Source organism: Salvia hispanica, chromosome 4, assembly GCF_029641045.1.
Source record: "Salvia hispanica isolate PSC_SH4W2 chromosome 4, Shi_PSC_v1, whole genome shotgun sequence".
Taxonomy (NCBI): Eukaryota; Viridiplantae; Streptophyta; class Magnoliopsida; order Lamiales; family Lamiaceae; genus Salvia; species Salvia hispanica.
Window position 1 is genome coordinate 45705647 of NC_142695.1, and position 106833 is coordinate 45812479.

Consider the following 106833-nt stretch of genomic DNA (forward strand, 5'->3'; position numbering starts at 1 on the left):
AAGTACAAAATTACAATTTACAAAAAACATATTAAAAGTAAAGTTGAAACAATTAAGAAAAAAAAAGAAATAAAAGGAAAAGGACTTGAGCTCAACTTAAATTTAAAATTTAAGTTGAGGTGCCTACGTATCCTTAATGCTCAATTGCATTATGGAATCAAAGTCCACGTAGTTCTCTTACCTTGCTTACCTTGTTGGTTGACGGTTGACGACGGTTGGCCTTCACAGTGACGAAGCCACTATGGGGCCTGGTGGGCCACTGGGCCCCCCAGCTTATACAATTATTATTATATATATACTAGTATTACAAAGATAAAGATTAGCTCAGTTGGTTTTAGCCCAAGTCATTGTTCTTGCACTACCCGAGTTCGAATCCCTAAGCCAGCAAATTGTTCATTTTTGTATCCTTTGCACAATTTACTTGCATGTTTATGCTCCCAAGTTGACCCCCCCCTTGAGCCTAAAATTCATTTTTTTTTCTTTGCTTTATTTTTTACACTCTTATATCTAGGAGTTTGTTTAATGTTCCCAAAATTCAATTCATTAAGTAACAAATCATTATTTTTACACTTTTACTTCCAAGAATTTGTTTTAGTTTCTTAATTACAGTATATTTTTTTGTTTCCAAGTTCAAATCCTTCTACCTATAAAAAAAAAATATATCCTTATTTTATTTTCTTACACTTTTATATCTAATAGTTTTACTCTAACTGCTATTTTATTTGCATATATCCAACTTTTAGTTTTATATTACTCTAATTTACTTGCACCTTGTTTTATAAGGATAATAAGCACATATAGTACTAGCATAATTCTAATTTCTATTATGCATTCTTTTTTTTTTCCTCCCATTATTCATCTACTATATCTTTTGCAATTCTCCATTGCTGATGCTAAAAAAAATTTCGACGATGCCAACACTAAAAAATACCTAAGCCTCGGCCCCCCCGACGTAAAGTTTCTGGCTTCGTCTCTGGGCCTTCATTCTTCACCTTCATCCTCGGTGTCGGTGAAGGTTTCTTCACTCTCTTCACGAGCATCCCAATCTGGTTCTTGCGCTCTCTTTGCAGCTTTTCCCCAATCATCAAGTAACATCACAGCTTCCATATTTCTCGCGGAGAGTTTGCTTCTTCTCACGTCCAAGACACATGCTCCAACACTGAAAGCGGACTCGACGGCAACGGTGGAAGCCGGGACTGCAAAGATCTCCTTAGCCATTGACGCAAGTATGGGATAATCTTTCTCGTGTGTTCCCCACCACTCTAGGACGTCGATTTGGGCGGGTGTAGGACCTGCATCACTAAAAGTATGGTGGCGTGCTTCCAAATAAAAATCTAACTCGCTTACCGATCCCATTGAGGTGTGCCTTGAGCTTGAGCCTGTGCCGTAGCCGTATAAGTCGGCTAATTGTGATTGAGCATCGGGGTCATCATAAGCAAAATTAAAACTGGTTTTCTGACACGAACCGGCGGTTAACCGTCCTTTTTCAGACCTACGCCTGCAACCCTACGAACCTACCGGCGAACGACTACATATTCCCGGTTAACCGGCGGTTAACCGCCGGTTCTGGTTGCTTATTTTTTGAACCGTAACCGGCCCGTAATCGTAACCGTAACCGGATTTCGAACCGGAATCGTCCGGTTCCGGTTCCGGTTCCGAACCGCCGGTTGGAAACCGGCGGTCCGGTTTGGTTTGGCCACCTCTAATTGAAACGGTTCATAATTTTAATTACTACCTCCGTCCACGAAAATTTGTCCCATTTTTCCATTTCCGTTCGTCCCCCAAAATTTGTCCTATTTTACTTTTACCATTTTTGGTAGTGGACCCCATATTCCACTAACTCATTCCTACTCACATTTTATTATAAAGAGTGAACTACGTAAATGGTACCTGATCTTTATTTTATATCGTTTTTGGTACCTATAAATCACATTTTTGGTACCTAATGCAATTTTGACCCCAAAATGCCCTCTAAACAAATACATATTTCCATTTGTATCATTAAGGTTATTTTGGGCATACAAAACTAAGTACCAAAAGTGATATTATAATTTCTTCTCTCATTCTTTCACTTTTTATACTATTTTTATTAATCAATATTATTTTTGATGTTATAAATTAATAATTAATTTATTTTTTAATATCATTCAAATATACTTAATTATACTTATAGTTATAATTATATTTAATTATTGTAATAATATTATTGTTATAATACTAAAAACTAGTTATAATTAATAAATAATAACATAATTATTTAAATTATGAATCACACAATATTATATAATAATAATAATTATTATTATTATTTATATTAAATTAATAACTAATCAATATAGTCTTGATAAAAATTTAAATTTTAAATTTTAAAATTGTGAATTGTAATATAATGATATTAAGAGTTGAATATTTTCAGTTAGGTGTTTCAACCATAAAATGAGTATAAAATAATTTAATAAAATATTTAATTGATTTAAATATTTTAAATAATTAATTTAAATAGGTGTTTTGTTCTTGATTTATATTATGAATGCAATTAGATGTATGTATAAAACACTAAAAAGTAAGAAGAAAAAGAAGAGAAGAAAAAAGAGAAAACATAAACTAAAGAGAAAAAGAAAGAAAAAAGGAAGATAAAATACTAAAAAGAAAGAAGAAAATGAAGAAAAACGAAAAAATGAGAAATTAAAGAAGAAAAAAAGAAATAAGAAATGAAAATAATCACATGTTTGGTATACTATTTAATGGAAATTTATAAAAATATCCTCCATAATAAAATAATCACAAGTTTGGTACCTAGGGTTATTTTTGTCACTGAGTACCAAAAACGATATAAAATAAAGATCAGGTATCATTTGCGTGCGAAAGTGAAATATCAGGTACCATTTATGTAGTTCACTCTATTATAAAACTAATATATAAAAGTAGGACCCACAATCCACTAACTTTTTCAACTCACTTTCCATTACATTTCTTAAAACTTGTGCCCGGTCAAACCGGGACGAATTTTTGTGGACGGAGGTAGTATTATTTAAACAAATTAGTATATTACTGATATATCCTTTAAAATCTGTTGCTGAAAAAATGGCATTTCTCTCTCTATCTCTCTTCCACGTTTTGCTCCAAAATAGTGTATGCAGTTTTCACCTCTCCTCTCTCTCCCATATTTTTTTGATTTATTAATCAACTTCCTAGTATCTTTTATGGATTGAAATCCCGTGTTTTAAAATGCAAGAATAGAGTATGAAATCGCATGGTGCAAATGTTCTTTTCTTTTTTATTATATGATGTTACAAATTTACAATATTATAAAATATATTCGAACTTCTAATTTAAAATACTTACAAATTATAATTGTGATATTGATTAAATTAATTTTATACCGAGTAGATTAAAATACACCATAAATTTTAATTCAACTTATAAAATACTAAAAAATTCTAAATTATAATTATGTTATAAATATTGTTTGTATGTTTTCTATACTTATAATATCTAATTACGATATGTGATATTTTTAAATTATTTTATTTTGTTTAATTTATAGGTTCAATTAAATGTATATAGGGAATAGAAGTAACTGTATCCTATATGTGTTTCCTTAATTGTTATAAACATAGTGCGAGGGAAAGCGGAATGGATCACCTCCAACACTATATACTACATTTGCTAATACACCACTATAAAGTGGACATGTGGATTTATATTGAGGGAAAGAAAATCTATTTCTAACATAATCTTTTTAGCCTTTCCGTCACTTTCTCTTCTTTGTTTTCTATTTCTACTATTTTAATCAAAGTAATTGTGTTATCTCATTTTTTAAAAATACTAATAATATCACATTGCTACTTATTCTGAACTAAGCGGAATGGATCACCTCCAACACTATATACTACATTTGCTAATACACCACTATAAAGTGGACATGTGGATTTATATTGAGGGAAAGAAAATCTATTTCTAACATAATCTTTTTAGCCTTTCCGTCACTTTCTCTTCTTTGTTTTCTATTTCTACTATTTTAATCAAAGTAATTGTGTTATCTCATTTTTTAAAAATACTAATAATATCACATTGCTACTTATTCTGAACTAATTTATTATTAAGATTTCTACTTAAGCCAAATGATTTATTCTCCATAATTTTATAGTTATGATATACCACATGCTAAATACCGATGACGTATAATATAAGTATTTTGATTATTTTAAAATATAAAATGGCAATATAAGTTTTTAGTGATTGTTTCAAAATAATTTCTTTTATTATTTTCTTAATTTTTCATATTTTATTGAAACAAATTCCACGATATAAATGATTCATATAAAAATAACAAATATTGCATGGCTTATTCAAAATTTAAAATTTTGTTGTGATTATTTTTCACTCTAAAATTCATGTGCTTTAAGTTGTTTAGACTGTATATATATCATAACTTTTCACATTATTTTCTTTGCAAAGAAGAACGCATTCGTGTATAAATAAGTGTATTTTCACATTATCATAAGTGTATGTGGCTAATTAATTAGGTTTAAATAGATTCATAATTCATAAATTGATCTCGTAATAAGCATAATTCTCTTCGTAATAAAAAATATAGAAACGCTAATTAACTAATACAATTATTTATAAAAAGAGTTAACGCATTTAAATTAAAAATGGTAAAGGGAGGAAATATGGGAGAGGTTGTATTGAAAATAGATTCTACTATAATTATGGGTTCTACATGTCCACTTTATAATGGTGTATTAGCAAATGTAGAATATAATGTAGGAGGTGATCCCTTCCGGAGTGCGAGTTCTAATTAAATTCAAAGAACTAGTGGACTTTTATTGTAGTTCATTTTTGAACTTTTTTTATTATCATGATAATACATATATGCATAATTAATAGAATAAATATTTGTTGACTTTAATAAAGTTAAATTTATTAAAAGTAATAAAGTATTAATATTAAAATTTAATAATAAAATTATACTTTTTATTTTTTAAATTCGATCCTTTGATTCATTTTTTTATCAAATATATTGAATTTTATTATGGTGTATCAACGCCAGCACTAATAATAACAATCATGGTATGTACATCTCTAGTTTCTATCATGTATCCTTAGGGGAGGGGGGCGACATAAATATCTATAAATTTAATATATTTAATAAAAATAGTATTAATAATAATATTCATGTAGCACTAATGTCTATTGATCACGACAACTAGAATTAGACTACAATATAGATAACATTGAAAGTCAAATATATTAAAATTTCCATCAAAGATATACTTAGAATAAAACAATGGAGTAACGTATATGTTTAAGTATAAAGTGAACCACAAATCTAGTCTTATATGGGACACATATTTAACCATGAAGTATATAATTAGGTAACGTCTACCTTAAAACATTCAGTATTAAATTGCATATACTGATATACATATTATTCATATAAAAAATATATAAAAAATTAAATAATATTAATTGAATCTATTTTCTTGTTATAATTAATTTTTTTTAAATAAATAAAATATTTTTAGATTTCAAGATTTGATTTTAATTAAATTGACACTAATTAAAATTAATAATTGAGTATAAGTTATCAATAAAATTGGTTTTAATTTAAATAATAAGTATAAAAGTATTATTTGTACCGTCAAATTTAAAGATTTGATGTCATCAGATGATAATATAATGTCAACAGAAAGTAGCAATGCAACGTCAAGATTGTCAACCGATTGACGTTGTGTTGACTTTTTCTGTTGACATTATTTGTCATCGGTTGACATCATATCTTGAAATATAACGGTTCAGATCATAGTTTGGAGTTTGTTCGAAAGATGAAGTTTGCATTTTATACTACCACATATATAATTAAAGAATAAATATAGATCTCATAATATTTTAAATGTTTATTTTGGTACATAGAATTAAATGCAAAATAAATGATAAAAATAGAATTATTTAAACATACTACAAAATAAATAATATATCTACGAAATAAATATAATAAAATAATATACATAACAAAATAATATTCCATATAATTTTAATTAATTAAAATACTTTAAACTAATTAATATTTATGCCAATTGTTATGCAAAAGTCTATATCATCAAACGAAATATATTAAATTCTTATTTCTTAATCACAATTATATTAACATACTAGTATTTCTTATGTTTTAAATATTACTATTAAAATTATTTATTAATAAATAAATAAATTAAATATGATTCAAAGCTAATTTAATAAATTTTAGTGAGTTCCAGCTTGTAATGTGATATTGTTCATCAATTTTAATCAATTATTTATTGCGAGCCAAATAGTATAGAGTGCCCCTGAAAATATCGTCATAATATATGTAGATCAACCTCCAACCAATTCATATGATTAGTCTTCTCTACGTATTAAAGAGGAGAGGCGTGGGTTCAAACCGGCCAATGGGATATTTACTTTTTTTTTCAACTTTATTGTGTGTTTATGCAAAGTGTATCCTTATTTTTTGTTGGAAAAAAAATTAATTTCGAAATTTGATAATAATTTACGGGACTATGTAAATCTTCTGCCTACATGAAAGTATTTGATGAATCGCCTCAAACATTTTGATTTGAAGAGTTAGAACAAATAAGACTTTCTGGATTAAAAAAAAAAAACTTAATATTTTTTGTAATTAAATAAAATTTTCTTAAAATAAAATATGATAATAAGACTAATTTGTAAATGAGACTTTGATTAGATGTAAATATTCTTTTTTCTAAAATTAAATAAGATTCTGTAAAATCTTTTAATAGCGCATGCAATTATAATTTTTGCTAATTAAAAAAGTCTTATTTTATTTAAATAAAAGCATATTTGATATTATGCAATTAAAATCATAGTATTTATTACTCTCTCCATTTTTTAAAAATAGAGAGGTTTGAAACGGCTTGATAAAGTAAGAGAGAGAAGGAGAAAAATTGGTAAAGTAAGAGATAAGGAGAGAAAAAAGTAATGAAATTAATGTTAGTGGATGACGGAGTCTACTTTAAATTGTTAATTGTAGTGGTATAAGTGATAAATAAATTGATGCATAGGGGTGTAAAGATTTCCTAAAATAGAAAATTTGAAAGTTGTTATTTTTAAAGAACGGACTAAAATAGAAAGAGTTGCTATTTTAAAAAAAAATGGAGGGAGTATTAAACAGTCATATTTATTAAAAATATATTTGTATTATATTTAAAGAAACCCCATTTATAAATAAGAGGAAATAAAATATCTTCTTTGTTTTTAGGAAAAGTTTAATTAATTGTAAATAGAAGTATTATTTGAGTTTATGAACATATCTTTTAGATTACTTATTTGTAGCTGTTTTCGGTTTATAAATGATAAATCCCTTCTCATATCAGCATATTATTTTTCTATTTTTTCTTTCCTTTTTTCGTTGTTTCTTCTCTTCATTTTTGTTTTGAAGTATATATATATATATATATATATATATGGGCGCATTATGGTCAATAAGTGAAATTCTGTTAAAAATCAAAACAAATCTCAGCCCTTGGATCCTGAGATTGGATGGATGTGATAAGTTACATTATTAGTCCAAAATGCTACATTATCATTATTAGACTAAAATGCTACATTATTGTACTAAAATAGTACATTATTAGCTAAGTTACATTATTTGACTAGCAATCTACATTACTAGATGACACGTGGCATTAATCTAACGGTTACATTACAAGATCCAATGACTGAGATTTGTTTTAATTTTTTACAGAATTACACTTATTGATCTGAACACGTCCCTATATATATATATATATATATATATATATATATATATATATATATATTTTAACTACGTCTCTGAAGCTTTTTCTTTATAAAAACTGATATCTCAATTGACTCAAAAATTGTACTCCCCCCGTTCCATAGTAATGGAGGCAAAACTTTTCGACACGGAGATTAAGAAAAATTGTATTAGGTAAGTTAAGTAAAGAGAGAATAAAGTGGAAAATGAAAAAAAGTAGAGAGATGAACAGAGAAAAAAGTAAGAGAGAGCAAAGTAGGTGTGGAAAAATGTGTTGATTTTTACTAAAAAGAAAAAATGACTCTATTACTATGGAACGGACGGAAATGAAAAAATGCGCCTATTACTATGGAACGGAGGGAGTATAAAGCATTATTAATTGGTGTTGAGTTTTCGTAACTAATTGATAAATATGCATCAATAAATGACTAGAATTATTGGTGCCAATGAAAATTAATTCACAAAAATATGCAAGCAAGAAGAAATAATTAGAGCATTAAATTGGGAGAAATGACTGAAAAAAAAAAAGTTTGAAGACTATGAAAAAAATGACACTATCATAAAACTGCGAAGAAAGAAAAAATGATTTTTTTAAAAAAGTTTGACATGGAGGGGAGTATTATGAGCAAATGTATATATGATGGATTTGGAAAATAAGATATGATCGATTTACTTGGATGTGATATTTAAATATCAAAACTAATTTAATTAAGATAAAATATAATAAGGGGTAATTTAGTAAGTAATAAATATAAATAATAATAAACCAGTTTAAATAAAACTGGTTTGGTCCAATTAAAAAATTAAGGGTATTATCTACATAGAATTTATGTACGTTTATCTTTTCCCTTAAATTTATTATTATTTTTCTCTCTTTCCCATCTGTTTCCATGCAATTTAGTTATTTCTCTCCGCTTGTTTAGCCTTTCTACAAGATTTATATTTTTTGGAATATTTCATACTTTATCTAATATGACTCCCTGTAATATACAACATGCGATTTTAATATCGGTCCGATTGCCAATTACTACTATTTAATAAACAAAAGTTAACAAAATAAATAAAATTGAAAAAAAGAGAAGGAAAAAATAATAGTATAATAAATTGCATACTTTGACTTTAAAGGCAAACTTGCATAAAATGCTAGCTTTTAAGATATAAAATTTTTTAAAAAATAAAAGTTCAAAAGTAGTGAAAAATATAAAATTTCAAATATCACTGCTTATAGCAGATGATGGAGTATTTAATATGCGGAAAATCATGATGGGCATACATACAATGGTTTGACCACCAAGTTGGGCTTTCAAGTAGGCTTGTATTGGGCTTTTCGAAAACCCATAATATACAATCATACACCCAAAGAAATACTGCTTGTCGTGGGCACGAATTTTAAAAAAGTAAAAAATAGTGAGTTAGAAAAGTAAGCGGAATATGATCACTTTTTTATACTATTAATTTTATAATAAAATGTGAATGAAGTTAGTGGAATGTGAGACATATTTATTATTTATGGTAAAAAGTGAAACGTGACTCTTATTGTGAGACGGACTGAAACGTCAAAATGTGATTCTTATTATCTGACCATTGACTAATCACAAACATACAAGTAGCATAAATGAAAACATACAAATCGTACAAATCGAATTCAGCATAAAAGTAGCATTAACTCCACAATTCGTATTGAACCCTAAATTTGTCATTTGCGAAGTCATTCCTCCGGCTCGCCACGTATGATAAGTTTGTATCGAAAATCTATCAGGTCGGATCGGATGGAAAATTTACATAATCCGGTAAAGTTAATGACTTTTCATACAACATTTAAGATCACAGGGAAAACAAACTATTTTGAAAGTTCGTAACTTTACAGACAATTTACCTTATATTATACTCCCTTCATCCCGCTTTAGCAGTCCCATTGACTTTTCTGCACTCATTTTATAAAAATAATAATAAATAATTAAAGTGGAGAAATAATAAAGTAAAAAAGAGAATAATATAGAGAAGAGTCTTATCTACATTATTCTCTTTTTTACTTTATTATTTCTCCACTTTAACTATTTATTATCATTTTTACAAAACGAGTGCAGAAAAGTCAATGGGACTGTTAAAGCGGGACGGAGGGAGTATTATAGTATATATAAATTTTAAAATTTCAATATTATAGTAGTAGTAGTTAAAGTAAAAATTGAAATTTTTTTTAAAAAAAATTAAGTATATTACAAATACTCCATTTTTGTACACACACTTCAAACACATACCACACAGAACAATATATACACGAACGATGTGCACATACCCTTTAATCTTACTAATCTAAAGTGACAGTTTGGTGAAAAGACAATTTTATCCTTTTTGGATGGAAAATGTAAAGTTATTTTGCATATCCTTTTGATCATTTTGAAAATTGACAACCATTGGATAGAAAAAAGGCAACTTCTATTGAGCAATAATGGCTTCTCAAATAAGAATAAACAATAATATATGCCCACACCTTAATTGAATCTCCATTTTAGAAGACTAATTGTCTGGTTTTTTTATTGCAGTCGGCGACAGCTCCAAGTCACAACTATCATCGTCTGCGTCGAAGCAGACCGCAGCAGTGGCTGTGGCGTAAAAAAGAGAGAGAGAGATGAGAGAGAAAGGTGAGAAGAGAGGAAAGAGATAGAGGAAGCGCCGGCGTCGCTCGCCGGCAACGCGACTGTGCAGGCTAGGGAGGAAGGCAGCAAGGCGGCTAGGGAGAGAGGCAGCGAGCGAGAGACTGGTGTTTAGTGGGTATGCGGAACTGAGGTGGTGTCCGGCGGCGGCGTTCAGCTGTTCCACCGATTAGAGGGAAGAGAAAAGGAAATGAGGGAAGGAGGGAAGGGAGGGAAGCGCCGAGATCGCTCGCAGGAGACGCGGCTGTGCAGGCGGGTGAGGGGAGGCGGCGAGAGAGAAGGAAATGAAATATGGAACCCAGTTAAAACCATAGTCATTTATTAGAGTTTGATGAGTATTGGTTTTTGTTGTTATTTGGGCTATTGGGCTTATGTTAGATTCTATGATTTAGATTTTAGTAGTATATAATTTTGGAAATTTGATAATCTTTTCAATCGAATAGAGTTTAATTTCAGTGCTATATTTTATATATCATAAAATTATAATTTAGTAGAGTTACGAGAGAGAGAGGGGCTGATGACCAGCGACGTCGGTTGGGTAGCGTGGAGGAGTCCTCACGCCGGTGGCCGAGAGGTGGAACCGCGAGAAGAAGAGAAAGAGATACGATGGGCGGCCGACAACGCCACTGCCAGCGGAGAACAGTGAGACCAATAGTGACAGAGGCGCCGCTGCCCTATCTACTCTTAAACGTGATTTTGAAATAATAGAGTTTCACGCCTATTTAGTTGTTGGGCACATTGTTTGGGCTATAAATTATTTAATTTACTTTTATTTAGACGTATAGGAAGCATACTCATACGAATTCGTTCTGCATGTCCAAGTACAAATACTAACTAATTTATAACCCATATTTTATTTAATTAAACATAAATAACTAAGAAAAATATATTGCAAAAGGTTAGATAAAAAAAATTATAACGTGCCTCACTCCATTTAATTGTTCTATACTTAGATTGCATAGGAATCTAAATCATAGTGTAATTATATTAAGTGTTGTATAGATTGAATTGTTTCTTATTTACTCATATTTCTATTCTTTTTACTTCTCATAATTTTGAAATATGTTTATATTGAATTCAAATGGCTAAACTAAGTAATTATGAAACACCAATAAATAATGATATTAAATGAAACTAAATTAATATCTGTATCAAACAAAGAACAATATTACATTACATTAATTGTTGTTGTGTATAGGAATATACAATTTTATATATAATATATTAGTTTAATTAAATATGTTGAAATTACTTATAAATGTATATTTATATTCAATATATATAATTTATAAATATATTTATATTTGAATTACTAGAAGTACACATATTTATAATTGAGTTGATTTTGTTAATCGAAACTGGTGAACTATTTATTCGTTCAAATAGTTTGCTTTTTTTTTAATTCTTTTGTAAATAGTGGTATTCCATTTTTCTTTATTTGTATGACTTATTCTATTTTATCCACACATCTCCTCTTTTGTTATTTCTTTTATTTTATACTACACTCATATCAAATATTAAAATAAAATATAATTAATGGTGTGATAATATGAAATGTTTCATTGAGAGTGACTTGAGAGAAGTACAATTGTACAAATATTTTTTTGTTGTTGTTTATAATATTACAAATACATATTTTGATTAGTTCTAAATATATTTTTATACTTATTTACTCCATATTCTTTATTTAAGTTAATATATCTTCATAATTTAAAAATCTTTCGTCTTATTCTTTATCCTGTACATAGCACAGGTGTTAACACTAGTATTAATAAAATAAAACATAGCAAAAAAACTCACTTTTCCCTTTTTAGGTGTAAACATTTAATGCCGGATAGTCCATGTAGTAATACTAAAAAAATAAATAGTGCACACCGACTATAGAAGAGTGTTTAAAAAGAATTGCACAAAATCAAAATATTTTTACCGGCCTAAACAAAAGTAAATTAATGGCCTAGATTTTACAACTTAGCATTTCCCCGGGACTAAATACACCTGGGTTTGCACTACCGTGTGCCCAAACCGAAACCCGGGCACCACCGTAAACGCCACCCTCAAATCACCAACTGCCGCCGCGAACACATTTTCCATATACACCTCCGAAAATCTCGAATTTCTCTCCGCTTCAAAAACCCCAACTTCACACCCAAACGAAAATGCCAAACAATGAAGTAGCCAAACTCTTCTCGACATTTCACCAAACATCTTGAACAACTCCGTTTCCGGCAAATCCCCGCCGTTCACCATCTTCCTCTGGTTTAAATTGCCGAAAAACGAGAATTCCATCTTCGGATGTACCAAGTTAAGATACTTAGATTTCAAAAAATTTCCGAACATCGAGCTCGGGTTGTGTTTGACGAAATGACTCACAGAGACCGACCTCAATTTCGTGAACTCCTCGAAGAAGAAAATCCGGCGCCGCTGCTTCTCTGAATTATCGATTTTCTCGATTCCGAAGAGAGGATCGTTGAAGCCGCTGAAAATCTCTCTGCAAACAAACGATTCGAACACTAAGCCTCTGTGATCCTTTCTGTTGAATTTAACGCCGCTGTGAATCGCGTTGACAGCGGCGTCGATATTCCAGCTGGCGGATTCCATTTCGCGGATCAACTGTTTGGCAAAATGCCTCACAGATCTCAACGCGTATTTATGCACAACGACGAAATCACTAATGCTTAAGCTATGGAACGACACTGTTTCGAGAACTGAGAAACTTCCGGTTGCGCTAATCGTCTTCTCCAATAACCTATTATTCCGGTTAATCTCTTTCAAACTTTCGCTCAGCGAAGAAATCCGCGACGATTTGAGATCAATTTCCCGCTGCATTTTCCTCATCGTGATTTCGTACGTCTTCATCAGCGACTGCTGCTCCTGAATCTCCGCCAGCATCGCCACCACGTGCGGCGGCGACGAATCAATCTGATTCTTCAAAAACTGGCGCTTCAGCTCCGACATAGCGCGCAGCTCGTCGACGACGGCTTGATCCGCTGACTGCACCGCCGCGTCGTCGTACGGAAGCTGCGCCATCTGCTGCGCGGCGTAGGCCGCCTTCACCGAGGAAACCGCCGCGAAGAGCCTCGCGATGAAAGCTTCCATGGCAGCTCTGTCTCGCAGCTCCGCCATCGCTTCTTCGCCGAACTTCTTTGACTCGCAGCATTGCAGCTTCTGCGGCGCGATCGGAATGCAAATTCCGGCGCGACTTTTTGTGGATTTTTTTGAATGAGTTAATTTGGAAAATGTTTTCGCGAATTTGCTTCTCGTTGGGGATGATCGGATTGCTGAATCCATGAATTCTTCAAAATTAGAATTTTAACTTGATCAGAGCATGCGAATTTAATTTTTTTTTGAAATAATTTGAAAAGGAAGGGCAAGTGTTTTGACTCTTTTTGAGACAAGAAGAAGATATGAAAGAAGATTTTAAATTAAATAAATGAGGCAATTTGCATGCGCGCAGATGATATAGCGACGAATTATGAACTTGAGCATATTTTTTAAAGGGGTGGGCCCACCATTCAGTAGTCTTTAATTTAAACTTTTAAATGTTTTGGACTTTTGGTTACTTTTCAATTTTGTTAACTACAACTCCCATAATTTCTCACTTTTATTATATTCATATATAAGGAATTACAAATATTAACTGAATGCAGTATGATTATTTTGCTTAAAGATTATAGTTGCATAGGTGGTGAAAATACGTCATACAATATTAAATTTTAGTTACTTATTATAATGATACAATAAATTCTAATTAATTAAACAAGTGAAATACATGGCGATAACCATATACTAGCATCTCTGTTCCATAACAGTAGAATCATTTTGTCATTAGTAAGTTCTGTAGTAGTGGAGTCATTTCTTTTTTTCTTAGTAAAAATCAAAACATTTCTTTTAACTTACTTTACTCTCTATTACTTTATTCTCTCTTAATTTCTCTACCTGTTTCATTTCCTACTTTATTCTTTCTTTACTCAATTTATTTACGCAACTTTTCTTAATTTCCGTGCCAAAAAAAAATGTCTCCACTACTATGAAACGGAGGAAGTATAATTTAGTGAAATGAAGAAACATAATAGTACTACCTAAATTATTGAAGGGAAATATTCACAATTTTGGTTCTAACTTCCTCCTCCTTTCTCCCCTTTCCCACTTTTCTAAAAAACCAGAGATTTGGATTTAAATACAATAAATCAAAGTTCAAAAAATTATTTCCGTTTTTATATAGTATAATGTAAATCCAAATATAGATATTGATTGTTCAAAAACACAAAATAACATGCGTTTTCTTTGTATTGAGTTTTAGTGTACCACTAGATATAGTCTAACATAATAATTTTTTGCTCTTTCTTGTATTTTATTTTTTGGAGTCATGATCAGACACTTTATTGAACTTCTAATTTGTTTGAGTTTAACTTGAATGTTAAGCAAACACACATCACGTGGAACCATAATTAATTTACATAACTAATATGGGTAAAGCTTAAACAAATTGGTGTTTTATTTGATGTGTATTTCATTATTCCATCCACCTCCACCTCTAAATTTTAAGATTTAAGATTATATAGGTCATTATAATATGTTCCAAATATCACTGTTTTTTAAATTACTATTGTTTTTTACTATACCAATTACATTGCAGACAGTAGAAAAGTTTTCAAATATGTCAATTTGACAAATTATAGTTTAATATGGGATAACATCTAAAATGACTGTTTTTAAACCTCAGTCACCTTTAATTTCTGATGATCCTATGAATCATTCTAACTATTGTAAAGTTTGTCCACTGGTTTTTTTGGGTTCGACATATGAGTAAAATTAATAAAATGATATTGTACTAACAATTTGGATAGCAAGTGATGTTAAACAACCAAATTTTGTACAATAAAAAATAAGGTTATATTAATAATTTGATGTATTAATTGTATATTAAAATAATAAATATAATAAGTGAACAAGTTTGTAACACCCCGACTTTTTACCCTAAGGCTTAGAACATCGATATATATATAAATATAAGTTTCGCGTCTAATTCTTCTTATTATTACTTCTTGTTATAATTAACCGTTGTGAAGTATATGTTGAGGTAGTGAACAAAAAAATAGTAATAGTCAATATAGATGGTTGCTATAATAAAAGTCCGTTTGTGAAGACCGAGTTTCAAATAAAAATCCGTACACGAATTTAACGTTTAAGTAAATATCTAAAAATAAAATAAAATACTCTCCGTGCCTTCCGGACCTTGCGCAATAGCCACACCTTGAATCCCGATACCTACACGAATGGATAAGAAGCACGTTAAAACAAGACGAGACAATCGACGAAATCAAATCACATCAATCACGCAATCCAAACGACGGCTCACGTTTTCCAAACGACGGCTCACGCCTTTTTAGGTGACGAGACATAATATTCTTGCCATTTTTGGCATGACAATTGATTGATAGGACAACTTGCCTCTTTTGGCAAAAAGTCCATGACTCTTGGACAATGCATTGCCTTCCTAAACCAAGCTATTAACCATGTAAAGCCATGCATTCTTTTCCTCTATAAATACTACACCACTCCTTCACCTACACTTTTGCTTCAACACTAGATTTCTCTAAACAAAATCTCTTTTCAACTAATGATGCTAGCAAGTGTTTGAAGAAGAGGAGCCAAAATTTCTACACTACCATCCTTCTCATCTTCCTTTTCTTAAGGTAATTCTCCTAACAACAATCTTCACTACATAGCCATTTCTATACTTTTCAAGCATGAACTTTTGGGTTCCACAAATCATAGTAGTGTTTGAATACTTTTCCCTAATGATTTCATATCAACTATGCATGACTATCTAGAATAGAATTTTTGCCTTAATCCATATAAGCTTAGACTAAGTAAACAATTAAACAAAGCCTAATCCACTAAGAAATCTTCAACACACAATAATAACAATTTTGGGAGAGCTCACCTATGAGCACAAGAAACTGACCGGCGGCGGCAGTCCGGCGGCGGCGGCAGGGCGACGGCGGTGGCAGTCCGGCGGCGGCGGCGGTGGTTTTTCCGGCGTTTGGCGCCGAAAGTAACCTCTTCCGACCCCATTTTTCACGATCTATCCAAATCTTCACATTTCAAGACCCAATTGTTAGTCCTAGGCCTCCAATTTAAGAAAAATAAAGAAGAAGAGAAAGAAAGGGAAGTGGGGGGGGGGGAGAACCCTACCTTTTCGGTCGACGGCGGCGAGACCGCCGGCGAGAAGCAGCACCGGCAGAGGGGAGAGCCGAGAGGGAGAGCCGGCGAGAGAGAGAGATAGAGGCCGAGAGAGAGAGGAGAGGTCGGCGCCGGCGCCGGCGCCGCTCGCCGGCGACGCCAGGGCGCCGGCAGAGGGGAGAACCGAGAGGGAGAGAGAGAGTGGGAGAGAGGGGAAGGCATGTTTGTTTGAAATGGAGGAAAGAATGGGAGGAGTAATTCTTTTAGTAATTAGGGCAACACTTTTGCCTATTGGGCCTCCTCTTTGGGCCAAAGAATTTATTTAACAAGATGGTCTCCTAGTATTAATTCTTTGGGCCGAGAATTTAGAGGAAATGGGAATTTTGGGCTTTGAAGTATAAGAAATAAAATGAACCTTATCTCTTAGTTGTGAATTAATATTTCTTAAAATATGTGAAGCCTTTAAATAATTAATCTTACGATAAAGTAATGTCTTGCCCTCCTAAATTAATTAATTAAATTTCTTGAAAATAAGAATGTATGGATTTAATGAACCCTCTTCCCAAATAATTATTTAATTATCTTAAGGTGTCTCATAAAATAGAGGTCCACTTTCCTTGAGTGGAAAGAAGTAATCTTGATCGAACCCCGAACGTAGGACACATACTCCATGTAGGATCATGTCATGTCATGCACCTTATGTATGTTCATAAAGCTAATTTTTAAATCATTATACTCTTTCAAGAAGGGCGTGTTCGCGGGGTTTGATTTCCAAGGCAAAGCGTTGTAGCATTTCTTTCGGAAGCTTTGAGGTGGGCTTTATATCCAACACATTAAGTGTGGATAAAATTATCAAATATATGAAATGATTTTTGTTTGATAAAATTGCACTTACTTTTTTTAAATGTTATCGTGCCATAAATTATTTGTTTTATGATGCCTATCTGCTTGGCGATGCCAAAGGAATGAATGAATGAAACGAATTCGGCTCCAATAGGACCAAGATCCTATTCGAGTTAATGTGCACGAAGGAATGGACCGTGAGTCATCGAGAGGGTTGGCCGGTCAATGTGATCGTGGAAGGTGGCCACCTTCCCGACACGGAATGAGCCATCAGATATGGCGGATGGATGGAATGAACCATCAGATATGGCGGATGAATGGAATGAACTTAGCTTGATCAAGCGAACTTTATGAAAATGAATTTAGTAAGCTCGGGCCTTTAAGAAAACCCCCGTGCGTTACTGTGATGGCATGATAATAACTTTTTCTTATATGTGTATCTTTCGGCAATGTGTTCACTGAGTACCCCGTACTCAGCCCTGCATGTATTTCTAAATGTGCAGGTTGAGCAAGTGATGAAATGGTGGCTGAGTGGAGTTGGTGGTCGTATTATCTCTTTTGTAGGATTTTCGTGGCATGTGTCTTCATACACATGGCCACATGGTTACAACTCCTTCCGCTGTGCTTTTGTCGTAGTATTTTGTAATAGATGGGTCATAGGAAAAACGACCAGTAACGAGTGATCTGTGATAAACATTCTTTCAAATTTCTCATGATCTTTGTTGTCTCGTGAACATCTCTCATCTTATGAAGAAATATTTATGTCTTATCATGAATTCTTTCATTCCCTTTCTACCCCCTCTTCTTAATTCCCTCCCCTGGTCACGATTTACCGAGTAATGCTATCCTTAGCAAAGCGCGGTCGTGACAGAGTGGTATCAGAGCCTAGGTTTTTTCTCTGTAACCGTGAGTCCTTCTTTGGAAAGGAAAGTCTAGACTTGATTCGCTAGACTAAGTTAACGAGATCGACCACGACTCAGCACCAATTTCATCGCCCTCAACCTGAATGAAGGTAATTTTTTCTTGAAAGATGTCTTTTAAGAATTTTATCGAACTAATAGAATGAGCGTTTTTGAAATGAGAACTTAGAAGAAATAAGTATATGTGTAATTCTCGCTTTCCCGAGCGATGTAATCTTTGTGCCAATGTTATGGGATTCATGTTGGAAGTACAAAGGGATACGTAAAATTTCCTATGCCCTGGCGAACGAATTCGAAGTACCTCCGTTCTAACAAAGCATTTCCCGATGCTTACCTTATGACAAATTGATCTTACGCTTACAAACCCGACACACAAACTCCCTTAATAATGAACGCCTATCCCGATGCGTGCGACTTTGGCCAAGTACACCCTTTGCTTTTCGCCAAAGGAAGTAGTGTTGTGTATCCTTAAGCAACTTTCTCCCTTACTTATTGTTTCGGTAAAACATCATGTGTAGATGAACCAACGCCGGACGGCTCGCAAGCAAGTCACACCCCAGGCTGTCGCTGACAATGCGATACTCGCCTATCGATCCTACAGTCCTCGTCCTGGAGCGCACATATTGAGGGTCTTATGCAGGTTTTATGAGTTGTGGGAGACAGCCCACGAGCATGGCGTCACTGGGATTGACGGCATACGCCATCTGATTCCCCTACTACCTGACGATTGGGAGATATGGACAGCCAGCTTAGCAGATGATTTCATCCATCGTCGGCCCGACACCCTAGAGGATGAGGGAGACTTCCCAGGCTTCCTATGTGCCATTATTGATCAGTATTTGCAATACCAGAACGTTCCGCCAGCCTCCCCAGACATCTTAGCACCGCCCCCACCTCAGTGGGAAACTCCGACCCTCCCTATTACTGAGCCCCAGGGCCAGTATGATCACGAGGCAGGACCTTCGCGCAGACAGGAGATGGTTTTGCCCCTGGGCTACGACCGACCCCAGGGAGTGCGCCAGTTTCCTGGCCAGGAGCATGACCCCACGTGGCGGGGCAAGGCACCTATGATCGCTGCCCCAGAAGAAGATGAGTACCCGATAGAGTATCCGGCAGATGATGAGGCAGCTCCGCAGATGAGGAGTCCTTCTGAGCGCAGACAGTCCTTGGGGGTGCCTGGCGAGCTACCCCACCCCGAGGAGTTAGACACAGACTGGTACCAGTACTATCAGAACCGCTACGAGGAGATCAGGGCTGAGATACGCCGCGAAGTTTGGGCGGTCCCAGACGCTGCGATACCTCCTCCCATGCCAGGGATGTTACCAGGAGGAGCTGAGGATGACCCGATTGCGATCAGCAGCGACGATGACTTTGAGGGAAGCTCTGGGCTAAGCTCTCTAGACTCGGATGGCGACTGGTAGGGTAGTGTTAGTTATGTATCATCAGCAACGGACCCTTTATGAGGCCGTCCTGATGCTAGTAGTTTTATCTCTAGTCCCCTTGTGACGTGAAAACTGTTCTTTCCTACGGTTTCACGCTTTTCTTTTGTTGATCGCGTAGAGTTGGGACTTTCGTTTGTTATGTAGGAGGATCTGTTATGTACAAAAAGTCCTCTCTAGAGGCAATTTTGGCTTGATATATATATATATGCAGATGTTCTATGCTTACGATCGCATTTTGTTATAGGTGATGTTATTATGCCTCTTGTTGGTAGCCTTCAATTAAAGTTATGTACAAAAGACCCATGCGTGTTTGCAAATTTTTATTATCTCAATAGTAATCTTCTTTTCTTATAGAATGCCACCTAGGAGGGTAGGACGCCCTAGAGGACGGGGAAGGGGACGCGGTGGAAGAGTGCCCCAAATTGTCGAAGGAAATCATGAAGATTGGCGCGAAGTTACGCCACCACCTCCATCTCCATCTCCGCCTCCACCTTCACCTCCCCCGCCACCACTTATGCAAATTCCGAGGATTGAACGCAGGATTGAAGAAGTCTTTCTCCGACAGAATCCACCAACCTTTAACGGACTGGGCGACCCGGCCGAGGCTGAGACTTGGGTCCGTGCGATGGAGCGGATATTCAACTTCTTGCAATGCACAGATGGAGAGCGTATGACGTGTGTGACCTTCCAATTGGCCGGATCGGCCGATTTCTGGTGGGAGGCACGTAAGAAGACCATGACCCCAGGCCAGATTGCAAGCTTAACTTGGGAGCAGTTCAAGGCAGAAATGTATGATAAGTACATCCCTAAGAGTTACCGAAAGAAGAAGGAAGTGGAATTCTATCACCTTAAGCAGGGAAGGATGTCAGTAACAGAGTATGATAGGGTTTTCTGTGAGATGTCCCGATATGCTCCAGAACAAGTCGACACCGATGAAAGGATGGCAGAGAAATTTTGTGCCGGTCTGAGGCACGAGATTAGGATGGCGCTAGCTAGCCACGGGGGATTGACCTACGTGGAGTCCCTGAGCCGAGCCTTGGATATAGAGGCAGCAATGCCCACTGAACGGAGCACTCAGACTGTAGCTCCGGTTCCTCCTCAGAACTACCCCCAAGGGTCCAAAGAAAAACGCAAATGGGAAATTACTCGAGGTCCCCAACAGCCGAAACGACCGTGGCAACCACAATCTCACCACCATGATGTTGGAAGACAAAATGCCTCAAATCCAACTGGGGGCTATCAATCAAATCTGAGACCGTGCCCCAAGTGCCACAAGGTGCACCCGGGAATCTGCAGAGCAGTGACAGACAGTTGCTTCGTGTGTGGAAGGAATGGCCACTTTGCTAGAAACTGTCCAAGCAAGATTTCTGGAGGAGGGACAAGGTCGAACCAACCAGTACATCGCACACAGTTGCAAGCAGTCCAGATGCAATCTTGGCAACCACCACATTTACCTCCTCCACCAAAGCAGCAACATCCTCGGAGGCCGAGTCTCCCATCACAGGCCCGTGCCTATGCTCTCAGGCAGAAGAAGCCAGACGGGGACCAAGGAAATCTGGCAGGTATGGCTATGCTCCTCGGTGTACCTATCATTCTCTTATTTGATACTGGTGCGTCGCACTCCTTCATATCAGCACCTTGCGTAGATACCTTAGACATCCCCACGAAACAAGTCGAACATAGAGTTAGGGTATCTTCGCCTATCGGAGGAATAATTGAAATTAAGTGCTTCTGCTCAAACCTAGAGGTTTCTTTTGGAGGACATCAGTTATTAGTCAACAACTTGAGTGTTATGCCTATGTCCGACGTCGACATAATCCTTGGGATGGATTGGCTAGCTGAAAACTATGCCACTATCCTGTGCAACCAACGACAAATCTCTTTTCACCCTCCCGGAAAGGACGTCACTAACTTTCATGGGGTTACCTTGGGTAAGCGGAAATCCATAATCTCCGCGCTACAAGCTGCAACGCTTGTACGAAAAGGCCACCCGGCCTATCTTGTCTACCTGAACGAAGAGGGAAAGGAAGGGAGGAAGATTGAAGATGTGGAAATAGTGCGAGAGTTCCCAGATGTGTTTCCCGACAATCTACCTGGCTTACCCCCGGATAGGCAATTGGAATTCACCATCGATCTCGAACCCGGGTCTGCGCCAGTGTCGAAAGCTCCATATCGAATGGCTCCGAAGGAATTGGAGGAATTGAAGATGCAACTTCAAGAACTGATGGACCTGGGTTTCATCAGACCAAGTGTCTCACCATGGGGAGCACCAGTACTTTTTGTAAAGAAGAAAGATGGGACGCTAAGAATGTGCATTGACTACCGGGAATTGAACAAGCTAACTTTGAAGAACAAATATCCGTTGCCAAGAATTGATGATTTGTTCGATCAGCTCCGAGGAGCTAGTGTCTTCTCAAAGATGGATTTAAAGTCAGGCTATCACCAACTGAAGATTCGACAAGATGACATTCCAAAAACGGCTTTTCGAACGCGGTATGGCCACTACGAGTTTGTGGTGATGCCCTTCGGCTTGACAAATGCACCTGCGGTTTTCATGGATCTCATGAATCGAGTCTTCCACCCCTATCTTGACAAGTTCGTGTTGGTGTTTATAGACGACGTGCTCATTTACTCAAAGGACAAGAAGGAACATGAGGAACACTTGCGGATCACTCTGGAAACGCTTAGGGCCGAGAAGCTATATGCCAAATTCAGTAAGTGTGAATTTTGGCTCAACGAGGTGAATTTCCTCGGTCATGTGGTGACTGCCGAAGGAATTCAAGTAGATCCAGCAAAGGTGGAGGCCGTGCAGAATTGGAAACCTCCTGGAACACCCAACGAGATACGAAGCTTCCTGGGATTGGCAGGTTATTATAGGAGATTCATCGAGGGCTTCTCAAAGATTGCAAGACCGATGACGCAACAACTCAAGAAGGGCACCAAAGTTTCGTGGACCCCAGAATGTACAGAAAGTTTTGAGTTACTAAAGAAGAAACTGACCACCGCACCAGTTCTGGCCGTCCCAGATCCAACGGCAGACTATGTGGTTTACACTGACGCATCAAAAAGTGGATTGGGCTGCGTCCTCATGCAAAATGGCAGGGTAATAGCTTATGCATCACGACAGCTCAGACCACACGAGCTTAATTATCCTACCCATGATTTGGAGTTAGCCGCGGTAGTGCACGCACTGAAGATTTGGAGGCACCATCTCTACGGAGTTCGGTGTGAGATTTTCACTGACCATAAAAGCCTCAAGTACTTCTTCGAACAGAAGGACTTAAACATGAGACAGAGGAGGTGGTTGGAGCTGGTGAAAGATTATGATTGTGGCATCAACTACCATCCCGGCAAGGCCAATGTGGTGGCCGATGCTTTAAGCCGAAAGGCTCAACACTTGACAGCCATGTTCACCCACGAGGAGGAACTACTACGAGATTTTGGCAAGCTCAACATGGAAATGATAAGTGCCCCAGAAACGGTAGAAGCAAGGATAGCTACTCTAGTGGTGGAGCCAGATTTGAGGGAGCGTATCATCGCTGCACAGAGACAGGACGAAGGTCTGGAAAGGATACGAGCAAAGGTGAGGACTGGCGGACATGAGACCTATCACGAGGAGGCGGACAACGCCCTCACTTTCGGAGGGAGGCTGTGTGTGCCCCAGGATGAGAAGCTGAGAGATGAGATCTTAAGCGAAGCTCATGACACACCTTACACCGCACACCCTGGAAGTACCAAGATGTATCAAGACTTAAAGCGGAAATTTTGGTGGGATGGCATGAAGAGAAGTGTAGTATCATTCGTGGAAAGATGTTTGGCTTGTCAACAAGTCAAGGCTCTTCATCAGCGACCGTACGGGAAATTGCAACCCTTAGAAATTCCCGAATGGAAATGGGAACACATAACCATGGATTTTGTGACGAGCTTGCCACGGACCAAGCGAGGAAACACTGCCATCTGGGTGATCGTGGATCGCCTCACCAAGAGTGCCCACTTCCTGCCAATTCCAATCACTTATGGATCTGAAAAACTATCTCAACTTTATGTGCGGGAAATCGTGCGCTTACATGGTATCCCAGCCTCAATCACGTCAGATCGAGATGCAAAATTTACTTCAAATTTCTGGCAGAGTCTGCAAGAAGAACTGGGTACGAAGTTAAATTTCAGTACCGCGTTCCACCCACAGTCTGATGGGCAATCGGAAAGAACGATCCAAACGCTGGAAGATATGCTCCGAGCCGTCATACTTGACAGGGGAGGAAGTTGGGAGACAATTCTGCCCCTGATAGAATTTGCCTACAACAACAGCTACCAGGCAACCATTAATATGGCACCTTACGAGGCGCTATATGGGAGGAAGTGCAGATCACCACTATACTGGGATGAGGTCGGCGAAAGGAAGATGCTGGGTCCCGAAGTAGTCAACGAAATGGTTGAAATCGTGCGGCAGATCAAAGGGAGAATCAAGGAAGCACAAGACAGACAAAAGTCCTATGCAGATGCTCGACGGACCGACCTGCAGTTCAAGGTAGGAGACAAGGTCTTCTTGAAGGTGTCTCCTTCTAAAGGGATAATACGTTTTGGAGTGAAAGGGAAGCTTAGGCCTCGTTTTATTGGTCCCTACGAAATCTTGGAGGAAATCGGACCCGTTGCATATCGTTTGGCGCTGCCACCAAGTTTCGGAAGCGTGCACAACGTCTTCCATGTTTCACAGCTGCGGAAGTATGTGTATGACCCGAAACATGTGATCCACCATGAAGAGATGATGTTAAACCCAGACTTGAGTTACGAGGAGAAGCCAGAAGCAATCTTAGACCGGAAGGTGCAACAACTAAGGACGAAATCTATCACTTCGGTGAAGGTCTTGTGGAAGCATCATGGATACGAAGAAGCTACATGGGAGCTGGAAGACGAGATGAAAGAAAAATACCCGGAACTGTTTGAATAGACCCTTACAAATTTCGGGACGAAATTTTTGTAAGGGGGAAGGAATGTAACACCCCGACTTTTTACCCTAAGGCTTAGAACATCGATATATATATAAATATAAGTTTCGCGTCTAATTCTTCTTATTATTACTTCTTGTTATAATTAACCGTTGTGAAGTATATGTTGAGGTAGTGAACAAAAAAATAGTAATAGTCAATATAGATGGTTGCTATAATAAAAGTCCGTTTGTGAAGACCGAGTTTCAAATAAAAATCCGTACACGAATTTAACGTTTAAGTAAATATCTAAAAATAAAATAAAATACTCTCCGTGCCTTCCGGACCTTGCGCAATAGCCACACCTTGAATCCCGATACCTACACGAATGGATAAGAAGCACGTTAAAACAAGACGAGACAATCGACGAAATCAAATCACATCAATCACGCAATCCAAACGACGGCTCACGTTTTCCAAACGACGGCTCACGCCTTTTTAGGTGACGAGACATAATATTCTTGCCATTTTTGGCATGACAATTGATTGATAGGACAACTTGCCTCTTTTGGCAAAAAGTCCATGACTCTTGGACAATGCATTGCCTTCCTAAACCAAGCTATTAACCATGTAAAGCCATGCATTCTTTTCCTCTATAAATACTACACCACTCCTTCACCTACACTTTTGCTTCAACACTAGATTTCTCTAAACAAAATCTCTTTTCAACTAATGATGCTAGCAAGTGTTTGAAGAAGAGGAGCCAAAATTTCTACACTACCATCCTTCTCATCTTCCTTTTCTTAAGGTAATTCTCCTAACAACAATCTTCACTACATAGCCATTTCTATACTTTTCAAGCATGAACTTTTGGGTTCCACAAATCATAGTAGTGTTTGAATACTTTTCCCTAATGATTTCATATCAACTATGCATGACTATCTAGAATAGAATTTTTGCCTTAATCCATATAAGCTTAGACTAAGTAAACAATTAAACAAAGCCTAATCCACTAAGAAATCTTCAACACACAATAATAACAATTTTGGGAGAGCTCACCTATGAGCACAAGAAACTGACCGGCGGCGGCAGTCCGGCGGCGGCGGCAGGGCGACGGCGGTGGCAGTCCGGCGGCGGCGGCGGTGGTTTTTCCGGCGTTTGGCGCCGAAAGTAACCTCTTCCGACCCCATTTTTCACGATCTATCCAAATCTTCACATTTCAAGACCCAATTGTTAGTCCTAGGCCTCCAATTTAAGAAAAATAAAGAAGAAGAGAAAGAAAGGGAAGTGGGGGGGGGGAGAACCCTACCTTTTCGGTCGACGGCGGCGAGACCGCCGGCGAGAAGCAGCACCGGCAGAGGGGAGAGCCGAGAGGGAGAGCCGGCGAGAGAGAGAGATAGAGGCCGAGAGAGAGAGGAGAGGTCGGCGCCGGCGCCGGCGCCGCTCGCCGGCGACGCCAGGGCGCCGGCAGAGGGGAGAACCGAGAGGGAGAGAGAGAGTGGGAGAGAGGGGAAGGCATGTTTGTTTGAAATGGAGGAAAGAATGGGAGGAGTAATTCTTTTAGTAATTAGGGCAACACTTTTGCCTATTGGGCCTCCTCTTTGGGCCAAAGAATTTATTTAACAAGATGGTCTCCTAGTATTAATTCTTTGGGCCGAGAATTTAGAGGAAATGGGAATTTTGGGCTTTGAAGTATAAGAAATAAAATGAACCTTATCTCTTAGTTGTGAATTAATATTTCTTAAAATATGTGAAGCCTTTAAATAATTAATCTTACGATAAAGTAATGTCTTGCCCTCCTAAATTAATTAATTAAATTTCTTGAAAATAAGAATGTATGGATTTAATGAACCCTCTTCCCAAATAATTATTTAATTATCTTAAGGTGTCTCATAAAATAGAGGTCCACTTTCCTTGAGTGGAAAGAAGTAATCTTGATCGAACCCCGAACGTAGGACACATACTCCATGTAGGATCATGTCATGTCATGCACCTTATGTATGTTCATAAAGCTAATTTTTAAATCATTATACTCTTTCAAGAAGGGCGTGTTCGCGGGGTTTGATTTCCAAGGCAAAGCGTTGTAGCATTTCTTTCGGAAGCTTTGAGGTGGGCTTTATATCCAACACATTAAGTGTGGATAAAATTATCAAATATATGAAATGATTTTTGTTTGATAAAATTGCACTTACTTTTTTTAAATGTTATCGTGCCATAAATTATTTGTTTTATGATGCCTATCTGCTTGGCGATGCCAAAGGAATGAATGAATGAAACGAATTCGGCTCCAATAGGACCAAGATCCTATTCGAGTTAATGTGCACGAAGGAATGGACCGTGAGTCATCGAGAGGGTTGGCCGGTCAATGTGATCGTGGAAGGTGGCCACCTTCCCGACACGGAATGAGCCATCAGATATGGCGGATGGATGGAATGAACCATCAGATATGGCGGATGAATGGAATGAACTTAGCTTGATCAAGCGAACTTTATGAAAATGAATTTAGTAAGCTCGGGCCTTTAAGAAAACCCCCGTGCGTTACTGTGATGGCATGATAATAACTTTTTCTTATATGTGTATCTTTCGGCAATGTGTTCACTGAGTACCCCGTACTCAGCCCTGCATGTATTTCTAAATGTGCAGGTTGAGCAAGTGATGAAATGGTGGCTGAGTGGAGTTGGTGGTCGTATTATCTCTTTTGTAGGATTTTCGTGGCATGTGTCTTCATACACATGGCCACATGGTTACAACTCCTTCCGCTGTGCTTTTGTCGTAGTATTTTGTAATAGATGGGTCATAGGAAAAACGACCAGTAACGAGTGATCTGTGATAAACATTCTTTCAAATTTCTCATGATCTTTGTTGTCTCGTGAACATCTCTCATCTTATGAAGAAATATTTATGTCTTATCATGAATTCTTTCATTCCCTTTCTACCCCCTCTTCTTAATTCCCTCCCCTGGTCACGATTTACCGAGTAATGCTATCCTTAGCAAAGCGCGGTCGTGACAAAGTTAATACGACTTATTAGCCTTTAACCTCATTTTTTATTTTTATATTTGAATTTCCTTTCTATTGTTTTTAAAATTTGAATTAAAGTATGCACTAATTACATTTATGGTTCCAAAAAAGAAAAAAAATTATACACAAATCATAAATATATGACCATAATATTATGCACTTTCCATGTACTATATATGCATCCATATATTTTAATTAAATGCATAAATAAACCTATTTTTTTCAAATAAACTAGTTTTTTGTTGTACAAAATTTGGTCACCTAGATTTATTGATTTGGATATGCTAAGCTATTTAGTAAAAATAAAATAATAAATAAATAAGTCGAGACAGAGGTATGCAAAATTCACCATAGAAATGATAGTTCACACGACATCACATAAAATTGCTAACTTTAACTCCGAATAAACAGGGCTACAGAATATGAGGCGTATTTTGTGGACTTTAAGGTGTGAATTCTGCAGGCATATTATTGCCCAAACACAACGATAAATATAATTTTGACTGTGGTATGAAATATGAATGATTTATTTGCATGTGTGAGTGTGTTGGTGTCATGCTTTCAATATTTTTTTCTTTTAATTCTCATCATCTTAAACTTGATTGGTACTATTGTAGTGTAACAAATATAAAACACAATTGAATTAGCATTGTTCCATGAATCTCCGTCACTAGCCATTCTACAGCTAGGAATCCAAGAGAACAAAAGGATAAGTTTGTGGGATGTCAGAAGACAGACAGTTGCCTGAAATATAGGGTTCAAAAAATGGAATGAGATTAGAACAAGTCAAGGATTACAGTGAGTGCCACTCTGCAAACATTATTTGTTACTAGCATTGAAATCAAATGTGCAATGATTGATGACCCCAAAATATGTTACTTCTACCTAGTAGTAGTACTGTATTTTTTCCTACATTAATATGTGACATGTGAGTAGGGGCTGAGCAGTGAGATGGGTAAGAAGAGTATGTAATAAAAATTCTAGGTGGTGGTGGCCTGAAACAGATTCAACAGCATTTTCACATTCAAATATAAGTACTACCACAACCATCAATTTTGTGAAAAATGAGAAATGCAGGGGCCCCTTCCCTATTGCACTATATATTAATTAAACAAAGTGGATGAAACGGTTTTTTTGTAATCATTTTATATTGCTCTTAGTTTGAATTGATATAGTACTACTACTATAAGTAGAGTAGTCGAAGCTAAATAGGAAGAGTATTAATTTCACGAACTTCACACTATTTTTTCCGGAACTGCCAATTATATTCAATTATTCATGAGTTTGACGTTATTTTTAATTATTGTCACTGTATATCTCTAATTTCTATCTTTCATCGTCTAATTAGTTCTCACTCAGAGCATCCGCAGCGGTCAAGAGGACGGTGCTCGTCCGTCCGTACCGCTGAGCACGGTGTCGTCCGTCCGTTGATGGAGCTTGTCCGTCTGTGCCAGCGGCACGGGCTGCTCTTAGCTAAGAGCACGTCCGTGCCGCTGAGCAGCACACGTGGCGACGCCTAATTCGCCAACGACATAGCCGTTGGTTTTTTAATTTTTTTTAAAATGCGAAATTAATTAAAAAAATTGATTTTAAATAAAAAAAATATTTTCCCACTTCCCGAAAAAAAAATATCCATTTTCTTCCCACTTTTAATTATTTTTCAATTTTTTTCCCCCAAAATTCACATTTTCATCTATAAATACCCACACTTCAACACACAAAAAAATCACATTCTCATCTATTCTATCATCATCTACATTCTCTCATCTCTTTTAATTATGTATTTTTATTTTTTAGTATTTTAATTATTTAATTTTTATTTTTTAGGATTTTAATTATGTAATTTTTATTTTTTAGGATTTTAATTATGTAATTTTTATTTTTTTAATGTATTTTTATAATGTAGAAATGTTTTTAATAATTGGAGTATTTAAATTGAATAATAGAATGGTGGGACCCTTGAACTTGTCCTTAGCTAAGAGCACGGATGTGGGTGTTGTGCTCTTAGCTAAAGACAAGAAGTAAAAATAGGTCCAGGCCCACTTCCGTACTTTTAGCTAAGAGCACGGATAGAGATGCTCTCATTACTCATCTATCTCACGTCTTCTTCTGCCAATATCACAGACTCACAATTACTTCTTGCTAATACATCAAAATACTTTAATTTTGTTTGGGGCTCTAACTAGAAGAGTCTTGTACATCTCCTACATATTTCTACCCTGAACAATTCCAAGACGGAGTATATTTTATTTCTGATCTTCTACTTCAATTGTCCCATGTTACTTGAGACATTTCTTTTTCACAGTCATTTTTAAAAAACTGGTAATATAAATAACTAAAGTAGAGAAAAAAGTTTCCTCTCTACCCGCTTTCACTATTTATTACTCCTAGTATTATGTATTTATCCATGCAGTGCACTAAATATTTTTGGCCTAGAATCTATTCTTTATTTAAAATATGATTTAATATTTCAAAATACAACGAAAACGAATTTTCCGTACCAAAATATTGTGCATTTTTTAGTCAACTGTCTCCTCTTCAGTGTTGGATGCTGATTGTACCCATTAATATAGTTACTGTGGTCTTGAGGCACAACACTTATGATATACTATGATTCTATAAATTTTCATTTTTCTTTAAATATAATTTGTAAGTTAGCTTTTATCAAAATCGATAGATAATTATGGGATGTAATGCAATAACCCAAAGAAAATCATGATATTATCTAATTTGGAAATCGGGCTAATACATGTGGGCCGGCCCAATTCGCTCCATAAGAAACGGGTTAATATACTTTAATTTTTTGTGCTGTGTTGTTCTACTTTCGAGTGTTAATATACAGTACATTTTTTTGTGTTAATGTTTCACATATAAAGAACGCATATTTAAACATTTCATATCATTGAAATGTGTTGGCGGGAGTAGTGTTTATGATTACTTATTAATAACCATACTTTATAGCTAAATCTAAAACGTATTGGTGGATTGTAAATGTAGCAAACTAATAACTACCGATGTGATTAAAGTTGTGTCTTGTGTTTGATATTTAATTAAATTTATAATTACCAATTCTAAGTGACTTAATATTTCAATTCTATCATGCTAAGTTCATTGAAAAAAATTACTTATTCGTTAATATACATTTTAGATGACATTATTATGTATAGATTATATTGAAAATGGTGAATTGGTTGGAGATAATGGAGAAGCCTCCATTAGAGGAAGAAGAAGAAACTGAAAATATGAATAATCGTGGTAGAGAGATATGAGAAAAGGGGAAAATTTATTTATGGACTACATTATGTAAAGTGTTGACTATAAAATACAATGCATGGCCTTATATATAGGCTGAGAATAAATACTAAACTAACTAATTAAAACTAATTATAAGCTACTAATTACATTTTAATTTTTCTATTTCAACCGATTATATTACAGACGCGACTTCGTTATCACTCTTTTATTGTTTAAACGCAACACATGTAAAATCATATGGGACATCTGTTACACAGTACGCGCGGTTAGACAATCGATCGACACCTTAGTATATCAACAGTAGTTAAATGAACACGCATCGTATTAATTTACCGTAATTTTTAAAGATAACTCAATATTTTGAATCTCTTCACAAATATTAGTAATTTAACTATTGGAAATATTTTCAAAATTTTCTATATTTCATTCACGAAACTAAAATCGAATTAATTGTTTGGAAGACATTTATTAATATCTGAACTTGTTTCTGCCGCTTTCCCTAACTATTTCATTCTATAATGATTTTGACCCCAAAATCAGTGAAATATTTTCAATCAAGCCCATTTACCAGAAATTTTTACAGAGTCGTTGAAAAGTGACGTACTCTCAACTTCTCCGCACAAATACATGTACATCATTCACTCTTTCTCTCTCTCATAGTAGCACACAGTTTCGACTCAGAGAGAGGGGAATCTTTCTCGCTCTCTCTACGTATTAGCATCGTTATTGAATTCAATCTTCGAGCTCGAGCTGCTGGCACCTGAATCAGTTGAGCTGTAAGGAGATCGCCGATTGCGTGTAATTGCACGCAATGGGTTGCGCTGGATCGCGGGAGAAAGGAACTGGTACTTTTTTTACTCAATTTCGACTTCCAATTGTTTGAATTTCGATTACCATCGATTGATTATTTTTACAGAGAAATATTAAATTTTGCGTGATTGGTGTGTTTTATTAGGGATCCATGAATGTGGCTACCTCTCTATCAATATCTATTGTTTATCAATTTAGGTTTTCCGTTTAATGAATCGATCTGTATTAAACCTACGTTTATAGTTCAATATATGGAGCTGTTTGAAAATTCTATCATTACTGGTTACATATTTCTAGCCACTGCGTAAAAATAAGGGGAGATTACATGAATAAGGAATTTGACATTGAGATTTTTTGGATGTTTTTGTTCCATTTAATGTGAAGAAATCTGGCTCAGAAATATTAAAGTGTGAGAGGCTTCACTCTGAGGTTTTTATGCTCGGAAAAAGGGAATGTATGATTAAGTAGCTTGACTTATTTTCTGGAACAAAGTTGATTCATCTAGTATCGAGTTTTCTGTGGCAAGGTGAATCTAAGTAGGATAGAGTTTGAGTAATTTTTTTTTGGTTGCCTTGAGCAGGTGCTTGTAACTTTGTAAGTATCATAACTTTGTTGCAGCTATAGTCAACTTTTATATCCCCTGTCGCTATGCAACAATGTAAGTCGTTCAGCTGATGAATGTGGGATCGGCATGCTGTCACCAGTGTGCTGGCTTACACTTGATTGTATAAGTAATAGAGGAAATGTTAGCTGGAGATTGGAGTTGGGATATTTTCTGTTACATTGTTCTTATTATGAATACTGGGGAACTTTCGAATGAACTCAATTGTGTCAGGATGCAAATGTACCTTGTTGTCCAATCCAGATGATGAGCCCCATTCTATCTCTTCTTGGAGAAGATGAGCCCTGAATTTATAGCTCTTCTCTTTCTGTTCCGCCTTCTATTAATTGGATGCTGAATCCTTAATATTGGGCAAACCAGAAGCCACAGAGAAGTGAAAATAGAAATAATTGTATTTTCCATATCTTCTCTATGGATATCATCTTCTATGACTCACTTATACTATAGTTTATGTCTACACAGATTTATACAGTGTTTGACCACTCTTGTAAACTATAAGTATGTAAACGTGCATTGAATCGTTAAACTGTCTGAACTTAGAGGCACTGTTAGATACTTGTCTTGTGATAGTTATCGCTAAAGCTGTAATTGTCTGTCTTCTAGAGTCAAAAAAGATACGAAAACCCAAAGCATGGAAGCACTCAGAGCCAATAACTCGAGAGCAACTGACACAGATGCGTGAGGAGTTCTGGGACACTTCTCCACATTATGGTGGCCGTAAAGGTTTGATTTTTAGAAGTACGATTTTTTTTATATGAAAGCAAAAGGATATGTAAGTAATAACATATGATCGATGTTTGCTGGCATTTGAAAGAAAAGAATCTACTGTTCTGAAATCATAAATGAAGATTTGTCCAAGTATATAAGGATTGCTGTCTTTTCTCATTCTTGACAGAAATCTGGGATGCGCTCCGAGCAGCAGCAGAAGCCGACTCCACCCTTGCACAAGCAATCGTGGACAGTGCGGGGGTCATCGTTCAAAACCCCGACTTGACAATATGCTATGATGAGAGAGGTTTGGTCTTGATTTTGGTTCTCAAATAGTACATCAGAATCTTGATTTTGAATGTTGGTGCAGGTGCGAAGTATGAGCTGCCCAAGTATGTTTTGAGTGAGCCTACAAATATGGTCCATGAGAACTGAAACAGAACCTGTGCTAAGACTGTATATTTTGTAAATTGGTTTCTTTGTCCTTTTATTTCAACTTCTCTTTTTCTTTTTTATTTTTGTTGAATCCTACAGTATGAAGCTGGTTAGAGTTATACTTTAATTTTTGATTAACCAACGACAGCATCTACTGTTAAAAAGAGGCTACAAACGGCTAGTACATATTACCAATAACTTGGTAAGTGCTATTACAATAAATAAGTGTTTTTTCCTAGAGACAATTAATATGTGATAGTTCCTAGAGTGATTGAGGTGTTCTCTAGAGTTGTAATTCCCCTATATAAAGGGAGTATCTGTAACTCATTTATACAACAAGAAATACAATAACATTCCTTTCTATTCTACAACATTTGCCACCATGTTTTATCTTCCATACACCGCCTCTCTCGATTACCATCTTTAAGATGGTATCAAAGCAGGATATAACGGTGTGGGACTCAGAAAAAACTCATCACCGTCCCAAATATACCTTTCCCGGCCATTTGTAAACCTGCAAAACAGAAAATCAGCCATGTCAGAATCTGACTCAGAAACAACAAATCAACCATTGATGAACTTCCCAGGAGAATTTGCTGCACAATTGGCCGAGTTTCTCAGGCAGATAAATGCCCAACCAAAAACCCAAAATCAGCCACCTCCACCCTCAAATCAACTAGAATCATTGGGGGAGGTCCATGTTCAGAGCAAGCTCAACGGGGACAATTACTTCGTCTGGACAACATTGATGAAACGGGCAATCGGAGGGAAGGGTCTGTTATCTCACATAAATGGAGTTACTGACCCTCCTCCTAGCGACGACCCAAATTATCCGAAATGGCAGCAAAGAGACCATTGTTGTTTCAACTGGATTATAAACAACATTGAAGCCAACTTAGTGAATGAAGTTTCACAATATGAGACGGCGCGAGACCTATGGGAGGGTCTGGCCGTCACATACGGGAGCGGAGCAGACCCATTCCAAGTATCCGATCTCCACAGACAAGCCTACAACATGAAGCAAGGAAGCATGAGCCTCGAAAGTCTATGGAATAAATTCCAAGACCTCTGGATTTCCATAGATGCAAGGGATCCAAATCCAATGGATACTCCATCAACAATTGAGAAATACAATCAAATCACTCAGAGACATAGGTTATATCAATTTCTATGGGCTTTGGACGACAGATACGACACAATCAAGGGAGAGATCTTGAATAAAGATCCATTACCAACGGTGAGAAGCGCTTATGGTCTAGTAAGGCGCGAATCTGCAAATGAAAGGGTACTCAAACCTCCAGGCGACTCACAATCAACCGGAATCGGTGTCGGCCTGGCAGCAATCAATCGGAATAAGCCGCCACCACCCAAATTCTCCCCAAATCCAGACAAGAGCCGACTAACATGTAGCCACTGTGGTGGGAAGAAGCATACAGCTGACACATGCTTCCACCTCCACGGATTTCCCGATTGGTGGGAAGATATGAAGAAAAACAAGCCAAATCGGAATCGGAATGGAGGAGGTAGAGCGACGGCGGCAGTAACCGTTGGGGACCGAGCTACCAACACTGAAAACTCAGTGGGCAACATCGGTCAGTCCAACACGGCGGGAAACAGCGGCGGACAACCCAACGGAAAGAATGGAGGCGAGGAGAAGAAGGCCGTCGCCTCGGTCTCGGTTGCTAGGGTCTGGTCGGAAGGTAACCCGGCACCGACAATCGTTACCGGCTTCGATAGAACGGCGACGGAGAAGGAGGCAGAGTCTAGGGTTGGAGAAGAGAAAGGGGTGAAGGCGGCGGCGGAATTTAGGGTTAAGGGGGGTATTTATACCCCCAATTTTCCTAAATTCGAAATCCTACCCCAAAACTCCTCTAAATTCCACACCAGACCCCATCCCAGAAAATCTACTCAAAACAAACCCCACACTTCTGAAATTTCTAAAATTACCCCAGAGAATTCAAAAAAAATTCCTGTCAGCCCCAACAACTCCGACATTCTGTTTTTTCAACCCAATATTCCGTGTCGCAACTCATTTAAAGCCTTATCCTTCGCTTCATCCTACACAGTTGAACCCAAAGAGAACCAATGGATTTTTGACTGTGGTGCTACCGACACAATCTCTTTTGACCCCAAAGATTTCCTCCAAATATCTGCACCCACTAAAACCTATGTCCAAACCGCTGGTGGGGATTTAGCTCGAGTTGAGGGGGCAGGCACCATTAACATTTCTCCAACCCTCCGGCTCTCTAACTGCCTTTTTGTCCCAACCTTCTCCCATAAATTATTATCCGTCAGTCATGTAACACAAGAATTAAATTGTAAATTGCTAATGCAACCTCATTTTTGCATGTTACAGGATACCAAGACGGGGACGATAGTTGGGCGTGGCACTGAACGAAGCGGACTGTACTATGTGGATGAGATAGCTCAACAAAGCACGGCGTTATTGACTCATGAACCAACTACAAGAAAGGCATGGCTTTTACATCGTCGGTTGGGGCACCCCTCTATAGGGTATCTGAAATTAATGTTCCCTAAGATAGCTTCTAGTGTGCACCTTTTTAATTGTGAAACTTGTCACCTGGCCAAGAGCCATCGTCATTCCTTTAAACTAAATAATACTCGAGTATCCGCCCCGTTTTCAATGATTCACTCTGATGTCTGGGGTCCCGCCCCAATTAATGGGGGCCAGGGTCTCCGTTATTTCCTCCTGTTTATCGATGATTTTTCTCGTATGACTTGGGTATATTTCCTAAAAAATAAGTCTGAGGTTTATGAAAATTTACCCAATTCTACAGTATGGTCCAGACCCAGTACAAACAAAATATCCAAGTCCTACGGTCTGACAATGGGGGAGAATATATAAATGCCAACATGAAAAGCTTTTTTATTGAGAAAGGGCTTATCCACCAAACTTCTTGTGCCTATACACCGGAACAAAATGGGGTAGCGGAGCGTAAGAATAGGTACATCCTAGAAATCACCAGGGCTCTCCTCATTGAATAAAAAATTCCCACATCTTTCTGGCCAGAAGCTATAGCCACCTCTGTCTACCTTATGAACCGTCTCCCAACAGGTATCCTCAACTTCAAAACCTCTGTTGATACTTTCATCAACCATGAAGCCATCCAAAAACCAACATACCTCACTCTTGATCCCAAAGTCTTTGGTTGTACTGTCTTCGTCCACATCCCGAAACATGAACGTACCAAATTCTCTCCTTGCGCCGTAAAATGTGTTTTCCTTGGGTATGGTGTCAATTAGAAAGGGTATAGGTGCTATGATCCCTCAACTAAACACATGTACACTACCATGAACTGTGATTTTGTTGAAACTGAATATTACTACAGCCAATCTAGCGGTCAGGGGGAGAATCAAACCAGTCCAATTAGCGACCCACTACATTGGCTTTACATCCCAAAAGACACAACCCATCATTCGAAACAAGGGGAAACCAAGCAAGGAGGAGATGAGTCACGAGAAGGAGACATCCCTGTCACAGAAGTTGATCCAACTGAGGAAGCAAGTAACGAGCTATCACAATCCACTAGTCAGCCTGCAGAGTTCGGAAACACCACCCAATCATCAGCTCCGTCTTCAAATCCTGAGGTAAACAATTCTACTGGAGTTCCATTAGCAATCACTAACAATGACAGGACAAGCCAAGAAGGAGACACCAGCAGCATAAACGAAGGAGGAAAGCAATATGAACTGCCATACAGAAGTACAAGGGGGATCCCTCCCAAAAGATACTCTCCAGACTGGAAAGGAAGGAAAACAAAGTACTCAATAGCAAACATAGCTCGAGGACACCTCACAGAAATGGCCCGAGCATTTGAAGCTGCCCTCTATGAAGAAGAAGAAATTCCCCAGTCCTTTCAAGAAGCAGTTAAGCACAAACATTGGAGGGAAGCCATGAAGAAGGAAATTGATGCTTTGATCAAGAATGGCACATGGGAAAAATGTACGCTACCAAAAGGGAAGAAACCAGTCGGATGTAGGTGGATTTTCACCATCAAACGACGTGCGGATGGATCAATCGAGAGATATAAAGCGCGATTGGTGGCCAAAGGATACACTCAAGTGTATGGAATTGATTACGATGAAACTTTCTCCCCAGTTGCCAAACTTGACACAATCCGAGCATTATTGTCAGTTGCGGCTTGTAAGGATTGGTCGCTACATCAATTAGATGTGACTAATGCCTTCCTCCATGGAGAATTGGGAGAAGACAAAGAAGTCTATATGGCAGTTCCACCTGGATTTGATGGCGAATTTGGATCTGGTCAAGTGTGCAGATTGAAGAAAACTCTATACGGCTTGAAGCAATCCCCAAGAATATGGTTTGGAAGATTTTGCCAAGCAATGATCAAGCATGGATTCCGACAGAGTCTTTCTGATCATACACTCTTTACAAAAAGGAGAGGAGATAAGGTAACATGTCTCATCATCTACGTTGATGACGTGATTATCACAGGGGATGACACAGAAGAAATCAACAACCTCAAGAGGAATCTGTTCAAAGAATTTGACATGAAAGATCTCGGCCCACTCAAATACTTCTTAGGAATAGAAGTGTTAAGATCAAATCATGGAATATTCTTGAGACAGAGAAAATATGTCCTCGACCTATTGGCAGAAACTGGCCTCTTAGATTGCAAGCCTGCTGACACACCAATGGTACCAAATCACGGGCTGAAAATTATTGTGGGAGCTGAATCTGCAGACCGAGAGAAATATCAAAGGTTAGTTGGTAAACTTCTCTATCTCTCACATACCAGGCCAGACATTGCATATGCAGTTGGAATTGTTAGCCAATTCATGCATCAACAGCAAGAAGAACATATGAATGCGGCCCTACGAATAGTAAGGTACCTTAGAGAAGTGTTGGCCAAGTTAAACATCGGAGATCCCGTTGCTCAACTTGAGGGGGAGTGTTAAAAAGAGGCTACAAACGGCTAGTACATATTACCAATAACTTGGTAAGTGCTATTACAATAAATAAGTGTTTTTTCCTAGAGACAATTAATATGTGATAGTTCCTAGAGTGATTGAGGTGTTCTCTAGAGTTGCAATTCCCCTATATAAAGGGAGTATCTGTAACTCATTTATACAACAAGAAATACAATAACATTCCTTTCTATTCTACAACATTTGCCACCATGTTTTATCTTCCATACACCGCCTCTCTCGATTAATCTTTAAGATCTACTACTTTGTGAACATGGATAGATATATGAAACCTGTATCATACTAATCAAAATGATTATATGTGACTATGAAGGTGGTTTCTGACCTTCGAATTTTTTTGTCAAAAGAAAAAGGACTCCGCTGGGATTTAGATGATTTGGATAAGATTAAAGGCTTCAGTTCTTAATTAGATTAACGACTTAAGTTTAATTTTTTAAGTCAATTGAAATACAAATTTTGACTATCTTCTAAAAGTTTATAGAAGTAAAGAAAATTAAAAACGAATGAAAATTAACTTTTTTTCAGACCATACCTTTGAGGCTCAGGTTAATTTCAGATCAACTAAAGTTAATCGGGTTGTATTTGACTTGTAGTACTATTTTTTTTGGGCGGTGAATTTCTAGAGTTCAACTCATTCAATTTATTAAGATCTTCTGGTTCAATTGACATCTCCAAATTAAGATATGTGATATTGCTTCTCAAATAAAACTAACTTTCCTTTTGTAGATTGCAATAATTTGGTCACAAACTTTCAAGAAAATTAATACTCCTACGTGAAAAAGTAACAAAATACTTTTTCTTCTTAGGTACATCAATTAGGAAAATTGAATCAAAATTAACTGATTTGATTGTACATTTTAAGGGAAAAATCATACTCCTACTATGAAATTAGTAGTTTGACACCGTGAATCACTCGGCGTAGCATAATGAAGTTTATGGTTAGTTTTTTTTCAGCATGGAATAAGATTAATCAATCATCATAAGTTCCGTTGACAACTTTTAAATAGTTTTGGTATATAAAGTTAATTTTTATTCAAAAAATTTATTCATGGTAGATTTACTGTTTTTAATAATCTTACATATATATATATAAAAAAACCTTGGTTTTGGACTTTTGGGGCTACTGCAGTATGAAATGCGGTTGCAAACAGTATATCCTTATTTTCTTCTGCAATAAATACACATTTAAACATAATCATCTCATAATTACTACACCAACAAAGATAGATATTTATGATTTAGCAAATTATGGAGTAATATTGTAGTAAACTTCGATTCACTACCAAAACAGTGTCAGTGTCATCCAATCTTTACTACCAAAATCCAATCTTTCTATCCTCAGCAAATTATATTGGGAGTAGCAAAGTTCGATTCACAAATCACAACCAATACAGTAAAAAACGGTAACCTCTATCATCAGCAAACGATTCACTATCAAAGCTCGAAGACAGTAAAAAAAAACAGAGTAATCGCATTTCTAGCAAAGCCCACTCACTCATCTCATCGGACACTCCAATTGTCACCCCATAACTGTCACGGTGTCACCCCTCTGAGTCTGTTTTTGTGATTAAAATAACAACACATATTCGAGCTGTGTTCCGTCGTTTTCTAGAGAGCCCTCGTGATGAAAGAGAATAGAGAGGAACAAATAATGAGGGTAACGGGTCGCTTGCTTAGAAAAAAGCGGTTGTCTCTAACTCCAAGATTCAGGTGAATCTACTCATCTCAACTCCCCTTTTTTTCCTATCTCATAAACATTTCCATGCCGCCAAACTCTTCTTTAATTTCTTCCTTCAATAATACTACATTTTGCAGTTGATAAAAAATGCTGCTTTATTGTTCACATTCCACACCCTTTTACGTGGCGCCGAATTCTTGAATTCGGAGTGGGGAAGTTTTGGATTTTGAGGTGTATTTGACGTTTTGTAGTCCAAGAATTAAAAAATGGAGCTTTCTTGTTCGAATTGCACCCCGTGCAGTACCGTTTAGGTGAGTGGTGGTGGATTCTTGAATTCTAAGCTGGAAAAGATTGAATTTTGAGGTGTAATTGGTGTGGTTTTTTGAGTTTTTGGAATTTTCTAGTCTAAGTTTAAAAAAAAATGAAGCTTTCTTATTCAAATTCGACACAGTGGGAAGGAATGTTTGTTTCTTGAGGTGTAATTGATGTGGATTTTGGATTTTTTTGAACAATTTAGCTCATGTAGTTGTGAAAGTGATAGTGTTTCTTAGATGGTAGTGTTGATAGAGTAGGCAACTGGTGTATTTGAGGGGGGCAGATATTTCTGCCTAAAAATAGATTATGCTATAATCTGTGATGCAATACCCTTTAAAGTTTTTTTTTGTTGTTATAAATTAAGATTTGTGAGGGTGGAATCATGACTATGGCAGTCCGAGATCGGATTCTTAAAGATGTGAATGGTAACATTAGTGATCATGTACGCAACCACATTCATTTGACAAACTGCATTCATTTGAAGAACCACATGCATAAGAACAGCCCCATCTTGGTGGATAGGCTGCTCATGAGGGACCTCGTCGTCCTTCAGAGGTCAAGGTCGTTGAAGGACCCGTCTGCTAGCCCTCCCTCATCCGCTGTTGATGTTCTCTTGAGGAGAGGGGAGGGGGAGGATGTAGTTGGTGGAAGGCGTAGCGTTGGGATAGAGCATGGTACGGTGTCAGGGAACTCGCCTGCAATGGCTGCTGTGAGCAGCTGTGGTGGCAAGGAATGGAGGGTCATTGGAAATGATGAATGTGAAGGAGATGGGGAGGATTTGGTGGGTGATCGTGTTTTGGGGGGCTCGTCTCAGTTGAGGGAGAATAGCATGGACACGAGGGGAGGGTATAGACAAGATAGGCAGCTTAGGGCGCTCTCGGACCAGTTGAGGAACGTCCAGATTGGGAGTGATGATGTGGTCTTGTCTTGTAATCGTGGAGATGTGAGACGCGTCTTCCATTCGGAAAAGTATCCTGAGGAAGCAGGAGTTAGCATTCGGCATAGGAGTAGTCTGAATAGGAGGAGAAGGCGTATGTTTCGTGGTGGGAAGAGAAGTCGGCCTTCTGTAGCTGTTAGAGATGGTGGAGATGCACGAAATGAGAGGTCGGTGGCGTCTCATTCGTTTGGTGAGGGTCGAGCTTCTCAGAAAAATCACGGGGAGGAAGAAGTCCAGCAACTCCACGTTCAGAATGTCAACAGTGATCAGAGAAACGAATTTGGTATACCGTGGAACTGGTCGAGAATTCATCACCGAGGGAAGTCATTTCTCGACATGGCAGGCCGGAGCCTCTCTTGTGGTTTGTCTGAATCAAGATTGAACAAAGGTGGTTCCAATACTCGAGGGATGGATATCCCTAACATGCCAGTGATGTCATCGAGTTCGTCCACTAGATCGGATGCAGAGGCGTTGCCTCTATTCCTCGATCCTTCTGTTACTCGTGTATGCATGGATCGGGCTGGTTGGTTCCAAGATTACTCGGAGGAGTTAGGTACTTACACCGATAATATGGTTAAGCAAGAAACTAATTGCGACCTTGCATCGGAAGAGAGATCAGGTGAGCAGCATAGACCTCGAAATCGAAACAATGAGAGGCATCAAAATCTCACGCAAAAATACATGCCGAGGACGTTTGGGGATTTGGTCGGACAGAACTTGGTCGTGCAGGCTCTCTCGAACGCTATCTTGAAAAGGAAAGTCGGGTTACTCTATCTGTTCTGTGGACCTCACGGAACGGGGAAAACTTCGTGTGCTCATATATTCGCTCGAGCATTGAACTGCCAGTCGATGGAACACCCGAAGCCTTGTGGATTTTGCAACTCCTGCATTGCACAAAGCAATGGGAAGTGTCGGAACGTGTGGGAAGTAGCCCCCGTTAGTAGCATGGACCTCGAGAGTATAATTGGCCTGCTCAGGAATGTGACGTCTACGTCATCTTCCCAGCTTCGATCTCAGTACAGAGTCTTCATATTCGATGAGTGTGATACGGTTTCTTCTGAATGTTGGAGCACGATATTGAAGGTCATTGATCGAGCCCCTAGGCATGTCGTTTTTGTCCTTGTTTGCTCAAGTCTTGATGCCTTACCTCATATAATCATATCCAGGTGCCAGAAATTCTTTTTTCCGAAGTTAAAGGACGCAGACATTATACATACGTTGCAGTGGATAGCAACGAAAGAGGACCTGGATATCGATAAGGATGCCCTCAAGCTCATTGCAACAAGGTCGGATGGATCTCTCAGAGATGCTGAGATGACTTTGGAGCAATTGAGTTTAATCGGGAAGAGAATATCCGTCTCCCTCGTTCAGGAACTGGTATGTTTGTTTCTTCGTTGTCATTTGACACAGACTTAACTTATCACATATGGATACTTTTTCGTTGGATGAGAAATTATGTATCCCGCATACAATGAATGGATTTTTTTCGTTGTTTTGCAGGTTGGGCTTGTTTCTGATGAGAAACTGGTAGATCTTCTCGATTTAGCATTATCTGCTGACACTGTCAACACAGTCAAGAATCTGAGGGATATCATGGAATCAGGAGTCGAGCCATTGGCATTGATGTCACAGCTTGCTACGGCCATAACTGATATTCTTGCTGGAAGCTACGACGTCACCAAAGAAAGGCCTCAAAGGAGGTTTTTTCGGAGGCGTGAATGTAATTTTTCCCAACTTCATGCTTATCGTTATCAGTGATCGTATGTTACATCTTAGATTTTGCCTTTTTTGTGCTTCTCTGTTTACAGTATCGAAAGAAGATATGGAAAAACTGCGTCAAGCGCTGAAGACATTGTCCGAAGCAGAGAAGCAGCTGAGGGTGTCGAACGAGAGGATAACATGGCTAACTGCTGCACTGCTGCAACTGGCTCCGGATCAACAGTATGTTCTGCCAGCCGAAAGGAGCTTGAATCACAGTCCTTTGGTCTCATATGGCGCTTCTCTAAGAAACGGGACTAGGAAAAGCGATGCAGAAATGCTCGGTTTTCAAGCTGAAAGTTCTGGTATGGCTGGAAACGAACACAACGGAGGCGAGATGATCTCTCAACAGGTACAAGCAGTTTATAACGAGAAACTGGAGGCGATTTGGTTGGACGTGCTGCAGAAGATCCCGGTGAATAGCATTCGAGAGTTCATGTATCAGGAAGGGAAGCTCGTCTCTGTCAGTTATGGTGCAGGTACCATTATTTTGCTCTATGTTGCACCAATTTGGCTGCATCTTGTCGTTAGTTTTAGTAGTTTCGTGCGAATTCTTATATTTATAGCTTTTGAAATGCGGAAGAAATGTGCGTTAGGCCTAAAACTCGCGCAACTTGCTTCTCGTGCAATTTTAGATGCTCGTGCCCGAGATCTATTGGATACGTTATGCTTTTATTTTTTAGGGTTGCCAAAGAGATCTTTACGAATTCGCCTATTCTGCAGCTCCGACCGTGCAATTGCTATTCAACTCACAGCTGACGAAATCCAAGGCGGAGAAATTCATATTACATGTCTTGCAAGCATTCGAGTCTGTTCTTAGATGCCCGGTGACAATTGAGATCAGATCCGAGTCGAAGAAAGGCACTAACCGGGTACCAGTTCTGCTACCGGCAGCTCAGAATCTGCCTCGTTTGGATGTGAATCCGACCACAAACACAGGTAGTTGGATGCCTAGGGTGAGTCACGATGATATGCCATCTTCTGAAGCCAATAGGAGAGAGATTGTCGAAATTGAACCCTCCCTGGGAGAGTATAATGGTAATGTTAAGCGTAGAGACACCAACGTAGACTCTGATAGGCGGAATATAGAAAATGCGGGAGTGACATCTTCACATAAGATATCGACCGTGTTAGGTGAGAAAAACCAGTGCCGTACGCTTGTTAAAAGGAAGGTAACCCTTGCTCATGTGATTCAGCATGCAGAACATAGTGGATGGTCGAATCGCAAAGCGGTTTCAGTTGCAGAAAAACTCGAAAAAGAAAATTTGTAAGTATCGTGTTCGTATGTTTATCTTTTTGCATATGGTTTTAACTACAATAGGCTTCTTATAAGTGTATTTCTCTTTCTGCAGGAGACTAGAAGCAAGTTCGAGGAGATTGCTATGTTGGAACGCTCCGAAAATGAAACACCACAAGGTAAAAACTGAAGTAGGATCTATGTTTATACATATAGGAGAAGTTTAAGAGCTTATAGTTGTCGCTATACTCGTCGTAGAGTTGTATTTGCAACTCGTTTTCATTCTATCTAGACGATAAACATTTTGTTGTTTGCAGCTTTCGCGTTTGAGGATTAGATCAAGGAAGCCACGGGCTTTGCTGAAACTCGTCTCTTGCGGAAGGTGCCTCTCCGCTAGGTCCCCGAGGCAGTCGTAGCCATTTTCATCGCCATAAAGAACATCAAGGCGTGTTAGGTTTACTCTGTTTCATCAGACTTCTTCACAATAATTTAGAGTAGAGAGGGTGAAAGGTTAGAGCTTTTGTCAATGAATCTTTGTATTTTTTGTAATTTATTTCAATATAAGTCTCACTATAAAATAATTGCATCCATTTTATTTTAGATGGTAAAAATTTGATTTTGTATAGCTTTGTTACTAAAATGTCTCAACCTGATGATGGTAATTGCAAAAAAGTGTCAAATGTTTCAATTTTTCCTTAAAATTGTCCTAATAAAAAATAAATTGACATAATATCAAAATTAATTAATTAGATATATGAAAAATGTGACAAATCTCAGAAAATTTTTAAAATAGTGAAGGCTTATGGCCCCACGCTGTCAGACCAAGTTACAACGAAGTCTCCTCTCCTCATATCAGTCTGCAATGGAAATTCCAAGTCAATATCAAATTACGAATAAGAAAATCCATTGCCGTATTGACAATGGAAAGTTCAGTCAATCCATCATTCACAATCAAAGACACACAGCACCAACATCCTCTCTCCTTCATCTTCTCCCCACGCGGATTCCGATTTAACTTGTCTTCTTATTTACCCATATAACGCGTAGACGGAAATCAAGCAACCATCATTTGTAAAATCCATATTCAATTTGCTCAATTTCGGATCCCCACCAACTGTTTGTACAAATTCCTCAGCTACTGTTTTTTTCCCTTTCTGGCTAAATAATTTGTGACATGGCTTCTGCGGATATATTCTCGTCGTTGAGGAGGAGGCGATCGCCGTCTCTGGACGCGTTTCTGGCTCCGGTGGAGGTCAGCAACGGCGCAAATTTGGGGATTTTGCGCGCGATTGCCGCGGAGCTGCTGGTTTCGTTTGATAAAAAGGCGATCTTTTTTCAGGTAAAAAATAGCAGGAATTTAGTTCGGAAAATTCAGGTGATTTCAGTGTTGTTGGATGCTTTCCACGAGGTGGGAGTCTCAGCATCTGCTTCTACATTGTTTATGTGCTTGAAAGAGTTGTACCTCCTACTTTACAGGTGTAAAATCTTGATTGATTATGTAAAAGAGTCGAGCAAACTGTGGCTGTTGCTTCAAAATCATTTCATTTCTGGCAATTTCCATGATTTGAATCAGGAAATCTCCACCCTTTTGGATGTGTTCCCTTTGTGTGAGATCAATTTATCTGAAGATGTTAAGGAGCATTTTGAATTGCTGTGTAGGCAGTCGAAAAAGTCGATATTCTTCATCGATAAAAACGATGATTTGTTGAGGTTAAAGCTATTTTATTTCTTGAATGAATTTGAGAATGGAAGGGTTCCTGAGAGAGCTGCACTGTATTCATTCTTTGTAGAGAAATTGAGAATTTGCGATGTGGAAAGTTGTAGAAATGAGATTGAGTTCTTGGAGGAGCAGATGGCGAATCATGATGTTGATATTGAGCCTACAGCCTCTGTTTTGAATGGATTTGTTGCTCTAATTAGGTATTGTAGGTTCTTGCTGTTTAGATTTGAGGAGGAGGGCGAGTTAGGAGATAACAGTAAGAAGATTGCAGATAAGTTTATCGCGATCCCTAAGGATTTCTGCTGCCCGGTGTCCTTGGATTTGATGAGGGATCCGGTGATCGTGTCCACAGGACAAACATATGAGCGTTCCTCCATTGCAAGATGGATGCAGGAAGGGCACTTCACGTGCCCAAAGACGGGACAGATGCTTGTTCACACGAAGCTTGTGGCTAACCGGGCTCTGAGGAACTTGATCATGCAATGGTGTATGGCGAATGACATACCATGTGATTTACCAGAGAACTCAGATTACCCCTCTGAGTGTGCCCTAGCTGCATCCATGAGTAGGGCTGCAGTTGAGGCGACTAAAGTGACTGCTCATCTGCTTGTCGAGGAACTGGCTAATGGGACGCCAAGAGCCAAGGCTATTGCCTCTATGGAGATTAGGTTTCTGGCGAAGGCTGGGAAGGAGAATCGAGCTTGCATTGCTGAGCTTGGTGCCATTCCTCTTTTAAAGAGGCTGCTTTCGTCTGAGGACAAGTTGGCGCAGGAGAACTCGGTCACGGCTTTGTTGAATTTGTCAATTTTTGATAGAAATAAATGCTTGATCATGGAGGTGGAAGGGTGTTTGGCAGCCATTGTTGAGGTTTTGAGATATGGGCACACGGTGGAGGCGAGGGAGAATGCTGCGGCCACTCTGTTCAGCCTCTCGGCTGTCCACGACTACAAGAAGGCAATAGCTCAGCAAGAATGGGCAATCGAAGCCCTAGCCGGGCTCTTGAGAGAGGGAACAGAAAGAGGGAAAAAGGATGCCGTAACAGCTCTGTTCAATCTATCAACACACAACGAGAACTGCTCGAGGATGATAGATTCTGGTGCAGTGGCAGCCCTAGTTGAGGCACTGGTATCCGAGGTTGTATCTGAGGAAGCAGCGGGTGCACTGGCTCTCATAGTTCGCCAGCCGTTAGGGGCTGCGGCAGTGGCATCCGAGGAAAGAGCAGTGGCGGGACTGATAGGAATGATGAGATGGGGCACGCCGAGGGGGAAGGAGAATGTCGTGGCTGCGTTGCTCGAGCTCTGTAGGAGTGGTGGAGCGGCTACCATGGAGAGGGTTCTAAAGGCTCCGGCTCTGGCCGGATTGCTGCAGACGCTGCTGTCTACAGGGACCAAACGTGCTCGGAGAAAAGCTGCGTCGCTAGCTAGGGTGTTCCAGAGGTCGGAAAACGCGCGCCTGCATCTCGGGGGGTTAGGAGTCGGATACGCCCTTGATGGGAACTCGGCTGTGGCAAGAGATGCAACAAGCTTTGCTGGTGATGTTTCGATGCCTATGCCCATTTCTGTTCCCGTGTTATAGCATTCTCATCGCCTGTGAATTTGTAATACTCATCATTTTTTTGATTCAGATATGAATTATGAATAAACTGAGAAGTTGAATAGTTATTGGTTCCACTGTTTTCTGTCACAAATATTAGGGCTGGTAATTTTAGATCCTGACACGAAATTGTCACTTCGTGTCTGGAAAAATCATGTTGAGTATGTGTTTGTACCGAGCATATTCATAATGGATCGTGTTTGTGCGTAATCTTTAGAATTTTCTTGCTGACATGACTACGACCCAACACGCACGAATTGTGTGTCCTACAGTTTGCTCATCCAGTTCAAGAAAACTGAATCTGAAAGAATGAGCTCTCACTTACTATATTTCGGGTACAAGAATGTCAAAATCAGTGACAGTCCATTCTGCTACTTGATTGGGAGCTTTAAAAATCTCAGTTCCCAAATCTATGGACATCCATTGCCTTCTTGCAGGTGCAGTGCCCGGATCCTGGTAAAAGTAAAGGGATCCCGAGAGCCTCCCAACGTCGAGCTCCCAACTTCTGGAGTCTCCGATCCACCCCTCCCCTCTCCTCGTCGGATAGCCATAGTCACCCCAAACGGGATGAGGCAGAATCTGAAGAATCTCCTGTGCCTGAGGGTTACTATAAGGATCACACATAGTGTTGGGTGTTTCTGCGTGCTCTGCGTTCCCGGGCGCACAGTACAGGTGATACGCCTCGTGGGGGAAACGAGCAGCATCGGAGCGGTGCACAGTGCTGCCATTTGAGAAAGTGTGGTATGGTGGGCAGAGCTTGAAGTCATCCGGACGGCACCATGAAGGTGTGTCCGGATTCAAGATCATCTCGTTGTAGCGCGTCACATCCGTGGTCGTGTCCCCGTTGCATGGCTGGCCGTTGTTCTTCCAGCAACTGCCGATGTCCAGCAAGTAGAACTGGCTGCTCGGCCCTCCGCCGCTGATCACATTCAGAGTGAACCTCACTACAAAATCAGGTGATTCTGGTATCTGCATACGAGGTTTTTTAAGTTTGAGAAAGCTGATGAAATCAGATGATGACTATATTACTGAACTTACTATCTTCATCATTCCCCTTGTAGGGTAGTGGTAGCCACCGGAGAATCCGGTGGTTGCGTCGGCTCTCAGATAAAGCATCAGCCAGGGGTACTTGGCCGACGTTCGTACAACGTGATGAAAGATCCAGCTTCCTTCCCCAAGCTCCTTCTCCCATGTAACTGAATGGTAAGAAAAGTTGCCTCCTTCCATCCCTTTGCTCGGATCAGAATCCAAGTCCCATGAGCCGTAGAAACGGCCCTTCAGTTGAGTCCAGTTAGGCCCTTGCAACGAGGTGTAGTCGTGATAGATGGATGGTTGGTTCATGCAGCCTTTTCCGAAGCAAGGAAACTGGCTATCGGGTCCGTAAGGGCCTACTTTTTGCCCGTTTTTGGGGCATTTAGCAGCGTACGTATCCATGTTGCCGTTTTTCAGCATGATCATCCAAAACTGCCATGGATTAGGTATGTCTTCCACTTGACATTTACTCCCTAAATAAAGCTCTTTCTCAGCTGCATACAGGTCCACATTTATGAGTGAATCTTGATCGACTCCGAGAAACGGCTGCCCTATTCCCAGCCGGTTTTCCTCCTCCGTTACACGGTGCACGAGCACGTAGGGCACTCTGCTGCAGAGTGAGCACTGATCTTCTCCTGCAGAATGTAAACTTGATTATGTTTGAATCTGTTTAGTTTTTCCTAAATGGGACCTCGTTTTTAATTCGAATTTAGGGAAATCGAAATTTTGAAGAAGATGGAGAAGGAAACCGACCTTGTCGGGGAGAAGCTTTGTATATGTCAAAGCAATCAGCTGCTCTTGGGCTTCCCATGTTAGGTGCTTCCTCTCCGACCTCGTTGCATTGATTCCACGACTCTATCGCCACTCTTAGGCCGTCTCTTCTCATGCCCGAGTCCCCGACTGCAGATACCTCCCCACCTTGAAGACTCAAAGAAACGACCCTTGAAAGAGAGACGAGGATCAAGACCGCAGCAAGAGCCATGTTGCAAAGCGAAGAAGTCTCTTGGAGTTTATGTGTACGCTTCCATCTTCACACTCTTCTTTATCAAGAAATGCAGTTTGCTGAAGTATTTTGATCAGTCAAAATGGTTAGTGATTTTGATTTTTTGTAGAGTAATAGATGCTTAGCTTTTCCTGCTCCAAAGTAGTTGGTATTTCCAGTTGTTTTCCTAGAATTGATTAGGTTGGAAGTTTGAACAAAAATCATTATCCAAAATCATCCTTTTCCACCAGAAATGATCATCATTGACATTGAATATGAAATGCTAGCTGAACTAATGCTGATGTGCTAATTTTCTACATTTTGTAACTCCAAAGAAAGGGATAATGGCATTTTGTAACTATAGTATTTAAAAGCTGGAAAGTATAGGCATTCTTGATTTCAAAGAAATGCCAAAATGATGCCGACAACATATGTCATGACTTGAGCTACAAATATACTCTTTCAACAATACATATCAAGGAGTAGGAGGGTAGCTTAGAGGGAGATATAGAGGAAGGGGGGCCCGGGCTTAGTGTACAGATTTGATATGGCAGAAGTGGTAATTTCAAACTTGTACAATTTTGTACAAATTTAATTAATATGTTAGGGTCCGTTCGGTACAAGGAACTGGAATTGGAATTGAATTGGAATTGAAATTTTACGGAATTGAATTCGAACCAAATCTTTTGTTCGGTAAAAACGATATACTCCCTCAATCCGAACTAAGATGATATACTTTTCTTTTTAGTTTGTCCCAATCAAGATGACAAATTTCTATTTTTGGTAACTTTAGCTCACCAATTAATACGGCCGATCACTTTTTCACATATTGAAATGACTCAATTCTAATTCAAGTTCAAATGAAAATATCTACAACAACAATATTAAATACTATAATTAGTAAATAATACTTATATTTATCAATATATAGTAATGAACATTTGCTTTTCCTGATATTCTCTTGCAAATATATAGTGATAAATGTAATGTTTGAGATCAATTGGATGATGAGATTATGGAAGGAGAAACAGTTGTTGCAGTGACCATTAAAGAGCGAAAACGGGGATGTAAAGAAATACTAACAACTTAATAACCATTTTGATATAATTGTTGTTTTTTTCTCAAGATCATTTTCAAATACACCCATATATCATAAAGAGTGTGGTTTGATTGTCATTGTTCTCACAAAGTGTGGTGTTTTCATTATAGGGTATAGTCTTCTATTTTGACATTATTTACACTTAATATTTATAAAAATGATTTAAATGATTAGTATTTAGTATCCTTTACTAGCCTGAAAACTAGTAAGCCAATATTTAGTTAACCCCCAATATTTTTATGAGACTCATATTTGCTGTTATTTTTTTAATTCATATATTCCCCCCTCCGTTTCACATTATTGACAAAGGAAGACTCCTCAAACCTGAAGTTAAAATAGGCGCTTGCTTTGTACATAGGATTAGGAAAGATGCCATATTTGTGCATTGTACTTCACTTAATATCATGGAAGTTAAAGGGGGTTGTTTAACTAAAGCGAAAGTGCAACAAGGTTTTTACTATACATTTCTTTCTCTACATTGGCTGATGAATATGAACTAGAGATTTATAATTTTTTCTGATTAAATTGTGGTCACTTCCCATCATAATTTTAAAAAAAACAGTTGCAATATGATTAAATTTTGGTCATAACTTTGAAAATTTGAACAATAAATTAAAGTATGAACCTTAAATCCTGTCAATCCTGCCTCCCAAATCTCCAACGAACCCTCTACTTAGAATCCACGTGCCACTAATGGTTGATGGGTTTTAAAGGGCTATGATGTTAATTTCTTAGATGAGACTACCCTTGTGGGAAAGTGATTACAACAACCAACCCACAAATTCCAAACAGAAGTTTGGTAATAATGTTACAATTATAGCATTATCAGTATCAAACCTTAAAGCATGTCACAAAAACAGGTGGCAAAGATGCATAATTTGGTAATTAAAAGCAATTATACAGTCCATATCTAAATGCAAAGAAATGGAAACAACAATTTATCATAAATACTAGTTGTACAGAAAACAGTACTACGAAATAGACCAAATTATTCTTTTTCCTAAAATGGAGTATATTACTTTTTTTCCTTCTTATTTGGCAACATAGTTATTATTTATTTATTTACTAATTTTAGGGTAGTAATGATCAAATTGATCATGAAAGAATTCAAATTGGCCGAATCACAATTATACGTATACCAAATCTGACTCTTGATCGTAGACTAATTTTTTTATAGAAAAAACTTTATCATAAATTTGAAAAAACAATGGCAAACTTATATTCAAAGTATTTTTATTTTCCTGGTGAATCTATTTTTGAAAATTCACATTTACACTCAATATTTTGAACTTATATACTACTCCAATTGCACCAAAAATTACAAGAATGACATTTATTAATTGTAAATAGAAAAAAAAAAGAGCTATGCGTATGCTAAAGCGTCATTTTCATAAAGATAGTTGTCACTTGTGAATGGGGTATTTTATTTAGCCCAGAATAAAAATATAAATTGTTACTATCAGAATCCAAAATACAAATTTAATATTGACTTACTAGGAAAAAATGGAAATTCCATTTGAAAATGTTTCCAAATGAAAAATCTCTTTCCCTCCCAAATTTAATGAGTTTAATCAATCTAACTGTATTAGCTCCCTCACTCATTATTTAATCCAACACAATCCTCTTCATTTCATTCCCATCTAACAAAAATGAAGTGGTCGAGAAAGAAATTCTCATCTCTGTTCACTCGCGTCATCTCCAAATTCAAGCGAAATTCATCCAAAAATCGAAATTCTACAGTGCGCGATTTTCCCTCTCCGAGCTCCTCATCCTTGTATACAGAAGGAAGATTCTACAGCATGAACAAAGACGACAGATACTGGAGAATCTCCTTCAGCCACGACACAATCCAGCCGCGCCAGAGTATCAACCACCCCATCTGGCTTGATCCCGACGTGTTTTCCGGCTTCAACAAGCTCGGATCAGCTGAGCCTCCCAGGAAGAATTTCAGCGAGATGGTTTCGGACATAAAGCGGAATAGAGACAGAGAAAGGAGAAGGTACAAAATTGGAGGAGAGACAGAGCTTCCTCCAGAGGAATCGGAATATTCTAGCCAGTTCCGGAACATAAAGGTCAAACCCGAACCTAAAACCGAGGCCCGGGTCAGAAGAGCGAGGGAAAAGGTTAGGGCGTACTCCCCGAGAACCGAGTGCAAGATCAGGGCTCTCGAGGAGATACGTAGATCTAGGACAAAGGCCAAGAAGAGGGTTCCGAAGGAGCGGGTGGTGGAGGGGAACACAGTTTTTGATGGCTTTGCGGTGGTCAAGAGGTCGCTCGATCCACATCGAGATTTCAAGGATTCTATGATTGACATGATTCGGGAGAAGGGGATAGGGCATCCTGACGATCTTGAGGAATTGTTGGCTTGTTATTTGACGTATAATTCTGACGAATATCATGGTTTGATCATTAGCGTATTCAGACAGGTTTGGGTCCAGCTCGGAATTAGGAGTTGATCCCTCAAGAATGAAGAATGTATCGTATTTTTATTGTTAGGTGAATTGTGTTAGGGCGTTTTTTGATACATAAACGGCTGTTGTCTCATTAAAAAAAATGGTTGATATAGTGTTAGGACTTAGGATAGTTAGTTTGTTGGTAATCTACTTATTTCAATGGAAAATGGACTCTTATTTAGAGCTATGATTCAAAATTGAGGAAGTGATGGTAGTATGAGTAACAATTTTGTAGTATTGAATTGAAATGCCACATTCGTAAGGATCATTTGTTTGGGTATGTTTTATAAAATACTATTGAAATTGAAATTGAAATGGCTGAAATTAGAAGATTTCGTGAGCACTAGTAAAAATTGGAGCTTAAAAGGTGTCATTGAATTAAAGTGCAAGTAGTTGAAAGTTGTAGTCTCAAGATTTCATTAAATTTATGCACATATAAATTGGTGTGAAAGCAAATAAGTCATGAGTCATGTGCGAAGCTACAACTCAAGGAAGGCACTAGAAATCAAATTATCAAGAATTGGTAAAAGGTGATGGTGCTTGTGATAGTAGGTGGTGAGAGGATGGGATTTATACTTGGACTCTTTAATATTACCTACAATTTTTTTACAGTACATACAAACTGTGTTTGCAAAAAAGAAGTGTACCTTTGCTTGTAGCGAATTGTCAAAATTTAAATTCATCATAAGAGAAGCAATTTGCTTGTTGGTTAATTGGAAATTAATTACTTATTAATAAATTAAAGTTACGACTCAATATTAGTTGGCCTATTAGCTCAGTTGGTTAGAGCGTCGTGCTAATAACGCGAAGGTCGCAGGTTCGAAACCTGCATGGGCCATTTTTATTTTTCCTCTATTTAATTAAATTCCTATTTTTACATTGGATAATCTAATTTATTACTAGTTTCTATTTAATTTGACTACAGAAAATCTTATACTCTAATTATAGTCTCCCATCTTAGGCCACAAAATATTAGAGCTTTCATTGGTTTCTTATTTCGATCACGCTCAATAATGAGAATCTCTAAAATTAGTCCAAGACTTGTTCTTATATAAACAATACAATTAAAATTGCAAACTAAAAACACTACAACAATAACATAAAAACACATTACATTGAAATTTAAATAAATATTACACTAAAAAGGATAGGTGTTCCACCCCACAAAAAGATAGAACAAAGTAGAATGGACGAGGGGGATCGAAATGGAAGAAATTGAGGAGTGAACAAATAACCTCTTGGAGACCGAAGGACCTCCACCAAAAAGATGATGGAAACCCTTGGCAACTTTCATCCAAGCAACCATTTAAATAGACTCACTCGCTAGCTTCACGACACTAGGGTATACTTTCGTTCGAGCTCCGCCACTAGAGGTATACTCTTTTAAGCTCCGCCCCTAGGGTATATTCTCACTCAAGCTCCGCCACTAGTTACATGGTGCTAGTTGTGAATTTACCAAGTGGATAACCCCGGGCCAACCACCAAGTAACCATAGCCCGGCCATGGATTTTTTCAAACATCATCTCACCCAACATGGGGAAGGGACTCTCACAAAGGAGACACTCTCTTTATCTAAACACTCGATCTAATCTCGTACAAAAGATACAAAAGACCCTATTTATAGATGTGGGAGATTGAGAGATGAAAAGTCACTCAAACTAGTGTTGGAATATGAAAAGTCACTCAAAATAATTCAAAATCCCGCCTTTTTGAAGTCTTCTCGGACATAAAACACCCGCCCGGGCGTTTTCACTGTCGTCGAGCGTTTTGCTTGTTGGACTGCGCGACTTTTGTAAAATGACCATAACTTCCTCATCCGTGCTCCGATTGAAGCGTGCAAGGTACTCACGCGAAGCTCTTTCGATGGCGAAGACAATGGTGGTCTTTGACAAGCATTTGGACATCATATGGATAGACGAATCTTTGCTCGAATCTGACCCCAGTTGCGGCTTGGCTCTTTGTCACCTCTTTCATCTCACTTTCCTTGGTTTAGCGCTACCCGGATTCGTATCAGTTAAGTTATTGTTTTTAAATTTCTTTATTTGGATTTTTCTATTTCAGAAATCTAAACATGTTCAGCATATGTATTTCAGTTTTTAAACTTCATATTGGGCTACACTATATTCTATCCTATTTAATCACTCCTTTAGAATTTAATTGCTTTTTTATTTGACTTACAGTTATTGTGATGTCTATATGTTCATATTTGGCTTATAATTTTGTTTGTTACGCCCTCCGTTCAAAAAAAACATTCTCATTTTATTATTTGGGATGCTTATAAAAAATAATCTCATTTTTAAAAGTGAAAAATTTCTTTTTTTTACTTTACCTACTTTTTCTCTACATTTTTTTTATTTTACCAGCTTTTTTTCATCTTCTCTCTTAATTCATCAATTTCTCATTAAAACATGTGTTGTCCACATAAGGAACTATTTTTTAAGTACGGAGGCATTATTTCATTATGAGATCTTGTTGACCAGTTATTATTTGACATACAATTATTGTGATGTCCATTGGTGCATATTTAGCTTATAATTTTGTTTTTATTACATTATGAGATCCTTGTCGACCAATTCAAATTAGAATGTTTATCGATTAATTTCCTATTTGGTTTAGTTATATCATAATTTGCATTACAACTTCGATTAAATTTCTACTATTTGGTTTAATTTTTGTATTCAAAAAGCGTCTTTATTATTGGTGTTCAACTAAAACTAGAATACAAATGGAAACGTCCTAAAAAAACCAAAAGGTTTAAGATAATTTGTTCTTCACTCATGAACATTTTCTTTCACGCACTAATATTATTTTCTAAAATTTTCCAACGCAATTAATTGTATATCAATTTTTGTGTTATTAAATAAAAAGTTTATTTTAGTGCTTGTTTTTTTGGGCAATAATGAACATTCTTTCATTTTTTCAATATTTTAATTAATATATATATATATATATATAGGGTAGTGATAAAATGCAAACTCATATATTGTACAAACTCTAAACTTTTTCAACACAATATCAACATAATGTCAACACAGTATAAAATTTCAAGATTCTGATATCAACACAATATCAATACAATGTCAACACAATTTCAACACAACATCAACCGTTGACATTGTGTTGACATTTTTTGTTGCTATTATTTCATGATCTGTTGATATTTTCTAACGGTCCAGATCATAGTTTGGAGTTTGTACAATATTTAGAGTTTGCATTTGATCACATCCCTATATATATATATATATATATATATATATATATATATAGGGTCTTGTTAGGTTGAGATTATTTAGCTAAATTGAGAAATGAGATGCAATATGGGCCACTAATCCACAAGCTAAACAAAATGTCAACAAATACAACATTATGTCAACAAGGGGGTAAAATTGTAATTTCTTTAATAGAAAAAGCGTGAAACATCCAAACTGATTTCAAACCAATTTCTAAAATTTCTCTAAAATCTCTCTTCCAAAATCTTCAAATCTTCATCTGCAAAATCTCGCTGATCTTCAAAATTCAAAACGTAAACATTCAAAATCTCGCTGATCTAAATGACGAATGAAGAGGAAAATCTGAAAGACGGATTGGTAGGAAGAGAGGCGGTAGACGCCGCTGGAGGCTTCTCGGAGGAGGATTGGTCGCTCGTTGATGAAGATCGGGAGGGTTTCGGTGGTGGAGGAGAGGAGGAAAGTGAGTGTGTACACGAAGAGACCTAATCGCTTCTCGATCCCCGATTTGTCTAATCCGATGTTGATGTAGATCGTGCCGAGCACGATTCTGACTCCTATGGCTTGCAATGTGTTGCTGACGAGCAATTGCTTCGTTCCGTAAATCAATTTCCAGAATCGGAAGGATAGGAGTGTGATTTCGTGGATTCTCGAGCTTCCAGATCTGATTTTGTGTTCAATTGGAGGAGGAGAGATGGATTCGATTAATTTTTCCGGCTTCGAGGGAGGAGTTGTCGCCGTGGTGGATCACGAAGCAGCAGCAGCCGCCGCAGGGCGTGCCGCCGGAGCTCTTCTCCGTGCTGCAGTAGGTGAAGAGAGCGTTTGTGCCGTTTTGGAGCCACCAGCAGCGCAAGGGGGCGGCAGAGGTGGTGGAGCTCGATCGGATTCTCCAGGTGTTTGATGAATTGATTCAGAAGGTGTGTGCGTTTATGCGTGTGAAAGTTTAGAGTGAATTGTCTCTCTAATCTAATTATTAAGATTCGATTTTTTTCCAGAATAAAATGTTCTTTTTTCTTGTTTATAGTGAAGGTTGAATGTGTTCTGTTTTTCTAGCAAATGTTTCCTTTCTTTTCAATGAGAGATTTTTTTTGGTGGATTGTTTTTCTTATTCTTGAGCTGAAATTGTTCTTGATGGAGTTGTTGTCTTACTTAATTCTGCTGATTTTTTATTGGTCTTAATATCTTACCATATTTAATCTCTCTCTCTGTTTGCCTCTTGAGCTAAGATTTCCACAGCTTCTTGGTTCCTGAAAGAAACATATTGATCTATTTGAGAGAAAGAGTGAGAGAGAGAGGAAAACATCTTGATCTTGTAAGGAATAGAGTGAAAAGCAGCACTCTCAATATTGATGATGACGATGATGATGTGCAGAGCCATAAAATAGTTGTTATCTTTTAATTACAAGAATTGTTTTAGTTGTTGACACTATATACAAGTTGTTGACAAGATGTTGACATTTCGCCTTCCGATATGGAAGGTGAAATGGAAGGCTTCTCGATCGACGCTGCCAAGTTCCCCGATTTCTTAGGCGTCATTCTGCTCAATAGCATTGATTTCAACGATCTCTTCCTCGGAATCGAAGACGGCGACGTTTTGCCCGATCTCGAGATGGATGCCGAGAGCTCCTCGCCGACAACATTGATTTCTACTCTTTGTTGGATTTTGTAGTGAGATCTGCAATTTTACTCATTTTTCCTGAATTGGAATTTGTAGATCTAAAAATTGGAACAATAAGATTTGTGAGATATTGAATCCTCGTGTCGAAATTATTAAATTTTTTAATTGACTAATAGTTTTTGTGTATGTTGGTGGAAGCTCTGCGATGTTTCTGAAAGTAAGTAATATGTCAGCTACACTTTCAAGTCATGTCAACTACACGTAAAAGTCATGTCAACAATTATATGTCATGTCAACTACACTTTCAAGCCATGTCAACTACACTACAAGCTATGTCAACAATAATTATAAGCCATGTCAACTACACTTTCAAACCATGTCAACTACACGTACAAGTCATGTCAACTACACGTACAAGCCATATCATATCAACTGCACACACATATAATGTCAACTATGTGTACAATCCATGTCAACTACACATCAAATGTCAACAACTATGTAGTTGACATCAAATGTCAACAACTGTGTAGTTGACATAAAAAAAAATTAAAATTGAAAAAAATTAATTTTTTTTTTTTTTTAAAAAATGTAAAAAAAATTCAAAAAAAAAAACCATGTCAACTACATGCACAAGCCATGTCAACAATTATAAGTAATGTCAACTACACTTTCAAGCCATGTCAACTACATGTACAAGCCATGTCACGAAATTATAAGTCATGTCAACTACACTTTCAAGCCATGTCAACTACACTTTCAAGCCATGTCAACTACATGTCAATTGATATGTGAATTATAACTGTTATTTTTTAGTTGTTGATATTTTAATACGAGTTGTTGACATTTGATATTGTGGCTATTGATATGTGAATTATAAGTGTTACTCCCTCCGTCCCCCATTAGCAGTCACAGTTTGACCGGGCACGGGTTTTAAGAAATGTAAAGAAAAGTTGGTTGAAAAAGTTAGTGGAATGTGGGGCCCATTTTTTTATATTGGTTTTATAATAAAATGTGAGTGAAGTGAGTTAGTGGAATGTGGGACCTACTACCATTTATGGTAAAAATGAAGTGTGACTCTTAATTGGGGACGGAACGAAATGGAAAAGTGTGACTCTTAATCGGGGACGGAGAGAGTATTTTTTAGTTGTTGACATTTTAATACGAGTTGTTGACATTCGATATTCCGCCATTTTAGAAATGAAATGACGATAATACCCCTAGTTGGCATAATCATGTCAACTATACACATATAATGTCAACTATAAGTTGTTGACATTTGATGCAGCCACTCATTAATAATTTTCGTGCGATGTCAACAGCGTGTAGTTTATGTCAACTAGGGGTATTATCGTCAATAGCTTGCACATCAAATGTCAATAGCCTGCATCAAATGTTAACAACTTATAGTTGACATTATATGTGTATAGTTGACACGAATTGTATACGTAGTTGACATTATATGTGTGTAGTTGATATGAATTGTATATATAGTTGACATGGATTGTACACATAGTTGACATGAATTGTAAATGTAGTTGACATTATATGTGTGTAGTTAACATTAATTGTATATGTAGTTGACATAGATTATATAGGTAGTTGACATGCATAGTTGATATTAAAAAGGGGAGATAACTAAATCTTAGCAACTAATTTTCAAATGAGAAATATTACCAAACAATCAGAGTGCAAAATATTTCATGCTTTAATTTGGAGAAATAAAAGAGAGAGACACGTAACATTTGCCTCAAAAGCAGAATTCTTTACGTATTTTCCGTTCCTTTCATACTTGATAAATCATCCAACAACAATAAAAAAAATTGTACATTTAACATTTCTTCAATATCGAGAATATCAAATGTCAACAACTAACAAATAACACTTATAATTGACATATCAATACCGAAAATATCGAATGTCAACAACTCGTATTAAAATGTCAACAACTAAAAAATAACACTTACAATTGACATATCAATACCGAGAATATCGAATGTCAACAACTGAAAAATAACACTTATAATTCACATATCAATAGCCAAAATATCAAATGAACTAAAACAAAGTTGAGATATCACAGTTAACAGGCAAGAAAAAGCGATAAAACTGCCAGACATCCAATTCAATCATCAAATAAAAGTTCAATCATCAAATTGGTCAATCATCTGCGCCGGACTCACTACCAGAGGAACTCCCTGAATCAGAATCTGTAAAAAAACAAGTTCAAACGAATGAACATCTGTTTCTGTTTCCGTTTTCCATACTTTCACCCAACACAATGTAGAAACGCAAGAAGAATCAGTATCAATACCACTCGAGGATGACGAATCGCTGCTTGAGCTGCCAGAACTGCTTGAGCTACTGCTGCCATTGCCTCTACCATCATTCTCCTGTCCAACAACACCATCATTCTCCTGCCCAACAACACCTTCTTTCACAAACTCAATCTCCACAAAAACAGGGAAACTCATTGCTGGCATATCGTCATCAATATCTACATCTTCTTCATCATTTTGTTTCATCATCTTGCCACAATCATCATTCTTGTCGCTCAATGCGCCCTACACAACATTACCAACAACATGAATAAACAGTGAAAACACCACAAAAAAGACAAAAATCTTGATGCAAATTTAACTTACCACATCAGCATCAGTAACAGGACTGGAGGGAATAGAAACTCCAGCAGCTGGATTGTTGTTCATCATCAACGCTTGCCGCTTTGTCTTGCTCACCATCTTCTTCGAATTGGTCACAAACCGATCAAGTTCCCACAGCGTTTCCGTATCAAGAGCCTCAATATCAAGCTCAATTTCATTGACATCCTGTGCCAAATGCTCATCCCTCTTCCTGATTATCTGTACAAGTTGAGGCATCTTCTCTTGGGGTAAATTCTGCAACCCAAAGTTCACCATCTCCAATCAGCATTTCACCTTCTCCGATCACCTATATGTAGTTGACATTATAGGTGCGTAGTTGACATTAAAATTGAGAATCTAACTCTTAGCAACTAATTCCCAATTAGGAAATATCACCAAACACCTAGAGTGCATTATGATTAAGCTTGATTCCTCACTCCAACACAATTGATAATCTAAACCTAAAACTTTCAATTCCATAAACGAATTAATAATCAAGCTTGCAAAAAGTTCAAATTTTATAACAAAAGCAAATTTTGATGAATCAATCTTTGAAATCAGTTCATCCAATTCCATAATCTGGCGGTGGTATTGAATTTGTCTCATCTTTAATTGTTGAATCTGCAGCTGCAAAATCTTCAAATCAAATTCGTTGGATTCATTGAAAAGCAGCAGCTAATAAGATGTCATCATCACTCCTGTCAGCGAATCCAGCACTAAATTCCGGTATATCGTCGATAAGGAGACGGAACAAGTAGAAAATCCATAGCCGCGATATAGCAGAAAATAACGACCAGCACCAAAACTCACCAATCGAATGGAAATCGGAGACGCAGCAGCAAATCTACTCGTCGAAGCTCCTCCAAGCGCTCGCCAAGTACGGAACGGCGACGGCTTGCTCCTCAGATTCGCGCTCGTGATTCCGGCGAGCTGCCTGAACACGAAGCTGAATTCGCCGTCCGCGTTAATTGATTGATTATTAGATTTCGACTTCGTCAGCTTGTCTGCCGTCACTTTAGGCGACGGCGTCCGGCTCCCTGCTGTGGCAGCTCTTCCGGCGGAGACATGATCGAGCTGCCACCACCTCGTCGCCGTCATATCAGTGCAATCGCAGGCGCAGGCGGCGCTCAAACATGCGCTACATGATCGCTGCAAGCTCAATTCACAGCTGCCACAGTCTCTGTTGTTTCACCACTCCGTTTCACCCTACGTTTCGAGACGGAAATCGCACACCGGCGCATCTGCGCCGCGTCACCCCCACGGCAGGCATAAGCTCTTCTTCAGCACTCCCCAATTGATGCCTCGCCGCTCAATTGCAGTCGAGATTGAGAGGTTTTCTTCTCTGTTTTGGGGATTTTCAGATCGAAACCCAGTTTTTCTCTCCCAACAATGCGTCCAGATGCAAGGAATCAACATTTACCATTCTACCCTTTCATATTAAATTAATCTAAAAATATTTATTATGTGGCAAAATCTGGACCACTCATTTAATAAAAATGAGTGGCTGATATTGCATCTCATTTCTCAATTAGCCTAAATAATCTCAATTGATCACAATCCTCTATATATATATATATATACATATATATATATATATACATATATATATATATATATATATATATATATGGTCCTGTTAGGTTGAGATTTTTGGGCCTAATTGAGAATTGAGATGCAATCTCAGCCACCCATTCACAATCTTAGCGCGATGTCAACAACCTCTGGTTTATGTCAACAGGGGGGTATTTTTGTCATTTCAGCTCTAAAATGTTTCAGCTGTATTCAAAACACGCTGGCAAAACTCTCGAACATTTCTCTGAGTTCTCTCCCAAATTTCTTCTACAATTCTGCATCTTCTCTTCCCTTCGTCGCAATTCATCTCCTAATCTTAGTCTTCGTTCAGTTTTCTACATCAATTAATTTCCAAAAATGAGGATCGAAGAAGTAGTTGAAGTTGAAGCACCGATTGTAGCCAGAAAAAGGCATTCCAAATCGGCGGTCGTTGAAGCGAATTCTTCAGGTTAAAAATTGATTCAAATTTTAAGTATATTGCTTCGATTTTAGTGTATTAAAACAGATCTGGATTTGTTTTCTTCTGAATTCGATTTCTGCTGATTTTTTATTGTTGATTAGCGATGGTAGAATCGAAAGAGAGGAAAATCAACAAGGCTGCTGGAGAAAACGAAAGAGAACATGCATCTGCTTCCAGTTAAGGATTTGTTTAAATTTTTAAGATTATTGACATTTCATACAATAGCTATTGACATAGTTATGATAATAGACTTGTGTTTTCTATAAACAACATATACTTGTCATTGAGATGATATTGTATACTGTTGACACAGTGTATGCTTGTTTGGATTGCTGTTGACATTATAAACTTTAACAATTAATATAAAAGTAATAAGATAATTATGTTTGCTTTAAACATGATATACTTGTTATTGACATAGTGTATACTTATTAGAATCGCTGTTGACATAGTCAAATTGACATAATAGTAACCAGATAATTATGTTTGCTATATATGAGATATACTTGTTATTGATATTGATTTATTATGTACTTTATCTATTGACATAATTTTAAGAATATACATGCACTTGCTGTCGATAGGGTATACTTGTTATTGACATAGATTTATTATGTACTTTATCTATTGACATAATCGTAAAAACATGCATGCACTTGTTGTCAACATGGTATACTTCTTATTGACATGATATCGTGTATAATTGATATTGATTTATTCTTCTTGATTTTAAAAATTTTAAGATTATTGACATTTTATATACTAGCTATTGACATAGCTATAATAATATATTGTTGACAGTAGTAGTGTATGTTTGTTTGAATATGTGTTGACATAATTATATTGACATAGTGTATGCTTGTTTGAATGGCTGTAGAAAACATACAAATGTTTCTAGGTCATGTTGTTGCTCATGGACCTTTTAGGGAGGAACGGCTCCCCTGTTTTGGTGTTGGTCTTGGATGGCTCTTGTAAGTTTATCTAGCAGTCATTGTCTACTTAATTATTTCAAAATTGCTTTTCTTAAGAGATAATGTATGCGGTGCAGCTGATAGTTGAATGATTTACCATCTTGTTCAGTGAAATAGGAACTTCTCTGATTTTGCTGCTTTTTTGCTAGGTTTATTACCAGTTTCTTTCTGGGTGCAATCCCTTGGTATATAGGAGCTTTTCTACTGCTATGTGTCTGTATGGATGACAGGGAGAAGCCTGGACTCATTGCATGTGGCATAGCTGTAAGTCTTTTCAATCTCTACTAGAATCTCAAGTGTCAATTCATAGATGTTCCCAACAATTAGGGTCTTAGGGATGATGTGTAATCATATTTTGGTGTTTTGTGTCTGTTTTTATCCAGTGGATTTTGTAATTTTATTGTCCCTGAATAAATATCTGAGGTTTCTCTTGTCAATCAATACCCCCTCCCACCAGTCATCATATGTGTTTTGCTTCTTGATGCAACTGCTTGAGTTGATCTGCACTTGAAAGCCAAACGACTTCACTTGAATCTATGGCCGACAAGTTTCTTCATTTGTCCAAGACGTTCCTTCAAGACAAGTCTGATACTTTTGATCACTGGAAAACAATATCTGAATCAATAGTTATTGCTGAAAAGAAAAGGAAGTTCTTGAAGATTTGACTGAATTTCCAACTTTTAAATTTGGACATTTCTTTGATGAAGTAAGTACATCATTTTGTTTACATATGTTTCTCTGAGTTGACATTAGATTACTCCTACAGTTTATATACTAACATTGTAGAACTAATTTACAAGCAGTATGCAGAAGAAAGAAACAGAGAAAATATCCCTACATCGCCAGGTTATGATCCTAAAGGGGTGAGCCAGTGAATCAGCCTCTCCTATCTCACCACCAACCGCAAGCCCAATGGATGACGCACAAGTTGAAGTGAACAAAGAAATGCAACAGGAGAAAAGAAAAGAGAAAGTAGAGAATATTGTTAAAATAAAATAACTAAAACTAAGATTAAATAGTATATTGTTTTTATAAAATGACTGAATTGTTGTTGACATGGCTTGAAAGTGTAGTTGACATTTGGTTATAATTGTTGTTGACATGATTTGTACGTGTTGTTGACATGACTTATAATTGTTGTTGACATGGTTTCTATGTGTAGTTGACATGGCTTATAATTGTTGTTGACATGGTTCTATGTGTAGTTGACATGGCTTATAATTGTTGTTAACATGACTTATAATTGTTGTTAACATGGTTCTATGTGTAGTTGACATAGTATGTAACATAGTTGACGTGGCTTGTACGTGTAGTTGACACGATATGTTCCGTAGTTGACATGACTTGTATGTGTTGTTGACACGATATGCACCATAGTTGACATAATTATATTAGTTGTTGACATGACTAGTATATATAGTTGACATGATTTTTAATTGTAACTAACCTTAAAAATATGAATTATGATTGAGCATAATTAAATTATATGTTTAAGTAATCTTAAATTATATGACTATGTCTCCATGTGTAAGTAATCTTAAATTATATAGTTGGATGGGTTTTAAAACTATTATTGTGGATTCTGAAGTTTGAACTTAGCAGTTATATCAAATGTTAATCAGTTCAACAAATTGTATTGAAATGTCAACAACCTATAACCAAATGTCAACCGTTTGTATAAAGTATCAACAACTCAGAAAACAAATATTATAATTAATAAAGAAAATTATAAGATAGATGTCATTAGAGAGCAGAATCAAATATCAACAACTAATAAGATAATGTCAATAACTTTTAGTATATGTTAACAACTAAGAAACAACTCTGATTGTTGTTGACATGGCTTGTATGTGTAGATGACATGACTTATAATTGTTGTTGACATGGTTTCTATGTATAGTTGACATGGCTTGTACGTGTAGTTGACATAGTATGTAACATAGTTGACATGGTTTGTACGTGTAGTAGACACGATATGTACCGTAGTTGACATGACTTGTATGTACCATTGACACGATATGCACCATAGTTGACATAATTATATTAGTTGTTGACATGGCTAGTATATAGTTGACATAATTTTTAATTGTAATTAACCTTAAAAACATGAATTGTAATTGTAATTGAAATGTCAAGCCTGGACGCCCTCATCAGCGAGTAGCACGGAGGCAAGTCTGACTCCAACTTGTATTGAAATGTCAACAACTTATAATCAAATGTCAACAGCTTGTATAAAGAGTGTACAACTCAGAAAACAAATCTTAAAATTAAAAAAAACAAAATCATACAATAGATGTCAATAGAGAGCAAAATCAAATATCAACAACGGGTCTTGTTAGGTTGAGATTTTTTAGCTTAATTGAGAATTGAGATGCATTTTCAGCCACTCATTCACAATTTTCGCGCAATGTCAACTACTCAAACATTATGTCAACTAGGGGGCATAATTGTCATTTTCGCGATGTCAACTACGGAGACATTATGTCAACTACGATGTCAACAACAAATGTTATTTATGGGAACCACGATGTCAAAAGCAAATGTTATTTATGTCAACTATTATGTCAACAGCAACATTTTACAAATAATTAATGTCAACAACGAATATTTTCATGTCAACGGCCTATATTATTTATGTCAACAACAACGTTTTACATATAATTCATGTCAACAACAATGTTTTACATATAATTCATGTCGTTGAAGCCGGATTTGACTGCAGAACAATACGGCAACGATCCAAGGGCTTTTGCTGCGAAGTCCACTATACGCTCCCTCACAGCTGCTTTAAACTTGTTAAATGTCACCTTCCCATAAAATAGCACCTGTCAACTACTCAAACATTATGTCAACTAGGGGGCATAATTGTCATTTTCGCGATGTCAACTACGGAGACATTATGTCAACTACGATGTCAACAACAAATGTTATTTATGGGAACCACGATGTCAAAAGCAAATGTTATTTATGTCAACTATTATGTCAACAACAACATTTTACAAATAATTAATGTCAACAACGAATATTTTCATGTCAACGACCTATATTATTTATGTCAACAACAATGTTTTACATATAATTTATGTCAACAACATTTTTCATAAAATTTATGCCAACGTCCTATAAAATTCATGTCAACAACAAACGTTATTATGTCAACGAGCTATATAATTCATGTAAAAAATAAACATTTTCATCAATTTAGTCAGTTGCAACTTCAAAACTGCTGCATCTACAGATATAGTGTCTTACAAGATCCCAGACTTTCCATCGTTTGTGGAAGCAACAAAATCTATTCTAACAAAATCTATTCTAACAAAATTAGAAGAATATCTCAGTCGATTTTCAGTCAGATGCTAGTGAGTACTATTGTTCCAAAATTTCACAAACACAGATACAAGAAGTCATTCCAAAAGTTCCATCCAATAATTCGGTAACTACAAGTGAACAAAGATTCTAATGAATCAAACACCACATTAATCTGCATTTGTTAGAGCAAGGCAACATTTTCAAAATTGCAGTATACATAAGTAAAACAAACAATTGCAACGCATTTCCACATCAATCTGAAAAATCCAAAGCATCACACAAACAATTCGATTCATCTCCAACAAACTATCTTCCAATTCATGTTTCAACATCATTGAAGCAAGCCACGTTATCATAATAAATTAATACAAGAGTAAAATTGAAGCTTACGCAGTGGTCTCTTGTCCGCCCCCTTGAGTCCCGGTGCTGACAAAGAATCCGACAGGCTTGTGTAGTTGACATTATACGTGTGTAGTTGACATGAATTGTATATGTAGTTAGACATACATTATATATGTAGTTGACATGGATTGTACACATAGTTGACATTATATATGTAGTTGACATAGATTATATATGCAGTTGACATTAAAAAAGGAAGATAGCTAAATCTTGAATCTATCTCTTAGCAACTAATTTGCATTTGGAGAATATCACCAAACACCTGGAGTGCATTATAATTAACCTTAAATTTGAAGAAATGCTCATAAACCACATTGCTCTAATCAAAACAAAGCATCACATTCAACTTCAAAAAGGAACAAATTCAACCACAAAACCTGTACCAAGTTAGCGATTTCCAACCATATTATATTACAGATCCAAATTAATAGAGTAAAGATAAATGTTGCTAATATTCCCACATAGAACATCCAAATACTCTCATCTGATAAACAAACCGAAACAAATAAAAGCAGGCGTAATCAATCAATAATCAACACTGATTTAAATGTTAAATATCGAGATAAAAGTTCTGAGAATAAAAAGGAATTTCGTTATATATAATTTATCAAAATAAAAATGCAGCAGCCGTTGCTGCGGTCAACCAAGACCATGAGATGCTATTTATCATCACTCTTGAATATCCTAATTTCCCCCAATTTTAATCGCCCTCTCCAAATTCTCAGCTCCAATTTTCTTTCTCACACATCTGTAAGCCAGGTAAGCATGTGCGGCTGTGTGGAAACAGATTTCTTCTCCTCAATTTTCGATCTCTGTCTTCTTGTCACCAAATCTCCATCATTCTCGTTTCGACTGCGCTTCGATTAGGATACTGAGCCTTTGCGGATCGGCTGCATCAAGTAATTGGAGGGGATTCATTTCGAATCGACGTCGGAATTCAATTCGTTACCTCTCGAGGCCGATTTCGGTGAGACAGATCACTGAGACAGATCTGAAATTGAGAACAGTTGTTGCTCATGAAATTGAGATATAGTTAGATGGATTCAGTTGCTTCTAATCTCAATTAACAAATCCAGAGAGATCGAGATCGAGAAATCGGCTGTATTGAATAATTGGAGGAGCCTAGACAGCGGCGAGGGGAGGACGGCGCGGTGGGTGGAGTTCTGGAGCGAGGCAGCGGCGGAGGAGCTCGAATTCGTCGTCGCTAGAGAGGTGCATCAGATCGGATGCGCCAGAATTTGGTGGGAGAAGAATTGAAGAACGGAAGCGGCGAAGATGTTTGTTTTCATTTGTTTTCATTGAATTTACTATTATACCCTTTCATAATAAATTAATCTAAAAATATTTATTGTGTGGCAAAATCTGGACCACTCATTTAATAAAAATGAGTGGCTGTTATTGCATCTCATTTCTCAATTAGCCTAAATAATCTCAATTGATCACAATTATATATATATATATAAAGCTTAGATGAAATAACTTGAAATAATCTTTGATTCGATATATGGTACACGTAAAATTGAAATTAAAACATCAAATCGGACGCAATATGTTCAATTATCAAAAACCCCAAACCAATCAACCCCAAAAAATTCAACAAAATCATCTAAAAAAAAAGCAAATTACACTAAAGCCTAGTCGGAATCCTCTTCCTAACAAAATCCCTGAAATCCTCTACCAAATCACAGCCCTCAAACAGCTCCATCATCTTCCTCAGCTCCTCATCGCCGAGATCATCCACAAACGGCCTAATCGGAATCGCATTTTCCGGCTGCAATTGATACGAATTGGGATTATCATCGATAATCACCACCCTGCTCAGCTCCCTCCCAATTTCCCCTAAATCCTTCACGAATCTCCCATCCACAGCTCTACACGAATTACGATACAATCGATGCGAGATGGCCTTCCTCCAATCGAGCTTATCGAGAACCAGAGACGCATACTCCTCAACTCCAGCTGTGAAAATCACAATCTCGAATTTCTCACTCAAATAGCCCAGGAATTCATCAACGAAAGGCCTTTTCAAGACGTAGAATTCGGATTTCTCGCCGTCGATTACGGGGCGGACGACGAAATCGTACCTCTCCGGAGGCACAGTAGCGGTGGAGTGAACTAGGGTTTCGTCGAGGTCGAGGAAAATGGTATTTTTTCTAGGGTCTAGGGGCGGAGGGAGAGCGTATTTGTCGGTGAAGAGAGATCGCCGGATATCGGATGCATTTGATGGGGCTTTTTCGAGGATTTTGTAGCCCTTCTTGCGTGGGGTTTTTCTGGGGGTGGCGATGCGGGCGAGCTTCGTGAAGATCTTGATGAGGTGGCGGTGGCAGGTGTGGAAGGATTTGTTGATGGAGGCGACGGCCGCGGCGGCTGTATTCTTGATCGGTGACTTTGTGCGGCTGCGGCTGCGGCGATGGGTGAAAGGGAGGTTTTTCCGGTTTCTGAGGGATTTTGTGGGGGTTCTTTTCACCACCTTCGACACCATTTCTATTTCTAGAGAGAGAGAGGTGAGGGAGTTTCGGGGGAGAAGATTTGAGTTTTTTTTTGGTGGGGGAAGAAGAAACAGAGTAGTCATTTTTGAAAGTTTAAAAGTTCGGTTGCAACGGTCGAATTTGTGTAGGTTCGGAACCGAAGCTAAATGGGCAGAAAAACAGAATTTGTGAAGGTTCGGAACCGAAGCTAAAAGGGGAAAAGAGTGAAGTTAACTGTTCACATCTGCCGTATTTTCAAATTTGTGTGGTGGGGATATACACTTTTTATTATCCATTGAAGTTTTTTTATGCTAGTAGTTCCATTTCCCTCAAGTCTTTAATATCTTTTATATGACAAATAATAGACAAAACAAACTGATGAAGCCAAACATATAGAATATGTTCTTACATTAGCGGAGGAGTTCATGATCTAATAAAACATGTAAGATAAAAAATATTGGTCCTAAGCCCTACTATTTACAAACTTGGTGTGAAAAATATGCATACATGTTCTACGCACAAAAATGCAGCGCTGTGTCGCGTACAAACAAGGAAAGAACAGGCTCACAACACGACGCTCCCCCATATGCACGAGGGCACGTTGTTATTGCTGTTCCCCATCGTCCTCGTTTCAGCTTTCACAGGCTAAGATCGTGGTGAGAGGCAGGCTCTCGAGGCGTGGCTTCCCAGAGCCTTATTTTGGGGATGATGAGAGGTCTGCAGCAAAGGAGAGCAAAAACCAACTCAATCATAAGCACTGCCATGCTTACCCACACAAACAGTGTTTTCTTCCAGTACCACAAGATCCTTTTTGTGAGAGGGAGATTGGACTCGAGGGTCAGGGATGCGCTGTATATTTCTGGGACTCCAGCACCGGGTGAGTACTCAGCTCGCTGCTCAAGAACAACCTTTATGGAAGCGGTTGGGGTTTGACCTTCGGTGAAATCTTTGAAGTTTGCTTTCAGGTTCTGGGTTTCTGATGTGTAGCCGGTAAGAATGGGGGCGACCTTGAGGAAAGTATGCAGGAGGCGAATCGACTGGCTCCTGTACTGCAGCACGCAGGGACGTCGTGATGTTGCCAGAATTTGGCCATCAGCAGCAAGGAAATCGACTCTGACCTTCAAGGAGGCACACATAATTATCAGAATAGTTTAACAATGGGCATGTTCACCAGGGCTTCCGATACATAAGCTTAATTTAATGGGAAGCATGCCTAGAGACTAGAGACCAAAAGAATGTGACAAATCATCATTTCTTTTGTATGTTTTGTAAAACACATAGAAAGTGAGATCCCTAGCAGTGTACGCCAAAAGCTGTAGGCATCCCATCCATAGATAGATAGGCTCAACCTCACTATACTATAATGTCAATCCAGAAAAAGCTCAGCATAAAAACCAAAAGAACTAAACTATCAGCAAAATTTCTTGAATATACAAAACCAAAAGGCTCACTTAATACGATCTCGACCAGCATACCCAACACATTTATAAATACAAATATTACAAAACCAACAGCCTTGCAGTTCATGTAGGAAGTGATAAACAACATACGATTAAACTAATCCCACTTCAATCCATGTTTAGCAATAAAATGCAGTCATCAATAAACTCGATCACTACAAGAACAATACACTAACATCAAACAAAACATACCTGAAACATCCCAAGATGTTGGTTGTATTCAGACTCGGGCAACGTTAGAGACACAGTAATCTGCACCCCATGATCCCGTGGCACGACCCTTGATCCACTGGCCTTAAAGATCCCAGGCTTCTCCACGAAATGCCTCATGTCACGATTCATCTTCACGTTTGACATAATCGGCACAAATGCCACCGGGCTCTTCTCTGAATAATCGAAATTCAAGCTCCTAGTCATAGTAATCGGCTCCTCCACCACCATTTTTATCAACACTCCGCCCATCAAAAATGCGGACACCAACAATCCGACCAATACAGAACACACATAAGCTGACCACAACAACCCCCAACCACATTTCATCCCTAATTTCAAAGCCGCTCGCTGCTCTTTCAACCATTCATACACATATTCTGAAACAATTCCAAACGTGAGATTCCATATTTTTTTCAATTGCTGAATTAGAAACCCTCGGAATCCCAGCAAAAGCCCCAGGGGGTTAAACACAATCATGTACGAGTAATACGCCAATCGAATCGTAAACGTAACAATTTTGACTAGCAAATCAATTTGGATGGCGATAGGCTTGATTACTATACCAGCCAGCTTTAACAGAAGGTTCGAATCCGAATCCGAATCATCACTTCCTCTGAAGCCCAATTCTTCACCAGGAGCTGTTGCGAGCGCATCCGTTACCGTTGATTCCTCTTCGTTCATCTCATTCCTCCGCAAAGCAAGCTTCGTATCCTCCAACGCCTTCTCGTATCCCTCGAATTTCCGAGAAAGCGACACCTTTCTCTCTCTCAAGTATTTGTCCACATTTTCCCGCGTGCCGAGCTTCGCCGATTCCGCCGTGTCATCTCTGAATGATTTTTTACTCGACAGAGACCTGCGGCGGCGGAGAACCGTTGGCGGCGGGGATTTGTCTTCCAGATTGGATTCAACTGAAACAGGGCTAGGATCCGAGATTGATTCATCACGATTGGATTCGATTGAATCGGAAAAATTCTCGCGGCAATCGTAAAATTCGAATTCGTCTACGGCATCTTGATATTCATCTTCGTCGTCGCCAAATTGCGCGCTCGATTTCGCTTCCTCCATTCCCATGTATATGGCCAGAAATTTGTGTGATGGAAATTTTTGCCTTTTTTTCTTTGGATTATTGTTATACGTTGTGCTCGAGGAGTTGTACTCCGGGAGTTCACGGCTGTGGGAGGACCGGTTTTTAACTGATTTATTATTGGTGATGTAATATGAGTATTTCTTAATTCCACAACGTTTTTTAAAAATATCACATTATTCTATAGATAGAAAAATAGAAAAAAAAAAAAGGGACATCACCAAATATATCAAGTAAATTGGATTTGGGTCATGCTTATTCAAATTTGAATTTTCATACTGTGAGGATTGTTGTAGCTCGCGGTTACACGTAACTATTACAAGCTCTTAAACCACCTCCAATCATATACCAAATCTCATTTTTGGTGTAAAAATGTTTTCCAAAAAGACACCATACCTAGTTCCATTTTTGTTTTTTTTTTTATGAAACAACACTAAATTTGAAATAAACGCCAAAATTGAATATCTACCGCAAAAAAGTTTTAAAAATTGCATAATAGTGCTTACTCTTATTTTGAGGTATTTGAATCAACCGAGCATAATTTGTGTACTAGTACTTGATAGTTGAAACAGCCGGCATAAGTTGCACATATTGAGTAGAGAATTAGAGATATGTTAGCGTTGTACTAGGGTCTACAAAATCTGTTTTACACACAATTTTTTTAATGGAATTTGCATACAGTATATGGCCTGATACAACGCAATAAGAAATAAAAGTGCTCATCTGGAACATTGAAATACGCTGGTTGATCATTTGTGGGAACAATACACAAATTTAGAGTCTTGAATTTTAGCTATTTTTTATTTTTATCGTGGTATGTTTTATGTAATTGCGATATATTTAAATGTGTTTCAATTTATATTTGAATTTTATTATTATTATAAGTTTAGTGTATTTTAATTTTAAAAGCAGTGTAATTTTTTTGAATATAAAGTATATTTAATACATAAATATATTAATAAGAAAATTTTGTATAATTATTTAATTTACATAAATTATTGATAAAATAGTGTGGGACTAGGCAATTTAAATAAATATGTAGGTATAATTAAAAAAAGTATAAAAAGTATATAAATATGGAATATTCTTTTGGGTTTGAATTTTTAGTAAATGATTGGAGTAAAATTACTTATTGGTGTGACTCAAACTCAAAAATAAGTTTGAGTTTAGTGTAAATGGTTGGAAATGGTAACCAAGATGTTACTACTACAGAAAAGAGCCAATATAGCATATCTAAGCATAATATACTAGATCTACTTATATTAGTAACAAATAAATGAATATTTGAGATTCAAATATTATACGGACATACATATGATGTAAACATCTCATACTTTTACTAACCATTTAAAGAGCTCTTTTGACTTTGCGGATTTTTAAGAAATTATTTGATTTTGTAAAGAAAAGTAAAAGAAGAGAGTGAGTGGAATGTGTGACTCATTTAAAGTATTAGTTTTATAATGAATTGAAGTGTAAAAAGTTGGTGGAATGTATGGTCCATATACTAAAAGTGAAATAAAGTAAATGATTTTATAAATCATGACAAGTGACAACCCAAAATGGTCAAATGGCTCTTTAAATGGTGGATAAAGAGAGTACATAGAAAAGACACAAATCTTCATACAGTCACTCAACTCTAAACCCAGACCTTTCTACAAAATAACGCGAACACATATATTACGTTGCTCCCAATCACAAAAGGATAAGAGCATCCGCAGCGGTGCCCCGTCCGTCCGTGCCAGCGGCGGGGACACCGCTCATCCGCCGATGCATGACGTCCGTCCGTGCCGCTGAGCAGCACGACGTGACAGCTCCTGATTGGCCAACGACATAGCCGTTGGCAAATTTGATTTTTTTTTTCACTAAATTCGAAATTAATATTAAATATATAAAAAAAATATTTTGGATTTCCAAAAAATAGAGCCGTTTATGGACGTATTTGTTGGGGATAATCGCAGTGGAAATTGCAAAACAAATAAATACACACAAGAATCTATTTAGGTGATTATGTGGGTCGATTCAATTTCATGCTTGAACATGTAGAGACATATTATTGCGCAATTAATCACATAATTTAATTTAAATTATGTTGTTGAATACTTACAACAATGATTCTCCAAAGAATCGAAGTGGCTTGCTACTTCTCCACATGTAGATCTTGAAGCTTGATTGTGAATGCAAGACCAAAGATCTTCTAACCTATGACCCTTAACTCTATAGATCTAAATTCCTTGTGGGAGGAATCTCTTAGAAATAATAAGAATCTTGAAGGAGAAGACAAGAAAGCCAAGTGTGGAGGCTAGGGTTTGTGAGAACCTTTGTCTCATCTCCTTACATCTTATTTATAGAGTTTATGATGGGCTAGGTTAGAGATCTATGGGGCTTGGATTGGACCTCCCCATTGGACCTTCTTTACTAATTAAATTATAACCCATAATTTAATATAAGGCCAATGGAATATTTCTTGTGCCACTATAGAAGAAATATTGACCGCCCATCCAATCCGTGATTACAAGCAATCCGGGTTAACCTCTTTAATATATTATTTCCCGTGTCTAAGACTTTCTATATCCATTAATTAATTTGTAGTCTGCTATAGACTTTAAATTAATTAATATCTTTATTTCCAAAAGTTTGTCTAGTACGAGATGTATATTAAAAATATACTTTTCCTTTTCTATTTATTCTTGGATTAAATCCAAACTGGCCGGGTTTCCGAATAATAGAACTTCTCTCGAACACCTCTTGGGGATATAGTCAAACCGCGCAGGCACACGATTCAATGTAATAATAAAACTGACACCATTCTAGTTATTAATTACTACTACCCAAGATATCAGGAATATTGGGTTACGAAAAACCCGCACCTATTGATAAGTCAAAGCAGTGTATGATTAAATAATATGTGTCCTATATTATTACAAAGATTAGGAAATATTAAATCTCCAAGACATCGTCTTACAGTAGATAGCAACAAAGACGTGTCTATACTTTAGATCCATTCAATGCTATACCACACCAGTGTCACTAGTCATTCTCAAGGTAAAGACGACTTTCGGATGGACACTGCAACCTTTCACGATAGGTAGCCAAAGCCTATCTAGGTTGTGAAAAAGTTTTACTTCTACAAGGTACCGGTTGGGCCACCTACTGTGATGACCTGTTCCACGACCCAACCTTCAATGTAGAAGACTTAGACTGATTTTACTTTCCGGCGTTTTAATTATATAATTTAATATATAATTAAATACGGTCAATACCCATTAAAGTAAACTACACAGTGTGAAGAAAACATTTATTATTCTCATTAAATGAATAGTGTTTAAAATATACAAGCAATTTATCAAATTCAAAAACTCAAAAAATGCTTTTTAGTATATATGTTCCAACAGTATTTTGGAATTTTTTGAATTTCTTTTTTAATCCCAAAATCATCTATAAATACACACATTCATCATCCATTTTTCACATCAAATTATCTCTCATTCATATTTTTTTCATACTAATCATCTACATCTTCCTATCTCACTCAAACCCTCTCTAAAAAATTCAAAAATGGATTTCACCGATCTCATTGCGGAAGCGGAGCGCGAAGAACAAGAATACCAGGAATAATATCGTGCCGTCTACGAAGCCTATGTCGCCGCCAATACCCCGCCCCTCCTCCTCGACCAACTAGATCAACTCGCCACCGCTACATCCATCGTGATCGGGAGGGAGCCAACGAAAGGCTCGTTGCCGACTATATTTCCGACCAGCCGCGGTTTCCAGAAGATTACTTTGGGCACCGTTTCCGCATGTCAAAATGGTTGTTTATGCGTATTGTCAACACATTGTCCGCCCATGTTGAATACTTTCAACCAGGTGTAGATGCAACCGGTCGGCAAAGTCTCTCGACGTTGCAAAAGTGTACTTGTGCCATCCGACAACTTGCTATTGGGAAAACGGCTGACCTCTTCGACGAGTATTTGCATGTGGGTGAATCAACTGGAATCCTATGCCTCAAAATTTTTTGCGACGGTGTTCGTTCTGCTTTTGGCGAGGAATTCCTTCGGGCACCCACCATTGAAGATTGTCAACAGTTGCTTCATCTTCACGAAACAGTCCGCGGTTTTCCCGGTATGCTAGGCAGCATTGACTGCATGCATTGGAAGTGGAAGAATTGCCCGACTACTTGGAGAGGGCAATACTTAAGCGGCCACAAAGTCGGCGGCCCAACGCATCCTTGAAGCGGTCGCCGACTACCGCCTATGGATTTGGCATGCATATTTTGGTGTTGCCGGATCCAACAACGACTTGAATGTGCTCTATTCTTCACCTCTCTTCGATGGTGTTTTGAATGGTGTAGCACCGGCGATCGACTTCACCGTCAACGAAAATGCATACCACATGGGTTACTATCTCGTCGATGGTATCTACCCAAGGTGGTCGACTTTCGTGAAGACGTTCAGCAATCCGCAAGATCCGAGACGGATTCTTTTTGCGGAGCGTCAAGAGTCTGCTCGGAAAGACGTCGAAAAAGCTTTTGGGGTCCTTCAAGGCCGATTCAACATTGTGAAGGCCCCGTCTCGGCTGTGGTACGTTAAGAATATCACTGACTTCATGTACACGTATATTATCTTGCACAACATGATTATAGCTAACGAAGGACCGATGGCGGCTAACTTTTACGACGAGGATGGAGCCGGAAGCTCAACCGCGAGGTCTCCCCCACGCCGAGGTGTGCATACGACGGTGAACGGGAGGATTGAAAGAAGACACATAATGCGCGATACAAGAGCCCACATTGAGCTACAAAAAGATCTAATCAATCACATTTGGGCGAAATTCGGCAACGAGTAGTGGTCTTTTTAATTTTATGAATTTAATTATATATTTTTTAATTTTTAGGATTTTAATTATGTAATTTTTAATGTATTTTTATAATGTAGATATGTTTTTAGTAATTGAAGTATTTAAATTGAATAATAGAATGGTGAGACTCTTGACCTTGTCCTTAGCTAAGAGTACAGATGTGGGTGTTGTGCTATTGCCTAAGAGCATTCACAATGGAAGGGCCCTCCCACATTCCACATGGCATTGTCCAAAGGGCCTATCTTCCCACAATGGAAGGGCCTTCCCATAGGGTCTTCCCATTTCCAATTCATTTCCACATCATCATTTATTTTGTTTTAATTTTTTAGCACTTATATATTTAATATATTATTAACTTAATTAAATTAAAATGTAAAAATATTATATAGTACATGAAATAAATTTTAATTTATCTCAACAACTTATTAATTAACTAAATGAAAACCTAAATTAGCCCATCTCAAATATAGTCCATTAATTTAATAAAATTGTTGGCCCACTAATTTATAGTTTAAATAATAAATTAGGGTTAATCTTCCTCACAACCGCCGCTTTCTTCTTCTCCCCCCCCCCTTCTTCTTCCCCTACGTTTCTTCCCCTCTCTCATTCTGTTTCAGCAAAAAAAAAAAAAAAAAAAAAAAGATCAGGGCCGATCGTCGACCCTCTCACCACAATGGAGGGTCGATCGACACCCCATTTGGATCGGCCAAGGCCGATACATCGACCCTTTTGGAGAGAGAAGGTGGAGCCGTCGGATGGCCCTTCCACCGCAATGGTGGGGCGATGAGGGCCGATGGGGAAGGCCCCTCCATCGGCCCTCCATTGTGAATGCTCTAAGGACAAGGAGTAAAAGTGGGTCCGGGCCCACTTCCGTGCTCTTAGCTAAGAGTACGGATGTGGATGCTCTAAATCCTATTCATACCTTAGGAGGGGCATTTGCCCACCTAATATTTTCTCCTCTATATAAATATTGTCTATCATATAATTTATTTCTTTTAATTTTTCAGTAAATGCCCTTCCTCAAATTTTTAAATTTTCTTCATAAATAGATTTGCCCCCGTCCCTACAAATTCCTGGCTCCGCCCCTGCTCGAAAAATCTTATGATTTCAAAGCAAAACGAATCTAAGTAATCCCAAAGGATTGATCTCCGTTAAGAAACTCATATGCCACATCTCACACGCATCTTTGCTGGAATCTATCTCCTCTCTCACACACATCTTGTTGAGCAAGTCATTTAACTACAAGTCTAGTTTTAAACCTAATATTTTTAGTTTTTTATTTGAGTTTATAAAGTCATCGGCAATAAGTACCTAACAGTTTGAAGATCTAAATACCAAATTCTAAGTTTTATTAAAATCTTAAGTAAAGCAAGTTATCAAGCATAGCTTAATACGGAGTACTTAGGGATAATCCTTGGATTTTAATGCTTTGTTTTATGTTTTAGATTCGTTCTATCAGATTCAAACACGCTCAAATTAGGATGAGTAAATTTAATCATTGAGTAAATCTCATTAGTAGTGTTATCAACACTAGAGTGGTAAACTTGGGTTCATAATACAGGCTTTTGACTTGGGTCGCGCAAAACAGCCCAATGAGCCTTAAGTTTTCCAAACAGGTTCAAATGATCAAATCTGTATAATTAGATTAATTAATTGTACTCCATTGTTTAAAATTCAAAATAATGGTTGGTCTTGAAATGGTAGTGGTGACCAATCATGGCAAGTTCGTTTAGTTCTATATATACTGTACATTGAAAAAATTATTCATCACACAACTTCATTTATTAACAAAAACATTATTTTTACTTCCTACGGTACATCTTTTTGTGTGAGACAGTTTACTCATTCCAAAACATGGATAAGTGAGTGTAGGCCCATCAGAAAAAAATGAGATTATAGTTTAATTAACAGAATCTTCAACACCTCCAGGCTTTGGGGTGGATTAATTGAAAATTATTTCAGTGGATTATATATCAAACTCAATCGGTTATGGAGTTGGTGTGATTTTTTTTGTCGTATTCTGGAAGTGGCAGAAAACAAAATAAACAATTATAAAAATATTAGTACTACTATAATATTAATAACACATCTTTTTGGATTTGGATTCATAATCCTTGAATTTCAAGTGTGCTTACTTTTGTGACACTTTAAAAATATCATGCACATACATGAATTTAAATCGCCGCCGTTTTTGAGTTTTCTCTCTCATCAAAGCAAGCTATCTCTCCGACTTTTCCTTAATACTCCTACCGTTCCATAGGAGCGTTTTTTTATTTCCGTTTGTTCCATAGTAATAGAGTTATTTCCCTTTTTAGTAAAAGTAATATATTTTTTCACACCTACTTTACTCTCTCTTACTTTTTTTCTGTCTTCCATCTCTCTACCTTTTTCATTTTCTACTTTATTCTCTCTTTACTTAACTCACCTAACACAATTTTTTTTAATTTCGTGCCGAAAAGTTTTGCCTACATTACAATAGAACGAAGGGAGTAAAATATAGCAAAATTTTGTCGTGATTTTAGAATATCTAACTCTTTAAATTCAAAAATAGAAAGAACTAATGACTAGTCTAGTTACATCAGTTCGTAACTTCGTATGAAGGAGAGAGAAGAATAACAACTGCTACTGGAAATGATAAGATTTTCCTGTCTCTAGCCTCTATTTGAATCTTCCTTATTTACCGCATCTTAGTTTGCACACTGCACACTAAATTATTGACCCTAAAGCATAACTCACTTTAATTCCAAATACTGAAAATTCATGTTTAGTCTATGCAAATTCTTGAGTTATTGATGCTCGAAATCGAATATGCGTCTCACAGAAACCGTTGCTTCTTGGTTTATTGCCTTTTGCTTCATGGGGCTGCTGAAAATTTCCCAATCACAAGTGCCACAAGAAGAAGGTATCCAATATTGATCTCTGTTTCTTGAAAAATAGGTGCACTTTCCTTTTATTGCCTTTGCAGTCCGCATTTATGAGAAAAGTGACAACTTTACTAAGTTTTCACTTGATCGAAAATGACCCATTAATAAGATGAAAGAGGGGTGCAATAAAAATTTAATCTTTATCGTGCTTTCTTCAAATTAGTTTTCCTCTTGTTTAATCCAGTTTGGAATAGTAATCTTCATTTTGTTTTAGTGTACTAAAATAGCAATCTTCATTTTTGTCGTTGTTTAGTATCGATAAAATATGAATCTTTTGGGTGCTTTCTCGAAGTTGAAATCCCTCTTTGTTTAGTTTAGATTGAATTGTGGGTTGTGGGCTAATTTGCTATTTGGTTTAGTGGATTGGAATAGTAATCTTCATTTTGTTTAGTCTGGTAATGTAGGAACTTTGCTTTTGCTGTTGTTGTTAAGCTTTGTCTGATACAAAAAATACTATGTATTCTTGATAGAAAATGATCCAGTAGCAATATTGAAAGAGGGATGCAAGAAAAGTTGAATATTTAGGGTGCTATCTGTAAATTCCCTCTTGAGTAATTCAATTTGGTTTAGAACTTTAGATAAAGACTAAAGATTAATAGAAATTGACTTTTATGGGTTGCGGAGTTGATTTACTTTGTTGATGTATGATATGCTATGATGCACACGGATGAAGGAAGCTTTTATTTTGTTTAGTGGACTGGAATCTTGATTTTGATTAGTCGATTAACATACTACTAATCTTGATTTTGTTGTTGCTGTTTTTATTTGTGCCTGTTGTTTAGTGGTTGCTCTTCAGCAAATTGTGACTGAGATGGGTGCAAGGTATTGGAAATTCAACGGTGACCAATGCGAAATCGAGATGGTTGGGATGTCGCCTACTCCCCCGACCGATTCCGAGGGCTATGTTGATTGCAACTGCAATTTCAGCAACAACACTGTCTGTCATATCACCAATATGTATGGTTTCTATCTCTGATCATTTCTATGTTTGTCCAAAGTCCCCGTTTCTGCAAAAAGACCGATGTGTATTGTGTCTTGTTCATATTTTTGTAGACCTTTAGTTGCCCTACACAATATTTTTCACAGTGTTCAATTCATACAATTTGCTCTTGTTCTCTTAATAAGCCATGCCATTTGAACTTGAGGCATATTTCCAATTTATTTCCAATGGAAGCCATAAATTTAGTTCATGAAGAGTTAAAATCCAACTCGTTGCAGCGTGCTCAAGAGTCTCAATCTTCCGGGAGTCCTTCCTATTAACATCACGAAGCTTCCCTACCTTCAAGCTGTGTAAGAACCTTTGTTTACCATTCTGCTCAATGATTTGTGTAAGCAAACATCAAATTGCCCAACATACTCAGACACTTTCGTTGTCAGTGATTTCGCCTACAACCTCCTCAGCGGAACAATCCCAACACAATGGGCTTCGACAAATTTGACTAGAATGTATGATAAATATATCTCAAACTTTTCGAATAAAGTCTAGAAATGCAAGAATTCGCTGCAGACTCGTTTCATGAATGTTTAGTGGTAATTCCAGAATTTTCGTTGCAGCTCTCTTGTCGTAAATCGCTTGTCAGGGGAGATACCCAAGGAACTTGGAAACCTTACTACCCTCACGTACCTGTATGTCTTTGTTTTATTTCCATATCCATTTATCGATGCCAAAGTATTCTATTTGGAGGCACTTCACAGTTCTTCATGATTTCTCATTTTCGTTTCAACCAGTTGTGTAATGCTTGGCACTTATTCTAATCTCGACTGTATTTATCGATGAGTCTTACCAGGGGCCTCGAAGCAAACAACTTTTCAGGGACTATTTCTTCCGAAATTGGGAAATTGATAAACTTGAAAACTTTGTAAGACTCCATATCCTTATATATGCTTGTCCTAAATTAGAAATATGATGCATAAGCCAATGATAGATGATCCATTAAATTGCAGGATATTATCTTCCAACCGATTGACTGGGCATCTGCCTGTAACTTTTGCAGCACTAACAAATTTGAATGATTTGTAAATACTCTAATACACTATACAATCTTGCTCCATTCTCGTCTCCGATTTTCATTTGTATGCTCAGTGTTTCTTCTTTTGAGTTGCAGTAGGATAAATGATAACCGTCTAAGTGGACGTATACCCAACTTCATTCAGAACTGGAAACAGATTACGAGATTGTAAGATCTTAATCCCAACCTATGCAAAAACAAACCAGACGATTTTATTTTTTTTCTAATTTTTCGACTATGTCTGAATGAAGAGAGATGCAAGCAAGTGGACTAGTGGGGCCCATTCCGTTGAATATATCCATTCTCACTATGCTAAAGGATTTGTAAGCTCACTTAGTCAACAAGTTTTAGTGGCATTTATGCATATTTGTTACTGCTTAGAAGTTAGATTCACGTAGTTTACCTATGCAGGAGAATTAGCGATATTAAGAGCCCGGCTTCAAATTTCCCATTGCTGATAAGCGCTGCAAACCTAGAGACATTGTATGCATCGCTGTATAAAACTTCGTTGATTTTCTTATCTTGTCTTTTTAATTAGCTAATGGCATTTGCTCTGCCTACAGGGTGTTGAGGAACTGCAACATTTCTGGAGCAGTGCCCGATTATATTTGGAGACGACTCCGAGTTCTGGACATGTTGTGAGTGACCAAATATGTGACTTGATATGAATATGCATATATTTGATTTGCCATGTAAAAGTTACTAGTTTTTCTTTTTTTTCTCAGAAGTGAACTTGATTGAGAACTGACTATTTTTTTTTCGCCTTGTTTGATTTTGTGTTGTTTTTAGGGATATCAGTTTCAACAAGTTAGTCGGGGAGATTCCACATAACATCGCGAGGGATCTGAAAACTGTGTGGGTGAAAATTACACTTGAATCTTATAAAATGATCATTCTGCCTTCTTGTGTACTCTGACTCGTCTGTGTATATGATACGATGATAGGTTCGCTACTGGTAATATGCTAAGCGGAGACATACCAGATGCACTCTTGAAGTACGGGAGCATCATGTATGTTTCTACTATAAATATACTTGCTGCATATCACGTTTATTCTTGCAAGCTACTCGACCTTTTCTTTTTGTTGATGCTGATTGTGTGCAGTGATCTGTCGTACAACAATTTTACTTTGCAAGGGCCCGATCAACCTGCGTGCCAAACAAACATGTAGAGTACACCTTATCTATCTATTTACTAGACATTATTCGTTGCTCGACTTTTTAATTTTTATGTTTTGGCGGTGTTAGGAACCGAAGGGTGAACTTGTATAAGGGCTCGTCAACTGGCAACATTCTGTAAGATGAATTTCTGTTTACTTATATAGAACTCGACAACTTGTGATTCTTACGGCTTTGCTTAATCTTTGACAGACAACGAATGCTTCCATGTACAAGGAACGTAGCCTGTCCAAGATGTACGATAACTTCTTCTCGTTATGTGGCTATATTTGATAAGAACTTTGAATAAGTTTCCTCACCTCAATTTGGCAGATAAATGTTCGTTACATGTGAATTGCGGTGGCACTGACTTGACCATCGAAGATCACAAGAGACGAATTTTGTACGAAGGAGACGCAGGAAGTGATCCTGTGAGATTTTTGAGCGAGAATCATTGGGGCTTTGTCAGCAGCGGGAAATTCTTGGACGGTCCTTATTCTGACAGCTCACGTGTAGTCCGAACCATGTCAAACATAACTATCCCGGACCTGTACACCACGGCACGCCTCAATGCCATGTCCCTCACATACTTCCATTACTGCCTCGAGAATGGGAGCTACAATGTGAGCCTCCACTTTGCGGAGATAATGTTCACGAGCGACAGCACGTATAACAGCCTCGGGAGGCGCTCATTCGATATATACATCCAGGTTTGCTCCACATACAAGAAACGTGATGATCTGGTGTTTTTTTCTCTGATCATCTCTGTTTCAGGATAATTTAGTGGAGAAAGATTTTGATATCGGAGAAGAAGCTCGTGGAAATGGGAGGCCTGTAGTTAGGTCTTACAATGCCACGGTGCGTGATAGCACGTTGGAGATCAGATTTTACTGGGCTAGTAGAGGGACTAAGCGGATTCCTAGCTTCGGAGTTTTTGGTTCTCTTGTATCGGCTATTTCAGTGGATCCTAGTAAGCACGATCTATCTGTTTTCGTGTAATGTTTGACTTAACCTAGACATGTTCTCTTACATTTTCGTTTGGCGTCACTGAAGATTTCAAGGTTTGCAAAGATGGGGATAAAAAGAAGAATATAACGGGTTATATCGTGGGTCTGGTGGTATCTGCCTTCGTGATTTTTTTGATCGCGGGCATCGTTTGGTGGAAATGTCTCCGGAGACGCAGAACTCGCCTAGGAAAAGGTGATGTCCGAAACCCTCGTTGTGCAGTAATTTGTAAAGGTCTTGTGTTTTCTGACGCCAATACTTGTTGTACGACTCTTGTTAGGGTTTAGAATTGAAGGAGATAGCACGTAGAAGTGCAACGCGTGTTGAATTGTTTGACACATTCATGATTTCTAAAGGCTTGCTCTGTATTTCTTGCTTTTGTGGACAGGTTTCGATGGCTTAGAGCTACAGACAGTTGCGTTTTCGTTGAAGCAAATCAGGGCAGCTACGCACAACTTTGATGAGGCGAACAAGATTGGAGAAGGCGGCTTTGGCCCTGTTTACAAGGTACGTTTAGTATAGCTTAATGCCTGCATTTCTCTGTTTGTCTTCGTGTTTCGTGGCTCCTGACAAAAAATGTAGTGCAGGGTTTGCTGCAGGATGGAACTGTGATTGCTGTGAAGCAGCTCTCGTCGAGATCAAGGCAAGGGAACCGTGAGTTTCTTAACGAGATCGGTATGTTTTCTTGCTTGCTGCACCCGAATCTCGTGAAGCTGCACGGGTGCTGCATCGAAGGCGATCAGCTGCTGCTCGTGTACGAGTACATGGTGAACAACAGCCTTGCTAATGTCTTATTCGGTAATTAATTCTTTACTCATTTCGTTGATTTTGATTCGGCTCGTGAGGTTTACGTTGGGTGGCACCGTTTCCAGATTCGAACAAGAGCCAGATGATCCTCGACTGGCCAACGAGGTTCAAAATCTGCATTGGGATCGCAAGAGGTTTAGCCTTTCTCCATGACGAGTCGAGGCTGAAGATCGTTCATCGCGACATCAAAGCTACGAACGTGCTGCTTGATGGAGATCTGAACCCAAAGATTTCCGATTTCGGATTGGCTAGGCTTAACGAGGACGAGAAGACGCACATTAGCACAAAAGTTGCTGGAACGATGTGAGTTCATGTCTTATTTTCAAAACTTTTTGCTATATTGCTTGCTCGCTCGTCTGATAATACTTGTTTGCAGAGGGTATATGGCTCCCGAATACGCGCTGTGGGGCTACCTGACCGACAAGGCGGACGTCTACAGCTTTGGAGTCGTGCTACTAGAAATCGTGAGCGGGAAGAGCAACAGCAACTACATGCCAAGCCACAACTTCATTTGCCTTCTAGATTGGGTACGAATACTCGCGAGCTCTTCGAATCTCGGTTCTTTTTTATCTTAATAGCCTATGTGTAATGTCTCAGGCTTGTCACTTGCAAGAAAGCAAGAATATAGACGAACTCATCGATGAGAGACTGGGATCTCAATTGGACCGAGAGGAAGTCGAGAGGGTAGTCAAGGTGGCGCTTCTTTGCACGAACGCGACCCCATCCGTGCGGCCTACAATGTCGGAGGCGGTGCAGATGATGGAAGGGAGCCTCACCATACCAGACACGGTTGCGGAAGGGAGCACGGAGTTGAGGATGAAGGCCATGAACGACTTCCGGAAGGAGAGCCGGATCGACACTAGCTTGTCGGGAGCTTTGGGAATTGATCCGAGCTTCTCCTCGTTTGCCACTGAATTTTCCGAAATCGGTAGAGATAGTGTATCACATTGATCGAGTTGCGATTCAACCTTTTCGGTGTGGCCTAGTTGGTTGGTCAAGTGAACTACGAGCATATCGATAGAGTCGTGACCATTCGATGTTGGTGGAGTGAACGGTCTAGCTCGAGAGTCGAGCCTGCGACGTAAGGCTGAATGAAGGTAGCTTAGAAACATAATGATACCATTTTTGTTACATTCATGTAAAACTTGTATGTGGCGGCTGAAGGTAGATTAGCAAGGTAATGATATCATTTTTGTCATATTTTTGTCAAGTAGTATCATGTATAATTTGTAACCATCACTGTCTTGTACTAGTTTCTTAGAGTTTCTTACATAAATGGTTTCTGATTTTGATAATTATTCGTCTATAGTTCTTAAAAATTATCATGTGAAATCTTTGAACTATGCAGGTACCGGTGGTTAACTTCAGACCAATGTTTATTTTGGTACTTATTACTCTATTTTTTAGGCATTACTTAGTTGATAAGCTTTTGATAGGCCTTTTAACGCTAATGATGTTAACCCAATGGGCTGGATTTGGTTATTAAAACGGCCCATGTATTATTGGTTAGGGAGAAAAGAGCCACATTTCATTGGAACAAGGAAATTGGGGAAACAATTGATATTATAACAAATACTATAAGCTTACTCCATTTCCTAAAAATAGGGATCAGTAATACAAAATTTATAAATAATACTCCGTTTCCTAAAAATAGAATATAATTTCTTTTTGAAAAAAATAGACCCCAAAATCCACTAACACACTAATTTTACTACTTTTTCTACTCATCTCACTTAATTTACCAAATTTGCATTAAAACTCATGTCGTTTTCTGAAGTTCTATTTTTAAGAAACGGAGGGTATATGAAATAAAAACAGAAAAGTAATTGAAGCGGTGCTGTGAACATTAATATCCACCTTATTAATAGTCTAATGTATGCTGAAAAAAATTTAAAATAAAAAACTTAACTAATTTTGTACTAAGTGTTATAAGTTTAATGTATGGTGAAAAGTTTTAGAATAAAAAATTAACTAATTTTATACTCTGTAAGAACTAAAATGTATTCAACGGAACGATGGAGTATGAATAGCATAGGCAAAGCGACATTTTCTTATATGAAGTAGTATTACCTATTTTTGCTTCCCAACAAATATTAAGGTGAATGACGAGTACATATATATGTATGAGGAAAGGAGTTGTTTTATTTGAAGTGGATAATTTTTGAGGTACTTCGTTAAAGTGGATGTATAAATACTGGACTTTGTTGTAATTATTCAATTGAACATGATTAATTGTCGTAAAATGGTACGATATGCGGTTCCACTTGGAATCATATAATATATATATAGACCATTTGCAAGATATTAGTATTCAATTGTTGGAATGGGTATATATAGAATTAATTAGATTCACATCATCGCATCTAGACTTAAGTGTGTTGTCTTGCTTTTAATGATTAGACTAAGCCCTCGATCTAATCCTAATTCTTAGTACGGACTACCTCCGTCCCCAAAAAATATGCACTTTGAATTCGATACGAGTTAAAATATAAAATTGATAAAATAAGAGAGATAAAGAACAAAAGTAATTAAAATATTATTAGTGGAGAATGAATCTTCCAACTATTTTAGGACATAATCACAATTGGAAAAATGTATATTTATTCTGCCACTAAAGTCGACGCTTTTATTTTATAAATTCATCAAATCACTTCACATTATTATTTTCTCATTTAACCCCAACGTTACAAGTTGGTACTATTAGATTAATAAATTATACCAAGATGCTGGCAAATTTAAGTCGGTACCGACGAAATAAACTACTACGAAATTTCAAAAAATTATTAACTACTGGTATTAAGATTTAAGATTATTGGAATTTCGTAATGACTATAATATTTTGTAAGTAGATTGGATCAAGGATCAAGGATCAAGGATCAAGGGTAGTATCAAATTCAATTAAGTAACCGATTAATTCGAAACTAACTTATAAGAATATTTTAGAAAGTAGAATACAAATAAAGATGTATAATTTGCTAATAATTCGAATACGTCTTTAATATGTTCAGCGAGTACGTCTTTAATATCTCTTCCACCTTTTTCAACTAACGATTTTTTTATATATATTTTTTAATGCGTGCGAAAAATGAGATTTAAATCATAGATAGAGGGAGTGAAATTTTAAAAGTAATTTTGAAACAAATATAGTACTACTACCTAAGAAACACTTTTTGAAATTAAACCGCAGATCCGAATTTGAATCTAACTAATTAAATAATGGAATATTTCAATCCACACTAAGCATACTACAACAAAAAGAAATTGGCTAGAAGTATTATTATCACTTAATACACTTTTTTTATATTAGAACTCCGCTATTGAACATTCTTTGCAAAAATAAATAATGTACGGCTGCGTGAGTGTATATGGTTTGTTGACGTTATTTATATATACCTCTCACTCCGTTCGAGAATAAGAGTTTCGTTTTTTCATTTTGGTTAGTTTGCAAATAGGAGTTCCGATTCATAATATAGATCAATATTCCACTAATTTATTCTACTTACATATAATTTAAAATTAATTATATATAAGTTAGCCTAATATTTCACTAACTTTCTTATACCTGCTTTTATTGATATTTTTGTAAAATTTGTGTCAAATATAAATGAGACTCTTATTCACATATGGAGTGAATATAATCCAGATTATTTAGAAATAAAAGAATATATTTATCATCAAAAGGGGACAAGATCTGATTTCCAAACCTAATACTCCAAGTTTATTCCTGATTAAAGTACATTAAGATAACAAGTTTAAAGCTAGTTAAAAGCTCCATGTAGGCTATCGGTATATCCTATATCATCATTATAAAATTCGTTGGTAAAATGACGACTGAAGCTCAGCCCGCCGTCCTTTTTTGGAGGTTTTCAATCGATATTTTTTGAAGTCTAGTTTTAGAAGTGGAACTATAATTGCAAAATTAATACTACTACTACCACAATTTTGTAATTACTCTAGAATTTAGAACTCCACTGTTGAATATTCTTTGAAAAAGATAATGTTGTGTTGCATGACTCAGTTCTTTGGTTTAGGTAACTATAAAATATACGCTTCTAATCCATTGAAATAAAAGAATATTTAACATCAAACATGACAAAATCGTAAATTCCAAAACTGAGTTTTAAACTATTCAGGAATTGTTTAGTTTGAAAAATGACATAGCACATGTAAAATGTCTTGTTTAATAAAATACCATATATGTACATAATACTAATACTATAAGATATGAATTCGACCTGAATATCACTCGAGCCTATCCGAGATTTTAATCCTCAAAGATCGTGTTAGTACTATTGGATCAAAACATGATGTAGATTCAACATGTAACAATATTTCGTTTATTGTTGAACGGGGGAACATCTTTTTAAATCCACGAACTTTGCTAAAGTATCATTTTAGGTCCGTAAACTTTGAAAATATCATTTTATGTCCATCAACTACGGGTTAATATCATTTGAGGTATTTTGAAATTTTTTTGGACGAAAATGCCCTAAGACCTTCAAAGGTCAATTTGGACAATTCTTTCGCCAATCATCTTGCGTCAGAGATATAGAATCCAACTATTTTAACGGCAAATTTTTATATTTAAATTCAATTATAATGTTAATTGATCTCCATTTTGAAATTCATCTCTGAATGACAATCCAAATTAATAGCTATCTAATTTCAAAACAAATAAACTAAATAGAATCCACACATCACCTATAGTAAGTTGTTAAAATGTACTCCGTTTAGATTGAAAAAATAAAATAAAGTATCAAGTCTCAATTCACTATCATTAAATAATTAGTCATCTAATAATTGAAAAACTAACACATATTTTTTACGGCAAATTTAAATATATTTAAATTCAATTTGGATGGTAACTGAATTAAATAGTAGTAAAAAAATTGTTGGACTCTAAGTCTTTGACGCAAGATGATTAGCGAAAGAATTGTCCAAATTGCCCTTGAAGGCCTTAAGGGCATTTTCATCCGGAAAAAGTTCAAAATACCTTAAATGATATTAACTTTTAGTTTACGGACCTAAAATGATATTTTCAAAGTTTACGGACCTAAAAAGATGTTCCCTAACCAATGTTGTCTTATCTAAATTATACGTGATAAAACCAACGAAGAGAATTTTTTGAAATTGTTCATTTGCTTATTCGATTGTACTTTATTTGTGAAATTTTCAAATCCAAAAAATCATTATTTGGATTACTTATGCAAGTTGCATCAAACTTCATTTTCTCTATGGTATAAAAAATACAGTTTTATCCGTTTCACACGTTTTGTCAGCGCGTGAAGACACTCGCTTCTCTCCCTCTTCAAATTCGTCAACTTTATTACCTGTTCATCCAACTATCTTCCCACTGTCAATTGCACACATTACTGGGTGTCTGTGTGCATCTATACATATATATAAATACATAAATGCACATTTCTTAAGCGTGTTGAATTCTTGCTAGAAAGTTTTCCCCTTTTTTCCTGCCCAAGTTTAGTTTGCTGAGAGCTCTTAGGTTTCTCATGATTTTTCACCTTTTGAGCTTTTCCGGAAAGTGTTAGAGGGTTTAAATTACCTGTGATTAGTTTCTCCTATTTGATTTTAGGTTTAAAGTCTTAATTTTTGGCAAAATTTGGGGTTTGAAATTTTTATTTCATTTTTATTCTTGTTAGGTGCAGAATTCCTTCCTAATTCAAAAACTCATCAGCTATTTTAAAAGTGATCTTTTGCAACCATTAGTTCTTGATTTGCAGAGGTTAATTAAAGAATTCTTGCACAAGATCTTCAATTTTAGAAAAAAATTCAAATCTTGATAGAGTTGGGATAAATTTTTCAATGGAGTCCGATGCGCCAGCTAAGTTTACTCTATGGAAGCAATCGTCAATGGCGCCGGAGAGGGACTACGAGGAACTTGATGAGCTGGAGGAGCAGGAAGAGAATGATGTGATTGACGTTGATCCAGGGTTGAAACTGATGTATGTGGTGAATGGGGGTGATTTGGATGGGATCAGGGAGCTGGTGGAGTCCGGCGTGGATGTTAATTTCCGCGATATTGATCACCGGACTGCTCTCCATATCGCTGCTTGCCAGGGGTATGATGATGTTGCCCAGCTGCTGCTTGAGAATGGAGCCAAGGTGGATTCTTGTGATCGGTGGGGAAGCACGGTATAACCTTGATCTTGAGAGACAAAGCAATTTTTTTTAAGTTTGTGTGGTAGTTCTTGATTTATGCACATTGTGTGAAGTTGGCTGTGTTGTGTTTTTGTTTGGTAAATCTTTGTGGGCTTGGGAGGCTGAATTGATGAAAATTGATTGTGTGTTGTTGAATTGATGAAAATTGGAAGAATAATGGCCTAAGTAGTTGAATCCATTCTGTGTAGTCAGTTTCTATGCAGTTCATGCCTCGATTTACTTGTTATTTATTGTGTCAAATTTGCAACCTTTTTGAGCATGAGACCTATCTTCAACAGTGCAACATAGTGATTCTTATATTAGTTTGAGATTATCACTATGGATGAAATGACTTATGTAGCATAGAACTTCTAATTGGTGCGTCTTTTCTAGTTGTTCGATTATAGTGTAGTAGGATCTTGGTCCCGATTTAAGCCACAAGACAATAGCAATTCACTAATCCTATTTTTGACGTGCTTTTCTTACTTAGCCGCTTGCAGACGCCATACATTATAAAAACCATGGTGTAATCAAACTATTGGAGAAGTACGGTGCGAAGGATCTTGTAAGTCGTTTGTTCACACCACATAATTTTCCCATACGTCTGAAAATCTAAAGTCATATTTCTCTTACTCTGTTTGGGCTTAACATGCCGTGGTTTCCCTGCTTAGATGGCTCCAATGCACGTTGAAAATGCTCGTGAGGTCCCTGAATACGAGATCCATCCCAATGAACTTGATTTCACCGATAGCATTGAGATAACAAAGGTATTTACATATCCATCATTTTCATATAATTTGATTGTGTACTAAATTATTCAATTAATGATGATTGAGAACTTCGTTGCAGGGAACATATAGGGTAGCTTTGTGGCGTGGAACGAAGGTTGCTGTGAAAACTTTCGGGGAAGGAATTGCTATTGAGGACAAAGTGTGAGTTCCTCAAATACACGGTAATTCTTTTGACACTTACCATAGTCTGATTCCTGTGCTTTTTTGCAGCAAGGCTTTTCGGGACGAGCTTGCGTTGCTTCAGAAAATTAGACATCCAAATGTTGTACAGTTTCTTGGCGCTGTCACACAGAGCAGTCCGATGATGATTGTGACTGAATACTTACCAAAGGTATTCATCAAAGCAGCTGACTCTTTTCGTTGTAGCTTTAAAATCAATTCTTGTGTTAATCTAATATACACGTGATGATCTTGCAGGGTGACCTCCACGAGTATTTGAAGAAAAAAGGTCCGCTTAAGCCTGCAACAGCTCTCAGATTCGCTATGGATATTGCCAGGTTTGCCCTATTTATACGAACATAATTATTCTCTTGTTCAAATGGATTTTTTAGGTCGGACTAATCCAAGATATGTTTATTACGCCTTTTCAATATAAAGAGGGGAAATTCATCTCTTTGATTTTACTTGGTGTGCAGGGGAATGAACTACCTACACGAAAATAAATCTGAAGCAATTGTTCATCGTGATCTTGAGCCTTCGTAAGTTTGTAGTTCCCATCTTCTTTATGTATTTGTGGCATATCTCTGAGAGTTTCTCGTAATGTTTGCTCATATGATCGAGTATGATAACAGGAACATCTTGCTGGATGACTCCGGGCACCTAAAGGTTGCTGATTTTGGAGTTAGCAAGCTTCTTAAAGTCGCCAAAAGAATCAAAGAAGACGCACCTCTTGCTTGCCAAGATACTTCTTGTGAGTTTGTCTCAAATTACTCTTATCGTTTCCCAAACAATTGATTTACTGCTTAGAGTAATCGTCTGTTGATCACTGTCAGGTCGTTATGTAGCTCCGGAGGTCTTCAGAAACGAAGAGTATGACACGAAAGTAGACGTATTCTCGTTTGCGTTAATCCTACAAGAGGTAAGGGCTGTAACTTCTAATGCTTCAGCTAAATATTGTACTACTATTTATTAGCTTGCTAACAATATTAAGAGAGCCCTCACCCTAAAGAAGCTAATGGTATGAAATATTGTAGCCTTGTAAATAAAAAATATGGAAATAGTAGCCATTTTTTGCTTAAATACACCTGCAAAAAAAATCAATGCTATTTACACTTTTACAATTTCGTGTAAATCGTGTAAGCGAGTGAGGGCAAAATAGTAAAAAATGGCTACTAGTATTTCCATACTTTTATGTACATGGATAAAATTTCTTTTGCTACTTGGAAAAAAGGATGAGTGGCTTTAATTTTTAACTGGTAAAATAATTAAGTTATTTACACTTTTACACAATTCAATGTATGCTTTTCTTTCGACCGGCTTTGTTTTTTCACTAGTAGATTTTGAAATATCGAACTTTTTTGGCGTGTAGATGATTGAAGGATACCCACCATTCTATTTAAAGCAAGACCACGAAGTTCCCAAACATTATTGCGAAAAGGAGCGCCCTCCCTTTAGAGCCTCGTCGAAGTTCTATGGCCACGGATTGAAACAGTAAGTTCTTTGTGAAAACCGAAATTTGAATGATACAACGTGACAAGATGGTGTTGTTTGGAGTTATTGATGAGGACTTTTTGCAGTTTGATCGAGGAATGTTGGAGTGACGATCCAGCTAATAGGCCGACGTTCAAGCAGATCATTCCCCGACTGGAAGCAATCTATAACCGATTTGGCCACAGAAGGCGTTGGAAGGTACTCCCTGTCTGGTTCGTTTCCTCTGTTTTTTGTTATTCTTGAGCGTGTAGAGTGAATTGAGTGCATGTTTATGCAGGTGATGAGGCCATTGAAGTGCTTTCAGAGCTCAGATTGGATGAGAGATGGGTCGAGCAGGACAAATTCGACTCGCTAGTCATGAAATTGCAGGTGATGAGGCTATTGCCATGCTGTTTAATTTGTTGTTGAAGATGAAACTCATCTTGTTGTTGCTTAGTGATTACTGAGAATGCTGTTTAATGTAAGTTCCCACATTGTGCAAATTTACCTCCCCTCTCTGTCTTGTAACATGCATGTATTAAAGAAAGAAGATGTATATGGGGATTTGATCTTGACATTTTATGTGATTGTTATTATGGGAGACTAAATTTACTAAACAAAAAAATAATAGCAATAATTTGCATACATATTATTCCACACTTTGCAGAAAACAGACACTAAACCATGACAATTAGTCTGGAAAAAAAACTGTTAATTTCTTCGGACGAGATAACGAATGTCGGTCGGGTAAGCATCAGCAGGCGAGGCTGCAGCGTACGACCGTGCAGCCATGGCTTGATTTGCAGTTTCTGTGGGATGAAAATTATCCCAGAAGTAATACTCATTTCTGTTGTTGCATGGTTTTTTTCCAGCATCACATAGTCCTAAGGGTTTTGAAACCACACAACATGGGACATCTATAACTTTTATACCTGCAATAATACAAAAATATTGATCTTCTTTCCATGCATATTATAATTAGAAATTTGAAGATTATTAGTAATTTATAGCATACCTATGGTTGAAGGATCCCCTTGAGCAATGTTTGTGGTATTTATAAAGATAAATTGCGCCCCATGGAGACGGGCGTTGAGGGCGTCGACGAGCGACGGTAGCATATCGTTGAAATGTTGTATGATTCGATTGGTGGAGTCCATGAACTCTTTGGTGGACCTGAAGTGAGGCACGGATCCAATTGAACCCACCCCATGAATTGCTACTTTCCTTGCTCCATACTTGTACAGCCTCTGCCATACAATCAAATTAAATTATTTTTATTTTTAATACAATAATCAATTTCTATAATATGCACTAACCCTAATTTGTCGACGGTAGTGGTTGGTCAAAATTGTTGCAAACTTTTGTGGAGTGTACAAAGTGCTAGAAAGGTGATATTTTGGGGAAAAATAATTGTTGATATAATCGTTACTCCCTATATTGGAAACATATAAGCATTTTTTGAGGTGATGTTTTGCACGAGCTGAGTTTCCAAGTAAAAGCTTGATATTGGCCACCGTTTTTCCATGATTAATCAGCTGCTTCTTCATGCTCATTACATCACCCTATAAACATCACACACATCATTTCATTATTTTTTACCACTATCATCTTCTACTCCATAAAAATTACTAACACAAATTATTTATTACCAATTGACTTCCCGATTCATCGAGGATTCCACTTCCTCCTGATCCATAATTCACACCTTTGAGAATCTTGGTACCTTTTGCAATTGCAAATGGAGGAATAGCTTTCTCAAATCCTAAACTCTTGGCTGCATAAATCAACCATCATATCAAATTTCATTAGTAATTAATGCTTTCACACTGATCGTCAATAAATAGCTTAAAATAAAAAGAAAGAGAAATACTTCTTTATATAGTGTACTAGTACTTCTTAAATAATGGGACTTTAAAAAAAAAAAATCCAATAATAAAATCGAACCGAGAAAATCGGGTATATTTTTGCCATTGGAGAATCGGCCGGTGGGACCGGCCGGAAAATCGATCCCGTAAGGGGTGTGATTTACTTTGGCAATTGTTGCTAGAAAATTGTTATTTCCATTATCAGTAAGAGAATCCCCAAAAAAGAAAACACAAGGAACTTGCTGTATCTTCCCATCACATTTTGTAATCAAATATACTAGTAACATATAGTAGTAAAAAATACTAGATAATTTCGTTATTTTTGCTTCCATTGTTTGTCAAACAAGAAAATTCAATAAAGAAAGATTTCAAATAATTTGTTGTTCTGCCCACACCAAGACATATATATGAGAGAGAGCTATGAATATATTTTTCGACCTTCTTACAGCTTTGTATAGATTGTGCTAGCGGGAGGGATCTAGTTAAGATATCATCATTAATGCTAAATTTTTTAATAATTTAGTTGCACTTTATAGTTAGGTAAGTAATTAAGCAAAAATTCATTTTCTTTTATTTATCTATAACTTCTGAAGCTAACATGTCTCCATTTGGCGGCATGGAAATAATGAGATCTTTATTCTTTTGTGGTTCAATATATTTTGCATACCAACTCTTAATTAAAAGTGACAATTATCTTAAAAATAACATATACTTACATATTATGAAATTGGCAAAAAGTAACATAATTGTTCTATAGAAAGGTGGAATATTTTTTAAGAATGAAGATAAATGTACATTAATGTAGTAAAATTTAATTTAAATTGAATTAAATTACAAATTAATTTTATTATTAGTTATATTATTCTATAGTGATAAAAAAAATGATATGAAAAATTTATGACAAATTTTCATATAATTGCGAGTTTAATTCGAAATACAAATTTTTTCTTAAATTTGTAGACAATTAGTTTAAGTTCTGTATGTTTTTTTTGAAATTATTGAAGAACGATTAATATAGTAATTATTTTAAATTAATTCATATTTATAAAACGATATTTAATGTAATTTTTTTTTAAAGTTCAATTGTGTATGTATATGTACATTTATCAATACTTTTTTTTATTAGTTGGGTTGAGTACTTATTATATTAAGTATACTAGATAGTTTTAACTTTTAATGCAGAAATTTAGTAGGAAAACCAAACTCTATGCGTAAAAAACCCAGCCCTATATTGTGCCCTTGGATTCAAATTAATTACTAGTACAAGTTTGATTTCTTCCTATCTAGCTGGACGCCTATGATACGAATTTACTGTTATTCACGTAAAAATAAATTTAAGCTAATTAATATTTAGTCAAGCCGTATTAAATTTGAGGTCTCACATTAATTTATTTTAGGGTTTGGCATATTTCCAAACTGACGTTATCGTACGTAGTTTTCTGGGGAGTGATCAATTGTTAACTCATCATTTAATTGCTAACTACAACTAATTTAAGATCATAAAATTTTAGAAATCTTGTGGTCTACAATTTGCCACGTATAATTTTCGTTTTTATTAATTAAATTGAAAAAGATAAAAAAAACTACCAAATTAGGGCTTTGGATGAAAAATGTCAATATAGTGTTTTGAAAATATCAATATAATGCTTTGAAAATGTCAACACAATGCTTTGAGAATGTTAACGCATTGCTTATATTGACATTCTACATGTATTATATTGACATATTTTATATACTGTTGACATTTGTGTTGTACGAAAAAATTAAAAAATTTTAATTTTTTTCCAGATTTTGACGTCATAACATATGCAAGTGAGATCTCGTTAGAATCCTTATGAAATTATCTTTAATTTGATATATGTTGTGCGGACAAAATTAATTAAACTCAAAAAAGTTATATGTGTTTTAAAGTTATAGAATATTTTCCAAAAGTTAGTTACAACTAATTTGTTGTAAATTGACCTTAATACCCTTATTGACGTATTTTGTTGATCGTATTGACATTTCGAGGTTGATGATCTAGGCCCTTAATTTAAATATCTAATGGCTATTATTTAGTTGTAGTTAATAATTAAATATTGAATTAGCAATATAACATTCCCTAGTTTTCTGAGTCTCTATAATTAATTATCCTCTATTAATTAGCTGTCATAAATAAGAGAATAATTCTCATTTTATGAAAATGTTGTGAATTATTGATCATTTTATAAATTAAGCTATCAAGATGTCCGGGATTTGGATTTTAAGTGTTGGAGTATACTATGATTTTAAGTCTTGGAGTATATCAAAATCATATCTTGTTATATTTATACAGCATGAAAAGGCATCCATTCCAAACAAAATTCTGGAAAATTGTTAATTTAACGTTCATCTATATGCATCCAAGAAAACATAAAAATAATTTCCCATAAATGCAAAACTAATTTAATATTGTGAATCGGTAATATCTTGCAGTAGCTCCATTTTCTATTTCCGAGAGACGAAATTAATCACCCCAAAAGTGAGAGTCAATTTCTATTGATGCATATTTTTCCCAATTCACTTAAATTTTCTTGATATCTCCGACATGAAACATAGTAAAAGTAAATTAGGTATTCAGGTTATCTTCAATGATCTATAAATTCGCAAGTCGGTGGATCCTTTATTTCATGATTGTGTAACATCGCATGAATCTGAGATACATGCATGTGCCAATGAATTTCATAAAGATGGCAATAATTATTTGAATGTAAGGATATAAATAAATAAGTTTCCATAAGTAGAATTTGGTAGGTGTGTGCATTTCGTTGAAACCGTCGCCCCAAGATTTCATCCACAGCTTTATATTTCAATTATTACGCATAGTGATGGATCCAGACTTTTTGAATTGGAGGCGTGAATTATATAGTAAAAAAAAAACATAGTACCATAGTATTAAATAATATTAAAAATAATATAAAGAAAAATAATGTTCTAAGTTTAAAGTCACATAATAATAAAAATTTTCAAACTATCTAATATAAAAAAAAAGGGTTGAAAAATTGAATATTTTAAATTCACGGCAGATATTAAAACATCAACTAAAATATGCATAAAATAGAATAATAAAAAAGAAATAACATTAAAAAAAAACTACCTAAAACCTAAATAGAATAATAGAACTAAAATCTGCAAACACACGTGATGAGGAGCTACCTAAGTACTATCTAAAAAATATATAATAATAATAAAAAAAAAATAAAATAAATAATAATAATAATAATAAAAATAAAAGAAGTAATATTTAAAAGCTACCTAAAATCTGCATAAAATAGAATAACCAAAAAAGAAATAAAATTAGAAAAACTACTTAAAACCTTAATAGAAACAAAATATGCAAATCAAGGTGATGAGGTGAATCGAACTTAGGTCTCAAATATATACTAAGGGGAGAATTACACAAGTTTTTTAAATTTTAATCACTACCAACAACTGAAAATTTCAGCTATGATTCTCTACTTCTGTTCCAAAAAAATAGACTTGCTAAGGGACGGCAGTTCTAAAATGAAATAGGTTAAGTAAGAGATCAAAATAGAGAGAAAAATGATTAAAATATCTTTGGTGAAAAACAAAATACTAGTACTATCTTATAAGAGAAAAGAACTTGCCATAAACAAAAAGAAACTGATTTTGGTAGAGGGACTAAAATAACGAAACAACAATTTTTCGTGCATGTCAGATACGCGGCGTACACTCTGACAAGCACTATAGTAAAATGTTTTAGTGTTGATTTGATTTTTGGAAACTTGGAGACCAAATATTACTGGATAAAAGGAGTTGTCAATATTGTTTTAATTATATTAATACTACTACATTTTATTTTATTAGCCTTGAGTCCCAAAAGTCGAACATCCAACTCCAGCCGAGACTATTTGAAGGCTGTATAAAGCAGTTAGCTTGTTAATATAATACATTTAGAAATGAATTAAGTTTTATTTATTCAAATCTAAAATGGAACCATCTCGATCGCGTTGGCAACCTCTTTTTGCTATTCCCGTATATGTGCCATAATACTATATGTTTAATATGATATAAGTTTGTTGGGCCTTGAAAAATGTATTAACGAGCCTCTAATCATTTTACCATTTTTTATTCTATAATCTGATTCATTATTAGGATTTTCTATTCCAGAATTAAGAAATTGTATAATTTTTTATATGCCAATTTTTAGTAATAATTTATATGTGTAGGAAAATAAAAGCAATATACAAGAAAGAAATGGGACTTTAGTACCATACCGGCCCATCCGACCAGATAAGGCCCAAACCAAATAAAAATTCAAAACACAAGTTTAATTAGAAATATATTTGGATGGTTAATTTTTTCCATCCACATATAACACGAAAACAGTTACATTACCATAATAATTTTCAAGAAAATACAAAAACACGAAAACAGCCGATCTCTAATGCAAACGAAATAGCAACACACGTATTAGTTATAAAAATTACAGAGTAATTTCAAAGCTGCGCCAAGCGACTAATATCGTAAGGATAGGCGTCGGAAGCCTTCTGGGCGCGATACGATCGTCTCCCAACGATGGTGTTGGCCGCCTCCGTGGGATGGAACGCATCCCAAAACAGATACTGATTTCTGTTCCTGCACGGCCTCTGCCCTGGCAGGCACGTGATCTGCCCGTTGTTCCTCCCCACCCCACAGCACCCTGCATTTGTCACGCTGAAGCCTGCACCAAATATTTTAAATTGATATCAGAGCTAGGTCTGTTATTAAAAATACAGAGAGGGGGGCTGCATGGCAGTTACCGAAGGACGATGGGCTCTGGATAAGATCCTGGAAGATTCCGTAGGCGTTGATGTAGATCAACTTGGCGTTGGGCGTGTTTCGGTTGAGTGTGTCCACCAATCCCCTGAGCTTGGTGTTGAATATCTGGTTGGCGTCGTTGATTCTCTTCACGCACGTCCTTCCATCGGGGCTGTTCTGGGCCAGGGCGTTCGGGCTGCACCCGATCTGCCCGATCCCGATCAACGCAAACTTACGTGCCCCGAGGTTGTACAAATTCTACATCAACAAACATACTCGTTACTCTGATTTTCCAATTAAGTTTAGTTTAAGAAAATGGTTATATACCTTTAATTGTTGGGTATACTGTTGGATCAAGAGGTTGGCGTACTGCTCCGGTGAGTATTGTCGGCTGCTGGAGTAGTAGAGCGGCATGAAGTAGTTGTTGAGGTAGTCGTTGCTGCCGATTCCGACCGAATATATGCATTTGCTTAGGTAATCTGCGGCAGAGGATTCGTTTCCCAGAATGTTCACTACTTGTTGGACTGTATTCCTGTAGTTGTTTACTTGTCCGGTGAAATCAATCCTTCCACCCTAATTTATTCACAAAATTAATTAATCGTTGGTTAAAGTTAAGAAACAACCAATTGAAGAGCAGAGAACTACCAGTTGCCGGCCGGTTTCGGATCTAATTCCAGCTGCAGCCGATGCGTAGTTCACTCCCTGGAGTATTTGCTGGCCGCGGGCGGCCGAGTAAGGCGGAATGTAGTCATCAAAGCCTAGTAATTCAGCTGAAGTAACAAAAACAAGTCAATTATCACTCCATGATTCTTTAAAGGAGACCGAAGAAAGTATTAAAGAATAAAGATTTTGCCAAAAAAAAGAAACAAACGAACAAAATAAGTATTTTTATAAGTCATGGCACGTGATATTATAAAATATGCTTACCAACTACATCGACTGTGGTTTTCCCATTGGAAAACCGGCCGGTCGGGCCATTGGGAAAATCGATTCCATAGGGCAAGTAATTAGCCTTAGCCAAAGATTGGATGTTGTTGTTGTTGCCGTTGTCCACAAGAGAATCACCAAATATGAAGAGGCATGGAACTTGGGGCTGGGCCAACACGCCGCCGTGGAGGAGGCTCAGCACCACGGCCGCCACTATCCATCTCTTAACTCCACTAGACTCCATTTAGAAGGAACTGCAATGCAAGAATTGGATGTTGTGAAAAATAGAGGTGTGAGTTTTTAAGGCATGAAAAGAGTAGTTATATATAGCGAATTTGAGCAAGCAAGATTGGCAAGTGGGGAGTGGACGGCATTACGCTGTTGTACATTTGGATATGCAGTTAGTGTAACACGGTGCATTGATTGCAACCGCATTCGATTTTCTTCGAATTATTGGATCCAAGTTTTAAGCCAATACATGTCCATTCTATATTTTACTGTATTAAAAATATATTCATCGATTAGTACCACTAGTTTTGATAGTAGATGTTACAAATTTTAATACAAATTTGGTAAATTAAAGATGTTTCATTTCTTAAATGACATGGGATTTAAGATGAAATATTTGTTGAGAGAAATATGTGTCATTTTTTTGTTGATATTGTTATAAAGTAGTTATAAGCTAATTAATTGACTTGTTGATCATGTTTAAACTTGTAAAGGAAATATTTAGATAGAAAGCATTATGTATCTTAACTTCAATTCCCTAACAAAGCTTATTATAAATGGCTGGGCTTGTTCGATTATAATTTCCGAAACAAAATTAATAAGCTCAACTATCACAACATGTTGTACCTTGTCGTAATAATATGCCGACATCTTAATTAATCATATAATCCATAAATAATGGGCATGCATTTGAAGAAATTTAATAAATGAGTACATTAATTCACTTATTTGAATGATATAATTTGATGACTGGCGATACTAAAACTTGTCATTTTATCCTTTTCTTCAATGTAAGTTGTTCCATGTGTAAAGACACTTATATTCGATAATAAGAGCAGAAGAGAGTACTAATGAACACCAATTAAAACTCTTGATTTAAAAAGAGTATGACTTATTTCTCTGCATTCTAATAACTCAAGTCGGCATACAATCAAAGCACATTAGTCAACTAGCTAGCGTTGATCTAGACGACGACGGTGCTGGTGCAGAATCCTACCTTCAAATTGAAAGATAGGAGTAGTGTAATTTCAATGGATTTATGGTTGTGCAGATTTCTTGCATTTAATCTGGTAGTTAGCAAACGCTTGAAATTAATGTTTGGAGAAAGTCATATGCATTTTTTTAAAGAAAGTCGTGAACAATTAAAGTGCTAAAAAGTGTAGCTATTTGGCAACTCGGCGTAATCCAATTGCAACTAAAATCACTCAAATATTCTAGTATTCTTGAATAAGATATTTTTAGTTGAATTATCTTTTAGATTACAGTTAATAAATACTCCTACAGTTTAATTCTGAATATAAGTTTGTGGAAAAACACATTAATATACGGCTAATTAAAGGAAATTAATTGGTGCCATACCATAGAGATAAAATAAGAATAATGATTGCAGTTGACTATGATATGTATTGATTGCACACGCATGATAAATAGTCTTATGCGGCTGCAACAATTAAATCAGGCAGTTGATTGAACAACACACTTTACGACCAAGTCTAATATTAAATAAAAGTCATCCATGATGTGTGTATGCAAGAGAAGGGACTTTCGTGAACACGGTAATTTATTTAGCCCATTTAGTACCTAATACAATTATATTAAAGTTTTATCAATGCGATTTTTCTCCTTTCACCTCAATGCTAGGAGCAATACTGACAATTTTCGTCACAACATGTACAAAATTATTATATTTAGATCAAATTTTATTAGGTTCGCATCTTTATTGGGTTGGCTTAATAACCCAATAATTAAAATATGTTTTATTGCGTAAATTCATGAGCTGCAATTTCATGTTTCTCTCATAAATATAGTACTCTCTCTGTCCCACAAAAGATGTCACACTTTTCTTTTTAGTTAGTCCCACAAAAGATGTTACATTTTTCTTTTTGGAGAAAGTTCTCTCTCACATAAATATAAAAATTATATATTCTCTCTCTCTATTTAACACACAAAACAAAACCTCCTAAAATCTCGTGTCGTCCCACAAGTGTGACATCTTTTGTGGGACGGAAGGAGTACATTTTTTTAATATTAAAACACGATCGAATTTTAAATTTTTCTGATTTTCCCTTAAATAATCAAAACATACGTATCAAATAAACATATGTGGCAATCAAATTAACTTTATCTTGATTCATTAAATAAAAAATTAAAATTTAAAATTCACATCAATACTCTTCTATCTAGGCTATTTTTCTTCACTTTTCTTTCGTCTCTTTCCTCTTTCTTTCTAACTCGATCTTCTTATCTTTAACTATAGAATAGTTAATTTGTCGTTAAATTCATATGCATGGATGCCACATCACCCATTCGCGAGTAACAATTTATTTTTGTCTCACTAGCCAAAATACTAGCCAACGTGGACAAAATAAGACAATGGCAAATTCAGATAAACTATAAATATTGGTTAAATTCTAGTTCAGCCTGCAAAATTTAAAAATCAATCATAAAATTTATGAGTTTTAACATTTTTCTCAATTTTCACAGGATCTAATTATTTGGCTGCGTTTAAAAAAATCGTCAAGGATGGGACCGTTTGTAAATTTTTCATTTTTTTTCCACACTCAACAAGTAACTCATTTACATCATTAAAATTCAGAAAAACGTTAAATATATGATTTTCACGGCGGATGAATTGTTAAATTGCGAGACGTACCAAAATATATGATTTTTCCGACAATTTGCATGTAAGGAAACTCAGGGCTAAATACAAAAGAAACTTGATTGCAATAATACGAGAATAGTATTTTTGAAATATATTTTACAAATAATTAGTATTTATTTTTCTTTGTTTTCAGGTCCTTAACGAAAAATTACGAGTGAAAATTTTATTCTAGTTTCAATGATAAAAAATATAATCCAATACATAAAGAGTAGTGTATCGCTGTGAGGAGCATATTTAGGGGTGGATCGGTACGGTATACCGTATCGAGAGTGTCATACCGCATACTGTACCGAAAGTAGCGGTATGATAATAAAACTTCAATAATCTCAATCCAAAACAACCAAACCTGTACCCAAAATATTTAAAATAACATTTAAACTTAAACTTGATAAAACAATCATAACCTAACTACTGATATTAATATTAATTAGAAAATGGGACACGGTTTAGGTTACTGTTCAAATATATGCCAAATGAAACTGAAGTAAAATAATGGCAATATGTGCCAAATGAATCTGCGTGAGATGTGGGGCGGAGAGGGATTAAATATGAAAATAGCGTTTGAGGTCTTTTATATAGTAGTATTTAATTAGATTATGTATGATATATAGAGTTGTGATCAATGTCGAACCAATTTTAAAGACCGAACTAGAGACCAAATCTCATCCACTCATTAATCACATCTAATGGTTATTAATTAAATTGACAAAAGGGTAGATTTGGAAAGCCAAAAATGTTGTTGTTACGTGATCTTCCCTTCCCTTCCCAAATCCAATCAATTTTTGTCTCTCACCTATCCTCGGCACCAACTACCTCCATCGTGCTGCATCCCCCACCCCACTGCATCGGAGTGTGAGGAAGAAGCGCCACTCTGCAGAGTGGATCTCCGATCTGGTGAGATAGAGAAGCTCTCCGACGACGTTAGGGCAGCAGGCGACATCGATGCGCGAGGCGAGGGAGAGCTCGTTCTAGAACTCATGGTCGCCCTGGATGGAGGCCTCGCTCATGACGATTTCCTGGCCGGAGGGGAGGACGCCTTTGAAGACGGAGCCGAAGCCGCCCTGGCCGAGGCGGTTGGCGGCGGCGAACGAGTCGGTGGAGGTGCGAAGGAGCGAGTAGGAGAAGCGCTGCGGTCGAAACGGAGGCTTCATCAGATCTGCCGGAACGGTCCTCTTGCGGGTGATCTTCCGGTAGAGGACGACGGATACAAATATAAGCGCCAGCGCCGCCGCCACGGCGAGCAGCGGCATGAGAAGGCGGTGGTGTGGCGACGGCAGCATTGTCGTGACTCGTGAATCTGGATACAATCGGATAGAAGCAAAAAAGAGTATATAGAGGTTGTAGACAGATACTCGTGAAAGAAGAAAGATGGCAGTGTGTGTGGTGAAGCAGCTCATATTTTGTCATTGAAGATTGTGAACGGATTTGTGCAATTGGAGTTTGCAGCTCATACCGCGAACGGATTTGCATATTTTGCAACTCATATTTTATCGGTTCAGTTCATATTCTATGTTACTTCATTCAACTAGACTATTACTTCATTCATTTACATTATTACTTCATTCACCTAGATTATTACTACAAAATTATTTAATTATCTATATTACTTCATTTGACTAGATCACTGTTACTTCATTTAAATAGTTTTATCAATTCATTCGACTAGATTATTAATTTAAGGGATTGTTGAGTATATGAGGAATAGTGATCACTACTTCATTCATATGTGCATTTACTTCATTCAACAAGTATATCACTTCATCATAATAGGATTTTACTTCATTGAACTTAATTTTGTAAACACTTTACACAGTCTATTCGCTTTAAATTTTGTAAAAAGCTTAAAAAAATTCAAATTTAAATTTTCTATATTATTTCGAACACCTAAGCTATAACTTCATTCAGTTAGATTATTAATTCATTCACGTGAATTATTACCTAATTAGACTAGATTATTAGTACTTCATTTTCTATTCTATTACTAGCGCCAAGGGTTGAAGTAGTTAGAAAGTTTTACGACTTGAGAAAGAAGAAGAAGAAGAAGAAGAAGAGGAGGAGGAGGAGGAGAAGAAGAAGAAGAAGAAGTGTTTATTTAAATTTGAATTTGAATTTATTTAAATTTTTTTCACACACATTAAATCAAATAGACTATATGAAGTGTTTTACTAATGAAGTATTTATTCTTTATTATGATGTATTCGTATGGTAAGACTGAATCTGCCTATTAATCATCCTTG

General features: G+C 36.9%; 13 protein-coding genes, 2 long non-coding RNA genes and 1 other non-coding gene across 23 annotated transcripts; 8 read left to right on the forward strand and 8 right to left on the reverse strand.

Moving 5' to 3' along the window:
• Positions 1 to 12328: 12328 nt before the first annotated feature.
• On the reverse strand, positions 12329 to 13846 carry LOC125197098 (protein GRAVITROPIC IN THE LIGHT 1-like). The gene has a single exon (XM_048095801.2). It carries the CDS (start codon positions 13723 to 13725, stop codon positions 12406 to 12408), a length of 1320 nt encoding a protein of 439 aa, XP_047951758.1. The 5' UTR covers positions 13726 to 13846; the 3' UTR covers positions 12329 to 12405.
• A 1687-nt stretch (positions 13847 to 15533) lies between these two features.
• On the reverse strand, positions 15534 to 16717 carry LOC148929286 (uncharacterized). Its single transcript, XR_016137519.1, has 3 exons — positions 16636 to 16717; positions 16385 to 16535; positions 15534 to 15705 (listed from the first exon to the last, which is right to left on the reverse strand). It is a non-coding gene; the product is annotated as an uncharacterized LOC148929286 (long non-coding RNA).
• Positions 16718 to 24961: 8244 nt separating this feature from the next.
• LOC148929287 (uncharacterized) lies at positions 24962 to 26143 on the reverse strand. Its single transcript, XR_016137518.1, has 3 exons — positions 26063 to 26143; positions 25813 to 25963; positions 24962 to 25133 (listed from the first exon to the last, which is right to left on the reverse strand). It is a non-coding gene; the product is annotated as an uncharacterized LOC148929287 (long non-coding RNA).
• Positions 26144 to 31643: 5500 nt separating this feature from the next.
• On the forward strand, positions 31644 to 33741 carry LOC125193162 (uncharacterized). The gene is made up of 4 exons (XM_048090911.2): positions 31644 to 31873; positions 33064 to 33183; positions 33356 to 33475; positions 33539 to 33741. The coding sequence occupies exons 1-4, from the start codon at positions 31840 to 31842 to the stop codon at positions 33601 to 33603; spliced, it is 339 nt and encodes a 112-aa protein (XP_047946868.2). The 5' UTR covers positions 31644 to 31839; the 3' UTR covers positions 33604 to 33741.
• A 563-nt stretch (positions 33742 to 34304) lies between these two features.
• LOC148929288 (uncharacterized) lies at positions 34305 to 38544 on the forward strand. Its single transcript, XM_089056777.1, has 3 exons — positions 34305 to 35902; positions 35960 to 36117; positions 36954 to 38544. The coding sequence occupies exons 1-3, from the start codon at positions 34352 to 34354 to the stop codon at positions 38542 to 38544; spliced, it is 3300 nt and encodes a 1099-aa protein (XP_088912903.1). The 5' UTR covers positions 34305 to 34351.
• Positions 38545 to 39947: 1403 nt separating this feature from the next.
• Positions 39948 to 45124, forward strand: LOC125196630 (protein STICHEL-like 4). 4 transcript variants are annotated; one of them, XM_089057297.1, is made up of 8 exons: positions 39948 to 40284; positions 40390 to 42881; positions 43005 to 43224; positions 43313 to 43741; positions 43986 to 44396; positions 44466 to 44529; positions 44615 to 44678; positions 44817 to 45124. In XM_089057297.1, exons 2-8 carry the CDS (start codon positions 40950 to 40952, stop codon positions 44913 to 44915), a joined length of 3219 nt encoding a protein of 1072 aa, XP_088913423.1. In that variant the 5' UTR covers positions 39948 to 40284; positions 40390 to 40949; the 3' UTR covers positions 44916 to 45124. The 4 variants fall into 4 exon arrangements, with proteins under 4 accessions (XP_088913423.1, XP_088913422.1, XP_047951182.1 ...); XM_089057296.1 differs by having other exon boundaries at positions 39950 to 40284; positions 40390 to 40563; positions 40932 to 42881; positions 43986 to 44529; XM_048095225.2 differs by having other exon boundaries at positions 39951 to 40284; positions 43986 to 44529.
• Positions 45125 to 45346: 222 nt separating this feature from the next.
• LOC125193404 (U-box domain-containing protein 17-like) lies at positions 45347 to 50136 on the forward strand. 2 transcript variants are annotated; one of them, XR_007171576.2, is made up of 4 exons: positions 45347 to 47750; positions 48250 to 48768; positions 48874 to 49461; positions 49558 to 50136. XR_007171576.2 is itself a non-coding variant. In XM_048091186.2 (1 exon), the coding sequence occupies exon 1, from the start codon at positions 45674 to 45676 to the stop codon at positions 47792 to 47794; it is 2121 nt and encodes a 706-aa protein (XP_047947143.1). In that variant the 5' UTR covers positions 45348 to 45673; the 3' UTR covers positions 47795 to 47876. The 2 variants fall into 2 exon arrangements, 1 of the variants encoding a protein (XP_047947143.1); XM_048091186.2 differs by lacking the exons at positions 48250 to 48768; positions 48874 to 49461; positions 49558 to 50136 and having other exon boundaries at positions 45348 to 47876.
• Positions 50137 to 52453: 2317 nt separating this feature from the next.
• Positions 52454 to 53575, forward strand: LOC125195220 (uncharacterized). The gene has a single exon (XM_048093400.2). The coding sequence runs from the start codon at positions 52575 to 52577 to the stop codon at positions 53379 to 53381; it is 807 nt and encodes a 268-aa protein (XP_047949357.1). The 5' UTR covers positions 52454 to 52574; the 3' UTR covers positions 53382 to 53575.
• Positions 53576 to 54142: 567 nt separating this feature from the next.
• TRNAI-AAU (transfer RNA isoleucine (anticodon AAU)) lies at positions 54143 to 54216 on the forward strand. The gene has a single exon. It is a non-coding gene; the product is annotated as a tRNA-Ile (tRNA).
• Positions 54217 to 60383: 6167 nt separating this feature from the next.
• On the reverse strand, positions 60384 to 61141 carry LOC125218009 (transcription factor GTE7-like). The gene is made up of 3 exons (XM_089056778.1): positions 60869 to 61141; positions 60538 to 60787; positions 60384 to 60433 (listed from the first exon to the last, which is right to left on the reverse strand). Exons 1-3 carry the CDS (start codon positions 61139 to 61141, stop codon positions 60384 to 60386), a joined length of 573 nt encoding a protein of 190 aa, XP_088912904.1.
• A 7943-nt stretch (positions 61142 to 69084) lies between these two features.
• LOC125195222 (uncharacterized) lies at positions 69085 to 70308 on the reverse strand. Its single transcript, XM_048093402.2, has one exon. The coding sequence runs from the start codon at positions 70149 to 70151 to the stop codon at positions 69207 to 69209; it is 945 nt and encodes a 314-aa protein (XP_047949359.2). The 5' UTR covers positions 70152 to 70308; the 3' UTR covers positions 69085 to 69206.
• A 103-nt stretch (positions 70309 to 70411) lies between these two features.
• LOC125196542 (Putative adipose-regulatory protein (Seipin)) lies at positions 70412 to 72873 on the reverse strand. Of its 2 annotated transcripts, XM_048095105.2 has the most exons (3): positions 72284 to 72873; positions 71700 to 72097; positions 70412 to 71165 (listed from the first exon to the last, which is right to left on the reverse strand). In XM_048095105.2, exons 1-3 carry the CDS (start codon positions 72789 to 72791, stop codon positions 70686 to 70688), a joined length of 1386 nt encoding a protein of 461 aa, XP_047951062.1. In that variant the 5' UTR covers positions 72792 to 72873; the 3' UTR covers positions 70412 to 70685. The 2 variants fall into 2 exon arrangements, with proteins under 2 accessions (XP_047951062.1, XP_047951060.1); XM_048095103.2 differs by having other exon boundaries at positions 71700 to 72872.
• A 7347-nt stretch (positions 72874 to 80220) lies between these two features.
• LOC125195880 (putative LRR receptor-like serine/threonine-protein kinase RFK1) lies at positions 80221 to 86854 on the forward strand. 3 transcript variants are annotated; one of them, XM_048094152.2, is made up of 25 exons: positions 80245 to 80292; positions 80478 to 80560; positions 81365 to 81539; positions 81801 to 81872; positions 81960 to 82028; positions 82137 to 82208; positions 82370 to 82441; positions 82527 to 82598; positions 82688 to 82759; positions 82843 to 82914; positions 83003 to 83074; positions 83155 to 83229; positions 83381 to 83446; positions 83536 to 83601; positions 83695 to 83757; positions 83838 to 83885; positions 83961 to 84004; positions 84081 to 84457; positions 84522 to 84717; positions 84801 to 84947; positions 85141 to 85259; positions 85340 to 85550; positions 85625 to 85862; positions 85936 to 86086; positions 86157 to 86854. In XM_048094152.2, the coding sequence occupies exons 2-25, from the start codon at positions 80515 to 80517 to the stop codon at positions 86508 to 86510; spliced, it is 2949 nt and encodes a 982-aa protein (XP_047950109.1). In that variant the 5' UTR covers positions 80245 to 80292; positions 80478 to 80514; the 3' UTR covers positions 86511 to 86854. The 3 variants fall into 3 exon arrangements, with proteins under 3 accessions (XP_047950108.1, XP_047950110.1, XP_047950109.1); XM_048094151.2 differs by having other exon boundaries at positions 80221 to 80560; XM_048094153.2 differs by lacking the exon at positions 82527 to 82598 and having other exon boundaries at positions 80221 to 80560.
• Positions 86855 to 90854: 4000 nt separating this feature from the next.
• On the forward strand, positions 90855 to 94717 carry LOC125194512 (serine/threonine-protein kinase 12-like). The gene is made up of 12 exons (XM_048092773.2): positions 90855 to 91709; positions 92206 to 92280; positions 92387 to 92482; positions 92565 to 92647; positions 92717 to 92837; positions 92924 to 93003; positions 93142 to 93204; positions 93298 to 93416; positions 93499 to 93584; positions 94035 to 94156; positions 94243 to 94354; positions 94434 to 94717. Exons 1-12 carry the CDS (start codon positions 91380 to 91382, stop codon positions 94509 to 94511), a joined length of 1365 nt encoding a protein of 454 aa, XP_047948730.1. The 5' UTR covers positions 90855 to 91379; the 3' UTR covers positions 94512 to 94717.
• Positions 94718 to 94763: 46 nt separating this feature from the next.
• Positions 94764 to 96326, reverse strand: LOC125194514 (GDSL esterase/lipase At1g29670-like). Its single transcript, XM_048092776.2, has 5 exons — positions 96080 to 96326; positions 95785 to 95909; positions 95452 to 95697; positions 95151 to 95382; positions 94764 to 95067 (listed from the first exon to the last, which is right to left on the reverse strand). The coding sequence occupies exons 1-5, from the start codon at positions 96285 to 96287 to the stop codon at positions 94847 to 94849; spliced, it is 1032 nt and encodes a 343-aa protein (XP_047948733.1). The 5' UTR covers positions 96288 to 96326; the 3' UTR covers positions 94764 to 94846.
• Positions 96327 to 100289: 3963 nt separating this feature from the next.
• LOC125194513 (GDSL esterase/lipase At1g29670-like) lies at positions 100290 to 101996 on the reverse strand. Its single transcript, XM_048092775.2, has 5 exons — positions 101707 to 101996; positions 101425 to 101549; positions 101107 to 101352; positions 100782 to 101037; positions 100290 to 100702 (listed from the first exon to the last, which is right to left on the reverse strand). The coding sequence occupies exons 1-5, from the start codon at positions 101948 to 101950 to the stop codon at positions 100479 to 100481; spliced, it is 1095 nt and encodes a 364-aa protein (XP_047948732.1). The 5' UTR covers positions 101951 to 101996; the 3' UTR covers positions 100290 to 100478.
• Positions 101997 to 106833: the final 4837 nt, after the last annotated feature.

Bases quoted from the DNA above. Each gene is read 5' to 3' on its own strand.
- LOC125197098 (XM_048095801.2), bottom strand. From the start codon at position 13,725: ATGGATTCAGCAATCCGATCATCCCCAACGAGAAGCAAATTCGCGAAA.
- LOC125193162 (XM_048090911.2), top strand. From the start codon at position 31,840: ATGGGTTGCGCTGGATCGCGGGAGAAAGGAACTG. The intron at 31,874-33,063 runs GTACTTTTTTTA...TCTGTCTTCTAG, and splicing joins ATCGCGGGAGAAAGGAACTG to AGTCAAAAAAGATACGAAAA. The intron at 33,184-33,355 runs GTTTGATTTTTA...CATTCTTGACAG, and splicing joins ACATTATGGTGGCCGTAAAG to AAATCTGGGATGCGCTCCGA.
- LOC148929288 (XM_089056777.1), top strand. From the start codon at position 34,352: ATGAAACGGGCAATCGGAGGGAAGGGTCTGTTATCTCACATAAATGGA. The intron at 35,903-35,959 runs GTAACACAAGAA...TGCATGTTACAG, and splicing joins AATTATTATCCGTCAGTCAT to GATACCAAGACGGGGACGAT. The intron at 36,118-36,953 runs GTATCTGAAATT...ATATTACTACAG, and splicing joins TTGGGGCACCCCTCTATAGG to CCAATCTAGCGGTCAGGGGG.
- LOC125196630 (XM_089057296.1), top strand. From the start codon at position 40,950: ATGACTATGGCAGTCCGAGATCGGATTCTTAAAGATGTGAATGGTAAC. The intron at 43,225-43,312 runs GTAATTTTTCCC...CTCTGTTTACAG, and splicing joins GTTTTTTCGGAGGCGTGAAT to TATCGAAAGAAGATATGGAA. The intron at 43,742-43,985 runs GTACCATTATTT...CCTATTCTGCAG, and splicing joins CTCTGTCAGTTATGGTGCAG to CTCCGACCGTGCAATTGCTA.
- LOC125193404 (XM_048091186.2), top strand. From the start codon at position 45,674: ATGGCTTCTGCGGATATATTCTCGTCGTTGAGGAGGAGGCGATCGCCG.
- LOC125195220 (XM_048093400.2), top strand. From the start codon at position 52,575: ATGAAGTGGTCGAGAAAGAAATTCTCATCTCTGTTCACTCGCGTCATC.
- LOC125218009 (XM_089056778.1), bottom strand. From the start codon at position 61,141: ATGGTGAACTTTGGGTTGCAGAATTTACCCCAAGAGAAGATGCCTCAA. The intron at 60,788-60,868 runs GTAAGTTAAATT...AATGTTGTGTAG, and splicing joins CTGTTACTGATGCTGATGTG to GGCGCATTGAGCGACAAGAA. The intron at 60,434-60,537 runs GTATTGATACTG...GTTTTTTTACAG, and splicing joins CGATTCGTCATCCTCGAGTG to ATTCTGATTCAGGGAGTTCC.
- LOC125195222 (XM_048093402.2), bottom strand. From the start codon at position 70,151: ATGACTACTCTGTTTCTTCTTCCCCCACCAAAAAAAAACTCAAATCTT.
- LOC125196542 (XM_048095103.2), bottom strand. From the start codon at position 72,791: ATGGGAATGGAGGAAGCGAAATCGAGCGCGCAATTTGGCGACGACGAA. The intron at 71,166-71,699 runs GTATGTTTTGTT...GCCTCCTTGAAG, and splicing joins AACATCTTGGGATGTTTCAG to GTCAGAGTCGATTTCCTTGC.
- LOC125195880 (XM_048094151.2), top strand. From the start codon at position 80,467: ATGCGTCTCACAGAAACCGTTGCTTCTTGGTTTATTGCCTTTTGCTTC. The intron at 82,029-82,136 runs GTATGATAAATA...TTTTCGTTGCAG, and splicing joins TCGACAAATTTGACTAGAAT to CTCTCTTGTCGTAAATCGCT. The intron at 82,915-83,002 runs GTAAGCTCACTT...TTACCTATGCAG, and splicing joins CTCACTATGCTAAAGGATTT to GAGAATTAGCGATATTAAGA.
- LOC125194512 (XM_048092773.2), top strand. From the start codon at position 91,380: ATGGAGTCCGATGCGCCAGCTAAGTTTACTCTATGGAAGCAATCGTCA. The intron at 92,648-92,716 runs GTGAGTTCCTCA...GCTTTTTTGCAG, and splicing joins ATTGCTATTGAGGACAAAGT to CAAGGCTTTTCGGGACGAGC. The intron at 93,417-93,498 runs GTGAGTTTGTCT...GATCACTGTCAG, and splicing joins TGCTTGCCAAGATACTTCTT to GTCGTTATGTAGCTCCGGAG.
- LOC125194514 (XM_048092776.2), bottom strand. From the start codon at position 96,287: ATGTTACTAGTATATTTGATTACAAAATGTGATGGGAAGATACAGCAA. The intron at 95,910-96,079 runs GTTCGATTTTAT...TGATTTATGCAG, and splicing joins AAATATACCCGATTTTCTCG to CCAAGAGTTTAGGATTTGAG. The intron at 95,068-95,150 runs GTATGCTATAAA...GTATTATTGCAG, and splicing joins AGGGGATCCTTCAACCATAG to GTATAAAAGTTATAGATGTC.
- LOC125194513 (XM_048092775.2), bottom strand. From the start codon at position 101,950: ATGGAGTCTAGTGGAGTTAAGAGATGGATAGTGGCGGCCGTGGTGCTG. The intron at 101,550-101,706 runs GTAAGCATATTT...TTGTTACTTCAG, and splicing joins AACCACAGTCGATGTAGTTG to CTGAATTACTAGGCTTTGAT. The intron at 101,038-101,106 runs GTATATAACCAT...TTGTTGATGTAG, and splicing joins AGTATACCCAACAATTAAAG to AATTTGTACAACCTCGGGGC.